Source organism: Leuresthes tenuis, unplaced genomic scaffold (assembly GCF_036924035.1).
Source record: "Leuresthes tenuis unplaced genomic scaffold, fLeuTen1.0.hap1 SCAF_4, whole genome shotgun sequence".
Taxonomy (NCBI): Eukaryota; Metazoa; Chordata; class Actinopteri; order Atheriniformes; family Atherinopsidae; genus Leuresthes; species Leuresthes tenuis.
In genome coordinates, this window is record NW_027325358.1 from 31,522,962 (window position 1) to 31,667,140 (window position 144,179).

The 144,179-nt window shown below is 43.3% G+C and overlaps 20 non-coding genes and 1 pseudogene across 20 annotated transcripts; 10 read left to right on the forward strand and 11 right to left on the reverse strand.

Moving 5' to 3' along the window:
• Positions 1-36,047: 36,047 nt before the first annotated feature.
• On the reverse strand, positions 36,048-36,238 carry LOC140306314 (U2 spliceosomal RNA). The gene has a single exon (XR_011915633.1). It is a non-coding gene; the product is annotated as a U2 spliceosomal RNA (small nuclear RNA).
• A 4,926-nt stretch (positions 36,239-41,164) lies between these two features.
• LOC140306233 (U2 spliceosomal RNA) lies at positions 41,165-41,341 on the forward strand (annotated as a pseudogene).
• Positions 41,342-69,604: 28,263 nt separating this feature from the next.
• On the forward strand, positions 69,605-69,795 carry LOC140306075 (U2 spliceosomal RNA). The gene has a single exon (XR_011915437.1). It is a non-coding gene; the product is annotated as a U2 spliceosomal RNA (small nuclear RNA).
• A 388-nt stretch (positions 69,796-70,183) lies between these two features.
• LOC140306359 (U5 spliceosomal RNA) lies at positions 70,184-70,297 on the forward strand. The gene has a single exon (XR_011915675.1). It is a non-coding gene; the product is annotated as a U5 spliceosomal RNA (small nuclear RNA).
• A 275-nt stretch (positions 70,298-70,572) lies between these two features.
• Positions 70,573-70,763, forward strand: LOC140306326 (U2 spliceosomal RNA). The gene has a single exon (XR_011915644.1). It is a non-coding gene; the product is annotated as a U2 spliceosomal RNA (small nuclear RNA).
• A 411-nt stretch (positions 70,764-71,174) lies between these two features.
• Positions 71,175-71,288, forward strand: LOC140306327 (U5 spliceosomal RNA). The gene has a single exon (XR_011915645.1). It is a non-coding gene; the product is annotated as a U5 spliceosomal RNA (small nuclear RNA).
• Positions 71,289-71,563: 275 nt separating this feature from the next.
• LOC140306120 (U2 spliceosomal RNA) lies at positions 71,564-71,751 on the forward strand. The gene has a single exon (XR_011915479.1). It is a non-coding gene; the product is annotated as a U2 spliceosomal RNA (small nuclear RNA).
• A 1,646-nt stretch (positions 71,752-73,397) lies between these two features.
• LOC140306060 (U2 spliceosomal RNA) lies at positions 73,398-73,588 on the reverse strand. The gene has a single exon (XR_011915423.1). It is a non-coding gene; the product is annotated as a U2 spliceosomal RNA (small nuclear RNA).
• A 275-nt stretch (positions 73,589-73,863) lies between these two features.
• Positions 73,864-73,977, reverse strand: LOC140306305 (U5 spliceosomal RNA). Its single transcript, XR_011915625.1, has one exon. It is a non-coding gene; the product is annotated as a U5 spliceosomal RNA (small nuclear RNA).
• A 388-nt stretch (positions 73,978-74,365) lies between these two features.
• On the reverse strand, positions 74,366-74,556 carry LOC140306071 (U2 spliceosomal RNA). Its single transcript, XR_011915433.1, has one exon. It is a non-coding gene; the product is annotated as a U2 spliceosomal RNA (small nuclear RNA).
• Positions 74,557-85,427: 10,871 nt separating this feature from the next.
• LOC140306155 (U2 spliceosomal RNA) lies at positions 85,428-85,615 on the forward strand. Its single transcript, XR_011915510.1, has one exon. It is a non-coding gene; the product is annotated as a U2 spliceosomal RNA (small nuclear RNA).
• A 19,566-nt stretch (positions 85,616-105,181) lies between these two features.
• Positions 105,182-105,372, forward strand: LOC140306464 (U2 spliceosomal RNA). Its single transcript, XR_011915769.1, has one exon. It is a non-coding gene; the product is annotated as a U2 spliceosomal RNA (small nuclear RNA).
• A 411-nt stretch (positions 105,373-105,783) lies between these two features.
• Positions 105,784-105,896, forward strand: LOC140306299 (U5 spliceosomal RNA). Its single transcript, XR_011915620.1, has one exon. It is a non-coding gene; the product is annotated as a U5 spliceosomal RNA (small nuclear RNA).
• A 299-nt stretch (positions 105,897-106,195) lies between these two features.
• Positions 106,196-106,383, forward strand: LOC140306156 (U2 spliceosomal RNA). The gene has a single exon (XR_011915511.1). It is a non-coding gene; the product is annotated as a U2 spliceosomal RNA (small nuclear RNA).
• Positions 106,384-110,558: 4,175 nt separating this feature from the next.
• LOC140306117 (U2 spliceosomal RNA) lies at positions 110,559-110,746 on the reverse strand. The gene has a single exon (XR_011915476.1). It is a non-coding gene; the product is annotated as a U2 spliceosomal RNA (small nuclear RNA).
• Positions 110,747-111,021: 275 nt separating this feature from the next.
• LOC140306328 (U5 spliceosomal RNA) lies at positions 111,022-111,135 on the reverse strand. Its single transcript, XR_011915646.1, has one exon. It is a non-coding gene; the product is annotated as a U5 spliceosomal RNA (small nuclear RNA).
• A 411-nt stretch (positions 111,136-111,546) lies between these two features.
• On the reverse strand, positions 111,547-111,737 carry LOC140306039 (U2 spliceosomal RNA). The gene has a single exon (XR_011915404.1). It is a non-coding gene; the product is annotated as a U2 spliceosomal RNA (small nuclear RNA).
• A 275-nt stretch (positions 111,738-112,012) lies between these two features.
• On the reverse strand, positions 112,013-112,126 carry LOC140306329 (U5 spliceosomal RNA). Its single transcript, XR_011915647.1, has one exon. It is a non-coding gene; the product is annotated as a U5 spliceosomal RNA (small nuclear RNA).
• A 411-nt stretch (positions 112,127-112,537) lies between these two features.
• Positions 112,538-112,728, reverse strand: LOC140306040 (U2 spliceosomal RNA). Its single transcript, XR_011915405.1, has one exon. It is a non-coding gene; the product is annotated as a U2 spliceosomal RNA (small nuclear RNA).
• A 275-nt stretch (positions 112,729-113,003) lies between these two features.
• Positions 113,004-113,117, reverse strand: LOC140306360 (U5 spliceosomal RNA). The gene has a single exon (XR_011915676.1). It is a non-coding gene; the product is annotated as a U5 spliceosomal RNA (small nuclear RNA).
• Positions 113,118-113,505: 388 nt separating this feature from the next.
• Positions 113,506-113,696, reverse strand: LOC140306108 (U2 spliceosomal RNA). Its single transcript, XR_011915468.1, has one exon. It is a non-coding gene; the product is annotated as a U2 spliceosomal RNA (small nuclear RNA).
• Between the last annotated feature and the right edge of the window lie 30,483 nt (positions 113,697-144,179).

Below are 144,179 nucleotides of genomic sequence, written 5' to 3' on the forward strand. Positions count from 1 at the left end.
TGTGCGCCAAACTTTAGGGCGTATTTGCGCCGGCATATCATTAGTGCAAAATGTTTTGGGTAAAAAATAGGCTATTAAAAGGAACTGTCGGAATGGCGGTATGTTAAAAAAAAACAAAAAACATACCGCCATTCCGACCATAGGAGGAAAAAAGTGTTGGAATGGTGGGACGTTTGATAAAAAATTAAGTGTCGCCATTCCGACAATTGGAGACCCATGTCGGAATGGCGAGATGTCGGAATGGCAGCATGTAACCATGATGAAGGAGAGACCATTTGAGCAGCACAGCCATTTCGCAGCACAGGGACAGCAGTCCAAGTTATAGGATCTCCCACGTGGTATCACCTGTCACATTGTGTCAAGGCATCAAAAGAAGAAAAAATCACCAAACTCAAGGACAAAAAGACAAAGACTCCGGTGAACGAAGAGAGAGTACTGACAAACCAGAAATACAAAAGGATTCTCGATATCAAGATCCAGAAGAAGAGGCTAACAATGCCACGAACACTTACGATGCTGGGAATGATGCCAGCAATGAACAGAGAAGAAGATTCAGTGTCATCAATCTGCATTACGTGCCTCTAATGAGGGGGTGAATATAGAATCCTCAACGATTACAACGTCTCTGGGAACTGTGACAACAACAAGGTTTAAACCATTTTGATATATATTGTAACCTATTGTCTAAGGAATAGTGCTGAAAATGAGGTAAATCTAATCCACCACTGTCCTTGGTCTTCTGTAGGGTTTTTAAACTAATACGTGGTGGTTTGTTTTTCCACAGAAATTTGGAGATGCATGAATCTAGTGACTTAAACCAAGTAGCAGATGGTTTTATGGGGATCATTGAGAACAAATAGTTAACTTTTGGTAGTATCATCATTTTAATGGATGTAACTCTCCCCATAAGTGATATAGGTAAGGACTTCCAACGAGAGATCGTCCTCTACTGTCTTTAATAATTGCACATAATTTAGCTTTGTTAGCTCTGAGATCCTGGAGGAAATGTTTATGCCTGAATATCTAATATTTCCTGACTGTAAAGTGATCGCAGGTATATTATGGACCCTACAGTTAATGGGCAGAACTGTGGTCTTAGACCAGTTGATAGAGTAGTCAGAAAGTGCTGAGAATTTATTTATGAGTGTGATCGTGTGACTGAGAGACGTCTGTGAGTTCTGAAGGAAAAGTAATACATCATCAGCATAAAGACTTATTTTATGCTCAATATTTTGGGATTAATTACTCACAAACGGGTAAGAAAAGGTAGTATTGCCAGACCATACATGATCAAAACAGGGAGCGGAGGTGGTTCAGCTGCAAGGTGTGAATGTCTGACTATAGTTTGTAAAAAGCGGGTAAGATAAGGTGCGAATGCCCGACAATGTATGATCAAAAGAGGGAGCGGAGGTTTTCGGCTGCAAGAAGGTCTGAATGTCCACCCAAAATTCCTGAAAAATGGGTAAAAAAAGGGTGCGAATGCCAAACCATACATCATCAAAAGCAGGAGTGGATGTGTTCGGCTACAAGAAGATTTGAATGTCCATCAATAATTGCTTTAAAACATGAAAGAAAATTTTCGAATATCAAACCGCACATGATCATAAGCGGGAGAGGAGTTGTTCAGCTGCAAGAAGGTGTGAATGTCCACCCATAATTACTGAAAAATGGGTAAGAAAAGGTGAAAATGCCCAACCATACATCATCAAAAGCAGGAGTGGATGTGTTCGGCTACAAGAAGGTTTGAATGTCCGAGCATAGTTTGTAAAAAGCGGGTAAGAAAAGGTTCGAATGCCCAAACATACACCATCAAAAGAGGGAGCGGAGGTGTTCCGCTGTAAGAAGGTGTGAACGTCCAACCATGGTTTGTAAAAAGCTTGTAAGAAAAGGTTCGAATGCCCGAATATATACCATCAAAAGCGGAAGCGGAGGTGTTCGGCTGCAAGAAGGTGTGAACGTCCGACCAAAGTTTGTAAAAAGCAGTTAAGAAAAGGTTCGAATATCCAACCAAACATAATCAAAAGCGGGAGCAGAGCTGTTCGACTGCAAGTAGGTGTGAATGTCCAGCCATAATTACTCACAAACGGGTAAGAAAAGGTAGTATTGCCAGACCATACATGATCAAAACAGGGAGCTGAGGTGGTTCAGCACCAAGGTGTGAATGTCTGAATATAGTTTGTAAAAAGCGGGTAAGATAAGGTGCGAATGCCCGACAATGTATAATCAAAAGAGGGAGCAGAGGTTTTCGGCTACAAGAAGGTTTGAATGTCCGACCATAGTTTGTAAAAAGCGGGTAAGAAAAGGTTCAAATGCCTGACAATACACCATCAAAAGCGGGAGCGGAGATGTTCCGCTGTAAGACGGTGTGAATGTCCGACCATATTTGGTAAAAAGCGGGTAAGAAAAGGTTAAAATACCCGACTGTACACAATCAATAGCGGGAGCGGAGTTGTTTGGCTACAAGAAGGTGTGAAAGTCCGACCACGGTTTGTAAAAAGCGGGTAAGAAAAGGTTCGAATGCCCGAATATATACCATCAAAAGTGGAAGTGGATGTGTTCGGCTGCAAGAAGGTGTGAACGTCCGACCAAAGTTTGTAAAAAGCAGTTAAGAAAAGGTTCGAATATCCAACCAAACATAATCAAAAGCGGGAGCAGAGCTGTTCGACTGCAAGTAGGTGTGAATGTCAGATCATAATTTGCAAAAAGCTGATGAGAAAGGGTGAGAATGCCCGGCTATACACCATCAAATGCGGGAGCGGAAGTGTTCGGCTGTGAGTAGGTGTGAATGTCCAACCATAATTGCTGAAAAATGTGTTAGAAGAGACTAGAATGCCGGACAAGACATCATCAAATGCGGGAGCGGAGTTGTTCGGCTGTGAGTAGGTGTGAATCTCCGAGCATAGTTTGTAAAAAGGGGGTAAGAATAGGTTGGAATGCCCGAACATACACTATCAAAACAGGGAGCTAAGGTGGCTCAGCTGCAAGGTGTGAATGTCTGACTATAGTTTGTAAATAAGGTGCGAATGCCCAACAATGTATAATCAAAAGAGGGAGCGGAGGTTTTCGGCTACAAGAAGGTTTGAATGTCCGACCATAGTTTGTAAAAAGCGGGTAAGAAAAGGTTCAAGCGCCTGACTATACACCATCAAAAGCGGGAGCAGAGGTGTTCCGCTGTAAGACGGTGTGAATGTCCGACCATATTTGGTAAAAAGCGGGTAAGAAAAGGTTAAAATACCCGACTGTACACAATCAATAGCGGGAGAGGAGGTGTTCGGCTGCAAGAAGGTGTGAATGTCCACCCATAGTTACTGAAAAATGGGTAAGAAAAGGTGCGAATGCCCAACCATACATTATCAAAAGCAGGTGTGAATGTCAGATCATAATTTGCAAAAAGCTGATGAGAAAGGGTGAGAATGCCCGACTATACACCATCAAATGTGGGAGCGGAGTTGTTCGGCTGTGAGTAAGTGTGAATCTCCGACCATAATTGCTGAAAAATGTGTTAGAAAAGGTAAGAATGCCGGTCCATACATCATCAAAAGCGGGAGAGGTGGTGTTCGGCTGCAAGTAGGTGTGAATGTCCAGCCATAATTACTAACAAATGGGTAGGAAAAGGTAGTATTGCCATACCATATATGATCAAAACAGGGAGCGGAGGTGGTTCAGCTGCAAGAAGGTGTGAATGTCCGACTAAAGTTCAAATATATGAACAAAAGCGGGAGGAGAGGTCTTCGGATGAGAGTGGTTGAGAATTTCCAACCATAATCTATAAAATGCGGTGAAAAAAAGGTGTGATAGAACACTAAAAGGTGGAGCGGAAGTGTTCGGCTGCAAGAAGGTGTGAATGTCCTACTATATTTGGTGAAAAGCAGGTGAAGCAAGGTCTGAATGCCCAACCTTACATCATCAAAAGCGAGATCAGAGGTGTTTGGCTGCATGAAGGCCATAGTTTGCCAAAAGCGGGTAAGCTGCGAATGACCGACTAAATATCAACAAAAGGTCTTCGGATGCAAGTGGGTGTGAATATCCCACCATACAAGTATCATGGAGAGGAAGCTGTGAAAAGCCGACCATAGTTGGCAAAAAGCGGGTGAAAAAAAGGTGCGAATGTCCAACCATACATGATCAAAACAGGGAGCGGAGGTGTTTGGCTGTGACAAGGTGTGAATGTCCACCCAAAACTAATGAAAAGTGGGCAACAAGTAGGTTTGAATGCCCAACCATACATCATCAAAAGCAGGAGTGGATGTGTTCGGCTACAAGAAGGTTTGAATGTCCGAGCATAGTTTGTAAAAAGCGGGTAAGAAAAGGTTCGAATGCCCAAACATACACCATCAAAAGAGGGAGCGGAGGTGTTTGGCTACAAGAATGTGTGACAGTCCGACCACGGTTTGTAAAACGCGGGTAAGAAAAGGTTCGAATGCCCGAATATATACCATCAAAAGTGGAAGTGGATGTGTTCGGCTGCAAGAAGGTGTGAACGTCCGACCAAAGTTTGTAAAAAGCAGTTAAGAAAAGGTTTGAATATCCAACCAAACATAATCAAAAGCGGGAGCATAGCTTTTCGACTGCAAGTAGGTGTGAATGTCAGATCATAATTTGCAAAAAGCTGATGAGAAAGGGTGAGAATGTCCGACTGCACACCATCAAATGCGGGAGCGGAGTTGTTCGGCTGTGAGTAGGTGTGAATCTCCGACCGTAATTTCTGAAAAATGTGTTAGAAAAGGTAAGAATGCCGGTCCATACATCATCAAAAGCGAGAGAGGTGGTGTTCGGCTGCAAGTAGGTGTGAATGTCCAGCCATAATTACTCACAAACGGGTAAGAAAAGGTAGTATTGCCAGACCATACATAATCAAAACAGGGAGCGGAGGTGGTTCAGCTGCAAGAAGGTGTGAATGTCCGACTAAAGTTCAAATATATTAACAAAAGCGGGAGGAGAGGTCTTCGGATGAGAGTGGTTGAGAATTTCCAACCATAATCTATAAAATTCGGTGAAAAAAAGGTGTGATAGAAACACTAAAAGGTGGAGCGGAAGTGTTCGGCTGCAAGAAGGTTTTAATGTCCGACTATATTTGGTGAAAAGCAGGTGAAGCAAGGTCTGAATGCCCAACCTTACATCATCAAAAGCGAGATCAGAGGTGTTTGGCTGCATGAAGGCCATAGTTTGCAAAAAGCGGGTGAGAAAAGGTGCGAATGTCCAACCATACATGATCAAAACAGGGAGCGGAGGTGTTTGGCTGTGACAAGGTGTGAATGTCCACCCAAAATTAATGAAAAGCGGGTAAAAAGTAGGTTTGAATGCCCAAGCATACATCATCAAAAGAAGGAGTGGATGTGTTCGGCTACAAGAAGGTTTGAATGTCCGAGCATAGTTTGTAAAAAGCGGGTAAGAAAAGGTTCGAATGCCCAAACATACACCATCAAAAGAGGGAGCGGAGGTGTTCCGCTGTAAGGTGTGAATGTCCGACCATAGTTGGTAAAATGTGGGTAAGAAAAGGTTAAAATACCCGACTGTACACAATCAATAGCGGGAGCGGATGTGTTTGGCTACAAGAATGTGTGAAAGTCCGACCATGGTTTGTAAAAAACGGGTAAGAAAAGGTGCGAATGCCCGTCAATGTATGATCAAAAGAGGGAGCGGAGGTTTTTGGCTACAAGAAGGTTTGAATGTCCGACCATAGTTTGTAAAAAGCGGGTAAGAAAAGGTTCAAATGCCTGACTATACACCATCAAAAGCGGGAGCGGAGGTGTTCCGCTGTAAGACGGTGTGAATGTCCGACCATAGTTGGTAAAAAGCGGGTAAGAAAAGGTTAAAATACCCGACTGTACACAATCAATAGGGTGAGTGGAGTTGTTCGGCTACAAGAAGGTGTGAAAGTCCAACCATGGTTTGTAAAAAGCTGGTAAGAAAAGGTTCGAATGCCCGAATATATACCATCAAAAGCGGAAGCGGAAGTGTTCGGCTGCAAGAAGGTGTGAACGTCCGACCAAAGTTTGTAAAAAGCAGTTAAGAAAAGGTTCGAATATCCAACCAAACATAATCAAAAGCGGGAGCAGAGCTGTTCGACTGCAAGTAGGTGTGAATGTCCAGCCATAATTACTCACAAACGGGTAAGAAAAGGTAGTATTGCCAGACCATACATGATCAAAACAGGGAGCTGAGGTGGTTCAGCACCAAGGTGTGAATGTCTGACTATAGTTTGTAAAAAGCGGGTAAGATAAGGTGCGAATGCACGATAATGTATAATCAAAAGAGGGAGCAGAGGTTTTCGGCTACAAGAAGGTTTGAATGTCCGACCATAGTTTGTAAAAAGCGGGTAAGAAAAGGTTACCATACATCATCAAAAGCAGGAGTGGATGTGTTCGGCTACAAGAAGATTTGAATGTCCATCAATAATTGCTTTAAAACATGAAAGAAAATTTTCGAATATCAAACCGCACATGATCATAAGCGGGAGAGGAGTTGTTCAGCTGCAAGAAGATGTGAATGTCCACCCATAATTACTGAAAAATGGGTAAGAAAAGGTGAAAATGCCCAACCATACATCATCAAAAGCAGGAGTGGATGTGTTCGGCTACAAGAAAGTTTGAATGTCCGACCATAGTTTGTAAAAAGCGGGTAAGAAAAGGTTCGAATGCCTGAACATAGACCATCAAAAGAGGGAGCGGAGGTGTTCCGCTGTAAGAAGGTGTAAATGTCCGACCATAGTTGGTAAAAAACGGGTAAGAAAAGGTTAAAATACCCGACTGTACACAATCAATAGCGGGAGCGGAGTTGTTTGGCTACAAGAAGGTGTGAAAGTCCGACCACGGTTTGTAAAAAGCGGGTAAGAAAAGGTTCGAATGCCCGAATATATACCATCAAAAGTGGAAGTGGATGTGTTCGGCTGCAAGAAGGTGTGAACGTCCGACCAGAGTTTGTAAAAAGCAGTTAAGAAAAGGTTCGAATATCCAACCAAACATAATCAAAAGCGGGAGCAGAGCTGTTCGACTGTAAGTAGGTGTGAATATCAGATCATAATTTGCAAAAAGCTGATGAGAAAGGGTGAGAATGCCCGGCTATACACCATCAAATGCGGGAGCGGAAGTGTTCGGCTGTGAGTAGGTGTGAATGTCCAACCATAATTGCTGAAAAATGTGTTAGAAGAGACTAGAATGCCGGACAAGACATCATCAAATGCGGGAGCGGAGTTGTTCGGCTGTGAGTAGGTGTGAATCTCCGAGCATAGTTTGTAAAAAGGGGGTAAGAATAGGTTCGAATGCCCGAACATACACTATCAAAACAGGGAGCTGAGGTGGCTCAGCTGCAAGGTGTGAATGTCTGACTATAGTTTGTAAATAAGGTGCGAATGCCCAACAATGTATAATCAAAAGAGGGAGCGGAGGTTTTCGGCTACAAGGTTTGAATGTCCGACCATAGTTTGTAAAAAGCGGGTAAGAAAAGGTTCAAATGCCTGACTATACACCATCCAAAGCGGGAGCGGAGGTGTTCCGCTGTAAGACGGTGTGAATGTCCGACCATATTTGGTAAAAAGCGGGTAAGAAAAGGTTAAAATACCCGACTGTACACAATCAATAGGGGGAGCGGAGTTGTTTGGCTACAAGAAGGTGTGAAAGTCCGACCACGGTTTGTAAAAAGCGGGTAAGAAAAGGTTCGAATGCCCGAATATATACCATCAAAAGTGGAAGTGGATGTGTTCGGCTGCAAGAAGGTGTGAACGTCTGACCAAAGTTTGTAAAAAGCAGTTAAGAAAAGGTTCGAATGTCCAAGCAAACATAATCAAAAGCGGGAGCAGAGCTGTTCGACTGCAAGTAGGTGTGAATGTCAGATCATAATTTGCAAAAAGCTGATGAGAAAGGGTGAGAATGCCCGGCTATACACCATCAAATGCGGGAGCGGAAGTGTTCGGCTGTGAGTAAGTGTGAATGTCCAACCATAATTGCTGAAAAATGTTTTAGAAGAGACTAGAATGCCGGACAAGACATCATCAAATGCGGGAGCGGAGTTGTTCGGCTGTGAGTAGGTGTGAATCTCCGAGCATAGTTTGTAAAAAGGGGGTAAGAATAGGTTCGAATGCCCGAACATACACTATCAAAACAGGGAGCTGAGGTGGCTCAGCTGCAAGGTGTGAATGTCTGACTATAGTTTGTAAATAAGGTGCGAATGCCCAACAATGTATAATCAAAAGAGGGAGCGGAGGTTTTCGGCTACAAGAAGGTTTGAATGTCCGACCATAGTTTGTAAAAAGCGGGTAAGAAAAGGTTAAAATACCCGACTGTACACAATCAATAGCGGGAGAGGAGGTGTTCGGCTGCAAGAAGGTGTGAATGTCCACCCATAGTTACTGAAAAATGGGTAAGAAAAGGTGCGAATGCCCAACCATACATTATCAAAAGCAGGTGTGAATGTCAGATCATAATTTGCAAAAAGCTGATGAGAAAGGGTGAGAATGCCCGACTATACACCATCAAATGTGGGAGCGGAGTTGTTCGGCTGTGAGTAAGTGTGAATCTCCGACCATAATTGCTGAAAAATGTGTTAGAAAAGGTAAGAATGCCGGTCCATACATCATCAAAAGCGGGAGAGGTGGTGTTCGGCTGCAAGTAGGTGTGAATGTCCAGCCATAATTACTAACAAATGGGTAGGAAAAGGTAGTATTGCCATACCATATATGATCAAAACAGGGAGCGGAGGTGGTTCAGCTGCAAGAAGGTGTGAATGTCCGACTAAAGTTCAAATATATGAACAAAAGCGGGAGGAGAGGTCTTCGGATGAGAGTGGTTGAGAATTTCCAACCATAATCTATAAAATGCGGTGAAAAAAAGGTGTGATAGAACACTAAAAGGTGGAGCGGAAGTGTTCGGCTGCAAGAAGGTGTGAATGTCCTACTATATTTGGTGAAAAGCAGGTGAAGCAAGGTCTGAATGCCCAACCTTACATCATCAAAAGCGAGATCAGAGGTGTTTGGATGCATGAAGGCCATAGTTTGCCAAAAGCGGGTAAGCTGCGAATGACCGACTAAATATCAACAAAAGGTCTTCGGATGCAAGTGGGTGTGAATATCCCACCATACAAGTATGGTGGAGAGGAAGCTGTGAACAGCCGACCATAGTTGGCAAAAAGCGGGTGAGAAAAGGTGCGAATATCCAACCATACATGATCAAAACAGGGAGCGGAGGTGTTTGGCTGTGACACCAAAATTAATGAAAAGCGGGCAACAAGTAGGTTTGAATGCCCAAGCATACATCATCAAAAGCAGGAGTGGATGTGTTCGGCTACAAGAAGGTTTCAATGTCCGAGCATAGTTTGTAAAAAGCGGGTAAGAAAAGGTTCGAATGCCCAAACATACACCATCAAAAGAGGGAGCGGAGGTGTTCCGCTGTAAGAAGGTGTGAATGTCCGACCATAGTTGGCAATAAACGGGTAAGAAAAGGTTAAAATACCCGACTGTACACAATCAATAGGGGGAGCGGAGTTGTTCAGCTACAAGAAGGTGTGAAAGTCCAACCATGGTTTGTAAAAAGCTGGTAAGAAAAGGTTCAAATGCCCGAATATATACCATCAAAAGCGGAAGCGGAGGTTTTCGACTGCAAGTAGGTGTGAATGTCCAGCCATAATTACTCACAAACGGGTAAGAAAAGGTAGTATTGCCAGACCATACATGATCAAAATAGGGAGCTGAGGTGGTTCAGCTGCAAGGTGTAAATGTCTGACTATAGTTTGTAAAAAGCGGGTAAGACAAGGTGCGAATGCCCGACAATGTATGATCAAAAGAGGGAGTGGAGGTCTTCGGCTGCAAGGTCTGAATGTCCAACCATAATTTCTAAAAACCGGGTAAGAAAAGGCTCGAAATTCCGACTATACACAATCAAAAGCGGGAGCGGGAGGTTTTCAGCTGCAAATCCTTCACTCAAACCAAGTGAAAACTGCTTTGTCCTTCATATTTATCAATGTCTAGATCGACTTCAACAAAGAACAACATTGTACTTTGCAGTAAAGAAAGATCAAATCAAAAGTTTTAGGAATCCGAGAATAAGCTTATTTTCATGAGTTCTGCACGATTATTGATTTTACTATAAATGAATGCCTTCACTCAAACTATGTTAAAACTGCTTTGTCCGTTATATTTATCAATGTCTAGATTGACTTCAACAAAGAACAACACTGGATTTTGCAGTAGAAGAAAGAGCAACCCTGAAGGATCAGTAATCCGAGAATAATCTTATTTTCATACGTTCTGCATGATTTGGGATTTTATGTATAAAATGAATTCCTTCACTCAAACCAAGTTAAAACTGCTTTGTCCTTCATATTTATCAGTCTAGATCGACTTCAACAAAGAACAACATTGTATTTTGCAGTAGAAGAAAAAGCAACACTGAAGGATCAGGAATCCGAGAATAAGCTTCTTTTCATACGTTCTGCATGATTTGGGATTTTATGTATAAAATGAATTCCTTCACTCAAACCAAGTGAAAACTGCTTTGTCCTTCATATTTATCAATGTCTAGATTTACTTCAACAAAGAACAACATTGTATTTTGCAGTAGTAGAAAGAGCAACACTTGAAGGAACAGGAATCCGAGAATAAGCTTATTTTCATACGTTCTGCATGATTTGGGATTTTATGTATAAAATGAATTCCTTTACTCAAACTATGTTAAAACTGCTTTGTCCTTCATATTTATCAATGTCTAGATTGACTTCAACAAAGAACAACATTGTATTTTGCAGTAGAAGAAATAGCAACACTGAAGGATCAGGAATCCGAAAACACGCTTATTTTCATACGTTCTGCTTGATTTGGGATTTTGCTATAAAATTAATTCCTTCACTCAAACAAAGTGGAAACTGCTTTGTCCTTCATATTTATCAATGTCTATATCGATTTCAACAAAGAACAAGGCTGTATTTTGCAGTATAGGAAAGAGCAACACTGGAGGATCAGGAATCCGAGAATAAGCTTACTTTCATGAGTCCTGCACGATTTCGGATTTTCCTATAAAATGAATTGCTTTGCTCAAACCAAGTTAAAATTGCTTTGTCCTTCATAGTTATCCATGTCTAAAATGTATCAAGCATAAAGTTCCTCATATTACCCTGAATGAGAAAGAAGCATCCCTTTGGTTGAGCAATACGTTCCTTATGCGGAGTTATGCATGATTTCGGATTTTGCTATAAAATTCATTCCTTCACACCTTTTTTTTTCACCGCATTTTATAGATTATGGTTGGAAATTTCAACCACTCTAATCCGAAGACCTCTCCTCCCGCTTTTGTTAATATATTTGAACTTTAGTTGGACATTCACCCCTTTTTGCAGCTAAACCACCTCCGCTCCCTGTTTTGATCATGTATGGTCTGGCAATACTACATTTTCTTACCCGTTTGTGAGTAATTATGGCTGGATATTCACACCTACTTGCAGCTGAACACAATCTCTCTCGCTTTTAATTATGTTTGGATATTCGAACCTTTTCTTTACTGCTTTTTGCCAACTTTGGTCGGACGTTCACACCGTCTTGCAGCCGAACACTTCCGCTCCACCTTTTAGTGTTCTATCACACCTTTTTTTCACCGCATTTTATAGATTATGGTTGGAAATGCTCAACCACTCTCATCCGAAGACCTCTCCTCCCGCTTTTGTTAATATATTTGAACTTTAGTTGGACATTCACCCCTTTTTGCAGCTAAACCACCTCCGCTCCCTGTTTTGATCATGTATGGTCTGGCAATACTACATTTTCTTACCCGTTTGTGAGTAATTATGGCTGGATATTCACACCTACTTGCAGCTGAACACAATCTCTCTCGCTTTTAATTATGTTTGGATATTCGAACCTTTTCTTTACTGCTTTTTGCCAACTTTGGTCGGACGTTCACACCTTCTTGCAACCGAACATCTCCGCTTCCGCTTTTGATGGTATATATTCGGGCATTCGAACCTTTTCTTACCAGCTTTTTACAAACGATGGTTGGACTTTCACACCTTCTTATAGCCAAACAACTCCGCTCCCGCTATTGATTGTGTACAGTCGGGTATTTTAACCTTTTCTTACCCGCTTTTTACCAACTATGGTCGGACATTCACATCGTCTTACAGCGGAACATCTCCGCTCCCGCTTTTGATGGTGTATAGTCAGTCATTTGAACCTTTTCTTACCCGCTTTTTACAAACTATGGTCGGACATTCAAACCTTCGTGTAGCCGAAAACCTCTGCTCTCTCTTTTAATTATACATTGTCGGGCATTCGCACCTTATCTTACCCGCTTTTTACAAACTATAGTCAGACATTCACACCTTGCAGCTGAACCACCTCAGCTCCCTGTTTTGATCATGTATGGTCTGGCAATACTACCTTTTCTTACCCCTTTTGTGAGTAATTATGGCTGGACATTCACACCTACTTGCAGTCGAACAGCTCTGCTCCGGCTTTTGATTATGTTTGGTTGGATATTCGAACCTTTTCTTAACTGCTTTTTACAAACTTTGGTCGGACGTTCACACCTTCTTGCAGCCGAACACCTCCGCTTCCGCTTTTGATGGTATATATTCGGGCATTCGAACCTTTTCTTACCAGCTTTTTACAAACCATGGTTGGACTTTCACATCTTCTTGTAGCCGAGCAACTCCGCTCCCCCTATTGATTGTGTACAGTCGGGTATTTTAACCTTTTCTTACCCACTTTTTACCAACTATGGTCGGACATTCACACCTTCTTACAGCAGAACACCTCCGCTCCCTCTTTTGATGGTGTATGTTTGGGCATTCGAACCTTTTCTTACCCGCTTTTTACAAACTATGCTCGGACATTCAAACCTTCTTGTAGCCGAACACATCCACTCCTTCTTTTGATGATGTATGCTTGGGCATTCAAACCTACTTTTTGCCCGGTTTTCATTAATTTTGGGTGGACATTCACACCTTGTCACAGCCAAACACCTCCGCTCCCTGTTTTGATCATGTATGGTTGGACATTCGCACCTTGTCTCACCCGCTTTTTGCAAACTATGGTCGGCTGTTCACAGCTTCCTCTCCACCATACTTGTATGGTGGGATGTTCACACCCAGTTGCATCCGAAGACCTCCGCCCCCACTTTTGTTGATATTTAGTTGGTCATTCGCAGCTTACCCGCTTTTGGCAAACTATGGCCTTCTTGCAGCCAAACACCTCTGATCTCGCTTTTGATAATGTAAGGTTGGGCATTCAGACCTTGCTTCACCTGCTTTTCACCAAATATAGTCGGACATTCACACCTTCTTGCAGCCGAACACTTCCGCTCCACCTTTTAGTGTTCTATCACACCTTTTTTTCACCGAATTTTATAGATTATGGTTGGAAATTCTCAACCACTCTCATCCGAAGACCTCTCCTCCCGCTTTTGTTAATATATTTGAACTTTAGTGAGACATTCACACCTTCTTGCAGCTGAACCACCTCCGCTCCCTGTTTTGATCATGTATGGTCTGGCAATACTACCTTTTCTTACCCGTTTGTGAGTAATTATGGCTGGACATTCACACCTACTTGCAGCCGAACACCACCTCTCTCGCTTTTGATGATGTATGGACCGGCATTCTTACCTTTTCTAACACATTTTTCAGAAATTACGGTCGGAGATTCACACCTACTCACAGCCGAACAACTCCGCTCCCGCATTTGATGGTGTGCAGTCGGACATTCTCACCCTTTCTCATCAGCTTTTTGCAAATTATAATCTGACATTCACACCTACTTGCAGTCGAAAAGCTATACTCCCGCTTTTGATTATGTTTGGTTGGATATTCAAACCTTTTCTTAACTGCTTTTTACAAACTTTGGTTGGACGTTCACACCTTCTTGTAGCCGAACACATCCACTCCTGCTTTTGATGATGTATGGTTGGGCATTCGCACCTTTTTTTTTACCCATTTGTCAGGAATAATGGGTGGACATTCACACCTTCTTGCAGCTGAACACCTCCTCTCCCACTTATGATCATGTGCGGTTTGATTTTCGAAAATTTTCTTTCATGTTTTCTAGGAATTATTGATGGACATTTAGACCTTCTTGCAGCTGAACACCTCCGCTCCTGCTTTTGATCATACCTTGTCAGGAATTCGCACCATGTCTTACCCGCTTTTTACAAACTTTAGTCGAACATTTACACCTTTTTGCAGCCGAACACCACCTCTCTCGCTTTTGATGATGTATGGTCCGGCATTCTTTCCTTTTCTAACACATTTTTCAGCAATTATGGTCGGACATTCACACCTACTCAGAGCCGAACACCTCCGCTCCCGCATTTGATGGTGTATAGTCGGGCATTCTCACTCTTTCTCATCAGCTTTTTGCAAATTATGATCTGACATTCACACCTGCTTTTGATAATGTATGGTTGGGCATTCGCACCTTTTTTTACCCATTTTTCAGGAATTATGGGTGGACATTCACACTTTCTTGCAGCTGAACACCTCCTCTCCTTCTTATGATCATGTGCGGATGATATTCGAAAATTTTCTTTCATGTTTTAAAGCAATTATTGATGGACATTCAGACCTTCTTGCAGCTGAACCACTCTGCTCCCGCTTTTGATGGTGTATAGTCGGGCTTTCGAGCCTTTCCTTCCCGGTTTTTACAAATTATGGTTGGACATTCAGACCTTCTTGCAGCCGAACACCTCCGCTCCCTCCTTTGATCATACATTGTCGGGCATTAGCACCTTTTCTTACCCGCTTTTTACAAACCATAGTCGGACTTTCACATCTTTTAGTAGCCGAACAACTCCGCTCCCGCTATTGATTGTGTACAGTCGGGTATTTTAACCTTTTCTTACCCGCTTTTTACCAACTATGGTCGGACATTCACACCTTCTTACAGCAGAACACCTCCGCTCCCTCTTTTGATGGTGTATGTTCGGGCAGTCAAACCTTTTCTTACCTGCTTTTTACAAACTATGGTCAGACATTCAACCCTTCTTGGAGCCGAACACATCCACTCCTGCTTTTGATTATGTATAGTTGGGCATTCGCACCTTTTCTTACCCATTTTTCAGTAATTATGGGTGTACATTCACACCTTCTTGCAGCCAAACACCTCCGCTCCCTCTTTTGATCATACATTTTCGGGCATTCGCACCTTTTCTTACCCGCTTTTTACAAACCATGGTCGGACTTTCACACCTTTTAGTAGCCGAACAACTCCGCACCCGCTACTGATTGTGTACAGTCGGGTATTTTAACCTTTTCTTACCCGTTTTTTACCAACTATGGTCGGACATTCACACCTTCTTACAGCGGAACACCTCCGCTCCCTCCTTTGATGGTGTATGTTCGGGCATTCAAACCTTTTCTTACCCGCTTTTTACAAACTATGGTCAGACGTTCAAACCTTCTTGTAGCCGAACATATCCACTCCTGCTTTTGATGATGTATGGTTGGGCATTCGAACCTACTTGTTGCCCGCTTTTCATTAATTATGGGTGGACATTCACACCTTGTCTCAGCCAAACACCTCCGCTCCCTGTTTTGATCATGTATGGTTTGACATTCGCACCTTTGCTTACCCTCTTTTTATACTGATTGCTCAAGATTAAGTTGTTCTTTCTCAAACTACAAAATTTTTTTAATTGTTGAAACTTGATTTGAAGTGGATAAATAAGGAAGACAAACAGTTTTAAGTCAGGCTGATAGCAATTAATTTTATAGCAAAATCTGTATTTCGTCATTTGTCGAGAGATGCTTATTGCTGAAGAAGTTCTTTCTCATTCTACAAAGTACAACGTTGTTTATCATTGAAACTTGATTAGACATGAATAAATATGAAGGACAAAGCAGTCTTAACATGGTTTGAGTTAAGGAATTCGTTTTATAGGAGAATCCGAATTCGTGCATAACTCGTAAAATAGAGCTTATTTTCGGATTCCTGAAGAATGAGTCTGGTTCTTTCTCATAATACAAAGTTTGTTGTTTATTGTTGAAACTTCATCAGACCGTTAGATATAGTCGGACTCACCTCGACGCACGGCTTGGGATCTGGAACCAGTACTCTTGAGAGGGGTTGGACTCTCTTCCACTCTGGAGTTGCCCGTGGTGAGAGGCGCAAAGCAGGTGTGGGCATACTTATTGCCCCCCGGCTGTGTGCCAGTACATTGGGGTTTACCCCAGTGAACGAGAGGGTAGCCTCCCTCCGCCTTTGGGTGGGGGGACGAGTCCTGACTGTTGTTTGTGCCTATGCGCCAAACAGCAGTTCAGAGTACCTACCCTTTTTGGAGTCTCTGGGGGAGGCACTGGAGAATGCTCCTACCGGAGACTCCCTCATTCTGCTGGGGGACTTCAATGCTCACGTGGGCAATGACAGTGAGACCTGGAGGGGTGTGATTGGGAGGAACGGCCCCCCCGATCTGAATCAGAGTGGTGTTATGTTGTTGGACTTCTGTGCCAGTCATAGACTGTCCATAACGAACACCATGTTCAGGCATAAGGGTGTCCATATGTGCACTTGGCACCAGGACACCCTTGGCCGCAGTTCGATGATCGACTTTGTGGTTGTATCATCGGACTTGCGGCCGTATGTCCTGGACACTCGGGTGAAGAGAGGGGCGGAGCTGTCAACTGATCACCACCTGGTGGTGAGTTGGCTCCGCTGGTGGGGGAGGATGCCGATCAGACCTGGCAGGCCCAAACGTATTGTGAGGGTCTGCTGGGCGCGTTTGTCAGAATCCCCCGTCAGAAGGAGCTTTAACTTCCACCTCCGGCAGAGCTTCAACCATATTTGAGGTGGGGGACATTGAGTCCGAATGGGCCATGTTCCGTGACTCCATTGCCGAGGCAGCTGGTCGGAGTTGTGGCCGTAAGGTGGTCGGTGCCTGTCGTGGCGGCAACCCTCGAACCTGCTGGTGGACACCAGTGGTGAGGGAAGCCGTCAAGCTGAAGAAGGAGTCCTATCGGGCCTTTTTGGCCAGTGGGACCCTGGAAGAAGCTGATAGGTACCGACGGGCCAGACGGGCCACGGCTTCGGCGGTTGTGAGGCAAAAACTCGGGCCTGGGAGGAGTTCGGTGAGACCATGGAGAACGATTTCCGGACGGCCTCGAAAAGATTCTGGTCCACCATCCGGCGTCTCAGGGGGGGGGAAGCGGCTCACAGTCAACACTGTTTACAGTGGGGACGGGGCTTTGCTGACCTCAACTAGGGATGTTGTGAGTCGGTGGGGGGAGTACTTCGAGGAACTCCTCAATCCTACCAACACGTGCTCGGAAGAGGCAGAGTCGGAGAGCTTGGAGACGGGGCCTCCCATTTCTGGGGCTGAGGTTGCCGAGGTGGTTAAAAAGCTCCTCGGTGGCAAGGCCCCGGGGGTGGATGAGGTCCGTCCTGAGTTTCTCAAGGCTCTGGATGTTGTAGGGCTGTCTTGGCTGACACGCCTCTGCAGTATCGCATTGACATCGGGGACAGTGCCTCTGGACTGGCAGATTGGGGTGGTGGTCCCCCTCTTTAAAAAGGGGGACCGGAGGGTGTGTTCCAACTATAGGGGTATCACACTCCTCAGCCTCCCTGGTAAGGTCTATTCGGGGGTATTGGAGAGGAGGATCCGTCGGATAATCGAGCCTCGGATTCAAGAGATGCAGTGTGGCTTTCGTCCTGGCCGTGGAACAGTGGACCAGCTCTATACCCTCGGCAGGATCCTGGAGGGTGCATGGGAGTTCGCCCAACCAGTCTACATGTGTTTTGTGGACTTGGAGAAAGCGTTCGACCGTGTCCCTCGTGGAGTCCTGTGGGGGGTGCTCCGGGAATATGGAGTGCCGGACCCCTTGATAGGGGCCGTTCGGTCTCTGTATGACCGGTGCCAGAGTTTGGTCCGCATTGCCGGCAGTAAGTCGGATACGTTTCCGGTGAGAGTTGGACTCCGTCAGGGCTGCCCTTTGTCACCGATTCTGTTCCTAACTTTTATGGACAGAATTTCTAGGCGGAGCCAGGGCGTTGAGGGTGTCCCATTTGGCGACCTCAGAATCGGGTCTCTGCTTTTTGCAGATGATGTGGTTCTGTTAGCGTCGTCAGGCCGTGACCTTCAGCTCTCACTGGAGTGATTCGCAGCCGAGTGTGAAGCGGCTGGGATGAGAATCAGCACCTCCAAATCCGAGACTATGGTTCTCAGCCGGAAAAGGGTGGAATGCTCTCTCCGGGTCGGGAATGAGATCCTTCCCCAAGAGGAGGAGTTCAAGTATCTCGGGGTCTTGTTCACGAGTGACGGACGAATGGAGCGGGAGATTGACGGGCGGATCGGTGCGGCGCCTGCAGTGTTGCAGGCTCTGCACCGACCCGTCGTTGTGAAGAGGGAGCTGAGCCAGAAGGCGAAGCTCTCTACTTACTGGTCAATCTACGTTCCCATCCTCACCTATGGTCACGAGTTGTGGGTAGTGACCGAAAGAACAAGATCGCGAATACAAGCGGCCGAAATGGGTTTCCTCCGCAGGGTGTCTGGGCTCTCCCTTAGAGATAGGGTGAGAAGCTCAGTCATCCGGGAGGGGCTCGGAGTAGAACCGCTGCTCCTCCGCATTGAGAGGAGTCAGATGAGGTGGCTCGGGCATCTGGTTAGGATGCCCCCTGGGCGCCTCCCTGGGGAGGTGTTCCGGGCACGTCCCACTGGGAGGAGATCCCGGGGGAGACCCAGGACACGTTGGAGAGACTATGTCTCTCGGCTGGCCTGGGAACGCCTCGGGGTCCCCCCGGAAGAGCTGGAGGAAGTGGCCGGGGACAGAGACGTCTGGGTTTCTCTGCTCAAGCTGCTGCCCCCGCGACCCGACCCCCGGATAAGCGGCAGATGATGGATGGATGGATGGATATATCCTCCACCAACCAGACTTACAACCCCCGACTAGGGTAGCAGAATTTCTAAGCATCTGTACCCCAAAACTACTATCAAAAATATATAAATTATTGTCTAAGATAGATGACACAATGTCTCTTCCATCCTCAAAATGGGAGGCAGATTTATCCATCAGTTCTGGTCATAGCTTCTAACCACAAATATGTTTGAACACCTTCATAAAGACTCGAAATCCTAATTTACAGCTCATACAATACAAAATCCTTCATAGAACACACTATACAGGATGGGTCTAACACACTCAAACATCTGCTCACATTGCACAGATAACACACCTGATGATTATGCACACGCTTTGTGGTTTTTCTGCGCCTGTCCAGAAGTTCTGGCTTGAAGTCTGTGAGGACCTATCAACATGGCTAAAGTGTAGCATCCCTGCATGCCCCACACTGTGCATACTGGGTGACTTAGACAACATCAACATGGAAATTAACTCAGCACACATGGTTGTCACAGTGTTATGTATCGCAAAGAAAACTATTCTCATGAACTGGAAAGCGAAGAACAATCTGTGTATTAACCAGTTTAGAAATTTTCTTTTAGATTATATTAGCATGGAAACAATGTCTGCCTCCTCAAAACATCAATTGGCTGAATTTCATTCTCTCTGGTCCCCTCTGATTAGTTTTATCACATAGTGGTGGTGGTGGGTTGCTGGGTGATGGTGGGTCTCAGGCCCGGGCTGCTGCGACTGGTGTGACCGGGTGGTTTGTTTGTTTGTTTTTTGATGTTATTTGTTTGTTTTTTGTAGAGGTCCTCCTGGGTGGGGTTGGATTGAGTGGGGTGGGGCGGGATGGGTACCTTCTGGGGGTACAGTAGCTCCCGGAATATGGTCGCTGCAGGCCCCGAGCCTGGTGGACATCAGGCCCTCCTACCCATTGTTGGCTCCCAGGTAGCGGGGATGCCTATTGCAGCCAGTCCCTGGCTGCCCTCTCTGGGGGAGAGTAGCTCCCCCGGTATATATCCCCATACCCCTCTCCCTTCTGGCTCCTGTACACAGCACACACTCACACATGAAGGGTTTTGGGGGCGTGTGTGTTCGGTGGGGTGTAGTGGATGGGGCCACGTAGGTGGTCCCCTTTGGTTGCACTCTGCAGTTCCCTGCCCCTGTTTTAATTACACCTTAGACATTACTACTTATCAAACACACTCACACACACACATTAGGTCTTGGGGGGTGGTTACACTGAGTGGCATCTGGTGGGCGGGGCTCTTTGGGTATGTAGGCTGCCCAGAGTGCCGCGCTCCCAGTTCTACAAGTTTGGCTGCCCCTCAATTTTAATTGCTCACTATTAGAAAATATTGAAGAGCCAGAAGGGTGAGGGGAGGGGTCTTCTTCGCACACCCCTGCTTCCTGGTGTCTGCTTGGGGCAGGAGGGGCCAGGAGGATTAATTAATTGTTCTGCTGGTTCGGGGTCTTTGGTGGCTGGGGGGTTGCTGGCCTCCTGGTGTGCCCGCTGCACTACACCCCAGCAGAGTCGAGGGAGGTAGGATGTGTGGATGTGTGGATGTATGGGACGTGAAAGTGTGTGTGGTAATGATTGGGCCTGGATCTGGGACTTGCTGTCGCCTGGCCTGCCTGTGTTTCTCCCGATGGGGCATCAGCGTTGCCTCTCCCCACTGCTCGCGACTTCACCCACCTGTGGGCACGTCTTGACTCCCAGGGCACTTGGCCAGGGGCGCTGGGGCAGGCGCTGACCCACTTTGTGGCTGTCTGGGGCGCTTGGCCCTCCTGGGTATTGGGTGGGGCCTCTGCCGGGGGGTTAGGGGGCGCTCGGGCTCCTGGGGCCCAGGTCCAGTGCACGGCCCATGTCTGGGCGGCTGGGGCCTGGCGGGGTCGGTGGGCTGTTACCCCTGGTTCCCGGAGTGCCTAAGCCCTATGCTTATGGGGGCTCTTTCCGGGGACTTCCTCTGCAGTCTTCTGGGTGGATGCGTGGTTGCCCCTGCAGTGGGCTGCCTGGGTTCTGTGCTCTGTGGGGGCTGCTGGTGGCCTGGGTCTTTTGGCCCTCTCTGCCTGCTTCTGATTGCTTGGGGGGGGGGGGGGGGGGGGGGGGCTGTGGATTGTGGCCCTGTACGCTTATACACTCATAACTAAGCACGGTTATCATGTAGGTCCTGTGCCATGGGTGTTGCATGTTCTCACACACACACACACACATTCATTAGTCCAGTAGCATGGTCACTAAGCAGTTGATGTATTATCATGTCGTCTCAGGTCATCTATATCCACAGCTGTGTTGTATGCGATTGCCGCTTCTTGTGCTGGTTTTTGTTTGTTTGTGTGTTTGTTTTTTCTCTGCTTGTCTGCTTTCAGGTGCTCCTGGTGGCGCTAAGGCTGGATTCCCCTCATAGGCCATGGATTGTTGTCTGTTTTGTTTTTTACAGGTGTAGCAGCTGGTTGTCTGGTTTTTGTTTCTATTTTTGTTCTGTTTCCTCTTCTTTCCTCTTCTTCTTTCCTTGTCCCCCGGTCCGGTTCAGTTCAGTTCATGTCATATATTGTAAACAGAAATAAATAAATGGGCATCAAGGGGAGCTTTACATTTATAAAACTTCCCTTGGCAAAACAAATCTGTTTGGCATCAAAGGTATTCAGACTACAATTCTTCTGACATAATGCTGAACAGGACAAGGGGAAAAAAAAGTAAAGAAGACAGTTCTGCCGAAAGCCAGGGATAGACCTGTTCTAAGTTCTATACTTTTTAAAAGGGGCGTGTTTATCAACTATGGAATTAGAAGATTTACAAAAATGGTCAAGTGCTAGATCTTCATCTGGGATTTTAACAGTGTCATATAACTATTCAACAGATCAGTTAAAAAAAAGCCTGCTCATGGAGATGTTTCAGGATCTGGATACCAAGCGTGGACCTAATGTTTTCATTTTTGCAATTCTGATACAGGCTATTGAGCAGTGATAACTAACACCAAGTTCAGATACTGCGGATTTTCTACCTTTGATTTGTTAAGATTGAGCCAATCAGGGACAACCTTGAAGGATCTCTTTGGTTTTGTAGGATCAGTAATTACCTGAGAAAGGTTGATATTGGTACACACCTTTTTTAAATGATCAGAGGCAGAGTTCAACTTGTTTAAATTAAAATTGCCACACAGAGATTGGGTTTAGGCCACATGCACACAGAATGACATCAACAAATATAAGAAATATTAAACATTTACACATAGATTTTTGAATACATGTAGAGGAATGATACTTTGAAATGTGCTCATTGCGGAGTTATGATCAGTTGAGTAATGAAGGTTGAACTATTCTAGGAAAGAGGTTCTATTCCCAGCATCATGATGGACACTCCTGATATAGAAGGTTTCGCTAACGCATTGGAATTGTTTTACTATTTTCATATGCATGTGCAATGAAGAATTGCTTGCTGCTGATAAATGCAAAGAAGAACAGCTTACACATAGATGCTCACATATAGGCTGCTGAATGCAATGAAGACCTGCTTATCAAGTAAAGTTCAATGTCAATGTGTAATATTCAATTAGCATTTGCAAAACAGTGAAGTTAAACAATGAATGGGTCCATAGTCGGTATGAGAAGACTACAGGAATATTTACCTGGGTGTACGTTCAAACAGAGATGAGAAAATTGCGATAAATAATTGTTTGTTTGTTTGTTAGTATGTATAGGAATGTTATGTGTATAAACTGTGTTGAGTTATAGTTACTCAGTAGTGTCTCAGTGAAACAACCGACGGGGGAAGCCTTGCGGTGACAACAAAAGCAGTGTTTTACTGATCAGTCAAGTTGCTCCAGTGTACTCCATACAAACTGGTTGGCTACTGAAGGGATAGAAAATGGGGAATACTTGTTTTAAAGCAAACAAGGAATTAGATGGGAAAAATACATGTTTTAACGGGACCCAGACAATATTAAATACTCAGACAGATGGGAGAAGAAGTGTAGTTTTGTAGGAAATCACAAAATTATTACATAGAATTAGTGAAATCAATTGAAGAATGCCTTTCTGAAGAGCTGTTTACCACAGATGAGCAGCTTTGCGACCAAGCACATTGTAGATCGCTTTACTGCCAAAATGATCTAATTTAATGGATTGGTTTAGACATGCATAACAGCATTTTAAGAACAAAGAGAGAAACAAAAAGGGACAACGCTTCATGGTGGAAGGTGATGTATAAATAACTGTGTATATGATGAAGGGGGTGGCAACACCCATTCCGAAATCCCGCCATTCCGACATCCCGCTATTCCGACATCCCACCATTCCGACATACCACCATTCCGACAAACCACCATTCCGACATGCAAACGTCCCACCATTCCGACATCCCACCATTGCGACATCCCGCTATTCTGACGTTCAAATGTCCCACCATTCCGACAAGGCTTTCCGTATAAGGAAATGTGTGTTACTCAACAGGTGAGTCCCTTCTTTCTGTTCATGCAATTTATATGTTTAACACATGTTTATAGACAAGCGTTATTAAAAACACAAAGTCTCGGCAACTGGAGGAGGAGATGCAGTCCGCGGTGGTTTTCAATCACACACTCCAATGCCACTTGTTTCAACTTCCGAAAATTTAATCCAGGAAAAAAAGGCTTACAAACATGGACCAAAACGGCTCCATAACACGCACAAGAATCCAAAAGAAACGAAAGTTAACTAAAAGAAAGCAAATAAACAGTATGAAGTGGTCAAAATTGGTTTTACGCATGCCTATGTGCGTCTGGCACATGCGTCTTCGGGCTCTCCCACGTTGGTTTGTGGATGAAAGCTATATGTTCAGCTGTAATGTCATGTAAAAACAATCTCTACATGACATTTAGTCCCAGGTGTGACCAGTTAGGTCCTTAAGATATCAACAGGCTGTATAAAGCTACAACCGTTGCGGCTGTGTGTTTGTGCCAAATGCGCAAAACCCATCCGCGCTTCCCAAAATTGGAGTGAGTACTCATAAATCACGTGAATAACATGAATAAACGTTTTTACTGCATTTTGTTGTGTTTTATACGTTCTATGCTGTCATTTCTATCTTCTCCTATTGGCAAGGCAAGTTAGAGTGCTCGCAACTGTGTCCTGTACAGTAGCCGTGATATCTGTAATTGCAATTATTACTTTTGCATATGATGACAGCGTGCAAAAGACGCATGGGCTCTGTGGAGAGCTCCGCTCCAGCTGGCTGCTGTGACAGCTCACTGACACTGTATTTCTGCTTAATCAGTTTCAGTCTCGCCAGAGTTACATTAATATCTGTATTTTTATATTTGAAATTCAGGGGATTTTGATAATAGATTATTAAAGTTTGTTTGCGAGGCTGTGGCCTCTGCATGTGCAAAGCTTGTGCGCCAAACTTTAGGGCGTATTTGCGCCGGCATATCATTAGTGCAAAATGTTTTGGGTAAAAAATAGGCTATTAAAAGGAACTGTCGGAATGGCGGTATGTTAAAAAAAACAAAAAACATACCGCCATTCCGACCATAGGAGGAAAAAAGTGTCGGAATGGTGGGACGTTTGATAAAAAATTAAGTGTCGCCATTCCGACAATTGGAGACCCATGTCGGAATGACGAGATGTCGGAATGGCAGCATGTAACCATGATGAAGGAGAGACCATTTGAGCAGCACAGCCATTTCGTAGCACAGGGACAGCAATCCAAGTTACAGGATCTCCCACGTGGTATCACCTGTCACATTGTGTCAAGGCATCAAAAGAAGAAAAAATCACCAAACTCAAGGACAAAAAGACAAAGACTCCGGTGAACGAAGACAGAGGACTGACAAACCAGAAATACAAAAGGATTCTCGATATCAAGATCCAGAAGAAGAGGCTAACAATGCCACGAACACTTACGATGCTGGGAATGATGCCAGCAATGAACAGAGAAGAAGATTCAGTGTCATCAATCTGCATTACGTGCCTCTAATGAGGGGGTGAATATAGAATCCTCAACGATTACAACGTCTCTGGGAACTGTGACAACAACAAGGTTTAAACCATTTTGATATATATTGTAACCTATTGTCTAAGGAATAGTGCTGAAAATGAGGTAAATCTAATCCACCACTGTCCTTGGTCTTCTGTAGGGTTTTTAAACTAATACGTGGTGGTTTGTTTTTCCACAGAAATTTGGAGATGCATGAATCTAGTGACTTAAACCAAGTAGCAGATGGTTTTATGGGGATCATTGAGAACAAATAGTTAACTTTTGGTAGTATCATCATTTTAATGGATGTAACTCTCCCCATAAGTGATATAGGTAAGGACTTCCAACGAGAGATCGTCCTCTACTGTCTTTAATAATTGCACATAATTTAGCTTTGTTAGCTCTGAGAACCTGGAGGAAATGTTTATGCCTGAATATCTAATATTTCCTGACTGTAAAGTGATCGCAGGTATATTCTGGACCCTACAGTTAATGGGCAGAACTGTGGTCTTAGACCAGTTGATAGAGTAGTCAGAAAGTGCTGAGAATTTATTTATGAGTGTGATCGTGTGACTGAGAGACGTCTGTGAGTTCTGAAGGAAAAGTAATACATCATCAGCATAAAGACTTATTTTATGCTCAATATTTTGGGATTAATTACTCACAAACGGGTAAGAAAAGGTAGTATTGCCAGACCATACATGATCAAAACAGGGAGCGGAGGGTTTTGGCTACAAGAAGGTTTGAATGTCCGACCATAGTTTGTAAAAAGCGGGTAAGAAAAGGTTACCATACATCATCAAAAGCAGGAGTGGATGTGTTCGGCTACAAGAAGATTTGAATGTCCATCAATAATTGCTTTAAAACATGAAAGAAAATTTTCGAATATCAAACCGCACATGATCATAAGCGGGAGAGGAGTTGTTCAGCTGCAAGAAGGTGTGAATGTCCACCCATAATTACTGAAAAATGGGTAAGAAAAGGTGAAAATGCCCAACCATACATCATCAAAAGCAGGAGTGGATGTGTTCGGCTACAAGAAAGTTTGAATGTCCGACCATAGTTTGTAAAAAGCGGGTAAGAAAAGGTTCGAATGCCCGAACATAGACCATCAAAAGAGGGAGCGGAGGTGTTCCGCTGTAAGAAGGTGTAAATGTCCGACCATAGTTGGTAAAAAGCGGGTAAGAAAAGGTTAAAATACCCGACTGTACACAATCAATAGCGGGAGCGGAGTTGTTTGGCTACAAGAAGGTGTGAAAGTCCGACCACGGTTTGTAAAAAGCGGGTAAGAAAAGGTTCGAATGCCCGAATATATACCATCAAAAGTGGAAGTGGATGTGTTCGGCTGCAAGAAGGTGTGAACGTCCGACCAAAGTTTGTAAAAAGCAGTTAAGAAAAGGTTCGAATATCCAACCAAACATAATCAAAAGCGGGAGCAGAGCTGTTCGACTCCAAGTAGGTGTGAATGTCAGATCATAATTTGCAAAAAGCTGATGAGAAAGGGTGAGAATGTCCGGCTATACACCATCAAATGTGGGAGCGGAAGTGTTCGGCTGTGAGTAGGTGTGAATGTCCAACCATAATTGCTGAAAAATGTGTTAGAAGAGACTAGAATGCCGGACAAGACATCATCAAATGCGGGAGCGGAGTTGTTCGGCTGTGAGTAGGTGTGAATCTCCGAGCATAGTTTGTAAAAAGGGGGTAAGAATAGGTTCGAATGCCCGAACATACACTATCAAAACAGGGAGCTGAGGTGGCTCAGCTGCAAGGTGTGAATGTCTGACTATAGTTTGTAAATAAGGTGCGAATGCCCAACAATGTATAATCAAAAGAGGGAGCGGAGGTTTTCGGCTACAAGAAGGTTTGAATGTCCGACCATAGTTTGTAAAAAGCGGGTAAGAAAAGGTTACCATACATCATCAAAAGCAGGAGTGGATGTGTTCGGCTACAAGAAGATTTGAATGTCCATCAATAATTGCTTTAAAACATGAAAGAAAATTTTCGAATATCAAACCGCACATGATCATAAGCGGGAGAGGAGTTGTTCAGCTGCAAGAAGGTGTGAATGTCCACCCATAATTACTGAAAAATGGGTAAGAAAAGGTGAAAATGCCCAACCATACATCATCAAAAGCAGGAGTGGATGTGTTCGGCTACAAGAAAGTTTGAATGTCCGACCATAGTTTGTAAAAAGCCGGTAAGAAAAGGTTCGAATGCCCGAACATAGACCATCAAAAGAGGGAGCGGAGGTGTTCCGCTGTAAGAAGGTGTAAATGTCCGACCATAGTTGGTAAAAAGCGGGTAAGAAAAGGTTAAAATACCCGACTGTACACAATCAATAGCGGGAGCGGAGTTGTTTGGCTACAAGAAGGTGTGAAAGTCCGACCACGGTTTGTAAAAAGCGGGGAAGAAAAGGTTCGAATGCCCGAATATATACCATCAAAAGTGGAAGTGGATGTGTTCGGCTGCAAGAAGGTGTGAACGTCCGACCAAAGTTTGTAAAAAGCAGTTAAGAAAAGGTTCGAATATCCAACCAAACATAATCAAAAGCGGGAGCAGAGCTGTTCGACTGCAAGTAGGTGTGAATGTCAGATCATAATTTGCAAAAAGCTGATGAGAAAGGGTGAGAATGTCCGGCTATACACCATCAAATGTGGGAGCGGAAGTGTTCGGCTGTGAGTAGGTGTGAATGTCCAACCATAATTGCTGAAAAATGTGTTAGAAGAGACTAGAATGCCGGACAAGACATCATCAAATGCGGGAGCGGAGTTGTTCGGCTGTGAGTAGGTGTGAATCTCCGAGCATAGTTTGTAAAAAGGGGGTAAGAATAGGTTCGAATGCCCGAACATACACTATCAAAACAGGGAGCTGAGGTGGCTCAGCTGCAAGGTGTGAATGTCTGACTATAGTTTGTAAATAAGGTGCGAATGCCCAACAATGTATAATCAAAAGAGGGAGCGGAGGTTTTCGGCTACAAGAAGGTTTGAATGTCCAACCATAGTTTGTAAAAAGCGGGTAAGAAAAGGTTACCATACATCATCAAAAGCAGGAGTGGATGTGTTCGGCTACAAGAAGATTTGAATGTCCATCAATAATTGCTTTAAAACATGAAAGAAAATTTTCGAATATCAAACCGCACATGATCATAAGCGGGAGAGGAGTTGTTCAGCTGCAAGAAGGTGTGAATGTCCACCCATAATTACTGAAAAATAGGTAAGAAAAGGTGAAAATGCCCAACCATACATCATCAAAAGCAGGAGTGGATGTGTTCGGCTACAAGAAAGTTTGAATGTCCGACCATAGTTTGTAAAAAGCGGGTAAGAAAAGGTTCGAATGCCCGAACATAGACCATCAAAAGAGGGAGCGGAGGTGTTCCGCTGTAAGAAGGTGTAAATGTCCGACCATAGTTGGTAAAAAGCGGGTAAGAAAAGGTTAAAATACCCGACTGTACACAATCAATAGCGGGAGCGGAGTTGTTTGGCTACAAGAAGGTGTGAAAGTCCGACCACGGTTTGTAAAAAGCGGGTAAGAAAAGGTTCGAATGCCCGAATATATACCATCAAAAGTGGAAGTGGATGTGTTCGGCTGCAAGAAGGTGTGAACGTCCGACCAAAGTTTGTAAAAAGCAGTTAAGAAAAGGTTCGAATATCCAACCAAACATAATCAAAAGCGGGAGCAGAGCTGTTCGACTGCAAGTAGGTGTGAATGTCAGATCATAATTTGCAAAAAGCTGATGAGAAAGGGTGAGAATGTCCGGCTATACACCATCAAATGTGGGAGCGGAAGTGTTCGGCTGTGAGTAGGTGTGAATGTCCAACCATAATTGCTGAAAAATGTGTTAGAAGAGACTAGAATGCCGGACAAGACATCATCAAATGCGGGAGCGGAGTTGTTCGGCTGTGAGTAGGTGTGAATCTCCGAGCATAGTTTGTAAAAAGGGGGTAAGAATAGGTTCGAATGCCCGAACATACACTATCAAAACAGGGAGCTGAGGTGGCTCAGCTGCAAGGTGTGAATGTCTGACTATAGTTTGTAAATAAGGTGCGAATGCCCAACAATGTATAATCAAAAGAGGGAGCGGAGGTTTTCGGCTACAAGAAGGTTTGAATGTCCGACCATAGTTTGTAAAAAGCGGGTAAGAAAAGGCTCGAAAGCCCGACTATACACAATCAAAAGCGGGAGCGGGAGGTTTTCAGCTGCAAATCCTTCACTCAAACCAAGTGAAAACTGCTTTGTCCTTCATATTTATCAATTTCTAGATTGACTTCAACAAAGAACAACACTGGATTTTGCAGTAGAAGAAAGAGCAACACTGAAGGATCAGTAATCCGAGAATAAGCTTATTTTCATACGTTCTGCATGATTTGGGATTTTATGTATAAAATGAATTCCTTCACTCAAACCAAGTTAAAACTGCTTTGTCCTTCATATTTATCAATGTCTAGATCGACTTCAACAAAGAACAACATTGTATTTTGCAGTAGAAGAAAAAGCAACACTGAAGGATCAGGAATCCGAGAATAAGCTTCTTTTCATACGTTCTGCATGATTTGGGATTTTATGTATAAAATTAATTCCTTCACTCAAACCAAGTGAAAACTGCTTTGTCATATTTTTCAGCAAGTATGGTCGGACATTCACACCTACTCACAGCCGAACACCTCCGCTCCCGCATTTGATGGTGTATAGTCGGGCATTCTCACCATTTCTCATCAGGTTTTTACAAATTATGATCTGACATTCACACCTGCTTTTGATGTTGTATGGTTGGGCATTCGCACCTTTTTTTTACCCATTTTTCAGGAATTATGGGTGGACATTCACACCATCTTGCAGCTGAACACCTTCTCTCCCGCATATGATCATGTGCGGTTTGATATTCGAAAATTTTCTTTCATGTTTTTTAGCAATTATTGATGGACATTCAGACCTTCTTGCAGCTGAACACCTCTGCTCCCGCTTTTGATGGTGTATAGTCGGGCTTTCGAGCCTTTTCTTCCCCGGTTTTTACAAATTATGGTTGGACATTCAGACCTTCTTGCAGCCGAAAACCTCCGCTCCCTCTTTTGATCATACATTGTCGGGCATTCGCACCTTGTCTTACCCGCTATTTACAAAACATGGTCGGACTTTCACACCTTCTTGTAGCCGAACACATTCGCTCCCGCTATTGATTGTGTACAGTCGGGTATTTTAACCTTTTCTTACCCACTTTTTACCAATTATGGTTGGACATTCACACCATCTTACAGCGGAACACCTCCGCTCCCTCTTTTGATGGTGTATGTTCGGGCATTCAAATTTTTTCTTACCCACTTTTTACAAACTATGGTCGGACATTCAAACCTTCTTGTAGCAGAACACATCCACTTCTTCTTTTGATGATGTATGGTTGGGCATTCGCACCTTTTCTTACCCATTTTTCAGGAATTATGGGTGGACATTCACACCTACTTGCAGTCGAACAGCTCTGCTCCCTCTTTTGATGGTGTATGTTAGGGCATTCGCACCTTTTCTTACCTGCTTTTTACAAACTTTGGTCGGACGTTCACACCTTCTTGCAGCCGAACACCTCCGCTCCCTCTTTTGATGGTGTATGTTTGGGCATTCAAACCTTTTCTTACCCGCTTTTTACAAACTATGCTCGGACATTCACACCTTCTTGTAGCCGAACACATCCCTTCCCGCTATTGATTGTGTACAGTCGGACATTTTAACCTTTTCTTACCCGCTTTTTACCAACTACGGTCGGACATTCACACCTTCTTATGGCGGAACACCTCCGCTCCCTCTTTTGATGGTGTATGTTCGGGCATTCGAACCTTTTCTTACCGGCTTTTTACAAACTATGCTCGGACATTCACACCTTCTTGCAGCGAAACACCTCCGCTCCCCCTTTTGATTGTGTATGTTCGGGCATTCGAACCTTTTCTTACCCGCCTTTTACAAACTATGGTCGGACATTCAAACCTTCTTGTGGCCGAACACATCCACTTCTGCTTTTGATGATGTATAGTTGGGCATTCACACCTTTTCTTACCCATTTTTCAGTAATTATTGATGGACATTCAGACCTTCTTGCAGCTGAACACCTCTGCTCCCGCTTTTGATGGTGTATAGTCGGGCTTTCGAGGCTTTTCTTCAACGGTGTTTACAAATTATGGTTGGAAATTCAGACCTTGCAGCCGAACACCTCCGCTCCCTCTTTTGATCATACATTGTCAGACATTCGCACCTTGTCTTACCCGCGTTTTACAAACCATGGTCGGACTTTCACACCTTCTTGTAGCCGAACAACTCCGCTCCCGCTATTGATTGTGTATAGTCGGCTATTTTAACCTTTTCTTACCCGCTTTTTACCAATTATGGTCGGACATTCACACCGTCTTACAGCGGAACACCTCCCCTCCCTCTTTTGATGGTGTATGTTCGGGCATTCAAACTTTTTCTTACCCACTTTTTACAAACTATGGTTGGACATTCAAACCTTCTTGTAGCAGAACACATCCACTTCTTCTTTTGATGATGTATGGTTGGGCATTCGCACCTTTTCTTACCCATTTTTCAGGAATTATGGGTGGACATTCACACCTACTTGCAGTCGAACAGCTCTGCTCCCACTTTTGATGGTGTATGTTCGGGCATTCGCACCTTTTCTTTCCTGCTTTTTACAAACTTTGGTCGGACGTTCACACCTTCTTGCAGCCGAACACCTCCGCTTCCGCTTTTGATGGTATATATTCGGGCATTCGAACCTTTTCTTACCCGCTTTTTACCAACTATGGTCGGACATTCGCATCATCTTACAACGGAACACCTCCGCTCCCTCTTTTGATGGTGTATGTTCGGGCATTCGCACCTTTTCTTACCTGCTTTTTACAAACTTTGGTCGGACGTTGACACCTTCTTGCAGCCGAACACCTCAGCTTCCGCTTTTGATGGTATATATTCGGGCATTCGAACCTTTTCTTACCCGCTTTTTACCAACTATGGTCGGACATTCGCACCATCTTACAGCGGAACACCTCTTCTCCCTCTTTTGATGATGAATGGTCCGGCATTCTTACCTTTTCTAACACATTTTTCAGCAATTATTGTCGGTCATTCACACCTTTCTCATCAGCTTTTTGCAAATTATGATCTGACATTCACACCTACTTGCAGCCGAACACCTCGGCTTCCGCTTTTGATGGTGTATATTTTGGCATTTGAACCTTTTCTTACCCGCTTTTTACAAACCATGGTCGGACTTTCACACCTTCTTTTAGCCGAACAACTCCGCTCCCGCTATTGATTGTGTAGAGTCGGGTATTTTAACCTTTTCTTACCCGCTTTTTACCAACTATGGTCGGACATTCACACCTTCTTACAGCGGAACACCTCCGCTCCCTCTTTTGATGGTGTATGTTCGGGCATTCAAACTTTTTCTTACCCACTTTTTACAAACTATGGTCGGACATTCAAACCTTCTTGTAGCAGAACACATCCACTTCTTCTTTTGATGATGTATGGTTGGGCATTCGCACCTTTTCTTACCCATTTTTCAGGAATTATGGGTGGACATTCACACCTACTTGCAGTCGATCAGCTCTGCTCCCTCTTTTGATGGTGTATATTCGGGCATTCGAACCTTTTCTTACCCGCTTTTTACCAACTATGGTCGGACATTCGCATCATCTTACAGCGGAAAACCTCCGCTCCCTCTTTTGATGGTGTATGTTCGGGCATTCGCCCCTTTTCTTACCTGCTTTTTACAAACTTTGGTCGGACGTTGACACCTTCTTGCAGCCGAACACCTCAGCTTCCGCTTTTGATGGTATATATTCGGGCATTCGAACCTTTTCTTACCCGCTTTTTATCAACTATGGTCGGACATTCGCACCATCTTACAGCGGAACACCTCTTCTCCCGCTTTTGATGATGAATGGTCCGGCATTCTTACCTTTTCTAACACATTTTTCAGCAATTATTGTTGGTCATTCACACCTTTCTCATCAGATTTTTGCAAATTATGATCTGACATTCACACCTACTTGCAGCCAAACACCTCGGCTTCCGCTTTTGATGGTGTATATTTTGGCATTCAAACCTTTTCTTACCCGCTTTTTACAAACCATGGTCGGACTTTCACACCTTCTTTTAGCCGAACAACTCCGCTCCCGCTATTGATTGTGTAGAGTCGGGTATTTTAACCTTTTCTTACCCGCTTTTTACCAACTATGGTCGGACATTCACACCTTCTTACAGCGGAACACCTCCGCTCCCTCTTTTGATTGTGTATGTTCTGGCATTCGAACCTTTTCTTACCCACTTTTTACAAACTATGCTCGGACATTCACACCTTCTTGCAGCGAAACACCTCCGCTCCCTCTTTTGATTGTGTATGTTCGGGCATTCAAACCTTTTCTTACCCGCCTTTTACAAACTATGGTCGGACATTCAAACCTTCTTGTGGCTGAACACATCCACTTCTGCTTTTGATGATGTATAGTTGGGCATTCACACCTTTTCTTACCCATTTTTCAGTAATTATTGGTGGACATTCAGACCTTCTTGCAGCTGAACACCTCTGCTCCCGCTGTTGATGGTGTATAGTCGGGCTTTCGAGGCTTTTCTTCAACGGTGTTTACAAATTATGGTTGGAAATTCAGACCTTGCAGCCGAACACCTCCGCTCCCTCTTTTGATCATACATTGTCGGGCATTCGCACCTTTTCTTACCCGCGTTTTACAAACCATGGTCGGACTTTCACACCTTCTTGTAGCCGAACAACTCCGCTCCCACTATTGATTGTGTACAGTCGGGTATTTTAACCTTTTCTTACCCGCTTTTTACCAATTATGGTCGGACATTCACACCGTCTTACAGCGGAACACCTTCGCTCCCTCTTTTGATGGTGTATGTTCGGGCATTCGAACTTTTTCTTACCCACTTTTTACAAACTATGGTCGGACATTCAAACCTTCTTGTAGCAGAACACATCCATTTCTTCTTTTGATGATGTATGGTTGGGCATTCGCACCTTTTCTTACCCATTTTTCAGGAATTATGTGTGGACATTCACACCTACTTGCAGTCGAACAGCTCTGCTCCCTCTTTTGATTATGTTTGGTTGGATATTTGAACCTTTTCTTAACTGCTTTTTACAAACTTTGGTCGGACGTTCACACCTTCTTGCAGCCGAACACCTCCGCTTCCGCTTTTGATGGTATATATTCGGGCATTCGAACCTTTTCTTACCCGCTTTTTACCAACTATGGTCGGACATTCGCACCATCTTACAGTGGAACACCTCCGCTCCCTCTTTTGATGGTGTGTGTTCGGGCATTCGCACCTTTTCTTACCCGCTTTTTACAAACTATGGTCGGACATTCAAACCTTCTTGTAGCCGAAAACCTCCACTCCCTCTTTTGATCATACATTGTTGGGCATTCGCACCTTTTCTTACCCGCTTTTTACAAACTATGCTCGGACATTCAAACCTTCTTGTAGCCAAACACATCCACTCCTGCTTTTGTTGATGTATGGTTGGGCATTCGAACCTACTTGTTGCCCGCTTTTCATTAATTATGGGTGGACATTCACACCTTGTCGCAGCCAAACACCTCCGCTCCCTGTTTTGATCATGTATGGTTGGACATTCGCACCTTTTCTCACCCGCTTTTTGCAAACTATGGTCGGCCATTCACAGCTTCCTCTCCACCATACTTGTATGGTGGGATATTCACACCCACTTGCATCCGAAGACCTCCGCCCCCACTTTTGTTGATATTTAGTCGGTCATTCACACCTTACCCGTTTTCTTGCAGCCAAACCCCTCTGATCTCATTTTTGATGATGTAAGATTGGGCATTAAGACCTTGCTTTTCCTGCTTTTCACCAACTATAGACGGACATTCACACCTTCTTGCAGCCGAACACTTCCGCTCCACCTTTTAGGTTTCTATCACACCTTTTTTTCACCGCATTTTATACATTATGGTTGGAAATTCTCAACCACTCATCCGAAGACCTCTCCTCCCGCTTTTGTTAATATATTTGAACTTTAGTCAGACATTCACACCTACTTGCAGCCGAACACCACCTCTCTAGCTTTTGATGATGTATGGTCCGGCATTCTTACCGTTTCTAACACATTTTTCAGCAATTATGGTAGGACATTCACACCTTCTTGCAGCTGAACACCTCCTCTCCCACTTATGATCATGTGCGGATTGATTTTCGAAAATTTTCTTTCATGTTTTCTAGCAATTAATGATGGACATTTAGACCTTCTTGCAGCTGAACACCTCCGCTCCCGCTTTTGATCATACATTGTCAGGCATTCGCACCTTGTCTTACCCGCTTTTTACAAACTTTAGTCAAACATTCACACGTTTTTGCAGCCGAACACAGTTTTTTTCAGCCGAATTTGGGCATTCGAACCTTTTCATACCCACTTTTTACCAACTATGGTCGGAAATTCACACCGTCTTACAGCGGAACACCTCCGCTCCCTCTTTTGATGGTGTATGTTCGAGCATTCGAACCTTTTCTTACCCGCTTTTTACAAACTATGCTCGGACATTCAAACCTTCTTGTAGCCGAACACATCCACTCCTGCTTTTGATGATGTATGGTTGGGCATTCAAACCTACTTGTTGCCCGCTTTTCATTAATTATGGGTGGACATTCACACCTTGTCGCAGCCAAACACCTCCGCTCCCTGTTTTGATCATGTATGGTTGGACATTCGCACCTTTTCTCACCCGCTTTTTGCAAACTATGGTCGGCCATTCACAGCTTCCTCTCCACCATACTTGTATGGTGGGATATTCACACCCACTTGCATCCGAAGACCTCCGCCCCCACATTTGTTGATATTTAGTCAGTCATTCGCACCTTACCCGCTTTTGGCAAACTATGGCCAAACGTCTGATCTCGCTTTTGATGATGTAAGGTTGGGCATTCAGACCTTGCTTCACCTGCTTTTCACCAAATAAAGCCGAACCTTTTAGTTTTTAGTTTTAGTTTTCTACGGGGCATTCACACCTTTTTTTTCACGGCATTTTATAAAAACACCACAGGAACACTGTATTGAGGCTTTGTTCTGACCGCTCATTCGGTGTCGCGTTTCTTTCAAGCAATTCTCCTGGTTAGCCCGCACTCGGCTCGCTCCCAGAGCCGTGTTAAAGTCTACTTCGCATTCACTCTCTTTTCTCAGCAGATTAAAACAAAGTTTCATCTTGGGCTCCCTGAAACTTCCATCCTGCACCGCTGTTTGCTTTTTCACAAGAGCAGAGGAGAGCGCACCGTTCCCAGCGGCACTGCAGTACCGGGTCGATGCTTGGAGTGAACGGAGCAAGCTCCTTTTTCAACTCCTATTGATAAAAATCCATTTAATATGTAGTCCTCGCATAGAGGACATATCAGACATTAAACTGATAAGAACAGATACTACACTTGATCTTAGCCAAAAGGCCGAGAAGCGATAACTGTCCACTGGTTCACGTCCGAGGGCCCTTCCTGGCACAATGCGCACTTGTAGCGGTGTTCTTTTTATGGCCATAGTGTCACTTTGCACCTCCACCCACCCGCTGTACTGAGCACTCTTCAACCCTTTTAAATGGTATAACTTTACACTACCGCACGCTCCAGCGAACACCATTCAAGCAACAACTTTGCACTCCAGCTTCGAACATCGGCACAGTCGCAACAAGTAAGGCGACTCTACTCAGAGAAGTCACTCTGCACAGTAACAAGATTTCTTTTGCACAGACAGAAATTGCTTCATCCTCAAAGGTAAAGCCTGCCAAAAATAGAAACAACTCATTAGTGCTGCTCAACGTTGTACTTTGCAGTAAAAGAAAGAGCAAATCTAAAGTTTCAGGAATCCGAGAATAAGCTTACTTTCATGAGTTCTTCACGATTTTGGATTTTGCTATAGAATGAATTCCTTCACTCAAACTAAATTAAAACTGCTAAACCGCTAATCTGTTAAATGCAAGGCAGATGTCAAATTCACCGAAATAGGATCTAAGGGTATTTGGCCAATCGAGCTGTAGCAGCTTCGGTAAAAGAGTATAAGTTGAAGAGTTTGTGAATAAAGGTGTGCGCACACATAGTGAGTTGTAGGAAAATAGGCAGGGAGCAATGCCGGCTGGGGTATATGTTCTTGTATGTTGTCTGACTGTTTGATTTGAATGTGTTGTGTAAGTGTCCTGTTGAATGTTACATGTTTGGGCTTTGACACGCTTCACTGTGGTTGTTAACTGTGTGGTGTGTCCTGAAATGTTATATGTTTGGGCTGTGTGACATGCTTAATGCTTTTCAGTAGCAACCCACTTATTCATATATAGCAACTGACAACATAAGAAGTCCGGACATACTTTGATAGTAGTTGTAGAAGTATCCTTATTGATAATAGATAAACTAATTCATAGTGATAGAACAGTAGATGAACAGGTGCCTGCACATGTCTCATGAAAATAAAATGGGTGTATGATTGCTGACGGCAGAGCAATACTGCCAAACTTATGAGTTCTTGTGGCAAACTTGATTCAGTGTCTTGACGTGTATACGCTGTTTCGCTGACTTGTCACAAGAAACAAAGTGTGTTTGATAAGATCCGACCATTTTATTACGGGAGGATCAGTATGTATGGATTCTGATGTGACTGATAAACCCATTCGTATCTTAAGCATAATCTAATACGTGAGACAACGCCCTGGCACACAATCAAAAAAAAAAAAAAGAGAGAGCGGTTTTGTGTCCCCATAATGTAGAAAAGAGAGAAAAAAGCCTTTCTGATTTGGTGTGTGTGCTCACAGTGCAGAGTGTAGAGAAAAGAGAGAAAAGAAAGCCGTTTTGGTGTCACGGGTGTTGTGACTTACACACACACATTTCTGAATTGAGAAAGGAAATTATTTTAGAGGAAGCACTAGAGTTTAGATCCCACATTTGTTGATAGGCATTCATTTAAATTTTCTTTTAATCAGTTTTAAAGTGAATACTAACTGAGAAATGAAAAAGGTGAAGAGTTTAGAAGCTTGGTTCAAGAGCAAAACTTGGTTTATGATCAGCTGAGTCTCTAAACAGAACAGCAAAGGGCTTCATCGAACATTTAAAAAAGATTCAGATTGTTAGAATATCCAGAATTTATAGGAATGGTGGTGATTACTCTTATTTTCTAGAATGGAAATAACTGCACCATGTCTGTTTTACGAATTTAAGGGGCTAAAAAGTTTTGTTCTCGTTTTTCTATGATTAACCGAATGTATGTGAGAGTCCAAACAGACAGAAGGGTTACGGCCGAGTGCTGGACCTTCCAAAAGAGATGAGACAGGCTGGACCCGTGCCATACTAGTTAAGACCTGCCTGTGGATAACAGGTTCTTTAAACTCTCACACACACAAACTCACACACGTTCGCACACATACACCCATACACACACACATTCTTGAACTTGCTGCAAGATTAAACCTTTGCATTAACTGACTCCAGCAACTCTGAGTCTCATTGAGAGACTTTTCTCAACAATTGGGTCCTCAAACCAGATCTCAACGTTTTTTCCGCTGTCCAGGGTCGGAGCTGAAACCGTGCACGGGGGAGTCCAGTACTCCTAATGAAAGACCCCCTGCTGAATTGCGGTAATTAGGGGCCAGTGTCCACTGAAAGGGGGAAAAAGGGACGAGATCGTACTTTTGAATCAATGGCCAGAAGCCATTGGCAGTGCAGGCATCAACAATAATGGTGTTATTTCACCCATTAACACTTAAGGTACATCATGCAGTGGCTGTGATATGGTTACTTAACAAAATATCTTTACCAGACATCTCTCCTACATAACAGTTCTTCTTTCACAGCCACACCTTGTTGTCGAGAGATGTGCTACACTTAATCCATCCACACTGCTACCTACCCCACAGATGGAAAGCCTCATGATTGCCTGTCAGAAATAACCAGGCCAGGTTTTACCCAGGCCAGACTTAACTGATATACGTTATGAAAATGCAGAAATAACTATATTTATTCAACAGATCAAGGAAAAAAACCCTGATGGCACAAATGCTACAGGATTTGCAGTAGTAACAGAAACTGAAGTTTTCTTAAAACAACCACTACCAAAAAATTACTCTGTTCAAGCAGTCGAATTGGTAGCTTTAACTGAAGCTTATAAATTAAATAACAAAAAGGTTGTTAACGTTTACACTGACAGTCAGTATGCCTTCTCAACTGTACATGTGTTAACACAGCATTGGAAAAACAGGTATGTTGACATCCACAGCTAAATGTATAAACTACAAATATTTTAGCATTATTAGATGTTATTCAATTGCCATCTACAATAGACTCGTATGAATGACCGGAAGGAAAACCATACTGCCAAAGAATTTGTTTAAATATGCTGCAGTATTGAGCCACGGACCATGTCATGTCTCAACAGGAGGGATGGAAGCAATAATGAACAAGGTTTTTACAGCATATGGTTTTACTAATTATTGAATTTTTTTTTTTAGAATAAATAAATGAATAAAGTTTTGTCTAGCAGGTCAAATATGTGCAAAATACATTCCACAGGGCAATCTAAGACCAAAACGAAGATAATTCCCTAAGCCAGTGTATCTTTTTCAACATATTTGTTTGGATTTCATTATTTCATTATTTTGTAGATTTCATTGAACTAAATTAATGTTAAGGGAAACGATTCTGCTCAGTGACAACAGAGGTTTTTACCAAATGGTCTGAAATATTTCCATGTGCACAAGCAGATGCAATCTCAGTAGCAAAATCACGCGTAAAATAACTCATTTCTAGATTTGAAATTCCTGAAAATGTCATCTCACTGATGGCAAAGAACTTAAAATAGACCTTAGAAACCACTGTGATATAGAAGGTTTCGCTAACACATTGGAATTGTTTTACTATTTACATATGCATGTGCAGTGAAGAATTGCTTGCTGCTGATAAATGCAAAGAAGAACAGCTTACACATAAATGCTCACATATAGGCTGCTGAATCCAGTAAAGTTCAATGTCAATGTGTAATATTCAATTAGGATTTGCAAAACAGTGAAGTTAAACAATGAATGGGTCCATAGTCGGTATGAGAAGACTACAGGAATATTTACCTGGGTGTACGTTCAAACAGAGATGAGAAAATTGCGATAAATTATTGTTTGTTTGTTTGTTAGTATGTATATGAATGTTATGTGTATAAACTGTGTTGAGTTGTAGTTACTCAGTAGTGTCTCAGTGAAACAACCGACGGGGGAAGCCTTGCGGTGACAACAAAAGCAGTGTTTTACTGATCAGTCAAGTTGCTCCAGTGTACTCCATACAAACTGGTTGGCTACTGAAGGGATAGAAAATGGGGAATACTTGTTTTAAAGCAAACAAGAAATTAGATGGGAAAAATACATGTTTTAACGGGACCCAGACAATATTAAATACTCAGACAGATGGGAGAAGAAGTGTAGTTTTGTAGGAAATCACAAAATTATTACATAAAATTAGTGAAATCAATTGAAGAATGCCTTTCTGAAGAGCTGTTTACCACAGATGAGAAGCTTTGCGACCAAGCACATTGTAGATCGCTTTATTGCCAAAATGATCTAGTTTAATGGATTGGTTTAGACATGCATAACAGCATTTTAAGAACAAAGAGAGAAACAAAAAGGGACAACGCTTCATGGTGGAAGGTGATGTATAAATAACTGTGTATATGATGAAGGAGAGACCATTTGAGCAGCACAGCCATTTCGCAGCACAGGGACAGCAGTCCAAGTTAAAGGATCTCCCACGTGGTATCACCTGTCACACTGTGTCAAGGCATCAAAAGAAGAAAAAATCACCAAACTCAAGGACAAAGAGACGAAGACTCCGGTGAACGAAGAGAGAGGACTTACAAACCAGAAATACAAAAGGATGCTCGATATCAAGATCCAGAAGAAAAGGCTAACAATGCCACGAACACTTACGATGCTGGGAATGATGCCAGCAATGAACAGAGAAGAAGATTCAGTGTCATCAATCTGCAACACGTGCCTCTAATGAGGGGGTGAATATAGAATCCTCAACGATTACAACGTCTCTGGGAACTGTGACAACAACAAGGTTTAAACCATTTTGATATATATTGTAACCTATTGTCTAAGGAATACTGCTGAAAATGAGGTAAATCTAATCCACCACTGTCCTTGGTCTTCTGTAGGGTTTTTAAACTAATACGTGGTGGTTTGTTTTTCCACAGAAATTTGGAGATGCATGAATCTAGTGACTGAAACCAAGTAGCAGATAGTTTTATGGGGATCATTGAAAACAAATAGTTAACTTTTGGTAGTATCATCATTTTAATGGTTGTAACTCTCCCCATAAGTGATATAGGTAAGGACTTCCAACGAGAGAGATCGTCCTCTACTCTCTTTAATAATTGCACATAATCCATCTGTACTTATCAGTTTAATATGTGATATGTCTATGCAAGGACTACATATTAAATGGATTTTTATCAATAGGAGTTGAAAAAGGAGCTTGCTCCGTTCACTCCAAGCATCGACCCGGTACTGCAGTGCCGCTGGGAACGGTGCGCTCTCCTCTGCTCTTGTGAAAAAGCAAACAGCGGTGCAGGATGGAAGTTTCTTTTAGTCTGCTGAGAAAAGAGAGTGAATGCGAAGTAGACTTTAACACGGCTCTGGGAGCGAGCCGAGTGCGGGCTAACCAGGAGAACTGCTTGAAAGAAACGCGACACCGAATGAGCGGTCAGAACAAAGCCTCAATACGGTGTTCCTGTGGTGTTTTTATAAAATGCGGTGAAAATAAAGGTGTGAATGCCCCATAGAAAACTAAAAGGTGGAGCGGAAGTGTTCGGCTGCAAGAAGGTGTGAATGTCCGACTATATTTGGTGAAAAGCAGGTGAAGCAAGGTCTGAATGCCCAACCTTACATCACCAAAAGCGAGATCAGAGGTTTTTGGCTGCAAGAAGGCCATAGTTTGCCAAAAGCGGGTAAGGTGCGAATATAAATATCAACAAAAGTGGGGGCGGAGGTCTTCGGATGCAAGTGGGTGTGAATATCCCACCATACAAGTATGGTGGAGAGGAAGCTGTGAATGGCCGACCATAGTTTGCAAAAAGCGGGTGAGAAAAGGTGCAAATGTCCAACCATACATGATCAAAACAGGGAGCGGAGGTGTTTGGCTGCGACAAGGTGTGAATGTCCACCCATAATTAATGAAAAGCGGGCAACAAGTAGGTTCGAATGCCATACCATACATCATCAAAAGCAGGAGTGGATGTGTTCGGTTACAAGAAGGTTTGAATGTCCGAGCATAGTTTGTAAAAAGCGGGTAAGAAAAGGTTAGAATGCCCGAACATACACCATCAAAAGAGGGAGCGGAGGTGTTCCGCTGTAAGACGGTGTGAATGTCCGACCATAGTTGGTAAAAAGTGGGTATGAAAAGGTTCGAATGCCCAAATTCGGCTGCAAAAAACTGTGTTCGGCTGCAAAAAGGTGTGAATGTTCGACTAAAGTTTGTAAAAAGCTGGTAAGACAAGGTACGAATGCCTGACAATGTATGATCAAAAGCGGGAGCGGAGGTGTTCCGCTGCAAGAAGGTCTAAATGTCCATTATTAATTGCTAGAAAACATGAAAGAAAATTTTCGAAAATCAATCCGCACATGATCATAAGTGGGAGAGGAGGTGTTCAGCTGCAAGAAGGTGTGAATGTCCTACCATAATTGCTGAAAAATATGTTAGAAACGGTAAGAATGCCGGACCATACATCATCAAAAGCTAGAGAGGTGGTGTTCGGCTGCAAGTAGGTGTGAATGTCTGACTAAAGTTCAAATATATTAACAAAAGCGGGAGGAGAGGTCTTCGGATGAGTGGTTGAGAATTTCCAACCATAATGTATAAAATGCGGTGAAAAAAAAGGTGTGATAGAAACCTAAAAGGTGGAGCGGAAGTGTTCGGCTGCAAGAAGGTGTGAATGTCCATCTATAGTTGGTGAAAAGCAGTAAAAGCAAGGTCTGAATGCCCAACCTTACATCATCAAAAGCGAGATCAGAGGTGTTTGGCGGCAAGAAAACGGGTAAGGTGTGAATGACCGACTAAATATCAACAAAAGTGGGGGCGGAGATCTTCGGATGCAAGTGGGTGTGAATATCCCACCATACAAGTATGGTGGAGAGGAAGCTGTGAATGGCCGACCATAGTTTGCAAAAAGCGGGTGAGAAAAGGTGCGAATGTCCAACCATACATGATCAAAACAGGGAGCGGAGGTGTCTGGCTGCGACAAGGTGTGAATGTCCACCCATAATTAATGAAAAGCGGGCAACAAGTAGGTTCGAATGCCCAACCATACATCAACAAAAGCAGGAGTGGATGTGTTTGGCTACAAGAAGGTTTGAATGTCCAAGCATAGTTTGTAAAAAGCGGGTAAGAAAAGGTGCGAATAACCGACAAAGTATGATCAAAAGAGGGAGTGGAGGTTTTCGGCTACAGGAAGGTTTGAAAAGGTTAAAATACCCGACTCTACACAATCAATAGCGGGAGCGGAGGTGTTCGGCTGCAAGAAGGTGTCAACGTCCGACCAAAGTTTGTAAAAAGCAGGTAAGAAAAGGTGCGAATGCCCGAACATACACCATCAAAAGAGGGAGCAGAGCTGATCGACTGCAAGTAGGTGTGAATGTCCACCCATAATTCCTGAAAAATGGGTAAGAAAAGGTGCGAATGCCCAACCATACATCATCAAAAGAAGAAGTGGATGTGTTCTGCTACAAGAAGGTTTGAATGTCCGACCATAGTTTGTAAAAAGTGGGTAAGAAAAAGTTCGAATGCCCGAACATACACCATCAAAAGAGGGAGCAGAGGTGTTCCGCTTTAAGATGCTGCGAATGTCCAACCATAGTTGTTAAAAAGCGGGTAAGAAAAGGTTAAAAAACCCGACTGTACACAATCAATAGCGGGAGCGGAGTTGTTCGGCTAAAAGAAGGTTTGAATGTCCGACCATGGTTTGTAAAACGCGGGTAAGACAAGGTGCGAATGCCCGACAATGTATGATCAAAAGAGGGAGCGGAGTTGTTCGGCTGCAAGGTCTGAATTTCCAACCATAATTTGTAAACACCATTGAAGAAAAGCCTCGAAAGCCCGACTATACACCATCAAAAGCGGGAGCGGAGGTGTTCAGCTGAAAGAAGGTCTGAATGTCCACCAATAATTACTGAAAAATGGGTAAGAAAAGGTGTGAATGCCCAACTATACATCATCAAAAGCAGAAGTGGATGTGTTCGGCCACAAGAAGGTTTGAATGTCCGACCATAGTTTGTAAAAGGCGGGTAAGAAAAGGTTCGAATGCCCGAACATACACAATCAAAAGAGGGAGCGGAGGTGTTTCGCTGCAAGAAGGTGTGAATGTCCGACCATAGTTGGTAAAAAGCGGGTAAGAAAAGGTTAAAATACCCGACTCTACACAATCAATAGCGGGAGCGGAGTTGTTCGGCTAAAAGATGGTGTGAAAGTCCGACCATGGTTTGTAAAAAGCGGGTAAGAAAAGGTTCGAATGCCAAAATATACACCATCAAAAGCGGAAGCCGAGGTTTTCGGCTGCAAGTAGGTGTGAATGTCAGATCATAATTTGCAAAAAGCTGATGAGAAAGGTGTGAATGACCGACAATAATTGCTGAAAAATGTGTTAGAAAAGGTAAGAATGCCGGACCATTCATCATCAAAAGCGGGAGAAGAGGTGTTCGGCTGCAAGAAGCTGTGAATGTCCAGCCATAATTACTCAAAAACGGGTAAGAAAAGGTAGTATTGCCAGACCATAAATGATCAAAAGAGGGAGCGGAGGTGTTCCGCTGTAAGAAGGTGTGAATGTCCGACCATAATTGGTAAAAAGCGGGTAAGAAAAGGTTAAAATACCCAACTGTACACAATCAATAGCGGGAGCGGAGTTGTTTGGCTACTAAAAGGTGTGAAAGTCCGACCATGGTTTGTAAAAAGCGGGTAAGAAAAGGTGCGAATGCCGGACAATGTATGATCAAAAGAGGGAACGGAGGTTTTCGGCTGAAAGAAGGTCTAAATGTCCAACCATAATTTGTAAAAACCGGGGAAGAAAAGGCTCGAAAGTCCGACTATACACCATCAAAAGCGGGAGCAGAGGTGTTCAGCTGCAAGAAGGTCTCAATGTCCATCAATAATTGCTAGAAAAGATGAAAGAAAATTTTCGAATATCAAACCGCACATGATCATAAGTGGGAGCGGAGGTGTTCAGCTGCAAGAAGGTGTGAATGTCCACCCATAATTCCTCAAAAATGGGTAAAAAAAGGTGCGAATGCCCAACCATACAACATCAAAAGAAGAAGTGGATGTGTTCGGCTACAAGAAGGTTTGAATGTCCGAGCATAGTTTGTAAAAAGCGGGTAAGAAAAGGTTCGAATGCCCGAACATACACCATCAAAAGAGGGAGCGGAGGTGTTCCGCCATAAGAAGGTGTTAATGTCCGACCGTAGTTGGTAAAAAGTGGGTATGAAAAGGTTAAAATACCCGACTGTGCACAATCAATAGCGGGAGCGAATGTGTTCGGCTACAAGAAGGTGTGAAAGTCCGGCCATGTTTTGTAAATAGCGGGTAAGAAAAGGTGCGAATGCCCGACAATGTATGATCAAAAGAGGGAGCGGAGGTTTTCGGCTGCAAGAAGGTCTGAATTTCCAACCATAATTTGTAAAAACCGGGGAAGAAAAGGCTCGAAAGCCCGACTATACACCATCAAAAGCGGGAGCAGAGGTGTTCAGCTGCAAGAAGGTCTCAATGTCCATCAATAATTGCTAGAAAACATGAAAGAAAATTTTCGAATATCAAACCGCACATGATCATATGCGGGAGAGGAGGTGTTCAGCTGCAAGATGGTGTGAATGTCCACCCATAATTCCTGAAAAATGGGTAAAAAAAAAGGTGCGAATGCCCAACCATACAACATCAAAAGCAGGTGTGAATGTCAGATCATAATTTGCAAAAACCTGATGAGAAATGGTGAGAATGCCCGACTATACACCATCAAATGCGGGAGCGGAGGTGTTCGGCTGTGAGTAGGTGTGAATGTCCGACCATACTTGCTGAAAAATATGACAAAGCAGTTTTCACTTGTTTTGAGTGAAGGAATTCATTTTATATCAAAATCCGAAATTGTGTAGAACTCGTGGAAATAAGTTTATTCTCGGATTCCTAAAGGTTTAGTGTTGTTCTTTGGTATATTGCAAAGTAATACTTTCTTTTTTGTTGAAACCTATTCAGACATGGATAAATATTAAGGACAAAGCAGTTTTATCTTGGTTTGAGTGAAGGAATTCATTTTATATCAAAATCCGGAATTGTGTAGAACTCGTGAAAAGAAGCTTATTCTCGGATTACTAAAGGTTTAGTGTTTTCTTTGGTATACTGCAAAGTAATACTTTCTTTTTTGTTGAAACCTATTCAGACATGGATAAATATTAAGGACAAAGCAGTTTTAACTTGGTTTGAGTGAAGGAATTCATTTTATATCAAAATCCGGAATTGTGTAGAACTCGTGAAAAGAAGCTTATTCTCGGATTCCTGAAAAAAATTAGTGTTGTTCTTTCCTATCCTGCAAAGTACTACGTTCTTTTTTGTTTAAAGGTATTTAGACATGGGTAAATATGAAGGACAAAGCAGTTTTAACTTGGTTTGAGTGAAGGAATTCATTTTATATCAAAATCCGAAATTGTGTAGAACTGGTGACAAGAAGCTTATTCTCGGATTCCTAAAGGTTTAGTGTTGTTCTTTCCTATCCTGCAAAGTACAACGTTCTTTTTTTGTTTAAAGCTATTTAGACATGGATAAATATGAAGGACAAAGCAGTTTTAACTTGGTTTGAGTGAAGGAATTCATTTTATATCAAAATCCAATGTTGTGCATTATGGCAGCAGAATTGTAGTCTGAATACCTTTTATGCCAAACAGATTTGCCTTGCCAAGGGAAGTTTTATAAATGTTTATTGTTTATGTTTAAAATATATAAACTAGCAGAATAATTAATTGATCCGCCTGGTCCCTCCCACCCCGGAGAGGGCAGCCAGAGACTGAACACCGCCTCTCCCGCATATGATCATGTGCGGTTTGATATTCGAAGATTTTCTTTCATGTTTTTTAGCAATTATTGATGGACATTGAGACCTTCTTGCAGCTGAACACCTCTGCTCCCGCTTTTGATGGTGTATAGTCGGGCTTTCGAGCCTTTTCTTCCCCAGTTTTTACAAATTATAGTTGGACATTCAGACCTTCTTGCAGCCGAAAACCTCCGCTCCCTCTTTTGATCATACATTGTCGGGCATTCGCACCTTTTCTTAACCGCTTTTTACAAAACATGGTCGGACTTTCACACCTTGTAGCCGAACACATCCCTTCCCGCTATTGATTGTGTACACTCGGCCATTTTAACCTTTTCTTACCCGCTTTTTACCAACTACGGTCGGACATTCACACCTTCTTATGGCGGAACACCTCCGCTCCCTCTTTTGATGGTGTATGTTCGGGCATTCGAACTTTTTCTTACCCGCTTTTTATAAACTATGGTCAGAAATTCAAACCTTCTTGTAGCCGAACACATCCAGTCCTGCTTTTGATGATGTATGGTTGGGCATTCGCACCTTTTTTTACCCATTTTTGAGGAATTATGGGTGGACATTCACACCTTCTTGCAGCTGAACACCTCCGCTCCCACTTATGATCATGTGCGGTTTGATATTCGAAAATTTTCTTTCATGTTTTCTAGCAATTATTGATGGACATTCAGACCTTCTTGCAGCTGAACCCCTCTGCTCCCGCTTTTGATGGTGTATAGTCGGGCTTTCGAGCCTTTTCTTCCCCGGTTTTTACAAATTATGGTTGGACTTTCACACCTTTTAGTAGCCAAACACCTCCGCTCCTGCTATTGATTGTGTACAGTCGGGTATTTTAACCTTTTCTTACCCGCTTTTTACCAATTATGGTCGGACATTCACACCTTCTTGCAGCCGAAAACTTCCGTTCCCTCTTTTGATCATACATTGTCCGGCATTCACACCTTTTCTTACCCGCTTTTTACAAACCATGGTCGGACTTTCACACCTTTTAGTAGCCAAATAACTCCGCTCCCGCTATCGATTGTGTACAGTCGGGTATTTTAACCTTTTCTTACCCGCTTTTTACCAATTATGGTCGGACATTCACACCTTCTTACAGCGGAACACCTCCGCTCCCTGTTTTGATCATTTATGGTCTGGCAATACTACCTTTTCTTACCCGTTTGTGAGTAATTATGGCTGGACATTCACAGCTTCTTGCAGCCGAACACCTCTTCTCCTGCTTTTGATGATGAATGGTCCGGCATTCTTATCTTTTCTAACACATTTTTCAGCAATTATTGTCGGTCATTCACACCTTTCTCATCAGCTTTTTGCAAATTATGATCTGACATTCACACCTACTTGAAGCCGAACACCTCGGCTTCCGCTTTTGATGGTGTATATTTTGGCATTCGAACCTTTTCTTACCCGCTTTTTACAAACCATGGTCGGACTTTCACACCTTCTTTTAGCCGAACAACTCCGCTCCCGCTATTGATTGTGTAGAGTCGGGTATTTTAACCTTTTCTTACCCGCTTTTTTACCAACTATGGTCGGACATTCACACCTTCTTACAGCGGAACACCTCCTCTCCCTCTTTTGATGGTGTATGTTCTGGCATTCGAACCTTTTCTTACCCACTTTTTACAAACTATGCTCGGACATTCACACCTTCTTGCAGCGAAACACCTCCGCTCCCTCTTTTGATTGTGTACATTCGGGCATTCGAACCTTTTCTTACCCGCCTTTTACAAACTATGGTCGGACATTCAAACCTTCTTGTGGCCGAACACATCCACTTCTGCTTTTGATGATGTATAGTTGGGCATTCACAACTTTTCTTACCCATTTTTCAGTAATTATTGGTGGACATTCAGACCTTCTTGCAGCTGAACACCTCTGCTCCCGCTTTTGATGGTGTATAGTCGGGCTTTCGAGGCTTTTCTTCAACGGTGTTTACAAATTATGGTTGGAAATTCAGACCTTGCAGCCGAACACCTCCGCTCCCTCTTTTGATCATACATTGTCGGGCATTCGCACCTTGTCTTACCCGCGTTTTACAAACCATGGTCGGACTTTCACACCTTCTTGTAGCCGAACAACTCCGCTCCCGCTATTGATTGTGTACAGTCGGGTATTTTAACCTTTTCTTACCCGCTTTTTACCAATTATGGTCGGACATTCACACCGTCTTACAGCAGAACACCTCCGCTCCCTCTTTTTATGGTGTATGTTCGGGCATTCGAACTTTTTCTTACCCACTTTTTACAAACTATGGTCGGACATTCAAACCTTCTTGTAGCAGAACACATCCACTTCTTCTTTTGATGATGTATGGTTGGGCATTCGCACCTTTTCTTACCCATTCTTCAGGAATTATGGGTGGACATTCACACCTTCTTGCAGCTGAACACCTCCGCTCCCACTTATGATCATGTGCGGTTTGATATTCGAAAATTTTCTTTCATGTTTTCTAGCAATTATTGATGGACATTCAGACCTTCTTGCAGCTGAAGCCCTCTGCTCCCGCTTTTGATGGTGTATAGTCGGGCTTTCGAGCCTTTTCTTCCCCGGTTTTTACAAATTATGGTTGGACTTTCACACCTTTTAGTAGCCAAACACCTCCGCTCCTGCTATTGATTGTGTACAGTCGGGTATTTTAACCTTTTCTTACCCGCTTTTTACCAATTATGGTCGGACATTCACACCTTCTTGCAGCCGAAAACTTCCGTTCCCTCTTTTGATCATACATTGTCCGGCATTCACACCTTTTCTTACCCTCTTTTTACAAACCATGGTCGGACTTTCACACCTTTTAGTAGCCAAATAACTCCGCTCCCGCTATCGATTGTGTACAGTCGGGTATTTTAACCTTTTCTTACCCGCTTTTTACCAATTATGGTTGGACATTCACACCTTCTTACAGCGGAACACCTCCGCTCCCTGTTTTGATCATTTATGGTCTGGCAATACTACCTTTTCTTACCCGTTTTTGAGTAATTATGGCTGGACATTCACAGCTTCTTGCAGCCGAACACCTCTTCTCCCGCTTTTGATGATGAATGGTCCGGCATTCTTATCTTTTCTAACACATTTTTCAGCAATTATTGTCGGTCATTCACACCTTTCTCATCAGCTTTTTGCAAATTATGATCTGACATTCACACCTACTTGAAGCCGAACACCTCGGCTTCCGCTTTTGATGGTGTATATTTTGGCATTCGAACCTTTTCTTACCCGCTTTTTACAAACCATGGTCGGACTTTCACACCTTCTTTTAGCCGAACAACTCCGCTCCCGCTATTGATTGTGTAGAGTCGGGTATTTTAACCTTTTCTTACCCGCTTTTTTACCAACTATGGTCGGACATTCACACCTTCTTACAGCGGAACACCTCCGCTCCCTCTTTTGATGGTGTATGTTCTGGCATTCGAACCTTTTCTTACCCACTTTTTACAAACTATGGTCGGACATTCACACCTTCTTGCAGCGAAACACCTCCGCTCCCTCTTTTGATTGTGTATGTTCGGGCATTCGAACCTTTTCTTACCCGCCTTTTACAAACTATGGTCGGACATTCAAACCTTCTTGTGGCCGAACACATCCACTTCTGCTTTTGATGATGTATAGTTGGGCATTCACAACTTTTCTTACCCATTTTTCAGTAATTATTGGTGGACATTCAGACCTTCTTGCAGCTGAACACCTCTGCTCCCGCTTTTGATGGTGTATAGTCGGGCTTTCGAGGCTTTTCTTCAACGGTGTTTACAAATTATGGTTGGAAATTCAGACCTTGCAGCCGAACACCTCCGCTCCCTCTTTTGATCATACATTGTCGGGCATTCGCACCTTGTCTTACCCGCGTTTTACAAACCATGGTCGGACTTTCACACCTTCTTGTAGCCGAACAACTCCGCTCCCGCTATTGATTGTGTACAGTCGGGTATTTTAACCTTTTCTTACCCGCTTTTTACCAATTATGGTCGGACATTCACACCGTCTTACAGCAGAACACATCCACTTCTTCTTTTGATGATGTATGGTTGGGCATTCGCACCTTTTCTTACCCATTTTTCAGGAATTATGGGTGGACATTCACACCTACTTGCAGTCGAACAGCTCTGCTCCCACTTTTGATTATGTTTGATTGGATATTCGAACCTTTTCTTAACTGCTTTTTACAAACTTTGGTCGGACGTTCACACCTTCTTGCAGCCGAACACCTCCGCTTCCGCTTTTGATGGTATATATTCGGGCATTCGAACCTTTTCTTACCCGCTTTTTACCAACTATGGTCGGACATTCGCACCATCTTACAGCGGAACACCTCCGCTCCCTCTTTTGATGGTGTATGTTCGGGCATTCGCACCTTTTCTTACCTGCTTTTTACAAACTTTGGTCGGACGTTCACACCTTCTTGCAGCCGAACACCTCCGCTTCTGCTTTTGATGGTATATATTCGGGCATTCGAACCTTTTCTTACCCGCTTTTTACCAACTATGTGTTCGGCTACAAGAAGGTTTGAATGTCCGAGCATAGTTTGTAAAAAGCGGGTAAGAAAAGGTTCGAATGCTCGAACATACACCATCAAAAGAGGGAGCGGAGGTGTTCCGCTGTAAGACGGTGTGAATTTCCGACCATAGTTGGTAAAAAGTGGGTATGAAAAGGTTCGAATGCCCAAATTCGGCTGCAAAAAACTGTGTTCGGCTGCAAAAAGGTGTGAATGTTCGACTAAATTTTGGAAAAAGCGGGTAAGACAAGGTGCGAATGCCTGACAATGTATGATCAAAAGCAGGAGCGGAGGTGTTCAGCTGCAAGAAGGTCTAAATGTCCATTTTTAATTGCTAGAAAACATGAAAGAAAATTTTCGAAAATCAATCCGCACATGATCATAAGTGGGAGAGGAGGTGTTCAGCTGCAAGAAGGTGTGAATGTCCTACCATAATTGCTGAAAAAGTGCTAGAAACGGTAAGAATGCCGGACCATACATCATCAAAAGCTAGAGAGGTGGTTTTCGGCTGCAAGTAGGTGTGAATGTCTGACTAAAGTTCAAATATATTAACAAAAGCGGGAGGAGAGGTCTTCGGATGAGTGGTTGAGAATTTCCAACCATAATCTATAAAATGCGGTGAAAAAAAAGGTGTGATAGATACCTAAAAGGTGGAGCGGAAGTGTTCGGCTGCAAGAAGGTGTGAATGTTATATATATAGTTGGTGAAAAGCAGGAAAAGCAAGGTCTGAATGCCCAATCTTACATAATCAAAAGCGAGATCAGAGGTGTTTGGCGGCAAGAAAACGGGTAAGGTGTGAATGACCGACTAAATATCTTCGGATGCAAGTGGGTGTGAATATCCCACCATACAAGTATGGTGGAGAGGAAGCTGTGAATGGCCGACCATAGTTTGCAAAAAGCGGGTGAGAAAAGGTGCGAATGTCCAACCATACATGATCAAAACAGGGAGCGGAGGTGTTTGGCTGCGACAAGGTGTGAATGTCCACCCATAATTAATGAAAAGCGGGCAACAAGTAGGTTCGAATGCCCAACCATACATCATCAAAAGCAGGAGTGGATGTGTTCGGCTACAAGAAGGTTTGAATGTCCGAGCATAGTTTGTAAAAAGCGGGTAAGAAAAGGTTCGAATGCCCGAACATACACCATCAAAAGAGGGAGCGGAGGTGTTCCGCTGTAAGACGGTGTGAATGTCCGACCATAGTTGGTAAAAAGTGGGTATGAAAAGGTTCGAATGCCCAAATTCGGCTGCAAAAAACTGTGTTCGGCTGCAAAAAGGTGTGAATGTTCGACTAAATTTTGTAAAAAGCGGGTAAGACAAGGTGCGAATGCCTGACAATGTATGATCAAAAGCGGGAGCGGAGGTGTTCAGCTGCAAGAAGGTCTAAATGTCCATTTTTAATTGCTAGAAAACATGAAAGAAAATTTTCGAAAATCAATCCGCACATGATCATAAGTGGGAGAGGAGGTGTTCAGCTGCAAGAAGGTGTGAATGTCCTACCATAATTGCTGAAAAATGTGTTAGAAACGGTAAGAATACCGGACCATACATCATCAAAAGCTAGAGAGGTGGTGTTCGGCTGCAAGTAGGTGTGAATGTCTGACTAAAGTTCAAATATATTAACAAAAGCGGGAGGAGAGGTCTTCGGATGAGTGGTTGAGAATTTCCAACCATAATCTATAAAATGCGGTGAAAAAAAAGGTGTGATAGATACCTAAAAGGTGGAGCGGAAGTGTTCGGCTGCAAGAAGGTGTGAATGTTATATATATAGTTGGTGAAAAGCAGGAAAAGCAAGGTCTGAATGCCCAATCTTACATCATCAAAAGCGAGATCAGAGGTGTTTGGCGGCAAGAAAACGGGTAAGGTGTGAATGACCGAATAAATATCAACAAAAGTGGGGGCGGAGGTCTTCGGATGCAAGTGGGTGTGAATATCCCACCATACAAGTATGGTGGAGAGGAAGCTGTGAATGGCTGACCATAGTTTGCAAAAAGCGGGTGAGAAAAGGTGCGAATGTCCAACCATACATGATAAAAACAGGGAGCGGAGGTGTTTGGCTGCGACAAGGTGTGAATGTCCACCCATAATTAATGAAAAGCGGGCAACAAGTAGGTTCGAATGCCCAACCATACATCAACAAAATCAGGAGTGGATGTGTTTGGCTACAAGAAGGTTTGAATGTCCGAGCATAGTTTGTAAAAAGCGGGTAAGAAAAGGTGCGAATGCCCGACAAAGTATGATCAAAAGAGGGAGTGGAGGTTTTCGGCTACAAGAAGGTTTGAATGTACGACCATAGTTTGTAAAAAGCGGGTAAGAAAAGGTGCGAATGCCCGAACATACACCATCAAAAGAGGGAGCGGAGGTGTTCCACTGAAAGACGGTGTGAATGTCCGACCATAGTTGGTAAAAAGCGGGTAAGAAAAGGTTCGAATGCCCGAATATATACCATCAAAAGCGGAAGGGGAGGTGTTCGGTTGTAAGAAGTTGTGAACGTCCGAATTTAGTCGACATAGTGAGTTGTAGGAAAATAGGCAGGGAGCAATGCCGGCTGGGGTATATGTTCTTGTATGTTGTCTGACTGTTTGATTTGAATGTGTTGCGTAAGTGTCCTGTTGAATGTTACATGTTTGGGCTTTGACACGCTTCACTGTGGTTGTTAACTGTGTGGTGTGTCCTGAAATGTTATATGTTTGGGCTGTGTGACATGCTTAATGCTTTTCAGTAGCAACCCACTTATTCATATATAGCAACTGACAACATAAGAAGTCCGGACATACTTTGATAGTAGTTGTAGAAGTATCCTTATTGATAATAGATAAACTAATTCATAGTGATAGAACAGTAGATGAACAGGTGCCTGCACATGTCTCATGAAAATAAAATGGGTGTATGATTGCTGACGGCAGAGCAATACTGCCAAACTTATGAGTTCTTGTGGCAAACTTGATTCAGTGTCTTGACGTGTATACGCTGTTTCGCTGACTTGTCACAAGAAACAAAGTGTGTTTGATAAGATCCGACCATTTTATTACGGGAGGATCAGTATGTATGGATTCTGATGTGACTGATAAACCCATTCGTATCTTAAGCATAATCTAATACGTGAGACAACGCCCTGGCACACAATCAAAAAAAAAAAAGAGAGAGAGCGGTTTTGTGTCCCCACAGTCCATAATGTAGAAAAGAGAGAAAAAAGCCTTTCTGATTTGGTGTGTGTGCTCACAGTGCAGAGTGTAGAGAAAAGAGAGAAAAGAAAGCCGTTTTGGTGTCACGGGTGTTGTGACTTACACACACACATTTCTGAATTGAGAAAGGAAATTATTTTAGAGAAAGCACTAGAGTTTAGATCCCACATTTGTTGATACGCATTCATTTAATTTTTCTTTTAATCAGTTTTAAAGTGAATACTAACTGAGAAATGAAAAAGGTGAAGAGTTTAGAAGCTTGGTTCAAGAGCAAAACTTGGTTTATGATCAGCTGAGTCTCTAAACAGAACAGCAAAGGGCTTCATCGAACATTTAAAAAAGATTCAGATTGTTAGAATATCCAGAATTTATAGGAATGGTGGTGATTACTCTTATTTTCTAGAATGGAAATAACTGCACCATGTCTGTTTTATGAATTTAAGGGGCTAAAAAGTTTTGTTCTCGTTTTTCTATGATTAACCGAATGTATGTGAGAGTCCAAACAGACAGAAGGGTTACGGCCGAGCGCTGGACCTTCCAAAAAAGATGAGACAGGCTGGACCTGTGCCATACTAGTTAAGACCTGCCTGTGGATAACAGGTTCTTTAAACTCTCACACACACAAACTCACACACGTTTGCACACATACACCCATACACACACACATTCTTGAACTTGCTGCAAGATTAAACATTTGCATTAACTGACTCCAGCAACTCTGAGTCTCATTGAGAGACTTTTCTCAACAATTGGGTCCTCAAACCAGATCTCAACGTTTTTTCCGCTTTCCAGGGTCGGAGCTGAAACCGTGCACGGGGGAGTCCAGTACTCCTAATGAAAGACCCCCTGCTGAATTGCGGTAATTAGGGGCCAGTGTCCACTGAAAGGGGGAAAAAGGGACAAGATTGTACTTTTGAATCAATGGCCAGAAGCCATTGGCAGTGCAGGCATCAACAATAATGGTGTTATTTCACCCATTAACACTTAAGGTACCTCATGCAGTGGCTGTGATATGGTTACTTAACAAAATATCTTTACCAGACATCTCTCCTACATAACAGTTCTTCTTTCACAGCCACACCTTGTTGTCACACTGCTACCTACCCCACAGATGGAAAGCCTCATGATTGCATGTCAGAAATAACCATCAGTGTTTTACCCAGGCCAGACTTAACTGATATACGTTATGAAAATGCAGAAATAACTATATTTATTCAACAGGTCAAGCAAAAAACCCTGATGGCACAAATGCTACAGGATTTGCAGTAGTAACAGAAACTGAAGTTTTCTTAAAACAACCACTACCAAAAAATTACTCTGTTCAAGCAGTCGAATTGGTAGCTTTAACTGAAGCTTGTAAATTAAATAACAAAAAGGTTGTTAACGTTTACACTGACAGTCAGTATGCCTTCTCAACTGTACATGTGTTAACACAGCATTGGAAAAACAGGTATGTTGACATCCACAGCTAAATGTATAAACTACAAATATTTTAGCATTATTAGATGTTATTCAATTGCCATCTACAATAGACTCGTATGAATGACCGGAAGGAAAACCATACTGCCAAAGAATTTGTTTAAATATGCTGCAGTATTGAGCCACGCACCATGTCATGTCTCAACAGGAGGGATGGAAGCAATAATGAACAAGGTTTTTACAGCATATGGTTTTACTAATTATTGAATTTTTTTTTTTAGAATAAATAAATGAATAAAGTTTTGTCTAGCAGGTCAAATATGTGCAAAATACATTCCACAGGGCAATCTAAGACCAAAACGAAGATAATTCCCTGAGCCAGTGTATCTTTTTCAACATATTTGTTTGGATTTCATTATTTCATTATTGTGTAGATTTCATTGAACTAAATTAATGTTAAGGGAAACGATTCTGCTCAGTGACAACAGAGGTTTTTACCAAATGGTCTGAAATATTTCCATGTGCACAAGCAGATGCACTCTCAGTAGCAAAATCACGCGTAAAATAACTCATTTCTAGATTTGAAATTCCTGAAAAGATCTTCAGTGATAATTTGACACACTTTGTAAACTATGTCATCTCACTGATGGCAAAGAACTTAAAATAGATCTTAGAAACCACTATGATATAGAAGGTTTCGCTAACACATTGGAATTGTTTTACTATTTACATATGCATGTGCAGTGAAGAATTGCTTGCTGCTGATAAATGCAAAGAAGAACAGCTTACACATAGATGCTCACATATAGGCTGCTGAATGCAATGAAGACCTGCTTATCCAGTAAAGTTCAATGTCAATGTGTAATATTCAATTAGGATTTGCAAAACAGTGAAGTTAAACAATGAATGGGTCCATAGTCGGTATGAGAAGACTACAGGAATATTTACCTGGGTGTACGTTCAAACAGAGATGAGAAAATTGCGATAAATTATTGTTTGTTTGTTTGTTAGTATGTATATGAATGTTATGTGTATAAACTGTGTTGAGTTGTAGTTACTCAGTAGTGTCTCAGTGAAACAACCGACGGGGGAAGCCTTGCGGTGACAACAAAAGCAGTGTTTTACTGATCAGTCAAGTTGCTCCAGTGTACTCCATACAAACTGGTTGGCTACTGAAGGGATAGAAAATGGGGAATACTTGTTTTAAAGCAAACAAGGAATTAGATGGGAAAAATACATGTTTTAACGGGACCCAGACAATATTATATAGATGTCGCCACTGAAGTAAAGAACATTTACGTGGGATGGTGTGAGGGTCCTCGTTTGGCTGACGTTCGCTGATATGCTCGCCATGCTCAGAACCAAGTTGAGACGCGTAAGACAACCAAAAGGGACAAGTGTGAAAAGGAGCTGCATTTGGCAACCATGACCATGTATTACGCAGTTGGTGTAAACAGAGGACGAGGCCGAAGTCGAAGACGTGGACGTGTGGGAGAGGAGGTCGAAATGGGCCACGCCAGAGCTATGATCCGAATATTTGTTTTTACTGTGGCCAGACTGGACACTGGAAGAAGGACTGTCCACAGCTGAAAAGTGATAAAATTGGGCAAAAGACTGACTGAGGGTGGGAGGCAGGTTCTGGACGTCACGCGGCAGCGGAGCCTCCACTAATGGGTGATAGCACAAACACACTCACACATTTTTCCTGCTCTGTGTAGTGAAGCAACGCTTGCCGACTGTGATTCACGTAGTAAAGTTTTGCATGCTATTTCCGTCCTAGAGCAAAGATATTTCTCTCAGAATATAGGAACTTATGTTCATCAGTAGTGACGTCAGGGGAGTTTGATTGTCCTCCAAAGTTAAGTGGAAACCACGTTTACTGTATGTCTGCATCAGGCCAGGTTGTGAAGGAGAAAATGACAATGCCCATTGCGTGTTGTCACTGAGCTCTCCTTCAAACACTCATTTTTGTTATCAGAGTTGTGTCCCATTAACCTGATGGGCTGTGATCTCATGTGTAAATTAGGCATTATTTTAACTTCTACACCAGAGGGTGTTAAGGTTATGTTACAGCCTGACAAAGTTTTCACAGCAGTGCAGTTTGATTCATCGGCACTTACATATGCTTATGAGTGGAAACTTCCCAGCACTCCTTTTTCACAACAACTAGTGGAAGAAGCAAAAGCGTTAGTTTCACCCCTTTCTGATTTCATGCAACCTACTGATTTGCACTGCACATCACACATTTCTTTGGGGCCTGACAATGACTATGAGAAGAAGTGAAAAAATATGTGCGCCTACTTTATTGACTCCAGAGCACTTCGATTTTTTTAATGTTTGTGGTACTCGCCCTCACATTTCCTTGGCCAAACGTACACACAGGCAGTGACAAGGTGTGGGAGAGTTTGTTGCTACATGTCAGAAAGAAATGGAGTGGACCGTTTCACCTGCTGATCCAAATTTGATGTTTTCTGAACGATTGTCAGCATACAAAAAAACATTTTTGAGTACAATGCATTGTCAAAGAACTGTGGACTTAATTCCTACCACAGAATCACATTTTGAAGCATGTTTTTTATATGAAACAGATTTGTCTTCGATACCCATGTTGGCTGAAGTGCCCAATGATCTTTGGGCTAAGAGCAAATATGATGTGGGGTTGATAAAAGGCTGTGAACCAGTAATTGTCACCCCTAAATCAGACTTTTGTCCATGTAAAAAACAATACCCTTTTAAGCCTGAAGCAATTAAAGGGATTAAACCTGTTTTTCAATCTTTTCAGAAAACAGGCGTTATTGTTCCTTTTGAAAATTCACCTGTGCTTACTCCATTGATTCCTGTTAAAAAGATTAAAGATGCTGGCCAGCCAGATGAATGGCGTTTTGTACAGGACCTCCAAGCGGTGAATGCTGCAGTTCAGCCACATGCTCCTACTGTGCCCAACCCACACACTATTTTGTCTCAAATTACATCAGATGCACAGTTTTTCTCAGTGGTTGACTTGTCGCCAGTGCACCCTGATAGCCCATTTTGGTTTGCTTTTTAGTTTGAAGGGAGATCTTGGACTTTTACCCGGTTATGCCAGGGGTACTGTGAAAGTCCCACTATTTACAATGCTGCCCTCAAAGCTAGTCTGGATTAACTTCAATCAACCACAGGCTCTGCTCTTTTGCAGTATGTGGATGACATCCTTTTATGTAGTCCATCTAAACAACAGTGTGAAAAAGACCAAATGACTCAAATAACTTTCTTGCTTTCAAAATTTTTCCTCTAGTGACGCTGACTTAGAGAGGGATGAAGATAATCATGTTTAATTGTTCATGTTTTGATTGTTTATCATTGGACCCTTTATTACTATGATGCCTCCATTTTAAACTCATGTTGTGTGCAAATGCAGGCTGATGTTTTACAGATAAAGTTATTATTTTCCTTGTTTCTTTTGGGTTGATTAATATAATGGTATTATTAGTTAAAACTGCTTTGTACTTCATATTTATCCATGTCTAAATAGCTTTAAACAAAAACAAACGTAGTACTTTTCAGGATAGGAAACAACAACACTAAATTTTTTCAGGAATCCAAGAATAAGCTTCTTTTCACGAGTTCTACACAATTCCGGATTTTGATATAAAATTAATTCCTTCACTCAAACCAAGTTAAAACTGCTTTGTCCTTCATATTTATCCATGTCTAAATAGCTTTAAACAAAAAAGAACGTTGTACTTTGCAGGATAGGAAAGAACAACACTAAACCTTTAGGAATCCGAGAATAAGCTTATTTTCACGAGTTCTACACAATTTCAGATTTTGTTATAAAATGAATTCCTTCACTAAAACCAAGTTAAAACTGCTTTGTCCTTCATATTTTTGCATGTCTAAATAGGTTTCAGGCATAAAATTCTTCATATTACCCTGTATGTGAAAGAAGCATACTTGTGATGGAGCAATACACTCCTTTTGGGTAACCTAAACTGATGGTTGGGGAGGAAAGTTAGAAGAACAATCAACTATCAACCAAAGACAGATGACGTGATGAGCGGGCAATATAACTGTGTGTTTTTACTTCAGTGGTCAGAGCAACTCTGTATTCTGTACTGTGTTGTTCTCTCTTTCAAGATATTATTATTAAAGCCTCTTATCTCCTCAGAAGAAAATAACTGACTCTGTGCGTTACTAAATTTCCACCACAATTTTGGCGTCACGAACAGGATCCCTCGACTGGTGTCTCTGGACCGGATCGCAGTGCATGGCCAGCCTGGACTGAAGTAGCTGTTCCAGCCTCATACCTCCAAGGCCTTTTCTGAGAGAGAGGACTGGCAGGTCCTTTTCCTGAATACCAGCGCTGGGATCATTTTTGAAATATGATAGTCTGAGACGATAGGACTGCTTTTTAGTTTTTATTTGAATAAAAGAGGGTTTCCCGGTTGTGTCATTAGTGAGACAGAGATTTCATGGGTAAGTGAAACTTTTGAAGCAGTCCGAAGAAGTGTGAAGTACTCCGAAGAAGTGTGAGTACAGATTAAGGTCCTCATTGGAGACGTCCTTTGAGTGAAGGAATATATTTCCCCATTCCAAGTCTGAGAATGGGAAACAGTAGGTCTCAGACTTTTGACCCTACCGTTAGAAATAAGAAAATTAGAAGAAAAGTTTTGCAAATATGAGAAGAAGAAGAAGAGATGAAGCAAAAAAAAGAAAATTAAGTGTAAATAAGAAGTAAGAAAGGTATAGAATTTTGGAAAAAATAAAGTGTATTAAGAGAAAGAAAGGAAAATGTTAAACAAATGCCATGACGGAATGATGATAATAATTTAGTATTAGCTGTGCCGGATCCAGACCTGGACTCCTGCCCTCCACGACGCCTGCAACAACAACAGCCAGCCCTGCCACAAGCCTCTGGCTCTCGGGAAGAAGGGACTTCTTCCATCCTCCCTCGGGAAGAAATTCCATCATTCTCACAACATCAGTTACATAGGTCTGATGATGAGGAAAAGGAAGACGTTTGGTTCTCCAGCGTACCTGCCCAAGAACTTTTAACGCAAGTGACAAAAATCCTTTACCCACAATCTGGACTTCAGAGATCTAAACGTGAGAAAAAACAAAACCAGATTCAAACCATGCCTATGGTTAAAGTTGCAGTTCCCACTGGACCATTACTGGTTTATCGACCCTGGACTGAGACTGACATCATGGAAGCATAACAATGCTTACCAGATCCAGAGATTTCTGGACCCCATTTTGCTGACGAGTTGCGAGATTTCTGCGCACAATTCTGCCTGACTGGGGTTGAATTGCGTCGCATATTGGCAAAAAAGTTCAAACCGACCGACCTCGGCAAAATAGAGGCCAGTATGCTACAACTGGATTTGCGACCTACCAACAGTGAACGAGGACATAATGATAACGCTCAATATGAAGCAGCCATCCAAAGACTGTGTCAAGCCATCACCACTCAATTTCCAACCAAAATCAATATGTCCCACATTTACACCTGCAAACAGAAACCTGGTGAAGGGACTGATGATTTTGTACACCGCATCCTTGAGAAAGTCAGCAAGCACAGCGGTCATCAGAGACCAAGGGATTTGGGTAATGAATCAGGACCATGGGAGAGTATTGCATGCAATGGAATGTCCGACCATAGTTGGTAAAAAGCGGGTAAGAAAAGGTTAAAATACCCGACTGTACACAATCAATAGTGGGAGCGTATGTGTTCGGCTACAAGAAGGTGTGAAAGTCCGACCATGGTTTGTAAAAAGCGGGTAAGAAAAGGTGCGAATGCCCGACAATGTATGATCAAAAGAGGGAGCGGAGGTTTTCGGCTGCAAGAAGGTCTGAATGTCCAACCATAATTTTTTTTAAAACGGGGAAGAAAATAATCGAAAGCCCGACTATACACCATCAAAAGCGGGAGCGGAGGTGGTCAGCTGCAAGAAGGTCTGAATGTCCATCAATAATTGCTAGAAAACATGAAAGAAAATTTTCGAATATCAAACCGCACATGATCATAAGCGGGAGAGGAGGTGTTCAGCTGCAGGAAGGTTTGAATGTCCACCCATAATTCCTGAAAAATGGGTGAAAAAAAAGGTAAGAATGCCCAACCATACATCATCAAAAGCAGGTGTGAATGTTAGATCATAATTTGCAAAAAGCTGATGAGAAAGGGTGAGAATGCCCGACTATACACCTTCAAATGCAGGAGCGGAGGTGTTCGGCTGTAAGGAGGTGTGAATCTCCGACCATAATTGCTGAAAAATGTGTTAGAAAAGGTAAGAATGCCGGAGCATACATCATCAAGAGCGGGAGAGGTGGTGTTCGGCTGCAAGTAGGTGTGAATGTCCAGCCATAATTACTCACAAACGGGTAAGAAAAGGTAGTATTGCCAGACCATACATGATCAAAACAGGGAGCGGAGGTGGTTTGGCTGAGAGAAGGTGTGAATGTCCGACTAAAGTTCAAATATATTAACAAAAGCGGGAGGAGAGGTCTTCGGATGAGAGTGGTTGAGAATTTCCAACCATAATCTATAAAATGCGGTGAAAAAAAAGGTGTGATAGAACACTAAAAGGTGGAGCGGAAGTGTTCGGCTGCAAGAAGGTGTGAATGTCCGACTATATTTGGTGAAAAGCAGGTGAAGCAAGGTCTGAATGCCCAACCTTACATCATGAAAAGCGAGATCAGAGGTGTTTGGCTGAGAGAAGGCCACAGTTTGCGATGCAATAATTAAAGGCCTCATGCCAGATGTCGCCACTGAAGTAAAGAACATTTACGTGGGATGGTGTGAGGGTCCTCGTTTGGCTGACGTTCGCCGATATGCTCGCCATGCTCAGAACCAAGTTGAGACGCGTAAGACAACCAAAAGGGACAAGTGTGAAAAGGAGCTGCATTTGGCAGCCATGACCATGTATTACGCAGTTGGTGTAAACAGAGGACGAGGCCGAAGTCGAAGACGTGGACGTGTGGGAGAGGAGGTCGAAATGGGCCACGCCAGAGCTATGATCCGAATATTTGTTTTTACTGTGGCCAGACTGGACACTGGAAGAAGGACTGTCCACAGCTGAAAAGTGATGAAATTGGGCAAAAGACTGACTGAGGGTGGGAGGCAGGTTCTGGACGTCACGCGGCAGCGGAGCCTCCACTAATGGGTGATAGCACAAACACACTCACACATTTTTCCTGCTCTGTGTAGTGAAGAAACGCTTGCCGACTGTGATTCACGTAGTAAAGTTTTGCATGCTATTTCCGTCCTAGAGCAAAGATATTTCTCTCAGAATATAGGAACTTATGTTCATCAGTAGTGACGTCAGGGGAGTTTGATTGTCCTCCAAAGTTAAGTGGAAACCACGTTTACTGTATGTCTGCATCAGGCCAGGTTGTGAAGGAGAAAATGACAATGCCCATTGCGTGTTGTCACTCCCGATGAGCTCTCCTTCAAACACTCATTTTTGTTATCAGAGTTGTGTCCCATTAACCTGATGGGCTGTGATCTCATGTGTAAATTAGGCATTATTTTAACTTCTACACCAGAGGGTGTTAAGGTTATGTTACAGCCTGACAAAGTTTTCACAGCAGTGCAGTTTGATTCATCGGCACTTACATATGCTTATGAGTGGAAACTTCCCAGCTCTCCTTTTTCACAACAACTAGTGGAAGAAGCAAAAGCGTTAGTTTCACCCCTTTCTGATTTCATGCAACCTACTGATTTGCACTGCACATCACACATTTCTTTGGGGCCTGACAATGACTATGAGAAGAAGTGAAAAAATATGTGCGCCTACTTTATTGGCTGTGTCGCTCACTCCAGAGCACTTCGATTTTTTTAATGTTTGTGGTACTCGCCCTCACATGTCCTTGGCCAAACGTACACACAGGCAGTGACAAGGTGTGGGAGAGTTTGTTGCTACATGTCAGAAATAAATGGAGTGGACCGTTTCACCTGCTGATCCAAATTTGATGTTTTCTGAACGATTGTCAGCATACAAAAAAACATTTTTGAGTACAATGCATTGTCAAAGAACTGTGGACTTAATTCCTATCACAGAATCACATTTTGAAGCATGTTTTTTATCTGAAACAGATTTGTCTTCGATACCCATGTTGGCTGAAGTGCCCAATGATCTTTGGGCTAAGAGCAAATATGATGTGGGGTTGATAAAAGGCTGTGAACCAGTAATTGTCACCCCTAAATCAGACTTTTGTCCATGTAAAAAACAATACCCTTTTAAGCCTGAAGCAATTAAAGGGATTAAACCTGTTTTTCAATCTTTTCAGAAAACAGGCATTATTGTTCCTTTTGAAAATTCACCTGTGCTTACTCCATTGATTCCTGTTAAAAAGATTAAAGATGCTGGCCAGCCAGATGAATGGCGTTTTGTACAGGACCTCCAAGCAGTGAATGCTGCAGTTCAGCCACATGCTCCTACTGTGCCCAACCCACACACTATTTTGTCTCAAATTACATCAGATGCACAGTTTTTCTCAGTGGTTGACTTGTCGCCAGTGCACCCTGATAGCCCATTTTGGTTTGCTTTTTAGTTTGAAGGGAGATCTTGGACTTTTACCCGGTTATGCCAGGGGTACTGTGAAAGTCCCACTATTTACAATGCTGCCCTCAAAGCTAGTCTGGATTAACTTCAATCAACCACAGGCTCTGCTCTTTTGCAGTATGTGGATGACATCCTTTTATGTAGTCCATCTAAACAACAGTGTGAAAAAGACAGTGAATCTGTTGAAACATCTTCATTCTTATGGCCATAAAGCCAGCCTTTCTAATTTACAGTTTGTACAGGACGAAGTCACCTTTTTGGGTCATGTGATTTCTAAGGATGGGCGCTCACTTTCTCCTAAACGTGTTGCTGCAGTTCAGATCATTCCTAAACCGGTTACTAAAAAACAGCTTATGTCATTCTTAGGTATAACATCTTACTGCAGGAACTTTATTCCTAACTACTCTTTTCTCGAAGCTCTCTTAGGTGCTCTTATCCATGGTAAAGGCCTCCAGTCAGCTGATCGTGTTCCATGGACTCCTGAGGCTGAATCAGCCTTTAGTCAGCTTAAGCTGGCTCTTCAAACAGCACCAACACTTGGCATTCCAGATCCTCATAAACCTTTCATACAGGCAGTTGATGAGAAGCATGGTTGTATGACATCTGTTCTTATGCAGGAACATGGGGCAGGCAAAGGCCAGTGGCTCATTTCTCAGCAAAACTGGACTCTGTGGCTGCAGGCCTGCCTGGTTGTCTTCGTGTTGTTGCAGCTGCAGAGAAAGCTGTCCTGGCCTCCCAAGATATTGTGGGCTACGCTAATTTGACTGTTTTGGTTCCTCATGCTGTTGCCATTATTCTTCTCGAGCAGAAAACTTCACATCTTTCAACTGCTCGTTGGCTCAGATACACCTCTGTGATATGCCAAATGTCACTGTTAAACGTTGTACTGTTCTGAATCCTGCTACTTTGCTTCCGACTCCTGAGGATGGGGAGCCTCATGACTGTGAAGCTGTTTTGGAACAAGTTTGTACACCCCGACCTGATCTTTTAGAGACTCCTCTTCCAAACTCTGACATGATTCTTTTTGTAGATGGATCAGCTTTGCGTGATCCAGCCACAGGTACTAACTGTGTTTGGTTTGCAGTATGTTCTTCACATGACACTTTGTTGTCTGGTTCTCTTCCTAAACATTTCTCTGCTCAAACTACTGAGCTTATTGCACTTACTGAAGCTTGTAAGTTGGCAGCTGGTAAGTCTGTCACTATTTACACAGATTCCAGATATGCTTTTGGTGTTGTTCATGACTTTGGTGCGCTGTGGAAACACAGGCATTTCCTTAAATCAGATGGTAAAACTATTCTGAACTCCAAGCAGGTTTCTGATCTTCTTGATGCGATCCTTTTGCCTACAGCAATCTCGGTCTGTAAGTGTGCGGCTCACACTAACTCAGACAATCCTGTTGCTTGTGGCAATGCCAGAGCTGATGCTGCAGCTAAGCAAGCAGCTAAATCTTTTCCTGTTTTCTCTTCCCTCTCTTTGCAGGCAGAAGACTCCCTCACAGATCTCCATGCTTTGCAAACTTTTGCCTCTGCAGATGAAATTTGGTCCTCTGGACGCATTTGGTCCTCTGTGGGTGCAACTCATATGGATGGTGTTTGGATGGGACCTAATGGTAAACCCTGTCTACCTAAACATTTTTTTCCTCATTTTTCAAAATTGACACATGGGTTGGACCATGTGTCAAAAGGGGGGATGCTGAATGCACTCACTGCTCAGTGGTTCACAAAAGGGTTCAGTTCATATGCGCAAAAATACTGTCAGTCATGTATGGTTTGTGCCACACATAATGTAGGAAAGGCATTACACACATCGCAAGTTGCACACCCTCCACCAGAGAAACCTTTTGAACATTTGATGATGGATTTTGTTGAACTCACACCAGCTGAAGGAAAGAAATATGCACTAGTAATAGTGGACGTGTTTAGTAAATGGGTTGAAGTTTTCCCTGCAAAACATGCAAACAGTAATGCAGTGACTAAAGCACTGCTAAACAGAAATCATTCCTAGATGGGGCATTCCAGAGAAGATCAGCAGTGATAATGGCACACATTTTGTAAACACTGCATTGACTGAGGTTGGTAAATTCCTGGGAATAACCTTGCGCACACATTGTGCTTATCATCCACAGAGTGGAGGTGCTGTGGAAAGAGAAAATGGTACATTAAAGTCCAAGTTAGCCAAATGTTGTGAAGAAACAGGTCTGCCATGGACAAAAGCATTACCTATTGTGCTTACCTACATGAGAATGAGAATCAGAGCTCAAGTGAATCTCAGCGCATTTGAAATTTTATTTGGCAGACCTCCTAACCTGGGATTGGGACCTGTAACCAGACCCCTCCCTTCCACAACTGTTTGTGATGATGCTATGTTGTCTTACTGTCGAAACCTTTCCACTGTTCTATCTCAAGTTTCACAGAAAGTAAAAGCAGCCCTTCCAGCCACAGAAAACACACCACTCCAACCAGATGACAGGTGGAGTGTTACTACTGCAAATCCTGTAGCATTTGTGCCATCAGGGTTTTTTGCTTGACCTGTTGAATAAATATAGTTATTTCTGCATTTTCATAACGTATATCAGTTAAGTCTGGCCTGGGTAAAACACTGATGGTTATTTCTGACATGCAATCATGAGGCTTTCCATCTGTGGGGTAGGTAGCGGTGTGGATGGATTAAGTGTAGCACATCTCTCGACAACAAGGTGTGGCTGTGAAAGAAGAACTGTTATGTAGGAGAGATGTCTGGTAAAGATATTTTGTTAAGTAACCATATCACAGCCACTGCATGAGGTACCTTAAGTGTTAATGGGTGAAATAACACCATTATTGTTGATGCCTGCACTGCCAATGGCTTCTGGCCATTGATTCAAAAGTACGATCTCGTCCCTTTTTCCCCCTTTCAGTGGACACTGGCCCCTAATTACCGCAATTCAGCAGGGGGTCTTTCATTAGGAGTACTGGACTCCCCCGTGCACGGTTTCAGCTCCGACCCTGGAAAGCGGAAAAAACGTTGAGATCTGGTTTGAGGACCCAATTGTTGAGAAAAGTCTCTCAATGAGACTCAGAGTTTCTGGAGTCAGTTAATGCAAATGTTTAATCTTGCAGCAAGTTCAAGAATGTGTGTGTGTATGGGTGTATGTGTGCGAACGTGTGTGAGTTTGTGTGTGTGAGAGTTTAAAGAACCTGTTATCAACAGGCAGGTCTTAACTAGTATGGCACAGGTCCAGCCTGTCTCATCTTTTTTGGAAGGTCCAGCGCTCGGCCGTAACCCTTCTGTCTGTTTGGACTCTCACATACATTCGGTTAATCATAGAAAAACGAGAACAAAACTTTTTAGCCCCTTAAATTCATAAAACAGACATGGTGCAGTTATTTCCATTCTAGAAAATAAGAGTAATCACCACCATTCCTATAAATTCTGGATATTCTAACAATCTGAATCTTTTTTAAATGTTCGATGAAGCCCTTTGCTGTTCTATTTAGAGACTCAGCTGATCATAAACCAAGTTTTGCTCTTGAACCAAGATTCTAAACTCTTCACCTTTTTCATTTCTCAGTTAGTATTCACTTTAAAACTGATTAAAAGAAAAATTAAATGAATGCGTATCAACAAATGTGGGATCTAAACTCTAGTGCTTTCTCTAAAATAATTTCCTTTCTCAATTCAGAAATGTGTGTGTGTAAGTCACAACACCCGTGACACCAAAACGGCTTTCTTTTCTCTCTTTTCTCTACACTCTGCACTGTGAGCACACACACCAAATCAGAAAGGCTTTTTTCTCTCTTTTCTACATTATGGACTGTGGGGACACAAAACCGCTCTCTCTCTTTTTTTTTTTGATTGTGTGCCAGGGCGTTGTCTCACGTATTAGATTATGCTTAAGATACGAATGGGTTTATCAGTCACATCAGAATCCATACATACTGATCCTCCCGTAATAAAATGGTCGGATCTTATCAAACACACTTTGTTTCTTGTGACAAGTCAGCGAAACAGCGTATACACGTCAAGACACTGAATCAAGTTTGCCACAAGAACTCATAAGTTTGGCAGTATTGCTCTGCCGTCAGCAATCATACACCCATTTTATTTTCATGAGACATGTGCAGGCACCTGTTCATCTACTGTTCTATCACTATGAATTAGTTTATCTATTATCAATAAGGATACTTCTACAACTACTATCAAAGTATGTCCGGACTTCTTATGTTGTCAGTTGCTATATATGAATAAGTGGGTTGCTACTGAAAAGCATTAAGCATGTCACACAGCCCAAACATATAACATTTCAGGACACACCACACAGTTAACAACCACAGTGAAGCGTGTCAAAGCCCAAACATGTAACATTCAACAGGACACTTACACAACACATTCAAATCAAACAGTCAGACAACATACAAGAACATATACCCCAGCCGGCATTGCTCCCTGCCTATTTTCCTACAACTCACTATGTGTGCGCACACCTTTATTCACAAACTCTTCAACTTATACTCTTTTACCGAATCTGCTACAGCTCGATTGGCCAAATACCCTTAGATCCTATTTCGGTGAATTTGACATCTGCCTTGTATGTAACAGATTAGCGGTTTAGCAGTTTTAATTTAGTTTGAGTGAAGGAATTCATTTTATAGCAAAATCCGAAATCGTGAAGAACTCATGAAAGTAAGCTTATTCTCGGATTCCTGAAACTTTAGATTTGCTCTTTCTTTTACTGCAAAGTACAACGTTGAGCAGCACTAATGAGTTGTTTCTATTTTTGGCAGGCTTTACCTTTGCGGATGAAGCCCTTTCTGTCTGTGCAAAAGAAATCTTGTTACTGTGCAGAGTGACTTCTCTGAGTAGAGTCGCCTTACTTGTTGCGACTGTGCCGATGTTCGAAGCTGGAGTGCAAAGTTGTTGCTTGAATGGTGCTCGCTGGAGCGTGTGGTAGTGTAAAGTTATACCATTTAAAAGGGCTGAAGAGTGCTCAGTGCAGCGGGTGGGCGGAGGTGCAAAGTGACACTATGGCCATAAAAAGAACACCGCTACAAGTGCGCATTGTGCCAGGAAGGGCCCTCGGACGGGAACCAGTGGACAGTTATCGCTTCTCGGCCTTTTGGCTAAGATCAAGTGTAGTATCTGTTATTATCAGTTTAATGTCTGATATGTCCTCTATGCGAGGACTACATATTAAATGGATTTTTATCAATAGGAGTTGAAAAAGGAGCTTACTCCGTTCACTCCAAGCATTGACCCGGTACTGCAGTGCCGCTGGGAACAGTGCGCTCTCCTCTGCTCTTGTGAAAAAGCAAACAGCGGTGCAGGATGGAAGTTTCTTTTAATCTGCTGAGAAAAGAGAGTGAATGCGAAGCAGACTTTAACACGGCTCTGGGAGCGAGCCGAGTGCGGGCTAACCGGGAGAATTGCTTGAAAGAAACGCGACACCGAATGAGCAGTCAGAACAAAGCCTCAATACGGTGTTCCCGTGTTGTTTGTGGCTGCCTTGTCTTTTGCACAGAGTAAAAGACAAGGCAGCCATCGAATAGGGCCCGATTGTTCCTACTTGGTCAGCCGAGGAGCAAGGGGGGGGAGCAAGCGTCTCAACCAAGCAAAGCTCACCATGGGGAAGGTGGCTATGCCAACTAGCCTGATGCCCTGCTCCCGCAGTGATGGATAATCGTACACTGGTTTCTCTTCATAATGTACAAGTCTTTCGCCTTTTACTAAAGACTCCCGTGGAGAGCAGCACTAATGAATTGTTCCTATTTTTGGCAGGCTTTACCTTTGCGGGTGAAGCCCTTTCTGTCTGTGCAAAAGAAATCTTGTTACTGTGCAGAGTGACTTCTCTGAGTAGAGTCGCCTTACTTGTTGCGACTGTGCCGATGTTGCTTGAATGGTGCTCGCTGGAGCGTGTGGTAGTGTAAAGTTATACCATTTAAAAGGGTTGAAGAGTGCTCAGTGCAGCGGGTGGGCGGAGGTGCAAAGTGACACTATGGCCATAAAAAGAACACCGCTACAAGTGCGCATTGTGCCAGGAAGGGCCCTCGGACGTGAACCAGTGGACAGTTATCGCTTCTCGGCCTTTTGGCTAAGATCAAGTGTAGTATCTGTTCTTATCAGTTTAATGTCTGATATGTCCTCTATGCGAGGACTACATATTAAATGGATTTTTATCAATAGGAGTTGAAAAAGGAGCTTGCTCCGTTCACTCCAAGCATCGACCCGGTACTGCAGTGCCGCTGGGAACGGTGCGCTCTCCTCTGCTCTTGTGAAAAAGCAAGCAGCGGTGCAGGATGGAAGTTTCAGGGAGCCTAAGATGAAACTTTCTTTTAATCTGCTGAGAAAAGAGAGTGAATGCGAAGCAGACTTTAACACGGCTCTGGGAGCGAGCCGAGTGCGGGCTAACCGGGAGAATTGCTTGAAAGAAACGCGACACCGAATGAGCAGTCAGAACAAAGCCTCAATACGGTGTTCCCGTGTTGTTTGTGGCTGCCTTGTCTTTGGCACAGAGTAAAAGACAAGACAGCCATCGAATAGGGCCCGATTGTTCCAACTTGGTCAGCCGAGGAGCAAGGGGGGGGAGCAAGCGTCTCAACCAAGCAAAGCTCACCATGGGGAAGGTGGCTATGCCAACTAGCCTGATGCCCTGCTCCCGCAGTGATGGATAATCGTACTCTGGTTTCTCTTCATAACGTACAAGTCCTTCGCCTTTTACTAAAGACTTCTGTGGAGAGCAGCACTAATGAATTGTTTCTATTTTTGGCAGGCTTTACCTTTGGGGGTGAAGCCCTTTCTGTCTGTGCAAAAGAAATCTTGTTACTGTGCAGAGTGACTTCTCTGAGGAGAGTCGCCTTACTTGTTGCGACTGTGCCGATGTTGCTTGAATGGTGCTCGCTGGAGCGTGCGGTAGTGTAAAGTTATACCATTTAAAAGGGTTGAAGAGTGCTCAGTGCAGCGGGTGGGCGGAGGTGCAAAGTGACACTATGGCCATAAAACGAACACCGCTACAAGTGCGCATTGTGCCAGGAAGGGCCCTCGGACGTGAACCAGTGGACAGATATTGCTTCTCGGCCTTTTGGCTAAGATCAAGTGTAGTATCTGTTCTTATCAGTTTAATATGTGATATGTCTATGCAAGGACTACATATTAAATGGATTTTTATCAATAGGAGTTGAAAAAGGAGCTTGCTCCGTTCACTCCAAGCATCGACCCGGTACTGCAGTGCCGCTGGGAACGGTGTGCTCTCCTCTGCTCTTGTGAAAAAGCAAACAGCGGTGCAGGATGGAAGTTTCTTTTAATCTGCTGAGAAAAGAGAGTGAATGCGAAGCAGACTTTAACACGGCTCTGGGAGCGAGCCGAGTGCGGGCTAACCAGGAGAATTGCTTGAAAGAAACGCGACACCGAATGAGCGGTCAGAACAAAGCCTCAATACGGTGTTCCTGTGGTGTTTTTATAAAATGCGGTGTAAAAAAAGGTGTGAATGCCCCATAGAAAACTAAAAGGTGGAGCGGAAGTGTTCGGCTGCAAGAAGGTGTGAATGTCCGACTATATTTGGTGAAAAGCAGGTGAAGCAAGGTCTGAATGCCCAACCTTACATCATCAAAAGCGAGATCAGAGGTTTTTGGCTGCAAGAAGGCCATAGTTTGCCAAAAGCGGGTAAGGTGCGAATGATCGGCTAAATATCAACAAAAGTGGGGGCGGAGGTCTTCGGATGCAAGTGGGTGTGAATATCCCACCATACAAGTATGGTGGAGAGGAAGCTGTGAATGGCCGACCATAGTTTGCAAAAAGCGGGTGAGAAAAGGTGCGAATGTCCAACCATACATGATCAAAACAGGGAGCGGAGGTGTTTGGCTGCGACAAGGTGTGAATGTCCACCCATAATTAATGAAAAGCAGGCAACAAGTAGGTTCGAATGCCCAACCATACATCATCAAAAGCAGGAGTGGATGTGTTCGGCTACAAGAAGGTTTGAATGTCCGAGCATAGTTTGTAAAAAGCGGGTAAGAAAAGGTTCGAATGCCCGAACATACACCATCAAAAGAGGGAGCGGAGGTGTTCCGCTGTAAGACGGTGTGAATGTCCGACCATAGTTGGTAAAAAGTGGGTATGAAAAGGTTCGAATGCCCAAATTCGGCTGCAAAAAACTGTGTTCGGCTGCAAAAAGGTGTGAATGTTCGACTAAATTTTGTAAAAAGCGGGTAAGACAAGGAGCGAATGCCTGACAATACCCGCTTGTTGCCCGCTTTTCATTAATTATGGGTGGACATTCACACCTTGTCGCAGCCAAACACCTCCGCTCCCTGTTTTGATCATGTATGGTTGGACATTCGCACCTTTTCTCACCCGCTTTTTGCAAACTATGGTCGGCCATTCACAGCTTCCTCTCCACCATACTTGTATGGTGGGATATTCACACCCACTTGCATCCGAAGACCTCCGCCCCCACTTTTGTTGATATTTAGCCGATCATTCGCACCTTACCCGCTTTTGGCAAACTATGGCCTTCTTGCAGCCAAAAACCTCTGATCTCGCTTTTGATGATGTAAGGTTGGGCATTCAGACCTTGCTTCACCTGCTTTTCACCAAATATAGTCGGACATTCACACCTTCTTGCAGCCGAACACTTCCGCTCCACCTTTTAGTTTTCTATGGGGCATTCACACCTTTTTTGACACCGCATTTTATAAAAACACCACAGGAACACCGTATTGAGGCTTTGTTCTGACCGCTCATTCGGTGTCGCGTTTCTTTCAAGCAATTCTCCTGGTTAGCCCGCACTCGGCTCGCTCCCAGAGCTGTGTTAAAGTCTGCTTCGCATTCACTCTCTTTTCTCAGCAGATTAAAAGAAACTTCCATCCTGCACCGCTGCTTGCTTTTTCACAAGAGCAGAGGAGAGCGCACCGTTCCCAGCGGCACTGCAGTACCAGGTCGATGCTTGGAGTGAACGGAGCAAGCTCCTTTTTCAACTCCTATTGATAAAAATCCATTTAATATGTAGTCTTCGCATAGAGGACATATCAGACATTAAACTGATAAGAACAGATACTACACTTGATCTTAGCCAAAAGGCCGAGAAGCGATAACTGTCCACTTGTTCACGTCCGAGGGCCCTTCCTGGCACAATGCGCACTTGTAGCGGTGTTCTTTTTATGGCCATAGTGTCACTTTGCACCTCCGCCCACCCGCTGTACTGAGCACTCTTCAACCCTTTTAAATGGTATAACTTTACACTACCGCACGCTCCAGCGAGCACCATTCAAGCAACATCGGCACAGTCGCAACAAGTAAGGCGACTCTACTCAGAGAAGTCACTCTGCACAGTAACAAGATTTCTTTTGCACAGACAGAAAGGGCTTCACCCGCAAAGGTAAAGCCTGCCAAAAATAGGAACAATTCATTAGTGCTGCTCTCCACAGAAGTCTTTAGTAAAAGGCGAAAGACTTGTACATTATGAAGAGAAACCAGTGTACGATTATCCATCACTGCGGGAGCAGGGCATCAGGCTAGTTGGCATAGCCACCTTCCCCATGGTGAGCTTTGCTTGGTTGAGACGCTTGCTCCCCCCCCTTGCTCCTCGGCTGACCAAGTAGGAACAATCGGGCCCTATTCGATGGCTGCCTTGTCTTTTACTCTGTGCAAAAGACAAGGCAGCCACAAACAACACGGGAACACCGTATTGAGGCTTTGTTCTGACTGCTCATTCGGTGTCGCGTTTCTTTCAAGCAATTCTCCCGGTTAGCCCGCACTCGGCTCGCTCCCAGAGCCGTGTTAAAGTCTGCTTCGCATTCACTCTCTTTTCTCAGCAGATTAAAAGAAACTTCCATCCTGCACCGCTGTTTGCTTTTTCACAAGAGCAGAGGAGAGCGCACTGTTCCCAGCGGCACTGCAGTACCGGGTCGATGCTTGGAGTGAACGGAGTAAGCTCCTTTTTCAACTCCTATTGATAAAAATCCATTTAATATGTAGTCCTCGCATAGAGGACATATCAGACATTAAACTGATAAGAACAGATACTACACTTGATCTTAGCCAAAAGGCCGAGAAGCGATAACTGTCCACTGGTTCCCGTCCGAGGGCCCTTCCTGGCACAATGCGCACTTGTAGCGGTGTTCTTTTTATGGCCATAGTGTCACTTTGCACCTCCGCCCACCCGCTGCACTGAGCACTCTTCAGCCCTTTTAAATGGTATAACTTTACACTACCACACGCTCCAGCGAGCACCATTCAAGCAACAACTTTGCACTCCAGCTTCGAACATCGGCACAGTCGCAACAAGTAAGGCGACTCTACTCAGAGAAGTCACTCTGCACAGTAACAAGATTTCTTTTGCACAGACAGAAAGGGCTTCATCCGCAAAGGTAAAGCCTGCCAAAAATAGAAACAACTCATTAGTGCTGCTCAACGTTGTACTTTGCAGTAAAAGAAAGAGCAAATCTAAAGTTTCAGGAATCCGAGAATAAGCTTACTTTCATGAGTTCTTCACGATTTCGGATTTTGCTATAAAATGAATTCCTTCACTCAAACTAAATTAAAACTGCTAAACCGCTAATCTGTTACATACAAGGCAGATGTCAAATTCACCGAAATAGGATCTAAGGGTATTTGGCCAATCGAGCTGTAGCAGCTTCGGTAAAAGAGTATAAGTTGAAGAGTTTGTGAATAAAGGTGTGCGCACACATAGTGAGTTGTAGGAAAATAGGCAGGGAGCAATGCCGGCTGGGGTATATGTTCTTGTATGTTGTCTGACTGTTTGATTTGAATGTGTTGTGTAAGTGTCCTGTTGAATGTTACATGTTTGGGCTTTGACACGCTTCACTGTGGTTGTTAACTGTGTGGTGTGTCCTGAAATGTTATATGTTTGGGCTGTGTGACATGCTTAATGCTTTTCAGTAGCAACCCACTTATTCATATATAGCAACTGACAACATAAGAAGTCCGGACATACTTTGATAGTAGTTGTAGAAGTATCCTTATTGATAATAGATAAACTAATTCATAGTGATAGAACAGTAGATGAACAGGTGCCTGCACATGTCTCATGAAAATAAAATGGGTGTATGATTGCTGACGGCAGAGCAATACTGCCAAACTTATGAGTTCTTGTGGCAAACTTGATTCAGTGTCTTGACGTGTATACGCTGTTTCGCTGACTTGTCACAAGAAACAAAGTGTGTTTGATAAGATCCGACCATTTTATTACGGGAGGATCAGTATGTATGGATTCTGATGTGACTGATAAACCCATTCGTATCTTAAGCATAATCTAATACGTGAGACAACGCCCTGGCACACAATCAAAAAAAAAAAGAGAGAGAGCGGTTTTGTGTCCCCACAGTCCATAATGTAGAAAAGAGAGAAAAAAGCCTTTCTGATTTGGTGTGTGTGCTCACAGTGCAGAGTGTAGAGAAAAGAGAGAAAAGAAAGCCGTTTTGGTGTCACGGGTGTTGTGACTTACACACACACATTTCTGAATTGAGAAAGGAAATTATTTTAGAGAAAGCACTAGAGTTTAGATCCCACATTTGTTGATACGCATTCATTTAATTTTTCTTTTAATCAGTTTTAAAGTGAATACTAACTGAGAAATGAAAAAGGTGAAGAGTTTAGAAGCTTGGTTCAAGAGCAAAACTTGGTTTATGATCAGCTGAGTCTCTAAATAGAACAGCAAAGGGCTTCATCGAACATTTAAAAAAGATTCAGATTGTTAGAATATCCAGAATTTATAGGAATGGTGGTGATTACTCTTATTTTCTAGAATGGAAATAACTGCACCATGTCTGTTTTATGAATTTAAGGGGCTAAAAAGTTTTGTTCTCGTTTTTCTATGATTAACCGAATGTATGTGAGAGTCCAAACAGACAGAAGGGTTACGGCCGAGCGCTGGACCTTCCAAAAAAGATGAGACAGGCTGGACCTGTGCCATACTAGTTAAGACCTGCCTGTTGATAACAGGTTCTTTAAACTCTCACACACACAAACTCACACACGTTCGCACACATACACCCATACACACACACATTCTTAAACTTGCTGCAAGATTAAACATTTGCATTAACTGACTCCAGCAACTCTGAGTCTCATTGAGAGACTTTTCTCAACAATTGGGTCCTCAAACCAGATCTCAACGTTTTTTCCGCTTTCCAGGGTCGGAGCTGAAACCGTGCACGGGGGAGTCCAGTACTCCTAATGAAAGACCCCCTGCTGAATTGCGGTAATTAGGGGCCAGTGTCCACTGAAAGGGGGAAAAAGGGACGAGATCGTACTTTTGAATCAATGGCCAGAAGCCATTGGCAGTGCAGGCATCAACAATAATGGTGTTATTTCACCCATTAACACTTAAGGTACCTCATGCAGTGGCTGTGATATGGTTACTTAACAAAATATCTTTACCAGACATCTCTCCTACATAACAGTTCTTCTTTCACAGCCACACCTTGTTGTCAAGAGATGTGCTACACTTAATCCATCCACACTGCTACCTACCCCACAGATGGAAAGCCTCATGATTGCATGTCAGAAATAACCATCAGTGGTTTACCCAGGCCAGACTTAACTGATATACGTTATGAAAATGCAGAAATAACTATATTTATTCAACAGGTCAAGCAAAAAACCCTGATGGCACAAATGCTACAGGATTTGCAGTAGTAACACTCCACCTGTCATCTGGTTGGAGTGGTGTGTTTTCTGTGGCTGGAAGGGCTGCTTTTACTTTCTGTGAAACTTGAGATAGAACAGTGGAAAGGTTTCGACAGTAAGACAACATAGCATCATCACAAACAGTTGTGGAAGGGAGGGGTCTGGTTACAGGTCCCAATCCCAGGTTAGGAGGTCTGCCAAATAAAATTTCAAATGGGCTGAGATTCACTTGAGCTCTGATTCTCATTCTCATGTAGGTAAGCACAATAGGTAATGCTTTTGTCCATGGCAGACCTGTTTCTTCACAACATTTGGCTAACTTGGACTTTAATGTACCATTTTCTCTTTCCACAGCACCTCCACTCTGTGGATGATAAGCACAATGTGTGCGCAAGGTTATTCCCAGGAATTTACCAACCTCAGTCAATGCAGTGTTTACAAAATGTGTGCCATTATCACTGCTGATCTTCTCTGGAATGCCCCATCTAGGAATGATTTCTGTTTAGCAGTGCTTTAGTCACTGCATTACTGTTTGCATGTTTTGCAGGGAAAACTTCAACCCATTTACTAAACACGTCCACTATTACTAGTGCATATTTCTTTCCTTCAGCTGGTGTGAGTTCAACAAAATCCATCATCAAATGTTCAAAAGGTTTCTCTGGTGGAGGGTGTGCAACTTGCGATGTGTGTAATGCCTTTCCTACATTATGTGTGGCACAAACCATACATGACTGACAGTATTTTTGCGCATATGAACTGAACCCTTTTGTGAACCACTGAGCAGTGAGTGCATTCAGCATCCCCCCTTTTGACACATGGTCCAACCCATGTGTCAATTTTGAAAAATGAGGAAAAAAATGTTTAGGTAGACAGGGTTTACCATTAGGTCCCATCCAAACACCATCCATATGAGTTGCACCCACAGAGGACCAAATGCGTCCAGAGGACCAAATTTCATCTGCAGAGGCAAAAGTTTGCAAAGCATGGAGATCTGTGAGGGAGTCTTCTGCCTGCAAAGAGAGGGAAGAGAAAACAGGAAAAGATTTAGCTGCTTGCTTAGCTGCAGCATCAGCTCTGGCATTGCCACAAGCAACAGGATCGTCTGAGTTAGTGTGAGCCGCACACTTACAGACCGAGATTGCTGTAGGCAAAAGGATCGCATCAAGAAGATCAGAAACCTGCTTGGAGTTCAGAATAGTTTTACCATCTGATTTAAGGAAATGCCTGTGTTTCCACAGCGCACCAAAGTCATGAACAACACCAAAAGCATATCTGGAATCTGTGTAAATAGTGACAGACTTACCAGCTGCCAACTTACAAGCTTCAGTAAGTGCAATAAGCTCAGTAGTTTGAGCAAAGAAATGTTTAGGAAGAGAACCAGACAACAAAGTGTCATGTGAAGAACATACTGCAAACCAAACACAGTTAGTACCTGTGGCTGGATCACGCAAAGCTGATCCATCTACAAAAAGAATCATGTCAGAGTTTGGAAGAGGAGTCTCTAAAAGATCAGGTCGGGGTGTACAAACTTGTTCCAAAACAGCTTCACAGTCATGAGGCTCCCCATCCTCAGGAGTCGGAAGCAAAGTAGCAGGATTCAGAACAGTACAACGTTTAACAGTGACATTTGGCATATCACAGAGGTGTATCTGAGCCAACGAGCAGTTGAAAGATGTGAAGTTTTCTGCTCGAGAAGAATAATGGCAACAGCATGAGGAACCAAAACAGTCAAATTAGCGTAGCCCACAATATCTTGGGAGGCCAGGACAGCTTTCTCTGCAGCTGCAACAACACGAAGACAACCAGGCAGGCCTGCAGCCACAGAGTCCAGTTTTGCTGAGAAATGAGCCACTGGCCTTTGCCTGCCCCATGTTCCTGCATAAGAACAGATGTCATACAACCATGCTTCTCATCAACTGCCTGTATGAAAGGTTTATGAGGATCTGGAATGCCAAGTGTTGGTGCTGTTTGAAGAGCCAGCTTAAGCTGACTAAAGGCTGATTCAGCCTCAGGAGTCCATGGAACACGATCAGCTGACTGGAGGCCTTTACCATGGATAAGAGCACCTAAGAGAGCTTCGAGAAAAGAGTAGTTAGGAATAAAGTTCCTGCAGTAAGATGTTATACCTAAGAATGACATAAGCTGTTTTTTAGTAACCGGTTTAGGAATGATCTGAACTGCAGCAACACGTTTAGGAGAAAGTGAGCGCCCATCCTTAGAAATCACATGACCCAAAAAGGTGACTTCGTCCTGTACAAACTGTAAATTAGAAAGGCTGGCTTTATGGCCATAAGAATGAAGATGTTTCAACAGATTCACTGTCTTTTTCACACTGTTGTTTAGATGGACTACATAAAAGGATGTCATCCACATACTGCAAAAGAGCAGAGCCTGTGGTTGATTGAAGTTAATCCAGACTAGCTTTGAGGGCAGCATTGTAAATAGTGGGACTTTCACAGTACCCCTGGCATAACCGGGTAAAAGTCCAAGATCTCCCTTCAAACTAAAAAGCAAACCAAAATGGGCTATCAGGGTGCACTGGCGACAAGTCAACCACTGAGAAAAACTGTGCATCTGATGTAATTTGAGACAAAATAGTGTGTGGGTTGGGCACAGTAGGAGCATGTGGCTGAACTGCAGCATTCACCGCTTGGAGGTCCTGTACAAAACGCCATTCATCTGGCTGGCCAGCATCTTTAATCTTTTTAACAGGAATCAATGGAGTAAGCACAGGTGAATTTTCAAAAGGAACAATAACGCCTGTTTTCTGAAAAGATTGAAAAACAGGTTTAATCCCTTTAATTGCTTCAGGCTTAAAAGGGTATTGTTTTTTACATGGACAAAAGTCTGATTTAGGGGTGACAATTACTGGTTCACAGCCTTTTATCAACCCCACATCATATTTGCTCTTAGCCCAAAGATCATTGGGCACTTCAGCCAACATGGGTATCGAAGACAAATCTGTTTCAGATAAAAAACATGCTTCAAAATGTGATTCTGTGGTAGGAATTAAGTCCACAGTTCTTTGACAATGCATTGTACTCAAAAATGTTTTTTTTGTATGCTGACAATCGTTCAGAAAACATCAAATTTGGATCAGCAGGTGAAACGGTCCACTCCATTTCTTTCTGACATGTAGCAACAAACTCTCCCACACCTTGTCACTGCCTGTGTGTACGTTTGGCCAAGGAAATGTGAGGGCGAGTACCACAAACATTAAAAAAATCGAAGTGCTCTGGAGTGAGCGACACAGCCAATAAAGTAGGCGCACATATTTTTTCACTTCTTCTCATAGTCATTGTCAGGCCCCAAAGAAATGTGTGATGTGCAGTGCAAATCAGTAGGTTGCATGAAATCAGAAAGGGGTGAAACTAACGCTTTTGCTTCTTCCACTAGTTGTTGTGAAAAAGGAGAGCTGGGAAGTTTCCACTCATAAGCATATGTAAGTGCCGATGAATCAAACTGCACTGCTGTGAAAACTTTGTCAGGCTGTAACATAACCTTAACACCCTCTGGTGTAGAAGTTAAAATAATGCCTAATTTACACATGAGATCACAGCCCATCAGGTTAATGGGACACAACTCTGATAACAAAAATGAGTGTTTGAAGGAGAGCTCATCGGGAGTGACAACACGCAATGGGCATTGTCATTTTCTCCTTCACAACCTGGCCTGATGCAGACATACAGTAAACGTGGTTTCCACTTAACTTTGGAGGGCAATCAAACTCCCCTGACGTCACTACTGATGAACATAAGTTCCTATATTCTGAGAGAAATATCTTTGCTCTAGGACGGAAATAGCATGCAAAACTTTACTACGTGAATCACAGTCGGCAAGCGTTGCTTCACTACACAGAGCAGGAAAAATGTGTGAGTGTGTTTGTGCTATCACCCATTAGTGGAGGCTCCGCTGCCGCGTGACGTCCAGAACCTGCCTCCCACCCTCAGTCAGCCTTTTGCCCAATTTCATCACTTTTTAGCTGTGGACAGTCCTTCTTCCAGTGTCCAGTCTGGCCACAGTAAAAACAAATATTCGGATCATAGCTCTGGCGTGGCCCATTTCGACCTCCTCTCCCACACGTCCACGTCTTCGACTTCGGCCTCGTCCTCTGTTTACACCAACTGCGTAATACATGGTCATGGTTGCCAAATGCAGCTCCTTTTCACACTTGTCCCCTTTGGTTGTCTTACGCGTCTCAACTTGGTTCTGAGCATGGCGAGCATATCAGCGAACGTCAGCCAAACGAGGACCCTCACACCATCCCACGTAAATGTTCTTTACTTCAGTGGCGACATCTATATAATATTGTCTGGGTCCCGTTAAAACATGTATTTTTCCCATCTAATTCCTTGTTTGCTTTAAAACAAGTATTCCCCATTTTCTATCCCTTCAGTAGCCAACCAGTTTGTATGGAGTACACTGGAGCAACTTGACTGATCAGTAAAACACTGCTTTTGTTGTCACCGCAAGGCTTCCCCCGTCGGTTGTTTCACTGAGACACTACTGAGTAACTACAACTCAACACAGTTTATACACATAACATTCATATACATACTAACAAACAAACAAACAATAATTTATCGCAATTTTCTCATCTCTGTTTGAACGTACACCCAGGTAAATATTCCTGTAGTCTTCTCATACCGACTATGGACCCATTCATTGTTTAACTTCACTGTTTTGCAAATCCTAATTGAATATTACACATTGACATTGAACTTTACTGGATAAGCAGGTCTTCATTGCATTCAGCAGCCTATATGTGAGCATCTATGTGTAAGCTGTTCTTCTTTGCATTTATCAGCAGCAAGCAATTCTTCACTGCACATGCATATGTAAATAGTAAAACAATTCCAATGTGTTAGCGAAACCTTCTATATCACAGTGGTTTCTAAGATCTATTTTAAGTTCTTTGCCATCAGTGAGATGACATAGTTTACAAAGTGTGTCAAATTATCACTGAAGATCTTTTCAGGAATTTCAAATCTAGAAATGAGTTATTTTACGCGTGATTTTGCTACTGAGAGTGCATCTGCTTGTGCACATGGAAATATTTCAGACCATTTGGTAAAAACCTCTGTTGTCACTGAGCAGAATCGTTTCCCTTAACATTAATTTAGTTCAATGAAATCTACACAATAATGAAATAATGAAATCCAAACAAATATGTTGAAAAAGATACACTGGCTTAGGGAATTATCTTCGTTTTGGTCTTAGATTGCCCTGTGGAATGTATTTTGCACATATTTGACCTGCTAGACAAAACTTTATTCATTTATTTATTCTAAAAAAAAAAATTCAATAATTAGTAAAACCATATGCTGTAAAAACCTTGTTCATTATTGCTTCCATCCCTCCTGTTGAGACATGACATGGTGCGTGGCTCAATACTGCAGCATATTTAAACAAATTCTTTGGCAGTATGGTTTTCCTTCCGGTCATTCATACGAGTCTATTGTAGATGGCAATTGAATAACATCTAATAATGCTAAAATATTTGTAGTTTATACATTTAGCTGTGGATGTCAACATACCTGTTTTTCCAATGCTGTGTTAACACATGTACAGTTGAGAAGGCATACTGACTGTCAGTGTAAACGTTAACAACCTTTTTGTTATTTAATTTACAAGCTTCAGTTAAAGCTACCAATTCGACTGCTTGAACAGAGTAATTTTTTGGTAGTGGTTGTTTTAAGAAAACTTCAGTTTCTGTTACTACTGCAAATCCTGTAGCATTTGTGCCATCAGGGTTTTTTGCTTGACCTGTTGAATAAATATAGTTATTTCTGCATTTTCATAACGTATATCAGTTAAGTCTGGCCTGGGTAAAACACTGATGGTTATTTCTGACATGCAATCATGAGGCTTTCCATCTGTGGGGTAGGTAGCAGTGTGACAACAAGGTGTGGCTGTGAAAGAAGAACTGTTATGTAGGAGAGATGTCTGGTAAAGATATTTTGTTAAGTAACCATATCACAGCCACTGCATGAGGTACCTTAAGTGTTAATGGGTGAAATAACACCATTATTGTTGATGCCTGCACTGCCAATGGCTTCTGGCCATTGATTCAAAAGTACGATCTCGTCCCTTTTTCCCCCTTTCAGTGGACACTGGCCCCTAATTACCGCAATTCAGCAGGGGGTCTTTCATTAGGAGTACTGGACTCCCCCGTGCACGGTTTCAGCTCCGACCCTGGAAAGCGGAAAAAACGTTGAGATCTGGTTTGAGGACCCAATTGTTGAGAAAAGTCTCTCAATGAGACTCAGAGTTGCTGGAGTCAGTTAATGCAAATGTTTAATCTTGCAGCAAGTTCAAGAATGTGTGTGTGTATGGGTGTATGTGTGCAAACGTGTGTGAGTTTGTGTGTGTGAGAGTTTAAAGAACCTGTTATCCACAGGCAGGTCTTAACTAGTATGGCACAGGTCCAGCCTGTCTCATCTTTTTTGGAAGGTCCAGCGCTCGGCCGTAACCCTTCTGTCTGTTTGGACTCTCACATACATTCGGTTAATCATAGAAAAACGAGAACAAAACTTTTTAGCCCCTTAAATTCATAAAACAGACATGGTGCAGTTATTTCCATTCTAGAAAATAAGAGTAATCACCACCATTCCTATAAATTCTGGATATTCTAACAATCTGAATCTTTTTTAAATATTCGATGAAGCCCTTTGCTGTTCTGTTTAGAGACTCAGCTGATCATAAACCAAGTTTTGCTCTTGAACCAAGCTTCTAAACTCTTCACCTTTTTCATTTCTCAGTTAGTATTCACTTTAAAACTGATTAAAAGAAAAATTAAATGAATGCCTATCAACAAATGTGGGATCTAAACTCTAGTGCTTTCTCTAAAATAATTTCCTTTCTCAATTCAGAAATGTGTGTGTGTAAGTCACAACACCCGTGACACCAAAACGGCTTTCTTTTCTCTCTTTTCTCTACACTCTGCACTGTGAGCACACACACCAAATCAGAAAGGCTTTTTTCTCTCTTTTCTACATTATGGACTGTGGGGACACAAAACCGCTCTCTCTCTTTTTTTTTTTGATTGTGTGCCAGGGCGTTGTCTCACGTATTAGATTATGCTTAAGATACGAATGGGTTTATCAGTCACATCAGAATCCATACATACTGATCCTCCCGTAATAAAATGGTCGGATCTTATCAAACACACTTTGTTTCTTGTGACAAGTCAGCGAAACAGCGTATACACGTCAAGACACTGAATCAAGTTTGCCACAAGAACTCATAAGTTTGGCAGTATTGCTCTGCCGTCAGCAATCATACACCCATTTTATTTTCATGAGACATGTGCAGGCACCTGTTCATCTACTGTTCTATCACTATGAATTAGTTTATCTATTATCAATAAGGATACTTCTACAACTACTATCAAAGTATGTCCGGACTTCTTATGTTGTCAGTTGCTATATATGAATAAGTGGGTTGCTACTGAAAAGCATTAAGCATGTCACACAGCCCAAACATATAACATTTCAGGACACACCACACAGTTAACAACCACAGTGAAGCGTGTCAAAGCCCAAACATGTAACATTCAACAGAACACTTACGCAACACATTCAAATCAAACAGTCAGACAACATACAAGAACATATACCCCAGCCGGCATTGCTCCCTGCCTATTTTCATACAACTCACTATGTGTGCGCACACCTTTATTCACAAACTCTTCAACTTATACTCTTTTACCGAAGCTGCTACAGCTCGATTGGCCAAATACCCTTAGATCCTATTTCGGTGAATTTGACATCTGCCTTGTATGTAACAGATTAGCGGTTTAGCAGTTTTAATTTAGTTTGAGTGAAGGAATTCATTTTATAGCAAAATCCGAAATCGTGAAGAACTCATGAAAGTAAGCTTATTCTCGGATTCCTGAAACTTTAGATTTGCTCTTTCTTTTACTGCAAAGTACAACGTTGAGCAGCACTAATGAGTTGTTTCTATTTTTGGCAGGCTTTACCTTTGCGGATGAAGCCCTTTCTGTCTGTGCAAAAGAAATCTTGTTACTGTGCAGAGTGACTTCTCTGAGTAGAGTCGCCTTACTTGTGCCGATGTTCGAAGCTGGAGTGCAAAGTTGTTGCTTGAATGGTGCTCGCTGGAGCGTGTGGTAGTGTAAAGTTATACCATTTAAAAGGGCTGAAGAGTGCTCAGTGCAGCGGGTGGGCGGAGGTGCAAAGTGACACTATGGCCATAAAAAGAACACCGCTACAAGTGCGCATTGTGCCAGGAAGGGCCCTCGGACGTGAACCAGTGGACAGATATCGCTTCTCGGCCTTTTGGCTAAGATCAAGTGTAGTATCTGTACTTATCAGTTTAATATGTGATATGTCTATGCAAGGACTACATATTAAATGGATTTTTATCAATAGGAGTTGAAAAAGGAGCTTGCTCCGTTCACTCCAAGCATCGACCCGGTACTGCAGTGCTGCTGGGAACGGTGCGCTCTCCTCTGCTCTTGTGAAAAAGCAAACAGCGGTGCAGGATGGAAGTTTCTTTTAATCTGCTGAGAAAAGAGAGTGAATGCGAAGCAGACTTTAACACGGCTCTGGGAGCGAGCCGAGTGCGGGCTAACCAGGAGAATTGCTTGAAAGAAACGCGACACCGAATGAGCGGTCAGAACAAAGCCTCAATACGGTGTTCCTGTGGTGTTTTTATAAAATGCGGTGTAAAAAAAGGTGTGAATGCCCCATAGAAAACTAAAAGGTGGAGCGGAAGTGTTCGGCTGCAAGAAGGTGTGAATGTCCGACTATATTTGATGAAAAGCAGGTGAAGCAAGGTCTGAATGCCCAACCTTACATCATCAAAAGCGAGATCAGAGGTTTTTGGCTGCAAGAAGGCCATAGTTGGCCAAAAGCGGGTAAGGTGCGAATGATCGGCTAAATATCAACAAAAGTGGGGGCGGAGGTCTTCGGATGCAAGTGGGTGTGAATATCCCACCATACAAGTATGGTGGAGAGGAAGCTGTGAATGGCCGACCATAGTTTGCAAAATGCGGGTGAGAAAAGGTGCGAATGTCCAACCATACATGATCAAAACAGGGAGCGGAGGTGTTTGGCTGCGACAAGGTGTGAATGTCCACCCATAATTAATGAAAAGCGGGCAACAAGTAGGTTCGAATGCCCAACCATACATCATCAAAAGCAGGAGTGGATGTGTTCGGCTACAAGAAGGTTTGAATGTCCGAGCATAGTTTGTAAAAAGCGGGTAAGAAAAGGTTCGAATGCCCGAACATACACCATCAAAAGAGGGAGCGGAGGTGTTCCGCTGTAAGACGGTGTGAATGTCCGACCATAGTTGGTAAAAAGTGGGTATGAAAAGGTTCGAATGCCCAAATTCGGCTGCAAAAAAGTGTGTTCGGCTGCAAAAAGGTGTGAATGTTCGACTAAATTTTATAAAAAGCGGGTAAGACAAGGTGCGAATGTCCGAACATACACCATCAAAAGAGGGAGCGGAGGTGTTCCGCTGTAAGATGCTGCGAATGTCCGGCCATAGTTGGTAAAAAGCGGGTAAGAAAAGGTTAAAAAACCCGACTGTACACAATCAATAGCGGAAGCGGAGTTGTTCGGCTACAAGAAGGTGTGAAAGTCCACCAATAATTACTGAAAAATGGGTAAGAAAAGACGTGAATGCCCAACTATACATCATCAAAAGCAGAAGTGGATGTGTTCGGCCACAAGAAGGTTTGAATGTCCGACCATAGTTTGTAAAAGGCGGGTAAGAAAAGGTTCGAATGCCCGTACATACACAATCAAAAGAGGGAGCGGAGGTGTTTCGCTGCAAGAAGGTGTGAATGTCCGAGCATAGTTTGTAGAAAGTGGGTAAGAAAAGGTTCGAATGCCAGAACATACACCATCAAAAGAGGGAGCGGAGGTGTTCCGCTGTAAGAAGGTGTGAATGTCCGACCATAGTTGGTAAAAAGCGGGTAAGAAAAGGTTCGAATGCCAAAATATACACCATCAAAAGCGGAAGCCGAGGTGTTCGGCTGCAAGTAGGTGTGAATGTCAGATCATAATTTGCAAAAAGCTGATGAGAAAGGTGTGAATGACCGACAATAATTGCTGAAAAATGTGTTAGAAAAGGTAAGAATGCCGGACCATTCATCATCAAAAGCGGGAGAAGAGGTGTTCGGCTGCAAGAAGCTGTGAATGTCCAGCCATAATTACTCAAAAACGGGTAAGAAAAGGTAGTATTGCCAGACCAAAAAAGGGAGCGGAGGTTCTCCGCTGTAAGAAGGTGTGAATATCCGACCATAATTGGTAAAAAGCGGGTAAGAAAAGGTGCGAATGCCCGACAATGTATGATCAAAAGAGGGAACGGAGGTTTTCGGCTGCAAGAAGGTCTAAATGTCCAACCATAATTTGTAAAAACTGGGGAAGAAAAAGGCTCAGAAGCCCAACTATACACCATCAAAAGCGGGAGCGGAGGTGTTCAACTGCAAGAAGGTCTGAATGTCCATCAATAATTGCTAGAAAACATGAAAAAAAATTTTCGAATATCCAACCGCACATGATCATAAGTGGGAGAGGAGGTGTTCAGCTGCAAGAAGGTGTGAATGTCCACCCATAATTCCTCAAAAATGGGTAAAAAAAAAGGTGCGAATGCCCAACCATACATCATCAAAAGCAGGACTGGATGTGTTAGGCTACAAGAAGGTTTGAATGTAAGAGCATAGTTTGTAAAAAGCGGGTAAGAAAAGGTTCGAATGCCCGAACATACACAATCAAAAGAGGGAGCGGAGGTGTTCCGCCATAAGAAGGTGTGAATGTCCGACCGTAGTTGGTTAAAATACCCGACTGTACACAATCAATAGCGGGAGCGAATGTGTTCGGCTACAAGGTGTGAATGGCCGACCATTTTTTGTAAATAGCGGGTAAGAAAAGGTGCGAATGCCCAACAATGTATGATCAAAAGAGGGAGCGGAGGTTTTCGGCTAAAAGAAGGTCTGAATGTCCAACCATAATTTGTAAAAACCGGGGAAGAAAAGGCTCGAAAGCCCGACTATACACCATCAGAAGCGGGAGCAGAGGGGTTCAGCTGCAAGAATGTCTGAATGTCCATCAATAATTGCTAGAAAACATGAAAGAAAATTTTCGAATATCAAACCGCACATGATCATATGCGGGAGAGGAGGTGTTCAGCTGCAAGAAGGTGTGAATGTCCACCCATAATTCCTGAAAAATGGGTAAAAAAAGGTGCGAATGCCCAACCATACATCATCAAAAGCATGTGTGAATGTCAGATCATAATTTGCAAAAACCTGATTGTGTGCAGCTGAACACCTCTGCTCCCGCTTTTGATGGTGTATAGTCGGGCTTTCGAGGCTTTTCTTCAACGGTGTTTACAAATTATGGTTGGAAATTCAGACCTTGCAGCCGAACACCTCCGCTCCCTCTTTTGATCATACATTGTCAGGCATTCGCACCTTGTCTTACCCGCTTTTTACAAACCATGGTCGGACTTTCACACCTTCTTGTAGCCGAACACATACGCTCCCACTATTGATTGTGTACAGTCGGGTATTTTAACCTTTTCTTACCCGCTTTTTACCAACTATGGTCGGACATTCCATTGCATGCAATACTCTCCCATGGTCCTGATTCATTACCCAAATCCCTTGGTCTCTGATGACCGCTGTGCTTGCTGACTTTCTCAAGGATGCGGTGTACAAAATCATCAGTCCCTTCACCAGGTTTCTGTTTGCAGGTGTAAATGTGGGACATATTGATTTTGGTTGGAAATTGAGTGGTGATGGCTTGACACAGTCTTTGGATGGCTGCTTCATATTGAGCGTTATCATTATGTCCTCGTTCACTGTTGGTAGGTCGCAAATCCAGTTGTAGCATACTGGCCTCTATTTTGCCGAGGTCGGTCGGTTTGAACTTTTTTGCCAATATGCGACGCAATTCAACCCCAGTCAGGCAGAATTGTGCGCAGAAATCTCGCAACTCGTCAGCAAAATGGGGTCCAGAAATCTCTGGATCTGGTAAGCATTGTTATGCTTCCATGATGTCAGTCTCAGTCCAGGGTCGATAAACCAGTAATGGTCCAGTGGGAACTGCAACTTTAACCATAGGCATGGTTTGAATCTGGTTTTGTTTTTTCTCACGTTTAGATCTCTGAAGTCCAGATTGTGGGTAAAGGATTTTTGTCACTTGCGTTAAAAGTTCTTGGGCAGGTACGCTGGAGAACCAAACGTCTTCCTTTTCCTCATCATCAGACCTCAATTTCTTCCCGAGGGAGGATGGAAGAAGTCCCTTCTTCCCGAGAGCCAGAGGCTTGTGGCAGGGCTGGCTGTTGTTGTTGCAGGCGTCGTGGAGGGCAGGAGTCCAGGTCTGGATCCGGCACAGCTAATACTAAATTATTATCATCATTCCGTCATGGCATTTGTTTAACATTTTCCTTTCTTTCTCTTAATACACTTTATTTTTTCCAAAATTCTATACCTTTCTTACTTCTTATTTAAACTTAATTTTCTTTTTTTTGCTTCATCTCTTTCTCATATTTGCAAAACTTTTCTTCTAATTTTCTTATTTCTAACATACTAAAAGAACCTTCAGGTGGAAAACCTCTGGACCATATGTCTTTTTCATTTCATCATGCTCAGGTCCCCCGGTAGGGTCAAAAGTCTGAGATCTACTGTTTCCCATTCTCAGACTTGGAATGGGGAAATATATTCCTTCACTCAAAGGACGTCTCCAATGAGGACCTTAATCTGTACTCACACTTCTTCGGAGTACTTCACACTTCTTCGGACTGCTTCAAAAGTTTCACTTACCCATGAAATCTCTGTCTCACTAATGACACAACCGGGAAACCCTCTTTTATTCAAATAAAAACTAAAAAGCAGTCCTATCGTCTCAGACTATCATATTTCAAAAATGATCCCAGCGCTGGTATTCAGGAAAAGGACCTGCCAGTCCTCTCTCTCAGAAAAGGCCTTGGAGGTATGAGGCTGGAACAGCTACTTCAGTCCAGGCTGGCCATGCACTGCGATCCGGTCCAGAGACACCAGTCGAGGGATCCTGTTCGTGACGCCAAAATTGTGGTGGAAATTTAGTAACGCACAGAGTCAGTTATTTTCTTCTGAGGAGATAAGAGGCTTTAATAATAATATCTTGAAAGAGAGAACAACACAGTACAGAATACAGAGTTGCTATGACCACTGAAGTAAAAACACACAGTTATATTGCCCGCTCATCACGTCATCTGTCTTTGTTTGATAGTTGATTGTTCTTCTAACTTTCCTCCCCAACCATCAGTTTAGGTTACCCAAAAGGAGTGTATTGCTCCATCACAAGTATGCTTCTTTCACATACAGGGTAATATGAAGAATTTTATGCCTGAAACCTATTTAGACATGCAAAAATATGAAGGACAAAGCAGTTTTAACTTGGTTTGAGTGAAGGAATTCATTTTATAACAAAATCTGAAATTGTGTAGAACTCGTGAAAATAAGCTTATTCTCGGATTCCTAAAGGTTTAGTGTTGTTCTTTCCTATCCTGCAAAGTACAACGTTCTTTTTTGTTTAAAGCTATTTAGACATGGATAAATATGAAGGACAAAGCAGTTTTAACTTGGTTTGAGTGAAGGAATTAATTTTATATCAAAATCCGGAATTGTGTAGAACTCGTGAAAAGAAGCTTATTCTTGAATTCCTGAAAAAATTTAGTGTTGTTGTTTCCTATCCTGAAAAGTACTACGTTTGTTTTTGTTTAAAGCTATTTAGACATGGATAAATATGAAGTACAAAGCAGTTTTAACTTGGTTTGAGTGAAGGAATTCATTTTATATCAAAATCCAATATTGTGTAGAACTCGTCAAACGACGCTTATTCTCGGATTCCTGAAAAGGTTTAGTGTTGTTCTTTCCTATCCTGCAAAGTACAACGTTCTTTTTTGTTTAAAGCTATTTAGACATGGATAAATATGAAGGACAAAGCAGTTTTAACTTGGTTTGAGTGAAGGAATTCATTTTATATCAAAATCCGAAATTGTGTAGAACTCGTGAAAATAAGCTTATTCTCGGATTCCTAAAGGTTTAGTGTTGTTGGCAGCAGAATTGTAGTCTGAATACCTTTATGCCAAACAGATTTGCTTTGCCAAGGGAAGTTTTTTAAATGTTTATTGTTTATGTTTACAGAGACTGGCTGCAATAGGCATCCCCGCTACCTGGGACCCAACACAGGGCAGGAGGGCCTGATGTCCATCAGGCTCGGGGCCTGCAGTCACCATATTCCGGGAGCTACTGTACCCCCAGAAGGAACCAATCCCGCCCCACACCACTCAACCCAACCCCACCCCGGAGGACCTCTACAAAAACAAACAAACAACAACAAAAATCAAACAAACAAACAAACAAATCACCCGGTCACACCAGTCGCAGCAGCCCGGGCCTGAGACCCACCATCACCCAGGCCCCCCCAGGCCCCTCCCAACAGGGGAAAAGCACACCCCCACACAGACCCCCTCCCCCTCACCGCACGCCTCAACACCCTAAAAAAAACAACCACCTGCGGACACCTTGGAGTTCCCAGAGCAACAAGCCCGGCACCAGGACCTGCACCAACCCACGCATACTGTGGCATGTCCAGGGCAACCCAGACCCCCCAGGCACAGGCAGGGCCCCGCCCCGGGCACAAGGCAGCGGCAAGCCACCAGGTCAAGGCCCAGCTCCACCACCCACGCCAGAGCGGCCCGGTCACCCGGTACAGAGCCAGCAGCCACCACCCCAAGGCCCCTAAGGGACCCCGCCCCACACCGCAAGACAGCCCAACCCGCAAGCCCCCAAAACTGCCCTCCAAGCCTGACACACAGTGCCCCCTAGCAATGACCAAACCGGTCCCCACGATCCGAGAGACCACCAGACGCCCGAAGCCACACAGCCCCCCCCAGCACACACTCAACCGCCCAGAGCGATTTCTAAACTGGTTAATACACAGATTGTTCTTCGCTTTCCAGTTCATGAGAATAGTTTTCTTTGCTATACATAACACTGTGAGGATCATGTGTGCTAAGCTAAATTCCACGTTGATGTTGTCTAAGTCACCCAGTATGCACAGTGTGGGGCATGCAGGAATGCTACACTTTAGCCATGTTGATAGGTCCGCACAGACTTCAAGCCAGAACTTCTGGACAGGCGCACAAAACCACAAAGCGTGTGCATAATCATCAGATGTGTTATCTGTGCAATGTGAGCAGATGTTTGAGTGTGTTAGACCCATCCTGAACATCCTTTAAGCTGTATAGTGTGTTCTATGAAGAATTTTGTATTGTATGAGCTGTAAATTAGGATTTTGAGTCATTCTGAAGGTGTTCAAACATATTTGTGGCCAGAAGCTATGACTAGAACTGATGGATAAATCTGCCTCCCATTTTGAGGACGGTAGAGACATTGTGTCATCTATCTTAGACAATAATTTATATATTTTTGATAGTAGTTTTGGGGTGCAGATGCTTAGAAATTCTGCTACCCTAATCGGGAGTTGTAAGTCTGGTTGGTGGAGGATATATTTCTTTGTTATTATAGACTTAAGTTGTTGATATTCTAGGAATTTATTGCTGCCTATCTCATGTTGTGATATGAGCTCATCAAATGAAATAAAATGTCCATTTTGGATTATATGTTCCAGATGTTTGATTCCTTTGATCTTCCACAGAGTAAAGTTTAGCATTTTTTTGTTTTGCAGGATGTCAGGATTGTTCCAGATGGGTGTAAGCTTACACGGGACAAGTGAAGACTTTGTTATTTTAAGAAATTCCCACCAGGCTGTCAGAGAGGTGCTGATGTTAATGCTTTTGAAACATTTGTGATGTTTTACGTTTTGACTAATAAGTGGCAGGTCAGAGATTTCCAGATTATCACACAATGCTTGTTCTATATTTATCCATGTTCATCTATTGGGCTAGGTTTAAACCATTTTGATATATACCGTAACCTATTGGCTAAGGAATAGTGCTGAAAATTAGGTAAATCTAATCCACCACTGTCCTTGGTCTTCTGTAGGGTTTTTAAACTAATACGTGGTGGTTTGTTTTTCCACAGAAATTTGGAGATGCATGAATCTAGTGACTTAAACCAAGTAGCAGGTTGGTTTTATGGGGATCATTGAGAACAAATAGTTAACTTTTGGTAGTATCATCATTTTAATGGTTGTAACTCTCCCCATAAGTGATATAGGTAAGGACTTCCAACGAGAGAGATTGTCCTCTACTGTCTTTAATAATTGCACATAAATTAGCTTTGTTAGCTCTGAGAGCCTGGAGGAAATGTTTATGCCTAAATATCTAATATTTCCTGACTGTAAAGTGATCGCAGGTATATTCTGGACCCTACAGTCAGAAAGTGCTGAGAATTTATTTATGAGTGTGATCGTGTGAGTGAGAGACGTCTGTGAGTTCTGAAGGAAAAGTAATACATCATCAGCATAAAGACTTATTTTATTCTCAATATTTTGGGGTTGGTTGTCTTTAATATTTCTATCTTGTCTGATAGCAGCTGCTTAAGGTTTGATGAAAATAGCAAAAAGTGAGGGAGAAAGTGAGCAACCCTGTCTTGTACTTCTCTGCAGACTGAAGCTTGGAGAAGTTTGATCATTTGTCCTGACACTTGCATTTGGGGAGTCAGTTATTTTCTTGTGAGGAGATAAGAGGCTTTAATAATAATATCTTGCAAGAGAGAACAACACAGTACAGAATACAGAGTTGCTCTGACCACTGAAGCAAAAACACACAGTTATATTGCCCGCTCATCACGTCATCTGTTTTTGGGTATAATTGATTGTTCTTCTAACTTTCCTCCCCAACCATCAGTTGAGGTTACCCAGACACACTCGTAAATACCAGCCTAACCCTGTCCCCCCTAAAGTGCAGCTATCTCATTATAACAAGCCCACCATTGTAAAGAGGAATTTAAGAAAACAGGGCAGGGTGGTACCTTGCAGCTCGGTCATTTGCAGGTTATACACAGTAACACTCAATACAATGCATATAAGAATTATTTTCCATTACATTCCTCCCTTTTGATTATAATAATACCATTATATTAATCAACCCAAAAGAAACAAGGAAAATAATAACTTTATCTGTAAAACATCAGCCTGCATTTGCACACAACGTGAGTTTAAAATGGAGGCATCATATTAATAAAGGGTCCAATGATAAACAATCAAAACATGAACAATTAAACATGATTATCTTCATCCCTCTCTAAGTCAGCGTCACTAGAGGAAAAATTTTGAAAGCAAGAAAGTTATTTGAGTCATTTGGTCTTTTTCACACTGTTGTTTAGATGGACTACATAAAAGGATGTCATCCACATACTGCAAAAGAGCAGAGCCTGTGGTTGATTGAAGTTAATCCAGACTAGCTTTGAGGGCAGCATTGTAAATAGTGGGACTTTCACAGTACCCCTGGCATAACCGGGTAAAAGTCCAAGATCTCCCTTCAAACTAAAAAGCAAACCAAAATGGGCTATCAGGGTGCACTGGCGACAAGTCAACCACTGAGAAAAACTGTGCATCTGATGTAATTTGAGACAAAATAGTGTGTGGGTTGGGCACAGTAGGAGCATGTGGCTGAACTGCAGCATTCACCGCTTGGAGGTCCTGTACAAAACGCCATTCATCTGGCTGGCCAGCATCTTTAATCTTTTTAACAGGAAACAATGGAGTAAGCACAGGTGAATTTTCAAAAGGAACAATAACGCCTGTTTTCTGAAAAGATTGAAAAACAGGTTTAATCCCTTTAATTGCTTCAGGCTTAAAAAGGTATTGTTTTTTACATGGACAAAAGTCTGATTTAGGGGTGACAATTACTGGTTCACAGCCTTTTATCAACCCCACATCATATTTGCTCTTAGCCCAAAGATCATTGGGCACTTCAGCCAACATGGGTATCGAAGACAAATCTGTTTCAGATAAAAAACATGCTTCAAAATGTGATTCTGTGGTAGGAATTAAGTCCACAGTTCTTTGACAATGCATTGTACTCAAAAATGTTTTTTTGTATGCTGACAATCGTTCAGAAAACATCAAATTTGGATCAGCAGGTGAAACAGTCCACTCCATTTCTTTCTGACATGTAGCAACAAACTCTCCCACACCTTGTCACTGCCAGTGTGTACGTTTGGCCAAGGAAATGTGAGGGCGAGTACCACAAACATTAAAAAAATCGAAGTGCTCTGGAGTGAGCGACACAGCCAATAAAGTAGGCGCACATATTTTTTCACTTCTTCTCATAGTCATTGTCAGGCCCCAAAGAAATGTGTGATGTGCAGTGCAAATCAGTAGGTTGCATGAAATCAGAAAGGGGTGAAACTAACGCTTTTGCTTCTTCCACTAGTTGTTGTGAAAAAGGAGAGCTGGGAAGTTTCCACTCATAAGCATATGTAAGTGCCGATGAATCAAACTGCACTGCTGTGAAAACTTTGTCAGGCTGTAACATAACCTTAACACCCTCTGGTGTAGAAGTTAAAATAATGCCTAATTTACACATGAGATCACAGCCCATCAGGTTAATGGGACACAACTCTGATAACAAAAATGAGTGTTTGAAGGAGAGCTCATCGGGAGTGACAACACGCAATGGGCATTGTCATTTTCTCCTTCACAACCTGGCCTGATGCAGACATACAGTAAACGTGGTTTCCACTTAACTTTGGAGGACAATCAAACTCCCCTGACGTCACTACTGATGAACATAAGTTCCTATATTCTGAGAGAAATATCTTTGCTCTAGGACGGAAATAGCATGCAAAACTTTACTACGTGAATCACAGTCGGCAAGCGTTTCTTCACTACACAGAGCAGGAAAAATGTGTGAGTGTGTTTGTGCTATCACCCATTAGTGGAGGCTCCGCTGCCGCGTGACGTCCAGAACCTGCCTCCCACCCTCAGTCAGCCTTTTGCCCAATTTCATCACTTTTCAGCTGTGGACAATCCTTCTTCCAGTGTCCAGTCTGGCCACAGTAAAAACAAATATTCGGATCATAGCTCTGGCGTGGCCCATTTCGACCTCCTCTCCCACACGTCCACGTCTTCGACTTCGGCCTCGTCCTCTGTTTACACACACTGCGTAATACATGGTCATGGCTGCCAAATGCAGCTCCTTTTCACACTTGTCCCTTTTGGTTGTCTTACGCGTCTCAACTTGGTTATGAGCATGGCGAGCATATCGGCGAACGTCAGCCAAACGAGGACCCTCACACCATCCCACGTAAATGTTCTTTACTTCAGTGGCGACATCTGGCATGAGGCCTTTAATTATTGCATCGCAAACTGTGGCCTTCTCTCAGCCAAACACCTCTGATCTCGCTTTTCATGATGTAAGTTCCTGCGTATGCTGCCGCTTACCTGGATGACGTCATCATCCATAGCAACAGCTGGGCGGAGCATGTTCAGCAGATGGCGGCAGTGCTGGAGTCACTGCGGCAGGCGGGGCTCACGGCCAACCCAAAGAAGTGTGCAGTTGGATGGAGGGAGGTACGGTATCTGGGGTACCACTTGGGCGGCGGACAGGTGCGTCCACAGGTAGACAAGACAGCAGCGATTGCAGCCTGCCCAAAACCTAAGATCAAGAAAGAGGTGAGGCGGTTTTTGGGGCTGGCCGGATATTACCGGCGATTTATTCCCAACTTCGCGGAGCTGACCAGCCCTTTGACCAACCTTACCCGAAAAGGTGCCTCTGATCCGGTGTCAGGTGTCACTTGAGAGGGTAAAGCAGACACTCTGTGGGGAGCCTCTTCTCCACACACCTAACTCCTCTCTCCCATTTGTCCTGCAGACTGATGCATCAGGAAGGGGGTTGGGGGCTGTTCTGTCCCAGCAGGTGCGGGGCGTTGACCGCCCAGTGCTTTACATCAGCCAGAAACTATCCGAGAGGGAGACCAGATACAACACGGTGGAGAGGGAGTGCCTGGCCATCCGGTGGGTGCTGGGGCGCCCATTCACCCTTTGCTCGGACCTTGCTCCCCTCCAGTGGCTCCACCGAATGAAAAATGTCAATGCACGGATCACCCGCTGGTATCTGGCACTACAGCCTTTTAAATTCAAAGTGGTCCATAGGCCGGGGGCACAGATGGCGGTGGCCGACTTCCTTTACAGCTCGCATGGCGAGGTGGGGGGGGGGGGTAGGTTAGGCCGGACCGCTCCCCGGCCAAGGTCAGGCGGTGGAGGTATGTGGAGGGGGCGTGGTGCATCAGCTGCAGGAGAGAGCTGTGGAGAGAGCTCTGGGGAGCAGGACTAGGTGAGTGATTAGTACACCGGCAGTCACTTGTCTAATCACTCTCCTCTTTAAAAAACTCAGAGCTGTAAGGAGGATTGAAGTGGAGTCGGCAGCACGAACCGGGAGGGAAGGCCTGCGAACGACTCCACATTCATGAAAAAGGGTTAAATAAACTATACGTTGAACCGTCCTCTGTCTCTGAGTCTCTCTGAAAGAACCTGCAGTGGCAACAGGCCGCCTCAATGTGCAATTATTAAAGACAGTAAAGGACGATCTCTCTCGTTGGAAGTCCTTACCTATATCACTTATGGGGAGAGTTACAACCATTAAAATGATGATACTACCAAAAGTTAACTATCTGTTCTCAATGATCCCCATAAAACCACCTGCTACTTGGTTTAAGTCACTAGATTCATGCATCTCTAAATTTCTGTGGAAAAACAAACCACCACGTATTAGTTTAAAAACCCTACAGAAGACCAAGGACAGGGTGGATTAGATTTACCTAATTTTCAGCACTATTCCTTAGCCAATAGGTTACAGTATATATCAAAATGGTTTAAACCTAGCCCAATAGATGAACATGGATAAGTATAGAACAAGCATTGTGTGATAATCTGGAAATCTCTGACCTGCCACTTATTAGTCAAAACGTAAAAAATCACAAATGTTTCAAAAGCATTAACATCAGCACCTCTCTGACAGCCTGGTGGGAATTTCTTAAAATAACAAAGTCTTCACTTGTCCCGTGTAAGCTTACACCCATCTGGAACAATCCTGACATCCTGCAAAACAAAAAAATGCTAAACTTTACTCTGTGGAAGATCAAAGGAATCAAACATCTGGAACATATAATCCAAAATGGACATTTTATTTCATTTGATGAGCTCATATCACAACATGAGATAGGCAGCAATAAATTCCTAGAATATCAACAACTTAAGTCTATAATAACAAAGAAATATATCCTCCACCAACCAGACTTACAACTCCCGATTAGGGTAGCAGAATTTCTAAGCATCTGCACCCCAAAAGTACTATCAAAAATATATAAATTATTGTCTAAGATAGATGACACAATGTCTCTACCGTCCTCAAAATGGGAGGCAGATTTATCCATCAGTTCTAGTCATAGCTTCTGGCCACAAATATGTTTGAACACCTTCACAATGACTCGAAATCCTAATTTACAGCTCATACAATACAAAATTCTTCATAGAACACACTATACAGGACAAAGGATGTTCAGGATGGGTCTAACACACTCAAACATCTGCTCACATTGCACAGATAACACACCTGATGATTATGCACACGCTTTGTGGTTTTGTGCGCCTGTCCAGAAGTTCTGGCTTGAAGTCTGTGCGGACCTATCAACATGGCTAAAGTGTAGCATTCCTGCATGCCCCACACTGTGCATACTGGGTGACTTAGACAACATCAACGTGGAATTTAGCTTAGCACACATGATCCTCACAGTGTTATGTATAGCAAAGAAAACTATTCTCATGAACTGGAAAGCGAAGAACAATCTGTGTATTAACCAGTTTAGAAATTTTCTTTTAGATTATATTAGCATGGAAACAATGTCTGCTTCCTCAAAACTGAATTTAATTCTCTCTGGTCCCCTCTGATTAGCTTGATCACATAGTGTTGGTGGTGGGTTGCTGTCCCGTCGCTCTGGGCGGTTGGGTGTGTGCTGAGGGGGGGGCTGTGTGGCTTCGGGCGTCTGGTGGTCTCTCGGGTCGTGGGGACTGGGTTGGTCATTGCTGGGGGGGACTGTGTGTCGGGCTTGGAGGGCAGTTTTGGGGGCTTGCGGGTGGGGCTGTCTTGCGGTGTGGGGCGGGGTCCCTTAGGGGCCTTGGGGTGGTGGCTGCTGGCTCTGTACCAGGTGACGGGGCCGCTCTGGCGTGGGTGGTGGAGCTGGGCCTGGACCTGGTGGCTTGCCGCTGCCTTGTGCCCGGGGCGGGGCCCTGCCTGTGCCTGGGGGGTCTGGGTTGCCCTGGACATGCCACAGCATGCGTGGGTTGGTGCAGGTCCTGGTGCCGGCCTTGTTGCTCTGGGAACTCCAAGGTGTCCGCAGGTGGTTGTTTTTTTTAGGGTGTTGGGGCGTGCGGTGAGGAGGAGGGGGTCTGTATGGGGGTGTGCTTTATCCCTGTTGGGGGGGGCCTGGGGGGGCCTGGGTGATGGTGGGTCTCAGGCCCGGGCTGCTGCGACTGGTGTAACCGGGTGATTTGTTTGTTTGTTTGTTTGATTTTTGTTGTTGTTTGTTTGTTTTTGTAGAGGTCCTCCGGGGTGGGGTTGGGTTGAGTGGGGTGGGGCGGGATGGGTTCCTTCTGGGGGTACAGTAGCTCCCGGAATATGGTGACTGCAGGCCCCGAGCCTGGTGGACATCAGGCCCTCCTGCCCTGTGTTGGGTCCCAAGTAGCGGGGATGCCTATTGCAGCCAGTCTCTGGCTGCCCTCTCCGGGGTGGGAGGGACCAGGAGGATGAATTAATTATTCTGCTAGTTTATATATTGTAAACATAAACAATAAACAATTATAAAACTTCCCTTGGCAAAGCAAATCTGTTTGGCATAAAGGTATTCAGACTACAATTCTGCTGCCATAATGCACAATTCCGGATTTTGATATAAAATGAATTCCTTCACTCAAACCAAGTTAAAACTGCTTTTTCCTTCATATTTATCCATGTCTAAATAGCTTTAAACAAAAAAGAACGTTGTACTTTGCAGGATAGGAAACAACAACACTAAACCTTTAGGAATCCGAGAATAAGCTTATTTTCACGAGTTCTACACAATTTCGGATTTTGATATAAAATGAATTCCTTCACTCAAACTAAGTTAAAACTGCTTTTTCCTTCATATTTATCCATGTCCAAATAGCTTTAAACAAAAAAGAACGTTGTACTTTGCAGGATAGGAAACAACAACACTAAACCTTTTCAGGAATCCGAGAATAAGCGTCGTTTGACGAGTTCTACACAATATCGGATTTTGATATAAAATTAATTCCTTCACTCAAACCAAGTTAAAACTGCTTTGTCCTTCATATTTATCCATGTCTAAATACCTTTAAACAAAAACGAACGTAGTACTTTTCAGGATAGGAAACAACAACACTAAATTTTTTCAGGAATCCAAGAATAAGCTTCTTTTCACGAGTTCTACACAATTCCGGATTTTGATATAAAATTAATTCCTTCACTCAAACCAAGTTAAAACTGCTTTGTCCTTCATATTTATCCATGTCTAAATAGCTTTCAACAAAAAAGAACGTTGTACTTTGCAGGATAGGAAAGAACAACACTAAACCTTTAGGAATCCGAGAATAAGCTTATTTTCACGAGTTCTACACAATTTCAGATTTTGTTATAAAATGAATTCCTTCACTCAAACCAAGTTAAAACTGCTTTGTCCTTCATATTTTTGCATGTCTAAATAGGTTTCAGGCATAAAATTCTTCATATTACCCTGTATGTGAAAGAAGCATACTTGTGATGGAGCAATACACTCCTTTTGGGTAACCTAAACTGATGGTTGGGGAGGAAAGTTAGAAGAACAATCAACTATCAACCAAAGACAGATGACGTGATGAGCGGGCAATATAACTGTGTGTTTTTGCTTCAGTGGTCAGAGCAACTCTGTATTCTGTACTGTGTTGTTCTCTCTTTCAAGATATTATTATTAAAGCCTCTTATCTCCTCAGAAGAAAATAACTGACTCTGTGCGTTACTAAATTTCCACCACAATTTTGGCGTCACGAACAGGATCCCTCGACTGGTGTCTCTGGACCGGATCGCAGTGCATGGCCAGCCTGGACTGAAGTAGCTGTTCCAGCCTCATACCTCCAAGGCCTTTTCTGACAGAGAGGACTGGCAGGTCCTTTTCTTGAATACCAGCGCTGGGATCATTTTTGAAATATGATAGTCTGAGACGATAGGACTGCTTTTTAGTTTTTATTTGAATAAAAGAGGGTTTCCCGGTTGTGTCATTAGTGAGACAGAGATTTCATGGGTAAGTGAAACTTTTGAAGCAGTCCGAAGAAGTGTGAAGTACTCCGAAGAAGTGTGAGTACAGATTAAGGTCCTCATTGGAGACGTCCTTTGAGTGAAGGAATATATTTCCCCATTCCAAGTCTGAGAATTGGAAACAGTAGGTCTCAGACTTTTGACCCTACCGGGGGACCTAAGCATGATGAAATGAAAAAGACATATGGTCCAGAGGTTTTCCACCAGAAGGTTCTTTTAGTATGTTAGAAATAAGAAAATTAGAAGAAAAGTTTTGCAAATATGAGAAAGAGATGAAGCAAAAAAAAAGAAAATTAAGTTTAAATAAGAAGTAAGAAAGGTATAGAATTTTGGAAGAAATAAAGTGTATTAAGAGAAAGAAAGGAAAATGTTAAACAAATGCCATGACGGAATGATGATAATAATTTAGTATTAGCTGTGCCGGATCCAGACCTGGACTCCTGCCCTCCACGACGCCTGCAACAACAACAGCCAGCCCTGCCACAAGCCTCTGGCTCTCGGGAAGAAGGGACTTCTTCCATCCTCCCTCGGGAAGAAATTGAGGTCTGATGATGAGGAAAAGGAAGACGTTTGGTTCTCCAGCGTACCTGCCCAAGAACTCTTAACGCAAGTGACAAAAATCCTTTACCCACAATCTGGACTTCAGAGATCTAAACGTGAGAAAAAACAAAACCAGATTCAAACCATGCCTATGGTTAAAGTTGCAGTTCCCACTGGACCATTACTGGTTTATCAACCCTGGACTGAGACTGACATCATGGAAGCATAACAATGCTTACCAGATCCAGAGATTTCTGGACCCCATTTTGCTGACGAGTTGCGAGATTTCTGCGCGTTGTAGTTACTCAGTAGTGTCTCAGTGAAACAACCAACGGGGGAAGCCTTGCGGTGACAACAAAAGCAGTGTTTTACTGATCAGTCAAGTTATCAGAGCTCAAGTGAATCTCAGCGCATTTGAAATTTTATTTGGCAGACCTCCTAACCTGGGATTGGGACCTGTAACCAGACCCCTCCCTTCCACAACTGTTTGTGATGATGCTATGTTGTCTTACTGTCGAAACCTTTCCACTGTTCTATCTCAAGTTTCACAGAAAGTAAAAGCAGCCCTTCCAGCCACAGAAAACACACCACTCCAACCAGATGACAGGTGGAGTGTTACTACTGCAAATCCTGTAGCATTTGTGCCATCAGGGTTTTTTGCTTGACCTGTTGAATAAATATAGTTATTTCTGCATTTTCATAACGTATATCAGTTAAGTCTGGCCTGGGTAAAACACTGATGGTTATTTCTGACATGCAATCATGAGGCTTTCCATCTGTGGGGTAGGTAGCGGTGTGGATGGATTAAGTGTAGCACATCTCTCGACAACAAGGTGTGGCTGTGAAAGAAGAACTGTTATGTAGGAGAGATGTCTGGTAAAGATATTTTGTTAAGTAACCATATCACAGCCACTGCATGAGGTACCTTAAGTGTTAATGGGTGAAATAACACCATTATTGTTGATGCCTGCACTGCCAATGGCTTCTGGCCATTGATTCAAAAGTACGATCTCGTCCCTTTTTCCCCCTTTCAGTGGACACTGGCCCCTAATTACCGCAATTCAGCAGGGGGTCTTTCATTAGGAGTACTGGACTCCCCCGTGCACGGTTTCAGCTCCGACCCTGGAAAGCGGAAAAAACGTTGAGATCTGGTTTGAGGACCCAATTGTTGAGAAAAGTCTCTCAATGAGACTCAGAGTTGCTGGAGTCAGTTAATGCAAATGTTTAATCTTGCAGCAAGTTCAAGAATGTGTGTGTGTATGGGTGTATGTGTGCAAACGTGTGTGAGTTTGTGGGTGTGAGAGTTTAAAGAACCTGTTATCCACAGGCAGGTCTTAACTAGTATGGCACAGGTCCAGCCTGTCTCATCTTTTTTGGAAGGTCCAGCGCTCGGCCGTAACCCTTCTGTCTGTTTGGACTCTCACATACATTCGGTTAATCATAGAAAAACGAGAACAAAACTTTTTAGCCCCTTAAATTCATAAAACAGACATGGTGCAGTTATTTCCATTCTAGAAAATAAGAGTAATCACCACCATTCCTATAAATTCTGGATATTCTAACAATCTGAATCTTTTTTAAATGTTCGATGAAGCCCTTTGCTGTTCTGTTTAGAGACTCAGCTGATCATAAACCAAGTTTTGCTCTTGAACCAAGCTTCTAAACTCTTCACCTTTTTCATTTCTCAGTTAGTATTCACTTTAAAACTGATTAAAAGAAAAATTAAATGAATGCCTATCAACAAATGTGGGATCTAAACTCTAGTGCTTTCTCTAAAATAATTTCCTTTCTCAATTCAGAAATGTGTGTGTGTAAGTCACAACACCCGTGACACCAAAACGGCTTTCTTTTCTCTCTTTTCTCTACACTCTGCACTGTGAGCACACACACCAAATCAGAAAGGCTTTTTTTCTCTCTTTTCTACATTATGGACTGTGGGGACACAAAACCGCTCTCTCTCTTTTTTTTTTTTGATTGTGTGCCAGGGCGTTGTCTCACGTATTAGATTATGCTTAAGATACGAATGGGTTTATCAGTCACATCAGAATCCATACATACTGATCCTCCCGTAATAAAATGGTCGGATCTTATCAAACACACTTTGTTTCTTGTGACAAGTCAGCGAAACAGCGTATACACGTCAAGACACTGAATCAAGTTTGCCACAAGAACTCATAAGTTTGGCAGTATTGCTCTGCCGTCAGCAATCATACACCCATTTTATTTTCATGAGACATGTGCAGGCACCTGTTCATCTACTGTTCTATCACTATGAATTAGTTTATCTATTATCAATAAGGATACTTCTACAACTACTATCAAAGTATGTCCGGACTTCTTATGTTGTCAGTTGCTATATATGAATAAGTGGGTTGCTACTGAAAAGCATTAAGCATGTCACACAGCCCAAACATATAACATTTCAGGACACACCACACAGTTAACAACCACAGTGAAGCGTGTCAAAGCCCAAACATGTAACATTCAACAGGACACTTACACAACACATTCCAATCAAACAGTCAGACAACATACAAGAACATATACCCCAGCCGGCATTGCTCCCTGCCTATTTTCCTACAACTCACTATGTGTGCGCACACCTTTATTCACAAACTCTTCAACTTATACTCTTTTACCGAAGCTGCTACAGCTCGATTGGCCAAATACCCTTAGATCCTATTTCGGTGAATTTGACATCTGCCTTGTATGTAACAGATTAGCGGTTTAGCAGTTTTAATTTAGTTTGAGTGAAGGAATTCATTTTATAGCAAAATCCGAAATCGTGAAGAACTCATGAAAGTAAGCTTATTCTCGGATTCCTGAAACTTTAGATTTGCTCTTTCTTTTACTGCAAAGTACAACGTTGAGCAGCACTAATGAGTTGTTTCTATTTTTGGCAGGCTTTACCTTTGCGGATGAAGCCCTTTCTGTCTGTGCAAAAGAAATCTTGTTACTGTGCAGAGTGACTTCTCTGAGTAGAGTCGCCTTACTTGTTGCGACTGTGCCGATGTTCGAAGCTGGAGTGCAAAGTTGTTGCTTGAATGGTGCTCGCTGGAGCGTGTGGTAGTGTAAAGTTATACCATTTAAAAGGGCTGAAGAGTGCTCAGTGCAGCGGGTGGGCGGAGGTGCAAAGTGACACTATGGCCATAAAAAGAACACCGCTACAAGTGCGCATTGTGCCAGGAAGGGCCCTCGGACGTGAACCAGTGGACTGTTATCGCTTCTCGGCCTTTTGGCTAAGATCAAGTGTAGTATCTGTTCTTATCAGTTTAATGTCTGATATGTCCTCTATGCGAGGACTACATATTAAATGGATTTTTATCAATAGGAGTTGAAAAAGGAGCTTGCTCCGTTCACTCCAAGCATCGACCCGGTACTGCAGTGCCGCTGGGAACGGTGTGCTCTCCTCTGCTCTTGTGAAAAAGCAAACAGCGGTGCAGGATGGAAGTTTCAGGGAGCCTAAGATGAAACTTTCTTTTAATCTGCTGAGAAAAGAGAGTGAATGCGAAGCAGACTTTAACACGGCTCTGGGAGCGAGCCGAGTGCGGGCTAACCGGGAGAATTGCTTGAAAGAAACGCGACACCGAATGAGCAGTCAGAACAAAGCCTCAATACGGTGTTCCCGTGTTGTTTGTGGCTGCCTTGTCTTTTGCACAGAGTAAAAGACAAGGCAGCCATCGAATAGGGCCCGATTGTTCCTACTTGGTCAGCCGAGGAGCAAGGGGGGGGAGCAAGCGTCTCAACCAAGCAAAGCTCACCATGGGGAAGGTGGCTATGCCAACTAGCCTGATGCCCTGCTCCCGCAGTGATGGATAATCGTACACTGGTTTCTCTTCATAATGTACAAGTCTTTCGCCTTTTACTAAAGACTTCCGTGGAGAGCAGCACTAATGAATTGTTTCTATTTTCTGCAGGCTTTACCTTTGCGGGTGAAGCCCTTTCTGTCTGTGCAAAAGAAATCTTGTTACTGTGCAGAGTGACTTCTCTGAGTAGAGTCGCCTTACTTGTTGCGACTGTGCCGATGTTCGAAGCTGGAGTGCAAAGTTGTTGCTTGAATGGTGCTTGCTGGAGCGTGCGGTAGTGTAAAGTTATACCATTTAAAAGGGTTGAAGAGTGCTCAGTGCAGCGGGTGGGCGGAGGTGCAAAGTGACACTATGGCCATAAAACGAACACCGCTACAAGTGCGCATTGTGCCAGGAAGGGCCCTCGGACGTGAACCAGTGGACAGATATCGCTTCTCGGCCTTTTGGCTAAGATCAAGTGTAGTATCTGTACTTATCAGTTTAATATGTGATATGTCTATGCAAGGACTACATATTAAATGGATTTTTATCAATAGGAGTTGAAAAAGGAGCTTGCTCCGTTCACTCCAAGCATCGACCCGGTACTGCAGTGCTGCTGGGAACGGTGCGCTCTCCTCTGCTCTTGTGAAAAAGCAAACAGCGGTGCAGGATGGAAGTTTCTTTTAATCTGCTGAGAAAAGAGAGTGAATGCGAAGCAGACTTTAACACGGCTCTGGGAGCGAGCCGAGTGCGGGCTAACCAGGAGAATTGCTTGAAAGAAACGCGACACCGAATGAGCGGTCAGAACAAAGCCTCAATACGGTGTTCCTTTGGTGTTTTTATAAAATGCGGTGTAAAAAAAGGTGTGAATGCCCCATAGAAAACTAAAAGGTGGAGCGGAAGTGTTCGGCTGCAAGAAGGTGTGAATGTCCGACTATATTTGATGAAAAGCAGGTGAAGCAAGGTCTGAATGCCCAACCTTACATCATCAAAAGCGAGATCAGAGGTTTTTGGCTGCAAGAAGGCCATAGTTTGCCAAAAGCGGTTAAGGTGCGAATGATCGGCTAAATATCAACAAAAGTGGGGGCGGAGGTCTTCGGATGCAAGTGGGTGTGAATATCCCACCATACAAGTATGGTGGAGAGGAAGCTGTGAATGGCCGACCATAGTTTGCAAAATGCGGGTGAGAAAAGGTGCAAATGTCCAACCATACATGATCAAAACAGGGAGCGGAGGTGTTTGGCTGCGACAAGGTGTGAATGTCCACCCATAATTAATGAAAAGCGGGCAACAAGTAGGTTCGAATGCCCAACCATACATCATCAAAAGCAGGAGTGGATGTGTTCGGCTACAAGAAGGTTTGAATGTCCGAGCATAGTTTGTAAAAAGCGGGTAAGAAAAGGTTCGAATGCCCGAACATACACCATCAAAAGAGGGAGCGGAGGTGTTCCGCTGTAAGACGGTGTGAATGTCCGACCATAGTTGGTAAAAAGTGGGTATGAAAAGGTTCGAATGCCCAAATTCGGCTGCAAAAAACTGTGTTCGGCTGCAAAAAGGTGTGAATGTTCGACTAAATTTTGTAAAAAGCGGGTAAGACAAGGTGCGAATGCCTGACAATGTATGATCAAAAGCGGGAGCGGAGGTGTTCAGCTGCAAGAAGGTCTAAATGTCCATTTTTAATTGCTAGAAAACATGAAAGAAAATTTTCGAAAATCAATCCGCACATGATCATAAGTGGGAGAGGAGGTGTTCAGCTGCAAGAAGGTGTGAATGTCCTACCATAATTGCTGAAAAATGTGTTAGAAACGGTAAGAATGCCGGACCATACATCATCAAAAGCTAGAGAGGTGGTGTTCGGCTGCAAGTAGGTGTGAATGTCTGACTAAAGTTCAAATATATTAACAAAAGCGGGAGGAGAGGTCTTCGGATGAGTGGTTGAGAATTTCCAACCATAATCTATAAAATGCGGTGAAAAAAAAGGTGTGATAGATACCTAAAAGGTGGAGCGGAAGTGTTCGGCTGCAAGAAGGTGTGAATGTTATATATATAGTTGGTGAAAAGCAGGAAAAGCAAGGTCTGAATGCCCAATCTTACATCATCAAAAGCGAGATCAGAGGTGTTTGGCGGCAAGAAAACGGGTAAGGTGTGAATGACCGACTAAATATCAACAAAAGTGGGGGCGGAGGTCTTCGGATGCAAGTGGGTGTGAATATCCCACCATACAAGTATGGTGGAGAGGAAGCTGTGAATGGCCGACCATAGTTTGCAAAAAGCGGGTGAGAAAAGGTGCGAATGTCCAACCATACATGATCAAAACAGGGAGCGGAGGTGTTTGGCTGCGACAAGGTGTGAATGTCCACCCATAATTAATGAAAAGCGGGCAACAAGTAGGTTCGAATGCCCAACCATACATCAACAAAATCAGGAGTGGATGTGTTCGGCTACAAGAAGGTTTGAATGTCCGAGCATAGTTTGTAAAAAGCGGGTAAGAAAAGGTTCGAATGCCCGAACATACACCATCAAAAGAGGGAGCGGAGGTGTTCCGCTGTAAGACGGTGTGAATGTCCGACCATAGTTGGTAAAAAGTGGGTATGAAAAGGTTCGAATGCCCAAATTCGGCTGCAAAAAACTGTGTTCGGCTGCAAAAAGGTGTTCGACTAAATTCGGACGTTCACAACTTCTTACAACCGAACACCTCCGCTTCCGCTTTTGATGGTATATATTCGGGCATTCGAACCTTTTCTTACCCGCTTTTTACCAACTATGGTCGGACATTCACACCGTCTTTCAGTGGAACACCTCCGCTCCCTCTTTTGATGGTGTATGTTCGGGCATTCGCACCTTTTCTTACCCGCTTTTTACAAACTATGGTCGTACATTCAAACCTTCTTGTAGCCGGAAACCTCCACCCTCTTTTGATCATACTTTGTCGGGCATTCGCACCTTTTCTTACCCGCTTTTTACAAACTATGCTCGGACATTCAAACCTTCTTGTAGCCAAACACATCCACTCCTGATTTTGTTGATGTATGGTTGGGCATTCGAACCTACTTGTTGCCCGCTTTTCATTAATTATGGGTGGACATTCACACCTTGTCGCAGCCAAACACCTCCGCTCCCTGTTTTGATCATGTATGGTTGGACATTCGCACCTTTTCTCACCCGCTTTTTGCAAACTATGGTCGGCCATTCACAGCTTCCTCTCCACCATACAAGTATGGTGGGATATTCACACCCACTTGCATCCGAAGACCTCCGCCCCCACTTTTGTTGATATTTAGTCGGTCATTCACACCTTACCCGTTTTCTTGCCGCCAAACACCTCTGATCTCGCTTTTGATGATGTAAGATTGGGCATTCAGACCTTGCTTTTCCTGCTTTTCACCAACTATATATATAACATTCACACCTTCTTGCAGCCGAACACTTCCGCTCCACCTTTTAGGTATCTATCACACCTTTTTTTTCACCGCATTTTATAGATTATGGTTGGAAATTCTCAACCACTCATCCGAAGACCTCTCCTCCCGCTTTTGTTAATATATTTGAACTTTAGTCAGACATTCACACCTACTTGCAGCCGAACACCACCTCTCTAGCTTTTGATGATGTATGGTCCGGCATTCTTACCGTTTCTAACACATTTTTCAGCAATTATGGTAGGACATTCACACCTTCTTGCAGCTGAACACCTCCTCTCCCACTTATGATCATGTGCGGATTGATTTTCGAAAATTTTCTTTCATGTTTTCTAGCAATTAAAAATGGACATTTAGACCTTCTTGCAGCTGAACACCTCCGCTCCCGCTTTTGATCATACATTGTCAGGCATTCGCACCTTGTCTTACCCGCTTTTTACAAAATTTAGTCGAACATTCACACCTTTTTGCAGCCGAACACAGTTTTTTGCAGCCGAATTTGGGCATTCGAACCTTTTCATACCCACTTTTTACCAACTATGGTCGGACATTCACACCGTCTTACAGCGGAACACCTCCGCTCCCTCTTTTGATGGTGTATGTTCGGGCATTCGAACCTTTTCTTACCCGCTTTTTACAAACTATGCTCGGACATTCAAACCTTCTTGTAGCCGAACACATCCACTCCTGCTTTTGATGATGTATGGTTGGGCATTCGAACCTACTTGTTGCCCGCTTTTCATTAATTATTATTAATAATAATAATTATTCACACCTTGTCGCAGCCAAACACCTCCGCTCCCTGTTTTGATCATGTATGGTTGGACATTCGCACCTTTTCTCACCCGCTTTTTGCAAACTATGGTCGGCCATTCACAGCTTCCTCTCCACCATACTTGTATGGTGGGATATTCACACCCACTTGCATCCGAAGACCTCCGCCCCCACTTTTGTTGATATTTAGCCGATCATTCGCACCTTACCCGCTTTTGGCAAACTATGGCCTTCTTGCAGCCAAAAACCTCTGATCTCGCTTTTGATGATGTAAGGTTGGGCATTCAGACCTTGCTTCACCTGCTTTTCACCAAATATAGTCGGACATTCACACCTTCTTGCAGCCGAACACTTCCGCTCCACCTTTTAGTTTTCTATGGGGCATTCACACCTTTTTTTACACCGCATTTTATAAAAACACCACAGGAACACCGTATTGAGGCTTTGTTCTGACCGCTCATTCGGTGTCGCGTTTCTTTCAAGCAATTCTCCTGGTTAGCCCGCACTCGGCTCGCTCCCAGAGCCGTGTTAAAGTCTGCTTCGCATTCACTCTCTTTTCTCAGCAGATTAAAAGAAACTTCCATCCTGCACCGCTGTTTGCTTTTTCACAAGAGCAGAGGAGAGCGCACCGTTCCCAGCAGCACTGCAGTACCGGGTCGATGCTTGGAGTGAACGGAGCAAGCTCCTTTTTCAACTCCTATTGATAAAAATCCATTTAATATGTAGTCCTTGCATAGACATATCACATATTAAACTGATAAGAACAGATACTACACTTGATCTTAGCCAAAAGGCCGAGAAGCAATATCTGTCCACTGGTTCACGTCCGAGGGCCCTTCCTGGCACAATGCGCACTTGTAGCGGTGTTCGTTTTATGGCCATAGTGTCACTTTGCACCTCCGCCCACCCGCTGCACTGAGCACTCTTCAACCCTTTTAAATGGTATAACTTTACACTACCGCACGCTCCAGCGAGCACCATTCAAGCAACATCGGCACAGTCGCAACAAGTAAGGCGACTCTCCTCAGAGAAGTCACTCTGCACAGTAACAAGATTTCTTTTGCACAGACAGAAAGGGCTTCACCCCCAAAGGTAAAGCCTGCCAAAAATAGAAACAATTCATTAGTGCTGCTCTCCACAGAAGTCTTTAGTAAAAGGCGAAGGACTTGTACGTTATGAAGAGAAACCAGAGTACGATTATCCATCACTGCGGGAGCAGGGCATCAGGCTAGTTGGCATAGCCACCTTCCCCATGGTGAGCTTTGCTTGGTTGAGACGCTTGCTCCCCCCCCTTGCTCCTCGGCTGACCAAGTAGGAACAATCGGGCCCTATTCGATGGCTGCCTTGTCTTTTACTCTGTGCCAAAGACAAGGCAGCCACAAACAACACGGGAACACCGTATTGAGGCTTTGTTCTGACTGCTCATTCGGTGTCGCGTTTCTTTCAAGCAATTCTCCCGGTTAGCCCGCACTCGGCTCGCTCCCAGAGCCGTGTTAAAGTCTGCTTCGCATTCACTCTCTTTTCTCAGCAGATTAAAAGAAAGTTTCATCTTAGGCTCCCTGAAACTTCCATCCTGCACCGCTGCTTGCTTTTTCACAAGAGCAGAGGAGAGCGCACCGTTCCCAGCGGCACTGCAGTACCGGGTCGATGCTTGGAGTGAACGGAGCAAGCTCCTTTTTCAACTCCTATTGATAAAAGTCCATTTAATATGTAGTCCTCGCATAGAGGACATATCAGACATTAAACTGATAAGAACAGATACTACACTTGATCTTAGCCAAAAGGCCGAGAAGCGATAACTGTCCACTGGTTCACGTCCGAGGGCCCTTCCTGGCACAATGCGCACTTGTAGCGGTGTTCTTTTTATGGCCATAGTGTCACTTTGCACCTCCGCCCACCCGCTGCACTGAGCACTCTTCAACCCTTTTAAATGGTATAACTTTACACTACCGCACGCTCCAGCGAGCACCATTCAAGCAACATCGGCACAGTCGCAACAAGTAAGGCGACTCTCCTCAGAGAAGTCACTCTGCACAGTAACAAGATTTCTTTTGCACAGACAGAAAGGGCTTCACCCCCAAAGGTAAAGCCTGCCAAAAATAGAAACAATTCATTAGTGCTGCTCTCCACAGAAGTCTTTAGTAAAAGGCGAAGGACTTGTACGTTATGAAGAGAAACCAGAGTACGATTATCCATCACTGCGGGAGCAGGGCATCAGGCTAGTTGGCATAGCCACCTTCCCCATGGTGAGCTTTGCTTGGTTGAGACGCTTGCTCCCCCCCCTTGCTCCTCGGCTGACCAAGTAGGAACAATCGGGCCCTATTCGATGGCTGCCTTGTCTTTTACTCTGTGCCAAAGACAAGGCAGCCACAAACAACACGGGAACACCGTATTGAGGCTTTGTTCTGACTGCTCATTCGGTGTCGCGTTTCTTTCAAGCAATTCTCCCGGTTAGCCCGCACTCGGCTCGCTCCCAGAGCCGTGTTAAAGTCTGCTTCGCATTCACTCTCTTTTCTCAGCAGATTAAAAGAAAGTTTCATCTTAGGCTCCCTGAAACTTCCATCCTGCACCGCTGCTTGCTTTTTCACAAGAGCAGAGGAGAGCGCACCGTTCCCAGCGGCACTGCAGTACCGGGTCGATGCTTGGAGTGAACGGAGCAAGCTCCTTTTTCAACTCCTATTGATAAAAGTCCATTTAATATGTAGTCCTCGCATAGAGGACATATCAGACATTAAACTGATAAGAACAGATACTACACTTGATCTTAGCCAAAAGGCCGAGAAGCGATAACTGTCCACTGGTTCACGTCCGAGGGCCCTTCCTGGCACAATGCGCACTTGTAGCGGTGTTCTTTTTATGGCCATAGTGTCACTTTGCACCTCCGCCCACCCGCTGCACTGAGCACTCTTCAACCCTTTTAAATGGTATAACTTTACACTACCGCACGCTCCAGCGAGCACCATTCAAGCAACATCGGCACAGTCGCAACAAGTAAGGCGACTCTACTCAGAGAAGTCACTCTGCACAGTAACAAGATTTCTTTTGCACAGACAGAAAGGGCTTCACCCGCAAAGGTAAAGCCTGCCAAAAATAGGAACAATTCATTAGTGCTGCTCTCCACGGGAGTCTTTAGTAAAAGGCGAAAGACTTGTACATTATGAAGAGAAACCAGTGTACGATTATCCATCACTGCGGGAGCAGGGCATCAGGCTAGTTGGCATAGCCACCTTCCCCATGGTGAGCTTTGCTTGGTTGAGACGCTTGCTCCCCCCCCTTGCTCCTCGGCTGACCAAGTAGGAACAATCGGGCCCTATTCGATGGCTGCCTTGTCTTTTACTCTGTGCAAAAGACAAGGCAGCCACAAACAACACGGGAACACCGTATTGAGGCTTTGTTCTGACTGCTCATTCGGTGTCGCGTTTCTTTCAAGCAATTCTCCCGGTTAGCCCGCACTCGGCTCGCTCCCAGAGCCGTGTTAAAGTCTGCTTCGCATTCACTCTCTTTTCTCAGCAGATTAAAAGAAACTTCCATCCTGCACCGCTGTTTGCTTTTTCACAAGAGCAGAGGAGAGCGCACTGTTCCCAGCGGCACTGCAGTACCGGGTCGATGCTTGGAGTGAACGGAGTAAGCTCCTTTTTCAACTCCTATTGATAAAAATCCATTTAATATGTAGTCCTCGCATAGAGGACATATCAGACATTAAACTGATAATAACAGATACTACACTTGATCTTAGCCAAAAGGCCGAGAAGCAATAACTGTCCACTGGTTCCCGTCCGAGGGCCCTTCCTGGCACAATGCGCACTTGTAGCGGTGTTCTTTTTATGGCCATAGTGTCACTTTGCACCTCCGCCCACCCGCTGCACTGAGCACTCTTCAGCCCTTTTAAATGGTATAACTTTACACTACCACACGCTCCAGCGAGCACCATTCAAGCAACAACTTTGCACTCCAGCTTCGAACATCGGCACAGTCGCAACAAGTAAGGCGACTCTACTCAGAGAAGTCACTCTGCACAGTAACAAGATTTCTTTTGCACAGACAGAAAGGGCTTCATCCGCAAAGGTAAAGCCTGCCAAAAATAGAAACAACTCATTAGTGCTGCTCAACGTTGTACTTTGCAGTAAAAGAAAGAGCAAATCTAAAGTTTCAGGAATCCGAGAATAAGCTTACTTTCATGAGTTCTTCACGATTTCGGATTTTGCTATAAAATGAATTCCTTCACTCAAACTAAATTAAAACTGCTAAACCGCTAATCTGTTACATACAAGGCAGATGTCAAATTCACCGAAATAGGATCTAAGGGTATTTGGCCAATCGAGCTGTAGCAGCTTCGGTAAAAGAGTATAAGTTGAAGAGTTTGTGAATAAAGGTGTGCGCACACATAGTGAGTTGTAGGAAAATAGGCAGGGAGCAATGCCGGCTGGGGTATATGTTCTTGTATGTTGTCTGACTGTTTGATTTGAATGTGTTGTGTAAGTGTCCTGTTGAATGTTACATGTTTGGGCTTTGACACGCTTCACTGTGGTTGTTAACTGTGTGGTGTGTCCTGAAATGTTATATGTTTGGGCTGTGTGACATGCTTAATGCTTTTCAGTAGCAACCCACTTATTCATATATAGCAACTGACAACATAAGAAGTCCGGACATACTTTGATAGTAGTTGTAGAAGTATCCTTATTGATAATAGATAAACTAATTCATAGTGATAGAACAGTAGATGAACAGGTGCCTGCACATGTCTCATGAAAATAAAATGGGTGTATGATTGCTGACGGCAGAGCAATACTGCCAAACTTATGAGTTCTTGTGGCAAACTTGATTCAGTGTCTTGACGTGTATACGCTGTTTCGCTGACTTGTCACAAGAAACAAAGTGTGTTTGATAAGATCCGACCATTTTATTACGGGAGGATCAGTATGTATGGATTCTGATGTGACTGATAAACCTATTCGTATCTTAAGCATAATCTAATACGTGAGACAACGCCCTGGCACACAATCAAAAAAAAAAGAGAGAGAGCGGTTTTGTGTCCCCACAGTCCATAATGTAGAAAAGAGAGAAAAAAGCCTTTCTGATTTGGTGTGTGTGCTCACAGTGCAGAGTGTAGAGAAAAGAGAGAAAAGAAAGCCGTTTTGGTGTCACGGGTGTTGTGACTTACACACACACATTTCTGAATTGAGAAAGGAAATTATTTTAGAGAAAGCACTAGAGTTTAGATCCCACATTTGTTGATAGGCATTCATTTAATTTTTCTTTTAATCAGTTTTAAAGTGAATACTAACTGAGAAATGAAAAAGGTGAAGAGTTTAGAAGCTTGGTTCAAGAGCAAAACTTGGTTTATGATCAGCTGAGTCTCTAAACAGAACAGCAAAGGGCTTCATCGAACATTTAAAAAAGATTCAGATTGTTAGAATATCCAGAATTTATAGGAATGGTGGTGATTACTCTTATTTTCTAGAATGGAAATAACTGCACCATGTCTGTTTTATGAATTTAAGGGGCTAAAAAGTTTTGTTCTCGTTTTTCTATGATTAACCGAATGTATGTGAGAGTCCAAACAGACAGAAGGGTTACGGCCGAGCGCTGGACCTTCCAAAAAAGATGAGACAGGCTGGACCTGTGCCATACTAGTTAAGACCTGCCTGTTGATAACAGGTTCTTTAAACTCTCACACACACAAACTCACACACGTTCGCACACATACACCCATACACACACACATTCTTGAACTTGCTGCAAGATTAAACATTTGCATTAACTGACTCCAGCAACTCTGAGTCTCATTGAGAGACTTTTCTCAACAATTGGGTCCTCAAACCAGATCTCAACGTTTTTTCCGCTTTCCAGGGTCGGAGCTGAAACCGTGCACGGGGGAGTCCAGTACTCCTAATGAAAGACCCCCTGCTGAATTGCGGTAATTAGGGGCCAGTGTCCACTGAAAGGGGGAAAAAGGGACGAGATCGTACTTTTGAATCAATGGCCAGAAGCCATTGGCAGTGCAGGCATCAACAATAATGGTGTTATTTCACCCATTAACACTTAAGGTACCTCATGCAGTGGCTGTGATATGGTTACTTAACAAAATATCTTTACCAGACATCTCTCCTACATAACAGTTCTTCTTTCACAGCCACACCTTGTTGTCGAGAGATGTGCTACACTTAATCCATCCACACTGCTACCTACCCCACAGATGGAAAGCCTCATGATTGCATGTCAGAAATAACCATCAGTGTTTTACCCAGGCCAGACTTAACTGATATACGTTATGAAAATGCAGAAATAACTATATTTATTCAACAGGTCAAGCAAAAAACCCTGATGGCACAAATGCTACAGGATTTGCAGTAGTAACAGAAACTGAAGTTTTCTTAAAACAACCACTACCAAAAAATTACTCTGTTCAAGCAGTCGAATTGGTAGCTTTAACTGAAGCTTGTAAATTAAATAACAAAAAGGTTGTTAACGTTTACACTGACAGTCAGTATGCCTTCTCAACTGTACATGTGTTAACACAGCATTGGAAAAACAGGTATGTTGACATCCACAGCTAAATGTATAAACTACCAATATTTTAGCATTATTAGATGTTATTCAATTGCCATCTACAATAGACTCGTATGAATGACCGGAAGGAAAACCATACTGCCAAAGAATTTGTTTAAATATGCTGCAGTATTGAGCCACGCACCATGTCATGTCTTAACAGGAGGGATGGAAGCAATAATGAACAAGGTTTTTACAGCATATGGTTTTACTAATTATTGAATTTTTTTTTTTAGAATAAATAAATGAATAAAGTTTTGTCTAGCAGGTCAAATATGTGCAAAATACATTCCACAGGGCAATCTAAGACCAAAACGAAGATAATTCCCTAAGCCAGTGTATCTTTTTCAACATATTTGTTTGGATTTCATTATTTCATTATTGTGTAGATTTCATTGAACTAAATTAATGTTAAGGGAAACGATTCTGCTCAGTGACAACAGAGGTTTTTACCAAATGGTCTGAAATATTTCCATGTGCACAAGCAGATGCACTCTCAGTAGCAAAATCACGCGTAAAATAACTCATTTCTAGATTTGAAATTCCTGAAAAGATCTTCAGTGATACTTAGACACACTTTGTAAACAATGTCATCTCACTGATGGCAAAGAACTTAAAATAGACCTTAGAAACCACTGTGATATAGAAGGTTTCGCTAACACATTGGAATTGTTTTACTATTTACATATGCATGTGCAGTGAAGAATTGCTTGCTGCTGATAAATGCAAAGAAGAACAGCTTACACATAGATGCTCACATATAGGCTGCTGAATGCAATGAAGACCTGCTTATCCAGTAAAGTTCAATGTCAATGTGTAATATTCAATTAGGATTTGCAAAACAGTGAAGTTAAACAATGAATGGGTCCATAGTCGGTATGAGAAGACTACAGGAATATTTACCTGGGTGTACGTTCAAACAGAGATGAGAAAATTGCGATAAATGATTGTTTGTTTGTTTGTTAGTATGTATATGAATGTTATGTGTATAAACTGTGTTGAGTTGTAGTTACTCAGTAGTGTCTCAGTGAAACAACCGACGGGGGAAGCCTTGCGGTGACAACAAAAGCAGTGTTTTACTGATGAGTCAAGTTGCTCCAGTGTACTCCATACAAACTGGTTGGCTACTGAAGGGATAGAAAATGGGGAATACTTGTTTTAAAGCAAACAAGGAATTAGATGGGAAAAATACATGTTTTAACGGGACCCAGACAATATTATATAGATGTCGCCACTGAAGTAAAGAACATTTACGTGGGATGGTGTGAGGGTCCTCGTTTGGCTGACGTTCGCCGATATGCTCGCCATGCTCAGAACCAAGTTGAGACGCGTAAGACAACCAAAAGGGACAAGTGTGAAAAGGAGCTGCATTTGGCAACCATGACTATGTATTACGCAGTTGGTGTAAACAGAGGACGAGGCCGAAGTCGAAGACGTGGACGTGTGGGAGAGGAGGTCGAAATGGGCCACGCCAGAGCTATGATCCGAATATTTGTTTTTACTGTGGCCAGACTGGACACTGGAAGAAGGACTGTCCACAGCTAAAAAGTGATGAAATTGGGCAAAAGGCTGACTGAGGGTGGGAGGCAGGTTCTGGACGTCACGCGGCAGCGGAGCCTCCACTAATGGGTGATAGCACAAACACACTCACACATTTTTCCTGCTCTGTGTAGTGAAGCAACGCTTGCCGACTGTGATTCACGTAGTAAAGTTTTGCATGCTATTTCCGTCCTAGAGCAAAGATATTTCTCTCAGAATATAGGAACTTATGTTCATCAGTAGTGACGTCAGGGGAGTTTGATTGTCCTCCAAAGTTAAGTGGAAACCACGTTTAATGTATGTCTGCATCAGGCCAGGTTGTGAAGGAGAAAATGACAATGCCCATTGCGTGTTGTCACTCCCGATGAGCTCTCCTTCAAACACTCATTTTTGTTATCAGAGTTGTGTCCCATTAACCTGATGGGCTGTGATCTCATGTGTAAATTAGGCATTATTTTAACTTCTACACCAGAGGGTGTTAAGGTTATGTTACAGCCTGACAAAGTTTTCACAGCAGTGCAGTTTGATTCATCGGCACTTACATATGCTTATGAGTGGAAACTTCCCAGCTCTCCTTTTTCACAACAACTAGTGGAAGAAGCAAAAGCGTTAGTTTCACCCCTTTCTGATTTCATGCAACCTACTGATTTGCACTGCACATCACACATTTCTTTGGGGCCTGACAATGACTATAAGAAGTGAAAAAATATGTGCGCCTACTTTATTGACTCCAGAGCACTTCGATTTTTTTAATGTTTGTGGTACTCGCCCTCACATTTCCTTGGCCAAACGTACACACTGGCAGTGACAAGTTGTGGGAGAGTTTGTTGCTACATGTCAGAAAGAAATGGAGTGGACTGTTTCACCTGCTGATCCAAATTTGATGTTTTCTGAACGATTGTCAGCATACAAAAAAACATTTTTGAGTACAATGCATTGTCAAAGAACTGTGGACTTAATTCCTACCACAGAATCACATTTTGAAGCATGTTTTTTATCTGAAACAGATTTGTCTTCGATACCCATGTTGGCTGAAGTGCCCAATGATCTTTGGGCTAAGAGCAAATATGATGTGGGGTTGATAAAAGGCTGTGAACCAGTAATTGTCACCCCTAAATCAGACTTTTGTCCATGTAAAAAACAATACCCTTTTAAGCCTGAAGCAATTAAAGGGATTAAACCTGTTTTTCAATCTTTTCAGAAAACAGGCGTTATTGTTCCTTTTGAAAATTCACCTGTGCTTACTCCATTGTTTCCTGTTAAAAAGATTGAAGATGCTGGCCAGCCAGATGAATGGCGTTTTGTACAGGACCTCCAAGCGGTGAATGCTGCAGTTCAGCCACATGCTCCTACTGTGCCCAACCCACACACTATTTTGTCTCAAATTACATCAGATGCACAGTTTTTCTCAGTGGTTGACTTGTCGCCAGTGCACCCTGATAGCCCATTTTGGTTTGCTTTTTAGTTTGAAGGGAGATCTTGGACTTTTACCCAGTTATGCCAGGGGTACTGTGAAAGTCCCACTATTTACAATGCTGCCCTCAAAGCTAGTCTGGATTAACTTCAATCAACCACAGGCTCTGCTCTTTTGCAGTATGTGGATGACATCCTTTTATGTAGTCCATCTAAACAACAGTGTGAAAAAGACCAAATGACTCAAATAACTTTCTTGCTTTCAAAATTTTTCCTCTAGTGACGCTGACTTAGAGAGGGATGAAGATAATCATGTTTAATTGTTCATGTTTTGATTGTTTATCATTGGACCCTTTATTACTATGATGCCTGCATTTTAAACTCACGTTGTGTGCAAATGCAGGCTGATGTTTTACAGATAAAGTTATTATTTTCCTTGTTTCTTTTGGGTTGATTAATATAATGGTATTATTATAATCAAAAGGGAGGAATGTAATGGAAAATAATTCTTATATGCATTGTATTGAGTGTTACTGTGTATAACCTGCAAATGACCGAGCTGCAAGGTACCAACCTGCCCTGTTTTCTTAAATTCCTCTTTACAATGGTGGGCTTGTTATAATGAGATAGCTGCACTTTAGGGGGGACAGGGTTAGGCTGGTATTTACGAGGGTGTCTGGGTAACCTCAACTGATGGTTGGGGAGGAAAGTTAGAAGAACAATCAATTATACCCAAAAACAGATGACGTGATGAGCGGGCAATATAACTGTGTGTTTTTGCTTCAGTGGTCAGAGCAACTCTGTATTCTGTACTGTGTTGTTCTCTCTTGCAAGATATTATTATTAAAGCCTCTTATCTCCTCACAAGAAAATAACTGACTCCCCAAATGCAAGTGTCAGGACAAATGATCAAACTTCTCCAAGCTTCAGTCTGCAGAGAAGTACAAGACAGGGTTGCTCACTTTCTCCCTCACTTTTTGCTATTTTCATCAAACCTTTAGCAGCTGCTATCAGACAAGATAGAAATATTAAAGACATCCAACCCCAAAATATTGAGCATAAAATAAGTCTTTATGCTGATGATGTATTACTTTTCCTTCAGAACTCACAGACGTCTCTCACTCACACGATCACACTCATAAATAAATTCTCAGCACTTTCTGACTACTCTATCAATTGGTCTAAGACCACAGTTCTGCCCATTAACTGTAGGGTCCAGAATATACCTGCGATCACTTTACAGTCAGGAAATATTAGATATTTAGGCATAAACATTTCCTCCAGGCTCTCAGAGCTAACAAAGCTAATTTATGTGCAATTATTAAAGACAGTAGAGGACAATCTCTCTCGTTGGAAGTCCTTACCTATATCACTTATGGGGAGAGTTACAACCATTAAAATGATGACACTACCAAAAGTTAACTATTTGTTCTCAATGATCCCCATAAAACCAACCTGCTACTTGGTTTAAGTCACTAGATTCATGCATCTCTAAATTTCTGTGGAAAAACAAACCACCACGTATTAGTTTAAAAACCCTACAGAAGACCAAGGACAGTGGTGGATTAGATTTACCTAATTTTCAGCACTATTCCTTAGCCAATAGGTTACGGTATATATCAAAATGGTTTAAACCTAGCCCAATAGATGAACATGGATAAATATAGAACAAGCATTGTGTGATAATCTGGAAATCTCTGACCTGCCACTTATTAGTCAAAACGTAAAAAATCACAAATGTTTCAAAAGCATTAACATCAGCACCTCTCTGACAGCCTGGTGGGAATTTCTTAAAATAACAAAGTCTTCACTTGTCCCGTGTAAGCTTACACCCATCTGGAACAATCCTGACATCCTGCAAAACAAAAAAATGCTAAACTTTACTCTGTGGAAGATCAAAGGAATCAAACATCTGGAACATATAATCCAAAATGGACAATTTATTTCATTTGATGAGCTCATATCACAACATGAGATAGGCAGCAATAAATTCCTAGAATATCAACAACTTAAGTCTATAATAACAAAGAAATATATCCTCCACCAACCAGACTTACAACTCCCGATTAGGGTAGCAGAATTTCTAAGCATCTGCACCCCAAAACTACTATCAAAAATGTATAAATTATTGTCTAAGATAGATGACACAATGTCTCTACCGTCCTCAAAATGGGAGGCAGATTTATCCATCAGTTCTAGTCATAGCTTCTGGCCACAAATATGTTTGAACACCTTCAGAATGACTCAAAATCCTAATTTACAGCTCATACAATACAAAATTCTTCATAAAACACACTATACAGGACAAAGGATGTTCAGGATGGGTCTAACACACTCAAACATCTGCTCACATTGCACAGATAACACATCTGATGATTATGCACACGCTTTGTGGTTTTGTGCGCCTGTCCAGAAGTTCTGGCTTGAAGTCTGTGCGGACCTATCAACATGGCTAAAGTGTAGCATTCCTGCATGCCCCACACTGTGCATACTGGGTGACTTAGACAACATCAACATGGAATTTAGCTTAGCACACATGATCCTCACAGTGTTATGTATAGCAAAGAAAACTATTCTCATGAACTGGAAAGCAAAGAACAATCTGTATATTAACCAGTTTAGAAATCGCTCTGGGCGGTTGGGTGTGTGCTGGGGGGGGCTGTGTGGCTTCGGGCGTCTGGTGGTCTCTCGGGTCGTGGGGACCGGGTTGGTCATTGCTAGGGGGGACTGTGTGTCGGGCTTGGAGGGCAGTTTTGGGGGCTTGCGGGTTGGGCTGTCTTGCGGTGTGGGGCGGGGTCCCTTAGGGGCCTTGGGGTGGTGGCTGCTGGCTCTGTACCGGGTGACCGCGCCGCTCTGGCATGGGTGGTGGAGCTGGGCCTTGACCTGGTGGCTTGCCGCTGCCTTGTGCCCGGGGCGGGGCCCTGCCTGTGCCTGGGGGGTCTGGGTTGCCCTGGACATGCCACAGAATGCGTGGGTTGGTGCAGGTCCTGGTGCCGGGCTCGTTGCTCTGGGAACTCCAAGGTGTCCGCAGGTGGTTGTTTTTTTAGGGTGTTGGGGCGTGCGGTGAGGCGGAGGGGGTCTGTGTGGGGGTGTGCTTTTCCCCTGTTGGGAGGGGCCTGGGGGGGCCTGGGTGATGGTGGGTCTCAGGCCCGGGCTGCTGCGACTGGTGTGACCGGGTGATTTGTTTGTTTGTTTGTTTGATTTTTGTTGTTGTTTGTTTGTTTTTGTAGAGGTCCTCCGGGGTGGGGTTGGGTTGAGTGGTGTGGGGCGGGATTGGTTCCTTCTGGGGGTACAGTAGCTCCCGGAATATGGTGACTGCAGGCCCCGAGCCTGATGGACATCAGGCCCTCCTGCCCTGTGTTGGGTCCCAGGTAGCAGGGATGCCTATTGCAGCCAGTCTCTGTAAACATAAACAATAAACATTTACAAAACTTCCCTTGGCAAAGCAAATCTGTTTGGCATAAAGGTATTCAGACTACAATTCTGCTGCCAACAACACTAAACCTTTAGGAATCCGAGAATAAGCTTATTTTCACGAGTTCTACACAATTTCGGATTTTGATATAAAATTAATTCCTTCACTCAAACCAAGTTAAAACTGCTTTGTGCTTCATATTTATCCATGTCTAAATAGCTTTAAACAAAAAAGAACGTTGTACTTTGCAGGATAGGAAAGAACAACACTAAACCTTTTCAGGAATCCGAGAATAAGCGTTGTTTGACGAGTTCTACACAATATCGGATTTTGATATAAAATGAAATCCTTCACTCAAACCAAGTTAAAACTGCTTTGTACTTCATATTTATCCATGTCTAAATAGCTTTAAACAAAAACAAACGTAGTACTTTCCAGGATAGGAAACAACAACACTAAATTTTTTCAGGAATCCAAGAATAAGCTTCTTTTCACGAGTTCTACACAATTCCGGATTTTGATATAAAATTAATTCCTTCACTCAAACCAAGTTAAAACTGCTTTGTCCTTCATATTTATCCATGTCTAAATAGCTTTAAACAAAAAAGAACGTTGTACTTTGCAGGATAGGAAAGAACAACACTAAACCTTTAGGAATCCGAGAATAAACTTATTTTCACGAGTTCTACACAATTTCAGATTTTGTTATAAAATGAATTCCTTCACTCAAACCAAGTTAAAACTGCTTTGTCCTTCATATTTTTGCATGTCTAAATAGGTTTCAGGCATAAAATTCTTCATATTACCCTGTATGTGAAAGAAGCATACTTGTGATGGAGCAATACACTCCTTTGGGGTAACCTAAACTGATGGTTGGGGAGGAAAGTTAGAAGAACAATCAACTATCAACCAAAGACAGATGACGTGATGAGCGGGCAATATAACTGTGTGTTTTTACTTCAGTGGTCAGAGCAACTCTGTATTCTGTACTGTGTTGTTCTCTCTTTCAAGATATTATTATTAAAGCCTCTTATCTCCTCAGAAGAAAATAACTGACTCTGTGCGTTACTAAATTTCCACCACAATTTTGGCGTCACGAACAGGATCCCTCGACTGGTGTCTCTGGACCGGATCGCAGTGCATGGCCAGCCTGGACTGAAGTAGCTGTTCCAGCCTCATACCTCCAAGGCCTTTTCTGAGAGAGAGGACTGGCAGGTCCTTTTCCTGAATACCAGCGCTGGGATCATTTTTGAAATATGATAGTCTGAGACGATAGGACTGCTTTTTAGTTTTTATTTGAATAAAAGAGGGTTTCCCGGTTGTGTCATTAGTGAGACAGAGATTTCATGGGTAAGTGAAACTTTTGAAGCAGTCCGAAGAAGTGTGAAGTACTCCGAAGAAGTGTGAGTACAGATTAAGGTCCTCATTGGAGACGTCCTTTGAGTGAAGGAATATATTTCCCCATTCCAAGTCTGAGAATGGGAAACAGTAGGTCTCAGACTTTTGACCCTACCGGGGGACCTGAGCATGATGAAATGAAAAAGACATATGGTCCAGAGGTTTTCCACCTGAAGGTTCTTTTAGTATGTTAGAAATAAGAAAATTAGAAGAAAAGTTTTGCAAATATGAGAAAGAGATGAAGCAAAAAAAAGAAAATTAAGTTTAAATAAGAAGTAAGAAAGGTATAGAATTTTGGAAAAAATAAAGTGTATTAAGAGAAAGAAAGGAAAATGTTAAACAAATGCCATGACGGAATGATGATAATAATTTAGTATTAGCTGTGCCGGATCCAGACCTGGACTCCTGCCCTCCACGACGCCTGCAACAACAACAGCCAGCCCTGCCACAAGCCTCTGGCTCTCGGGAAGAAGGGACTTCTTCCATCCTCCCTCGGGAAGAAATTCCATCATTCTCACAACATCAGTTACATAGGTCTGATGATGAGGAAAAGGAAGACGTTTGGTTCTCCAGCATACCTGCCCAAGAACTTTTAACGCAAGTGACAAAAATCCTTTACCCACAATCTGGACTTCAGAGATCTAAACGTGAGAAAAAACAAAACCAGATTCAAACCATGCCTATGGTTAAAGTTGCAGTTCCCACTGGACCATTACTGGTTTATCGACCCTGGACTGAGACTGACATCATGGAAGCATAACAATGCTTACCAGATCCAGAGATTTCTGGACCCCATTTTGCTGACGAGTTGCGAGATTTCTGCGCACAATTCTGCCTGACTGGGGTTGAATTGCGTCGCATATTGGCAAAAAAGTTCAAACCGACCGACCTCGGCAAAATAGAGGCCAGTATGCTACAACTGGATTTGCGACCTACCAACAGTGAACGAGGACATAATGATAACGCTCAATATGAAGCAGCCATCCAAAGACTGTGTCAAGCCATCACCACTCAATTTCCAACCAAAATCAATATGTCCCACATTTACACCTGCAAACAGAAACCTGGTGAAGGGACTGATGATTTTGTACACCGCATCCTTGAGAAAGTCAGCAAGCACAGCGGTCATCAGAGACCAAGGGATTTGGGTAATGAATCAGGACCATGGGAGAGTATTGCATGCAATGGAATGTCCAACCATAGTTGGTAAAAAGCGGGTAAGAAAAGGTTAAAATACCCGACTGTACACAATCAATAGTGGGAGCGTATGTGTTCGGCTACAAGAAGGTGTGAAAGTCCGACCATGGTTTGTAAAAAGCGGGTAAGAAAAGGTGCGAATGCCCGACAATGTATGATCAAAAGAGGGAGCGGAGGTTTTCGGCTGCAAGAAGGTCTGAATGTCCAACCATAATTTTTTTTAAAACGGGGAAGAAAATAATCGAAAGCCCGACTATACACCATCAAAAGCGGGAGCGGAGGTGTTCAGCTGCAAGAAGGTCTGAATGTCCATCAATAATTGCTAGAAAACATGAAAGAAAATTTTCGAATATCAAACCGCACATGATCATAAGCGGGAGAGGAGGTGTTCAGCTGCAGGAAGGTTTGAATGTCCACCCATAATTCCTGAAAAATGGGTAAAAAAAAAGGTAAGAATGCCCAACCATACATCATCAAAAGCAGGTGTGAATGTTAGATCATAATTTGCAAAAAGCTGATGAGAAAGGGTGAGAATGCCCGACTATACACCATCAAATGCAGGAGCGGAGGTGTTCGGCTGTAAGGAGGTGTGAATCTCCGACCATAATTGCTGAAAAATGTGTTAGAAAAGGTAAGAATGCCGGACCATACATCATCAAAAGCGGGAGAGGTGGTGTTCGGCTGCAAGTAGGTGTGAATGTCCAGCCATAATTACTCACAAACGGGTAAGAAAAGGTAGTATTGCCAGACCATACATGATCAAAACAGGTGGTTTTAACAGGTGGTTCGGCTGCAAGAAGGTGTGAATGTCCGACTAAAGTTCAAATATATTAACAAAAGCGGGAGGAGAGGTCTTCGGATGAGAGTGGTTGAGAATTTCCAACCATAATCTATAAAATGCGGTGAAAAAAAAGGTGTGATAGAACACTAAAAGGTGGAGCGGAAATGTTCGGCTGCAAGAAGGTGTGAATGTCCGACTATATTTGGTGAAAAGCAGGTGAAGCAAGGTCTGAATGCCCAACCTTACATCATGAAAAGCGAGATCAGAGGTGTTTGGCTGAGAGAAGGCCACAGTTTGCGATGCAATAATTAAAGGCCTCATGCCAGATGTCGCCACTGAAGTAAAGAACATTTACGTGGGATGGTGTGAGGGTCCTCGTTTGGCTGACGTTCGCCGATATGCTCGCCATGCTCAGAACCAAGTTGAGACGCGTAAGACAACCAAAAGGGACAAGTGTGAAAAGGAGCTGCATTTGGCAGCCATGACCATGTATTACGCAGTTGGTGTAAACAGAGGACGAGGCCGAAGTCGAAGACGTGGACGTGTGGGAGAGGAGGTCGAAATGGGCCACGCCAGAGCTATGATCCGAATATTTGTTTTTACTGTGGCCAGACTGGACACTGGAAGAAGGACTGTCCACAGTTGAAAAGTGATGAAATTGGGCAAAAGGCTGACTGAGGGTGGGAGGCAGGTTCTGGACGTCACGCGGCAGCGGAGCCTCAAACTAATGGGTGATAGCACAAACACACTCACACATTTTTCCTGCTCTGTGTAGTGAAGAAACGCTTGCCGACTGTGATTCACGTAGTAAAGTTTTGCATGCTATTTCCGTCCTAGAGCAAAGATATTTCTCTCAGAATATAGGAACTTATGTTCATCAGTAGTGACGTCAGGGGAGTTTGATTGTCCTCCAAAGTTAAGTGGAAACCACGTTTACTGTATGTCTGCCTCAGGCCAGGTTGTGAAGGAGAAAATGACAATGCCCATTGCGTGTTGTCACTCCCGATGAGCTCTCCTTCAAACACTCATTTTTGTTATCAGAGTTGTGTCCCATTAACCTGATGGGCTGTGATCTCATGTGTAAATTAGGCATTATTTTAACTTCTACACCAGAGGGTGTTAAGGTTATGTTACAGCCTGACAAAGTTTTCACAGCAGTGCAGTTTGATTCATCGGCACTTACATATGCTTATGAGTGGAAACTTCCCAGCTCTCCTTTTTCACAACAACTAGTGGAAGAAGCAAAAGTCTTAGTTTCACCCCTTTCTGATTTCATGCAACCTACTGATTTGCACTGCACATAACACATTTCTTTGGAGCCTGACAATGACTATGAGAAGAAGTGAAAAAATATGTGCGCCTACTTTATTGGCTGTGTCGCTCACTCCAGAGCACTTCGATTTTTTTAATGTTTGTGGCACTCGCCCTCACATTTCCTTGGCCAAACGTACACACTGGCAGTGACAAGGTGTGGGAGAGTTTGTTGCTACATGTCAGAAATAAATGGAGTGGACCGTTTCACCTGCTGATCCAAATTTGATGTTTTCTGAACGATTGTCAGCATACAAAAAAACATTTTTGAGTACAATGCATTGTCAAAGAACTGTGGACTTAATTCCTACCACAGAATCACATTTTGAAGCATGTTTTTTATCTGAAACAGATTTGTCTTCGATACCCATGTTGGCTGAAGTGCCCAATGATCTTTGGGCTAAGAGCAAATATGATGTGGGGTTGATAAAAGGCTGTGAACCAGTAATTGTCACCCCTAAATCAGACTTTTGTCCATGTAAAAAACAATACCCTTTTAAGCCTGAAGCAATTAAAGGGATTAAACCTGTTTTTCAATCTTTTCAGAAAACAGGCGTTATTGTTCCTTTTGAAAATTCACCTGTGCTTACTCCATTGATTCCTGTTAAAAAGATTAAAGATGCTGGCCAGCCAGATGAATGGCGTTTTGTACAGGACCTCCAAGCGGTGAATGCTGCAGTTCAGCCACATGCTCCTACTGTGCCCAACCCACACACTATTTTGTCTCAAATTACATCAGATGCACAGTTTTTCTCAGTGGTTGACTTGTCGCCAGTGCACCCTGATAGCCCATTTTGGTTTGCTTTTTAGTTTGAAGGGAGATCTTGGACTTTTACCCGGTTATGCCAGGGGTACTGTGAAAGTCCCACTATTTACAATGCTGCCCTCAAAGCTAGTCTGGATTAACTTCAATCAACCACAGGCTCTGCTCTTTTGCAGTATGTGGATGACATCCTTTTATGTAGTCCATCTAAACAACAGTGTGAAAAAGACAGTGAATCTGTTGAAACATCTTCATTCTTATGGCCATAAAGCCAGCCTTTCTAATTTACAGTTTGTACAGGACGAAGTCACCTTTTTGGGTCATGTGATTTCTAAGGATGGGCGCTCACTTTCTCCTAAACGTGTTGCTGCAGTTCAGATCATTCCTAAACCAGTTACTAAAAAACAGCTTATGTCATTCTTAGGTATAACATCTTACTGCAGGAACTTTATTCCTAACTACTCTTTTCTCGAAGCTCTCTTAGGTGCTCTTATCCATGGTAAAGGCCTCCAGTCAGCTGATCGTGTTCCATGGACTCCTGAGGCTGAATCAGCCTTTAGCCAGCTTAAGCTGGCTCTTCAAACAGCACCAACACTTGGCATTCCAGATCCTCATAAACCTTTCATACAGGCAGTTGATGAGAAGCATGGTTGTATGACATCTGTTCTTATGCAGGAACATGGGGCAGGCAAAGGCCAGTGGCTCATTTCTCAGCAAAACTGGACTCTGTGGCTGCAGGCCTGCCTGGTTGTCTTCGTGTTGTTGCAGCTGCAGAGAAAGCTGTCCTGGCCTCCCAAGATATTGTGGGCTACGCTAATTTGACTGTTTTGGTTCCTCATGCTGTTGCCATTATTCTTCTCGAGCAGAAAACTTCACATCTTTCAACTACTCGTTGGCTCAGATACACCTCTGTGATATGCCAAATGTCACTGTTAAACGTTGTACTGTTCTGAATCCTGCTACTTTGCTTCCGACTCCTGAGGATGGGGAGCCTCATGACTGTGAAGCTGTTTTGGAACAAGTTTGTACACCCCGACCTGATCTTTTAGAGACTCCTCTTCCAAACTCTGACATGATTCTTTTTGTAGATGGATCAGCTTTGCGTGATCCAGCCACAGGTACTAACTGTGTTTGGTTTGCAGTATGTTCTTCACATGACACTTTGTTGTCTGGTTCTCTTCCTAAACATTTCTCTGCTCAAACTACTGAGCTTATTGCACTTACTGAAGCTTGTAAGTTGGCAGCTGGTAAGTCTGTCACTATTTACACAGATTCCAGATATGCTTTTGGTGTTGTTCATGACTTTGGTGCGCTGTGGAAACACAGGCATTTCCTTAAATCAGATGGTAAAACTATTCTGAACTCCAAGCAGGTTTCTGATCTTCTTGATGCGATCCTTTTGCCTACAGCAATCTCGGTCTGTAAGTGTGCGGCTCACACTAACTCAGACAATCCTGTTGCTTGTGGCAATGCCAGAGCTGATGCTGCAGCTAAGCAAGCAGCTAAATCTTTTCCTGTTTTCTCTTCCCTCTCTTTGCAGGCAGAAGACTCCCTCACAGATCTCCATGCTTTGCAAACTTTTGCCTCTGCAGATGAAATTTGGTCCTCTGGACGCATTTGGTCCTCTGTGGGTGCAACTCATATGGATGGTGTTTGGATGGGACCTAATGGTAAACCCTGTCTACCTAAACATTTTTTTCCTCATTTTTCAAAATTGACACATGGGTTGGACCATGTGTCAAAAGGGGGGATGCTGAATGCACTCACTGCTCAGTGGTTCACAAAAGGGTTCAGTTCATATGCGCAAAAATACTGTCAGTCATGTATGGTTTGTGCCACACATAATGTAGGAAAGGCATTACACACATCGCAAGTTGCACACCCTCCACCAGAGAAACCTTTTGAACATTTGATGATGGATTTTGTTGAACTCACACCAGCTGAAGGAAAGAAATATGCACTAGTAATAGTGGACGTGTTTAGTAAATGGGTTGAAGTTTTCCCTGCAAAACATGCAAACAGTAATGCAGTGACTAAAGCACTGCTAAACAGAAATCATTCCTAGATGGGGCATTCCAGAGAAGATCAGCAGTGATAATGGCACACATTTTGTAAACACTGCATTGACTGAGGTTGGTAAATTCCTGGGAATAACCTTGCGCACACATTGTGCTTATCATCCACAGAGTGGAGGTGCTGTGGAAAGAGAAAATGGTACATTAAAGTCCAAGTTAGCCAAATGTTGTGAAGAAACAGGTCTGCCATGGACAAAAGCATTACCTATTGTGCTTACCTACATGAGAATGAGAATCAGAGCTCAAGTGAATCTCAGCCCATTTGAAATTTTATTTGGCAGACCTCCTAACCTGGGATTGGGACCTGTAACCAGACCCCTCCCTTCCACAACTGTTTGTGATGATGCTATGTTGTCTTACTGTCGAAACCTTTCCACTGTTCTATCTCAAGTTTCACAGACAGTAAAAGCAGCCCTTCCAGCCACAGAAAACACACCACTCCAACCAGATGACAGGTGGTGAAGGAACTTCGCAGGAAACATTGGAAGTCCAAACGTTGGCAAGGCCCGTTCCAGGTGCTACTGGTCACTCATACAGCTGTTAAAGTTGCAGAGAGAGCAACCTGGATTCATGTCAGTCACTGTAAGAAGGTACCAGAACCAGTAGATGACTTCCACCCTGACATACATCAGCCTAACCAACACGCCCGGAAGGACAAAGATAAGAGTCAGCAGTAAAAGCTGTACTCCACCGGTGTGTTAAGTGCTAGTAACCTCTGACACCGAAGATTGAAACATCCTTACTGAGACCTGCGATGAAGGTGATCATACACATGCTGTGAACCATGGCAGAAACTGTTTGTTGTTTGTATTTTCTTATTTGTAACCAGCATGTGCACATTGTACACATTCGTCCTGTACAAACTGTAACTTAGAAAGGCTGGCTTTATGGCCATAAGAAGGAAGATGTTTCAACAGATTCACTGTCTTTTTCACACTGTTGTTTAGATGGACTACATAAAAGGATGTCATCCACATACTGCAAAAGAGCAGAGCCTGTGGTTGATTGAAGTTAATCCAGACTAGCTTTGAGGGCAGCATTGTAAATAGTGGGACTTTCACAGTACCCCTGGCATAACCGGGTAAAAGTCCAAGATCTCCCTTCAAACTAAAAAGCAAACCAAAATGGGCTATCAGGGTGCACTGGCGACAAGTCAACCACTGAGAAAAACTGTGCATCTGATGTAATTTGAGACAAAATAGTGTGTGGGTTGGGCACAGTAGGAGCATGTGGCTGAACTGCAGCATTCACCGCTTGGAGGTCCTGTACAAAACGCCATTCATCTGGCTGGCCAGCATCTTTAATCTTTTTAACAGGAAACAATGGAGTAAGCACAGGTGAATTTTCAAAAGGAACAATAACGCCTGTTTTCTGAAAAGATTGAAAAACAGGTTTAATCCCTTTAATTGCTTCAGGCTTAAAAGGGTATTGTTTTTTACATGGACAAAAGTCTGATTTAGGGGTGACAATTACTGGTTCACAGCCTTTTATCAACCCCACATCATATTTGCTCTTAGCCCAAAGATCATTGGGCACTTCAGCCAACATGGGTATCGAAGACAAATCTGTTTCAGATAAAAAACATGCTTCAAAATGTGATTCTGTGGTAGGAATTAAGTCCACAGTTCTTTGACAATGCATTGTACTCAAAAATGTTTTTTTGTATGCTGACAATCGTTCAGAAAACATCAAATTTGGATCAGCAGGTGAAACGGTCCACTCCATTTCTTTCTGACATGTAGCAACAAACTCTCCCACACCTTGTCACTGCCTGTGTGTACGTTTGGCCAAGGAAATGTGAGGGCGAGTACCACAAACATTAAAAAAATCGAAGTGCTCTGGAGTGAGCGACACAGCCAATAAAGTAGGCGCACATATTTTTTCACTTCTTCTCATAGTCATTGTCAGGCCCCAAAGAAATGTGTGATGTGCAGTGCAAATCAGTAGGTTGCATGAAATCAGAAAGGGGTGAAACTAACGCTTTTGCTTCTTCCACTAGTTGTTGTGAAAAAGGAGAGCTGGGAAGTTTCCACTCATAAGCATATGTAAGTGCCGATGAATCAAACTGCACTGCTGTGAAAACTTTGTCAGGCTGTAACATAACCTTAACACCCTCTGATGTAGAAGTTAAAATAATGCCTAATTTACACATGAGATCACAGCCCATCAGGTTAATGGGACACAACTCTGATAACAAAAATGAGTGTTTGAAGGAGAGCTCATCGGGAGTGACAACACGCAATGGGCATTGTCATTTTCTCCTTCACAACCTGGCCTGATGCAGACATACAGTAAACGTGGTTTCCACTTAACTTTGGAGGACAATCAAACTCCCCTGACGTCACTACTGATGAACATAAGTTCCTATATTCTGAGAGAAATATCTTTGCTCTAGGACGGAAATAGCATGCAAAACTTTACTACGTGAATCACAGTCGGCAAGCGTTTCTTCACTACACAGAGCAGGAAAAATGTGTGAGTGTGTTTGTGCTATCACCCATTAGTGGAGGCTCCGCTGCCGCGTGACGTCCAGAACCTGCCTCCCACCCTCAGTCAGCCTTTTGCCCAATTTCATCACTTTTCAGCTGTGGACAATCCTTCTTCCAGTGTCCAGTCTGGCCACAGTAAAAACAAATATTCGGATCATAGCTCTGGCGTGGCCCATTTCGACCTCCTCTCCCACACGTCCACGTCTTCGACTTCGGCCTCGTCCTCTGTTTACACACACTGCGTAATACATGGTCATGGCTGCCAAATGCAGCTCCTTTTCACACTTGTCCCTTTTGGTTGTCTTACGCGTCTCAACTTGGTTATGAGCATGGCGAGCATATCGGCGAACGTCAGCCAAACGAGGACCCTCACACCATCCCACGTAAATGTTCTTTACTTCAGTGGCGACATCTGGCATGAGGCCTTTAATTATTGCATCGCAAACTGTGGCCTTCTCTCAGCCAAACACCTCTGATCTCGCTTTTCATGATGTAAGTTCCTGCGTATGCTGCCGCTTACCTGGGTGACGTCATCATCCATAGCAACAGCTGGGCGGAGCATGTTCAGCAGATGGCGGCAGTGCTGGAGTCACTGCGGCAGGCGGGGCTCACGGCCAACCCAAAGAAGTGTGCAGTTGGATGGAGGGAGGTACGGTATCTGGGATACCACTTGGGCGGCGGACAGGTGCGTCCACAGGTAGACAAGACAGCAGCGATTGCAGCCTGCCCAAAACCTAAGATCAAGAAAGAGGTGAGGCGGTTTTTGGGGCTGGCCGGATATTACCGGCGATTTATTCCCAACTTCGCGGAGCTGACCAGCCCTTTGACCAACCTTACCCGAAAAGGTGCCTCTGATCCGGTGTCAGGTGTCACTTGAGAGGGTAAAGCAGACACTCTGTGGGGAGCCTCTTCTCCACACACCTAACTCCTCTCTCCCATTTGTCCTGCAGACTGATGCATCAGGAAGGGGGTTGGGGGCTGTTCTGTCCCAGCAGGTGCGGGGCGTTGACCGCCCAGTGCTTTACATCAGCCAGAAACTATCCGAGAGGGAGACCAGATACAACACGGTGGAGAGGGAGTGCCTGGCCATCCGGTGGGTGCTGGGGCGCCCATTCACCCTTTGCTCGGACCTTGCTCCCCTCCAGTGGCTCCACCGAATGAAAAATGTCAATGCACGGATCACCCGCTGGTATCTGGCACTACAGCCTTTTAAATTCAAAGTGGTCCATAGGCCGGGGGCACAGATGGCGGTGGCCGACTTCCTTTACAGCTCGCATGGCGAGGTGGGGGGGGGGGGTAGGTTAGGCCGGACCGCTCCCCGGCCAAGGTCAGGCGGTGGAGGTATGTGGAGGGGGCGTGGTGCATCAGCTGCAGGAGAGAGCTGTGGAGAGAGCTCTGGGGAGCAGGACTAGGTGAGTGATTAGTACACCGGCAGTCACTTGTCTAATCACTCTCCTCTTTAAAAAACTCAGAGCTGTAAGGAGGATTGAAGTGGAGTCGGCAGCACGAACCGGGAGGGAAGGCCTGCGAACGACTCCACATTCATGAAAAAGGGTTAAATAAACTATACGTTGAACCGTCCTCTGTCTCTGAGTCTCTCTGAAAGAACCTGCAGTGGCAACAGGCCGCCTCAATGTGCAATTATTAAAGACAGTAAAGGACGATCTCTCTCGTTGGAAGTCCTTACCTATATCACTTATGGGGAGAGTTACAACCATTAAAATGATGATACTACCAAAAGTTAACTATCTGTTCTCAATGATCCCCATAAAACCACCTGCTACTTGGTTTAAGTCACTAGATTCATGCATCTCTAAATTTCTGTGGAAAAACAAACCACCACGTATTAGTTTAAAAACCCTACAGAAGACCAAGGACAGGGTGGATTAGATTTACCTAATTTTCAGCACTATTCCTTAGCCAATAGGTTACAGTATATATCAAAATGGTTTAAACCTAGCCCAATAGATGAACATGGATAAGTATAGAACAAGCATTGTGTGATAATCTGGAAATCTCTGACCTGCCACTTATTAGTCAAAACGTAAAAAATCACAAATGTTTCAAAAGCATTAACATCAGCACCTCTCTGACAGCCTGGTGGGAATTTCTTAAAATAACAAAGTCTTCACTTGTCCCGTGTAAGCTTACACCCATCTGGAACAATCCTGACATCCTGCAAAACAAAAAAATGCTAAACTTTACTCTGTGGAAGATCAAAGGAATCAAACATCTGGAACATATAATCCAAAATGGACATTTTATTTCATTTGATGAGCTCATATCACAACATGAGATAGGCAGCAATAAATTCCTAGAATATCAACAACTTAAGTCTATAATAACAAAGAAATATATCCTCCACCAACCAGACTTACAACTCCCGATTAGGGTAGCAGAATTTCTAAGCATCTGCACCCCAAAAGTACTATCAAAAATATATAAATTATTGTCTAAGATAGATGACACAATGTCTCTACCGTCCTCAAAATGGGAGGCAGATTTATCCATCAGTTCTAGTCATAGCTTCTGGCCACAAATATGTTTGAACACCTTCACAATGACTCGAAATCCTAATTTACAGCTCATACAATACAAAATTCTTCATAGAACACACTATACAGGACAAAGGATGTTCAGGATGGGTCTAACACACTCAAACATCTGCTCACATTGCACAGATAACACACCTGATGATTATGCACACGCTTTGTGGTTTTGTGCGCCTGTCCAGAAGTTCTGGCTTGAAGTCTGTGCGGACCTATCAACATGGCTAAAGTGTAGCATTCCTGCATGCCCCACACTGTGCATACTGGGTGACTTAGACAACATCAACGTGGAATTTAGCTTAGCACACATGATCCTCACAGTGTTATGTATAGCAAAGAAAACTATTCTCATGAACTGGAAAGCGAAGAACAATCTGTGTATTAACCAGTTTAGAAATTTTCTTTTAGATTATATTAGCATGGAAACAATGTCTGCTTCCTCAAAACTGAATTTAATTCTCTCTGGTCCCCTCTGATTAGCTTGATCACATAGTGTTGGTGGTGGGTTGCTGTCCCGTCGCTCTGGGCGGTTGGGTGTGTGCTGAGGGGGGGGCTGTGTGGCTTCGGGCGTCTGGTGGTCTCTCGGGTCGTGGGGACTGGGTTGGTCATTGCTGGGGGGGACTGTGTGTCGGGCTTGGAGGGCAGTTTTGGGGGCTTGCGGGTGGGGCTGTCTTGCGGTGTGGGGCGGGGTCCCTTAGGGGCCTTGGGGTGGTGGCTGCTGGCTCTGTACCAGGTGACGGGGCCGCTCTGGCGTGGGTGGTGGAGCTGGGCCTGGACCTGGTGGCTTGCCGCTGCCTTGTGCCCGGGGCGGGGCCCTGCCTGTGCCTGGGGGGTCTGGGTTGCCCTGGACATGCCACAGCATGCGTGGGTTGGTGCAGGTCCTGGTGCCGGCCTTGTTGCTCTGGGAACTCCAAGGTGTCCGCAGGTGGTTGTTTTTTTTAGGGTGTTGGGGCGTGCGGTGAGGAGGAGGGGGTCTGTATGGGGGTGTGCTTTATCCCTGTTGGGGGGGGCCTGGGGGGGCCTGGGTGATGGTGGGTCTCAGGCCCGGGCTGCTGCGACTGGTGTAACCGGGTGATTTGTTTGTTTGTTTGTTTGATTTTTGTTGTTGTTTGTTTGTTTTTGTAGAGGTCCTCCGGGGTGGGGTTGGGTTGAGTGGGGTGGGGCGGGATGGGTTCCTTCTGGGGGTACAGTAGCTCCCGGAATATGGTGACTGCAGGCCCCGAGCCTGGTGGACATCAGGCCCTCCTGCCCTGTGTTGGGTCCCAAGTAGCGGGGATGCCTATTGCAGCCAGTCTCTGGCTGCCCTCTCCGGGGTGGGAGGGACCAGGAGGATGAATTAATTATTCTGCTAGTTTATATATTGTAAACATAAACAATAAACAATTATAAAACTTCCCTTGGCAAAGCAAATCTGTTTGGCATAAAGGTATTCAGACTACAATTCTGCTGCCATAATGCACAATTCCGGATTTTGATATAAAATGAATTCCTTCACTCAAACCAAGTTAAAACTGCTTTTTCCTTCATATTTATCCATGTCTAAATAGCTTTAAACAAAAAAGAACGTTGTACTTTGCAGGATAGGAAACAACAACACTAAACCTTTAGGAATCCGAGAATAAGCTTATTTTCACGAGTTCTACACAATTTCGGATTTTGATATAAAATGAATTCCTTCACTCAAACTAAGTTAAAACTGCTTTTTCCTTCATATTTATCCATGTCCAAATAGCTTTAAACAAAAAAGAACGTTGTACTTTGCAGGATAGGAAACAACAACACTAAACCTTTTCAGGAATCCGAGAATAAGCGTCGTTTGACGAGTTCTACACAATATCGGATTTTGATATAAAATTAATTCCTTCACTCAAACCAAGTTAAAACTGCTTTGTCCTTCATATTTATCCATGTCTAAATACCTTTAAACAAAAACGAACGTAGTACTTTTCAGGATAGGAAACAACAACACTAAATTTTTTCAGGAATCCAAGAATAAGCTTCTTTTCACGAGTTCTACACAATTCCGGATTTTGATATAAAATTAATTCCTTCACTCAAACCAAGTTAAAACTGCTTTGTCCTTCATATTTATCCATGTCTAAATAGCTTTCAACAAAAAAGAACGTTGTACTTTGCAGGATAGGAAAGAACAACACTAAACCTTTAGGAATCCGAGAATAAGCTTATTTTCACGAGTTCTACACAATTTCAGATTTTGTTATAAAATGAATTCCTTCACTCAAACCAAGTTAAAACTGCTTTGTCCTTCATATTTTTGCATGTCTAAATAGGTTTCAGGCATAAAATTCTTCATATTACCCTGTATGTGAAAGAAGCATACTTGTGATGGAGCAATACACTCCTTTTGGGTAACCTAAACTGATGGTTGGGGAGGAAAGTTAGAAGAACAATCAACTATCAACCAAAGACAGATGACGTGATGAGCGGGCAATATAACTGTGTGTTTTTGCTTCAGTGGTCAGAGCAACTCTGTATTCTGTACTGTGTTGTTCTCTCTTTCAAGATATTATTATTAAAGCCTCTTATCTCCTCAGAAGAAAATAACTGACTCTGTGCGTTACTAAATTTCCACCACAATTTTGGCGTCACGAACAGGATCCCTCGACTGGTGTCTCTGGACCGGATCGCAGTGCATGGCCAGCCTGGACTGAAGTAGCTGTTCCAGCCTCATACCTCCAAGGCCTTTTCTGACAGAGAGGACTGGCAGGTCCTTTTCTTGAATACCAGCGCTGGGATCATTTTTGAAATATGATAGTCTGAGACGATAGGACTGCTTTTTAGTTTTTATTTGAATAAAAGAGGGTTTCCCGGTTGTGTCATTAGTGAGACAGAGATTTCATGGGTAAGTGAAACTTTTGAAGCAGTCCGAAGAAGTGTGAAGTACTCCGAAGAAGTGTGAGTACAGATTAAGGTCCTCATTGGAGACGTCCTTTGAGTGAAGGAATATATTTCCCCATTCCAAGTCTGAGAATTGGAAACAGTAGGTCTCAGACTTTTGACCCTACCGGGGGACCTAAGCATGATGAAATGAAAAAGACATATGGTCCAGAGGTTTTCCACCAGAAGGTTCTTTTAGTATGTTAGAAATAAGAAAATTAGAAGAAAAGTTTTGCAAATATGAGAAAGAGATGAAGCAAAAAAAAAGAAAATTAAGTTTAAATAAGAAGTAAGAAAGGTATAGAATTTTGGAAGAAATAAAGTGTATTAAGAGAAAGAAAGGAAAATGTTAAACAAATGCCATGACGGAATGATGATAATAATTTAGTATTAGCTGTGCCGGATCCAGACCTGGACTCCTGCCCTCCACGACGCCTGCAACAACAACAGCCAGCCCTGCCACAAGCCTCTGGCTCTCGGGAAGAAGGGACTTCTTCCATCCTCCCTCGGGAAGAAATTCCATCATTCTCACAACATCAGCTACATAGGTCTGATGATGAGGAAAAGGAAGACGTTTGGTTCTCCAGCGTACCTGCCCAAGAACTTTTAACGCAAGTGACAAAAATCCTTTACCCACAATCTGGACTTCAGAGATCTAAACGTGAGAAAAAACAAAACCAGATTAAAACCATGCCTATGGTTAAAGTTGCAGTTCCCACTGGACCATTACTGGTTTATCGACCCTGGACTGAGACTGACATCATGGAAGCATAACAATGCTTACCAGATCCAGAGATTTCTGGACCCCATTTTGCTGACGAGTTGCGAGATTTCTGCGCACAATTCTGCCCGACTGGGGTTGATTTGCGTCGCATATTGGCAAAAAAGTTCAAACCGTCCGACCTCTGCAAAATAGAGGCCAGTATGCTACAACTGGATTTGCGACCTACCAACAGTGAACGAGGACATAATGATAACGCTCAATATGAAGAAGCCAACCAAAGACTGTGTAAAGCCATCACCACTCAATTTCCAACCAAAATCAATATGTCCCACATTTACACCTGCAAACAGAAACCCGGTGAAGGGACTGATGATTTTGTACACCGCATCCTTGAGGAAGTCAGCAAGCACAGCGGTCATCAGAGACCAAGGGATTTGGGTAATGAATCAGGACCATGGGAGAGTATTGCATGCAATGCAATAATTAAAGGCCTCATGCCAGATGTCGCCACTGAAGTAAAGAACATTTACGTGGGATGGTGTGAGGGTCCTCGTTTGGCTGACGTTTGCCGATATGCTCGCCATGCTCATAACCAAGTTGAGACGCGTAAGACAACCAAAAGGGACAAGTGTGAAAAGGAGCTGCATTTGGCAGCCATGACCATGTATTACGCAGTTGGTGTAAACAGAGGACGAGGCCGAAGTCGAAGACGTGGACGTGTGGGATCAGAGCTATGATCCGAATATTTGTTTTTACTGTGGCCAGACTGGACACTGGAAGAAGGACTGTCCACAGCTGAAAAGTGATGAAATTGGGCAAAAGGCTGACTGAGGGTGGGAGGCAGGTTCTGGACGTCACGCGGCAGCGGAGCCTCCACTAATGGGTGATAGCACAAACACACTCACACATTTTTCCTGCTCTGTGTAGTGAAGAAACGCTTGCCGACTGTGATTCACGTAGTAAAGTTTTGCATGCTATTTCCATCCTAGAGCAAAGATATTTCTCTCAGAATATGGGAACTTATGTTCATCAGTAGTGACGTCAGGGGAGTTTGATTGTCCTCCAAAGTTAAGTGGAAACCACGTTTACTGTATGTCTGCCTCAGGCCAGGTTGTGAAGGAGAAAATGACAATGCCCATTGCGTGTTGTCACTCCCGATGAGCTCTCCTTCAAACACTCATTTTTGTTATCAGAGTTGTGTCCCATTAACCTGATGGGCTGTGATCTCATGTGTAAATTAGGCATTATTTTAACTTCTACACCAGAGGGTGTTAAGGTTATGTTACAGCCTGACAAAGTTTTCACAGCAGTGCAGTTTGATTCATCGGCACTTACATATGCTTATGAGTGGAAACTTCCCAGCTCTCCTTTTTCACAACAACTAGTGGAAGAAGCAAAAGTCTTAGTTTCACCCCTTTCTGATTTCATGCAACCTACTGATTTGCACTGCACATAACACATTTCTTTGGGGCCTGACAATGACTATGAGAAGAAGTGAAAAAATATGTGCGCCTACTTTATTGGCTGTGTCGCTCACTCCAGAGCACTTCGATTTTTTTAATGTTTGTGGCACTCGCCCTCACATTTCCTTGGCCAAACGTACACACTGGCAGTGACAAGGTGTGGGAGAGTTTGTTGCTACATGTCAGAAATAAATGGAGTGGACCGTTTCACCTGCTGATCCAAATTTGATGTTTTCTGAACGATTGTCAGCATACAAAAAAACATTTTTGAGTACAATGCATTGTCAAAGAACTGTGGACTTAATTCCTACCACAGAATCACATTTTGAAGCATGTTTTTTATCTGAAACAGATTTGTCTTCGATACCCATGTTGGCTGAAGTGCCCAATGATCTTTGGGCTAAGAGCAAATATGATGTGGGGTTGATAAAAGGCTGTGAACCAGTAATTGTCACCCCTAAATCAGACTTTTGTCCATGTAAAAAACAATACCCTTTTAAGCCTGAAGCAATTAAAGGGATTAAACCTGTTTTTCAATCTTTTCAGAAAACAGGCGTTATTGTTCCTTTTGAAAATTCACCTGTGCTTACTCCATTGATTCCTGTTAAAAAGATTAAAGATGCTGGCCAGCCAGATGAATGGCGTTTTGTACAGGACCTCCAAGCGGTGAATGCTGCAGTTCAGCCACATGCTCCTACTGTGCCCAACCCACACACTATTTTGTCTCAAATTACATCAGATGCACAGTTTTTCTCAGTGGTTGACTTGTCGCCAGTGCACCCTGATAGCCCATTTTGGTTTGCTTTTTAGTTTGAAGGGAGATCTTGGACTTTTACCCGGTTATGCCAGGGGTACTGTGAAAGTCCCACTATTTACAATGCTGCCCTCAAAGCTAGTCTGGATTAACTTCAATCAACCACAGGCTCTGCTCTTTTGCAGTATGTGGATGACATCCTTTTATGTAGTCCATCTAAACAACAGTGTGAAAAAGACAGTGAATCTGTTGAAACATCTTCCTTCTTATGGCCATAAAGCCAGCCTTTCTAAGTTACAGTTTGTACAGGACGAATGTGTACAATGTGCACATGCTGGTTACAAATAAGAAAATACAAACAACAAACAGTTTCTGCCATGGTTCACAGCATGTGTATGATCACCTTCATCGCAGTCTCAGTAAGGATGTTTCAATCTTCGGTGTCAGAGGTTACTAGCACTTAACACACCGGTGGAGTACAGCTTTTACTGCTGACTCTTATCTTTGTCCTTCCGGGCGTGTTGGTTAGGCTGATGTATGTCAGGGTGGAAGTCATCTACTGGTTCTGGTACCTTCTTACAGTGACTGGCATGAATCCAGGTTGCTCTCTCTGCAACTTTAACATCTATGTGAGTGACCAGTAGCACCTGGAACGGGCCTTGCCAACGTTTGGACTTCCAATGTTTCCTGCGAAGTTCCTTCACCACCTGTCATCTGGTTGGAGTGGTGTGTTTTCTGTGGCTGGAAGGGCTGCTTTTACTGTCTGTGAAACTTGAGATAGAACAGTGGAAAGGTTTCGACAGTAAGACAACATAGCATCATCACAAACAGTTGTGGAAGGGAGGGGTCTGGTTACAGGTCCCAATCCCAGGTTAGGAGGTCTGCCAAATAAAATTTCAAATGGGCTGAGATTCACTTGAGCTCTGATTCTCATTCTCATGTAGGTAAGCACAATAGGTAATGCTTTTGTCCATGGCAGACCTGTTTCTTCACAACATTTGGCTAACTTGGACTTTAATGTACCATTTTCTCTTTCCACAGCACCTCCACTCTGTGGATGATAAGCACAATGTGTGCGCAAGGTTATTCCCAGGAATTTACCAACCTCAGTCAATGCAGTGTTTACAAAATGTGTGCCATTATCACTGCTGATCTTCTCTGGAATGCCCCATCTAGGAATGATTTCTGTTTAGCAGTGCTTTAGTCACTGCATTACTGTTTGCATGTTTTGCAGGGAAAACTTCAACCCATTTACTAAACACGTCCACTATTACTAGTGCATATTTCTTTCCTTCAGCTGGTGTGAGTTCAACAAAATCCATCATCAAATGTTCAAAAGGTTTCTCTGGTGGAGGGTGTGCAACTTGCGATGTGTGTAATGCCTTTCCTACATTATGTGTGGCACAAACCATACATGACTGACAGTATTTTTGCGCATATGAACTGAACCCTTTTGTGAACCACTGAGCAGTGAGTGCATTCAGCATCCCCCCTTTTGACACATGGTCCAACCCATGTGTCAATTTTGAAAAATGAGGAAAAAAATGTTTAGGTAGACAGGGTTTACCATTAGGTCCCATCCAAACACCATCCATATGAGTTGCACCCACAGAGGACCAAATGCGTCCAGAGGACCAAATTTCATCTGCAGAGGCAAAAGTTTGCAAAGCATGGAGATCTGTGAAGGGAGTCTTCTGCCTGCAAAGAGAGGGAAGCGAAAACAGGAAAAGATTTAGCTGCTTGCTTAGCTGCAGCATCAGCTCTGGCATTGCCACAAGCAACAGGATCGTCTGAGTTAGTGTGAGCTGCACACTTACAGACCGAGATTGCTGTAGGCAAAAGGATCGCATCAAGAAGATCAGAAACCTGCTTGGAGTTCAGAATAGTTTTACCATCTGATTTAAGGAAATGCCTGTGTTTCCACAGCGCACCAAAGTCATGAACAACACCAAAAGCATATCTGGAATCTGTGTAAATAGTGACAGACTTACCAGCTGCCAACTTACAAGCTTCAGTAAGTGCAATAAGCTCAGTAGTTTGAGCAGAGAAATGTTTAGGAAGAGAACCAGACAACAAAGTGTCATGTGAAGAACATACTGCAAACCAAACACAGTTAGTACCTGTGGCTGGATCACGCAAAGCTGATCCATCTACAAAAAGAATCATGTCAGAGTTTGGAAGAGGAGTCTCTAAAAGATCAGGTCGGGGTGTACAAACTTGTTCCAAAACAGCTTCACAGTCATGAGGCTCCCCATCCTCAGGAGTCGGAAGCAAAGTAGCAGGATTCAGAACAGTACAACGTTTAACAGTGACATTTGGCATATCACAGAGGTGTATCTGAGCCAACGAGCAGTTGAAAGATGTGAAGTTTTCTGCTCGAGAAGAATAATGGCAACAGCATGAGGAACCAAAACAGTCAAATTAGCGTAGCCCACAATATCTTGGGAGGCCAGGACAGCTTTCTCTGCAGCTGCAACAACACGAAGACAACCAGGCAGGCCTGCAGCCACAGAGTCCAGTTTTGCTGAGAAATGAGCCACTGGCCTTTGCCTGCCCCATGTTCCTGCATAAGAACAGATGTCATACAACCATGCTTCTCATCAACTGCCTGTATGAAAGGTTTATGAGGATCTGGAATGCCAAGTGTTGGTGCTGTTTGAAGAGCCAGCTTAAGCTGACTAAAGGCTGATTCAGCCTCAGGAGTCCATGGAACACGATCAGCTGACTGGAGGCCTTTACCATGGATAAGAGCACCTAAGAGAGCTTCGAGAAAAGAGTAGTTAGGAATAAAGTTCCTGCAGTAAGATGTTATACCTAAGAATGACATAAGCTGTTTTTTAGTAACCGGTTTAGGAATGATCTGAACTGCAGCAACACGTTTAGGAGAAAGTGAGCGCCCATCCTTAGAAATCACATGACCC